We start from the raw sequence: 144179 nt of genomic DNA, 5'->3' as shown, positions 1-144179 counted from the left end.
GATCTCCACTTACTAGTTAGCTCAAAATGTTTCTTCTCAAAACCAAAATTAGATCGACTTTTTCTCCAACAAACCTTCGATCTTCTCTCCAGCAAACATGATCAACAATTTGAAGAACTAATTTGTTTATCAAACTTTTTAAGGATTAATGGAAACAAGAGAAGTAACTCTTAATTACCACAAAACAATGGAAACAAGATAAGTAACTCTTAATATTATTAACTCAAACCAAAATTGAAAACCCTAATACAGACTACCAGCCTTTATATAGGCGAAATACCCTAATTACCACAAAACTCGAAATTTTCCAAAAATGAAAAGTTTTGGGATAACTACATATTAAGAAACTACTAATCAAAATAGAACTAACCCAACTGACTAAATAAAAAACGGACTCTCCTATCAAAAGATATAGCAAAAACAAAACTATCCTAAAACGGCAAAAGCGTGATTTTGAAGGCCTAAACGATGGATTTAGGGCCCGAGAGGGTGGTGCCCATAACAAAGCTGTGGGTTATGCTTATTTTGATATTTCCAATCAAATATGGCCGCGTCCATGTCTTTCCAACTTTGTTGCCCGCTTTTCCAGTTCATTGACATATGCATTGGCAAACTGTACTGCATCAACTATGAACACTGAATCCGTATTCATAGTCCAACAAGAGTATGGACATTCAATGTTCATAGTCCACTAGGAGTATGAACACTGAATGTTCATGGGTTAATTTGAGATACCCCCCCTTTGAGAGTATGAACATTCAGTGTTCATAGTCCACTAGGAGTATGAACACTTAATGTTCATAGTCCACTATGTAGTATGGAGGACAATAGAGTAGCATTAAAGATAAGATAAGAGAGTGAAGATAAGATAATGGACTATTTTGAGAGTGAATAGATAAGAGAGAGAGAGAGAGAGAGAGAGAGAGAGAGAGTCTTTCTTGAACGGTATTCCATCTCCTTGTCTCTACCATTAACCCAACATAATATTGTTCAATACAACATCAAGCAAGACAAACATGACCCTGTCTAAAATTCAAAAGGCAAAACAATATTTAAACTTGCTCCAAATAACAAGGGTACCTAAAAAGTCTGCATTAACACAACCACAAATATAAAGTGTTCAAACCCTTAAGCCACCCCTGCCCATAGGTATTGGTGCTTGGAATTGGCTTCTTGGTCCTGCCTCTGGTGTACTTTATCCTGCGGCAGGTCTATTTTGTCCTCCACTTGCTAGTGATGGTCCCCCAATGCTTTGTCCTATTCCATTTCCTCCACTTGCTTGTGATGGTTCAGTAATGCCTTGTCCTCTTCCTCTATCCTTTGCTGTCTTTATATCAATTCCATCCCTTTGAGCAATTCCATAATTCCAATGCTTATTCTCTTGCATCTTATGCAATTTCCCAAGCTAATGGTGAGCAAAGGGGATGAGCCAAGGTGCTTGCAGTCTGAAGAAAATATCTCAAAATGTCTAGTTCGCTCTCTGACCCTCTAAAATCATCAATGTTAACTGCTCTAAGCTAGCTAGTACCTGCCCCTTAACTAACAGTTGATTATACAAAAGTTTAGTATTAAGGATCGTCCTATTAATAAACAAGATGAAATACATTCAATTCTTGACAAACCATAACCAATAATTGATATGCTTACCTGCACTTTACTTTTCAAAACAAACAGTGAACTCTATGGAGAAAGCATGGGATCAAAGTCATTTCGAATCTTCAGCTGCAATATTGCAGTTGGCGCACGACCACCCATGGCTGCAAGCCAGGCCTTAAACAGCCATATGAATGTATCTTTTGTCTCATCAAGCAACAATGTGCAACCAAACTGAATCGACTGATAATGGTGGTTGACTCCAATAAAAGGGGCAAAAGGCATGGAATATGCATTGGTACAATATGTGGTATCAAAAGACACAACATCCCCGAAATAGTCATACTGGCATCGAGACCTCCTATCAACCCAGAAAAAGTTCACCGCAGTACCATTTTCATCTAAATTAATAGCGTAGTAGAACCGGGGATCCTCTGCACTCTTCTGCATAAAATATTTCAGCACGGCAGTTGCATCACCTTCTTTAGGTATCTTTATGGTCAAACCATAATGATGGTTCTAACAATCCTTATGTGTAAACCCAACTTCCTCTCCATGAAAAACAGATGCCACTTTCCCAACAGGTAAACTGTTATCACTAAACATCTCGGTCAAGTACTTCGCTGCTTCAGGCATATATATGTTTGTTAGTTTTCATGCAAATTCTCTTCGATGGGGTCACTAGACCGTGACTATGGTCATTCTGAGCAACGCTGACCTCGTATATCTCTTCATGTATTCTTTTCTTAATACAAATTCTAGCTTGGCAACTACACCGGATAGTTGATGTATTTCTTAATCGGACTTGATCTCTCTTGTTAGAAACCCTTTCACGTGAGCAAACCAGTAAACAACCACTAACCAAATCCACATGATTTTGTTTCTTATTCGTCATCTAAACACGAGTCTCAAATCCCTCTTGTTGACCATACTCTTTGTAGTAAGTTTTTGCTTCGTCAACACTTGTAAAAGTCATTCCTATATAAGGAGCAGCTAATGTTTGCATGCCTTGAACAGGGGATTTAGTAGATGAAGACCCAACTACGTCTTCTTCGATATTGATTAATGTCTCTGTCTCCATTTCTATAAATCGAAAAAATTAAAAATATAAATAACTTAAACAGGCAAAAATCCCAATGTACATAAACAGTGTAAATAACTTAAATAGAAGAAAATCCCAATTAATATCATAAAATGTATTTTGAACTTTCTTTCTAATCATCCTAAAGAGGTGTACTTTCAACACTTTCTTTCTTTCTTATATTGGAGGTGTATGGTAATAAGAATACACTCTTCAAATTATAGAGAAAACTTACACTAATTCAAAAACTCACCTCTTCAAATTATAGAGAAAACAAATCATAACGAAAACATGAGAGAAAACAAAACAGATTTAGCTATGAAAATATATGAACTGCTTAATTAACAAATCACAACGTAATACCTCACAAAAAATCACAACGCAACTGCTTGATTTGGGTTTGTTTAAGTTTTTGATCAGGTTTGCTGGAGACAAGAAGGTTTGCTGGAGAAAAAGTCGATCTAATTTTGGCTTTGAGAAGAAACGTTTTCAGCTAACTAGTAAGTGGAGGTCAGGTTTGTTGGAGAGAAGAAGGGTTGCTGGAGAAGCAGTCGACAAAAATTTTGGATTTTCGATTTTGGTACGAAATGACCGATATACCCCCACTTGATTTTGTATTGGGCCAAAGGTTTTTAGCTTTTAGATTGTTTAAGATCAGGATGTAATCCGACGGTTCAGGAGAGGTGTAAGATAGGGATGTCACCCTAAGAGTGTCACTATAGCATATATATATAGTCATTCTCTAAAAAGTAGATACTTAAGTTAACTTAAAATAAGTACGTCAGTAAAACTTCACCTATAAAATGAATTCAAACCTTTTTTTTTTTGTGGTTATGAAGCACTTACCATAAAGATCATCTCCACAAAATTTTAGCTTATTTGGAAACCTTTAACATAGATAAAAATTGTTGTCATCTTTAAAAATAAATCTAACGGTCTAGAAATGTCAAGTTTATGCAATAATGGTTTGCCAATGTTGGAGGTTTCCAAATGAGCTGAAATTTTATGGAGATGATCTTTATAATGGGTATATCATATCCACAAAACATTGAGGTTGAATTCATTTTCTAGGTGAAGTTTTACCTACGTACTTATTTTAAGTTAACTTAAATAGCTACTTTTTAGAGAATGACTATATATATATATATATATATACCCCAAATTGACACCCCTACCAAAAAGTGCACTTCTACAATGAATTAATGACTGATTTTTTGTGGAGATGACCTTCTTACCATGTTGATTATAATGTCTTAAGTAGGTTATTATCTTAAGTAACAATAATGTCTTGGTACAAGTGTGCTTCTTATTTAAGTGAATTAATTTTTTATGTGTACGTAAACTGCATTAATGCTTTGATTTTGTTTCAAATATGATATCAATTGCTTCCTATATAATTTATCATATTCGGGAATGAAGTACAGTGTGAAATAACCATATGATTTACGTAAGGAATCAGTTAGTAGATGTTACAATTTTACCGAAATGATGAGGTCGGTCATCTGTATAAAGCGTATATGCGAGATACCACTGCCCCTGTTGAGATATTTTTGTGTTGCTTATTTCTTGATTAGCTTCGTAGCTTGGATCAAAAGCAAATAAGCCCTTTCTTGTTTTTCTTGGCTTTCTTGATTTTATGGACAACTTCCATGAACTAATCCAACATTCTCTCGTATAGATCTCTTAGAAGCAAGATCCGTTTGAGAAGCAGATATGAACTTGGGTAACCAGACTTAGGATGAGTTTTGGAGAGATAACCTTATATGGTACATTGCAGCACAGACAGAAGTAGAGGTGAATGAGTGATGAGTAATGGAGATTTGGTTAAGGTGAAGGTGAAACTTAACAATATTTGTAAAACATATATTAACATGCTATTCGAGTTATGAACATACCTCAGTCGTCCAGCGGAAGAAACCCGAATATAAAGAATGATAACCTTGAGTTGTTACTAGCCTTGTCTCTTGAGTAGGATTATTACCAGAATGAATCCTTTGTATCCACACCTTAAACCCCACCCCTTGGTGAATGGAGAAAGAAGAGAGTTTTAATGCGAGATTGATTTTCTTTTGCTTCTACTTGTTGTGTTTATAATACCTACGTAAGGTATATAAAACCAACCAAGCAAATAGCTAACTCCCATGACTCTTGCGTAACAAGAGATTCATGATAGATTATATTCTATCCAGTAGGACTACGATCCTACGATCTAGAGAGTAGCTTATATTGGGGATGGATCCTTGGTCCATGTGGGCGTACCTAAGTGGTCCAACCCACTTACATCTCCCACTCGCCCACATAGGGCAAATCTCAATATCTCAATTACTCATCTTTGCATACAGGGAATAAAGTGTGCGACCTCACGAGAAGAACAAAGAGCAATAGGAGCGATATTATTAAGTTTTCACCCAACTAATAAAAACGCATCACCCAGAAGTATCTCGTATATGCCTTAGACATTGTTGATTACACTGGAATCAGCACTCTTAATCCCTCGTATAAAGCAGTGTTACATCCCCTCCTTGTTTTGTACTCATGACATATTAAAATATAGTCGCGGGCCCGCTATGAGTCACAAAATAGATGTAATATATCAAAAAGTCTTCCCTAAGCATTCATGCCATTTCAATTATATTCAGTCGCTTTTCTAAAAATGCCCCGTAATACGGTAAATATTGTCGTACTTAGGAAGCACAATAAAGTAGCGTCACCAAATATTCTCTTCATGACATAACCTTAGGTTAAGAAAGGCATACAATGGGAAAATGTTTTAATTATCCCAGTGACTCACATAACAATGAAGAAAAGATTCATTCATTGTTCTCACTATCGGTCGGCAAAGCACATACAATATGTTATGTATGCTATGGTGTTATCCCATTAAAATGGGTATGTCACTTGCAAAACTGTAACACCATACGAATCTTAATCTAGTCGCTAAACAAGCGCCTAACTTGAGTTTTATCCCAGTTACTCTCTAGCGCCTATTAAGAAAAACACTCATATTCGGCTTAACTACAGGCTACATAAAATTGTGGATAAATTTTATGTTCGACCTTTATTTTATAAGGTCTCATCTTAGTTCAACTAAGGTGACATTCAAGAATTTAATATATATATATATATATATATATATATATATATATATATATATATATATATATATATATATATATATATATATTATATATATATATATATATATATATCACTCTTCTAGCGCTAAGAATATATATAGATGTCTCATCTTGCTCGCTCTCCAAGCGCCAAGGTGAATCACCCATGTGAGTAGGTCAACTCAAGCCCGGTGACAAAAACAAATCAAGAATGTGTAATTAAAAGAATATTCCAAAAAAATCTGAATTAATGAAATATATCAAAAACAATGTCAATTACATAAAAGATGTCTAAACATATCAAATCCTACCAAGTCCCATACTCCTAACATGAGATTTAAACGCATCTCGTGCAATAGGTTTAGTCATGGGATCAGCCAACATGTTAAGTGTGGAGATATGTTTCAAGACCATTTCTCCAGTTGCAACCTTATCTCGAATGTAGTGAAAACGAGTCTCTATGTGTTTGGTCTTCCCATGATACTTAGGATTCTTTGCAAATGCCAGAGCTACAGTACTATCACTATAAAGTAATACTGCATCCTCTGCATGAGCTGTGATATCTAAGTGTATCAAGAATTTCCTTAGCCAAACAGCTTCTTGGACTGCAGGTGAGCAAACAACATACTCTGACTCCATTATAGACAAAGCAACACATTTTTGCTTCTGGCTACACCAAGTAATAATTCCACCTCCGAGCACAAAAGCATAACTTGAAGTGGACTTGCGCTCATCTTTATCACTAGCCTAGTCTGCATCGGTGTAACCTTTCAGTTTCAAGTCTCCACAATGGTAACTTAGGACAAACTCAACAGTCCCTTGTAGATATTTGAGTATCCTAGCTTTTCACAGCTTTCCAATGAGCTAGACCAGGATTACTCTGATAACGACTGACTAACCCGACTGCAAAGCTGATATCTGGTCGAGTACACATCATGGCATACATCAGACTACCAATTGCAGCCGCATATGGCACATTGGACATTTGATTCTTTTCTTCATTAGTTTTGGGACACTGATCAAGATTTAAGTCACATCCCTTTTCCAATGGGGTGTCTATTGGTTTGGAGTTTTGCATACGGAAACGCTCAAGAATTTTTCTAATGTAAGTCTCCTGAGACAAACCAAGAAATTTCTTTTTGTGATCTTTCGTGATCTTAACTCCTAACACATAGTCTGCTTCACCCATATCCTTCATATCAAAATTGGAGGACAACCACTTCTTAGTAACAACAATGGAATCCATATCATTCCCAACTAAAAGAATGTCATCAACATACAACGAAAGGATAAGAAAACTTTTTCTAGATCGTTTAGTGTACACGCAGTGATCTTCTTCAATCATCTCAAAACCAATTGAGGTAATTGAATTGTGAAATCTGAGATATCATTGCCTAGACGACTGTTTAAGGCCATATATAGAACGTTTTAGGCGGCAAACTTTGCGCTCTTGTCCCTGGACCTCAAAACCAATTGGTTGAGCCATATAGATCTCTTCTTTAATTCTCCATTGAGAAATGCGATCTTAACATCCATTTGAAAAAGTTCTAAATCCTGTTGTGCGATAATAGCTAGAATGAGGCGAATTGAAGCGAATCTCACCACAGGGGAGAATGTCTCTTCATAGTCTATACCCTGTTGTTGGGTATAGCCTTTCGCCACAAGGCATGCTTTATGCTTGTCAATTGAACCATCTGCCTTGCGTTTAACTTTAAAAATCCATTTATTTTCAATAGTTTTACACCCAGGCGGAAGATCAACTAACTCCCAGACCTCGTTTTTCCCCATTGAGCTCATCTCATCTTGCATAGCAACCATCCACTTGTCCCTAGCAGAAGAAGAAATTGCTTCTTTGAAAGAAGTAGGTTCTTCCTCATCTAATGGAGTACACATAAAAATACCCCCTTCAATCTCGAAATGACGATGGGGAATATATCCACATTTACTCCTACGCACTTGAGGATCTTGTGGAGGATCTAGTGGTACACTCCCACTAGGTTGAAAACCACTCCCACTATCTTCAGCGATTACAGGATGAGAAATTAATTCCCCACCCTCGCTTGAAGATGGTAGGATGTCTTCATACTTCTCTATCTCATAGAGGTCAAGATCTTTCTTTGCGTTACTTATGCTAGGAAAATCATTCTCAATGAAATCTATATCGCGAGACTCTATTTCTGTCATTCCTCCATCAGGATGTTCACCATACATAACATAAGCTTTTGAGCTATCAGAATACTCCTCTATCTCATAGAGGTCAAGATCTTTCTTTGCGTTACTTATGCTAGGAAAATCATTCTCAATGAAATCTATATCGTGAGACTCTATTTCTGTCATTCCTCCATCAGGATGTTCACCATACATAACATAAGCTTTTAAGCTATCAGAATACCTTACAAAGATAGACTTTCTAGCTCTAGGGCCTAGTTTCCCATACTTATGAGAGATGTTGTGAACAAAACCTGTTGAACCCCATGGGCACAAATGCTCCAAACGGGGCTTTTCGCCATTCCAAAGTTCATAAGGTGTTGAAGGAATTGACTGAGAAGGCACTCGGTTAAGTATGTAGGCAGCAGTTAAAAGTGCATCCCCCCAAAATGATATATGGAGATTACTTTGCGCCATCATTAATCTAACCATATCTAAAAGAGTTCTATTTCTTCTCTCCGCTACACCATTTTGGTGCGGAGTATAAGGAATAGTTAATTGTCTGCGTATCCCCTTTTTCTCACATAGTTCCTTGAACTGATCAGATAAGTATTCACGTCCTCGGTCAGTTCAAAGAGTTTTTAAGCTCCTCTCTTTCTGTGTCTCAACCTCTGCTATAAAGCCTTTAAAACAATTCAAAGCTTCATAGCGGTGAGCTATCAGATATACATAACCATATCGTGAGTAATCATCTATAAGAGTGAGAAAATATGAGGTGTCATGACGTGCCTTAACATTCATAGGCCCACAAATATCTGAGTGGATTAGCTCAAGCAGCTGAGTAGCTCTTATTGCCTTTCCAAAAGGCTTTCTACATGCTTTACCAGCTAAACATGGTTCACATATAGGTAGGTCAACCTTAGCAAGTGGGCCCAATAGGCCTTCTCTAGCTAATCTGGTCATCCTATCTTGTCCTATATGACCTAGTCTAGCATGCCAAGTAACATAATCAATATTTCTACTTGCAATAGCCATGTAAGATAATGAAGAAACAAAATCATTCAATTCAACTTTAAAGAAATTATTCATAAGAAATCCATGTCCATAAACAATACCATCCATCTTAATATCCAACCTATCAGCCTTAAAATCAAAAGAATATCCAAAAGAAAGAAGTGCTAAAACAAAAAGCAAATTATGCTGAATTCCAGGAACATAAAGCACATCATGTAGAAGAAGTATGCGCCCAGTGCGTAATGAGAGTTGGTATGTACCAATTCCTAATGCATCTTCACTAGTGCCATTTCCCATATAAAGCCTCTCGGTGTTTGTTGGAATTCGATGATAATCTACAAACCCTACTCGCTCTCGAGCTACATGCCTAGTTGCTCTTGTATCTACAATCCATTTAGGGAGAGAATGAGCAACTAAAACATGTGTACATACACTTATGTAATGAGAGTCAAGGGAAATGGATACCTGCTTCGGCTCAGTGCAATCACAAGCGAAGTGTCCCATATATTTACATTTGTTTCTTAGACATTTGTTTTCTCATGAAAGATGACGTAGCACTCCAGCCTTTGCAATGCTTGGTTACTGAGGGCTTGGTTTTAATATATACCTTCAGAAACTCAAATCCAAAACTCACATATCGAGCATCCTTACAATGACCTCATCAACGCATACATACAAAACCCAAATAGGGCCACGACCTGTCACTTGGTACTCTACTATATGCTACATTTGAGGACTGAGGTATAGATTATGGCCAAACCCTCACCAAATCAAACCATAATGAACACAAGAGTGTCATAGTCAGTCAAGGCAAAACACCTCTATTTTCTAATCTCCATTTTTACTCATACAACATTAACTCTTTACTAACTACCATACATGTTTTTATGGCATAGCCTGATATATTGCAAATCAATACAGCAGTTTGCAATCGCTAGGGGTGGGTTTGATTTTAATCTATGTACTCAACTGTTCACAGCTTTAAACAAAAGAAGCCAACGGCCCAACTCTTGGTATCATACGCTTAATGCCTCCACAACGGCTCTAACAAGTATCACAGTATAAACAATATTATATTACACACTTGAGGGATAAATTAAAATCACACCCGCAAAGCGATCGCATTCCACGCTGAGGGCTACCACACGCATTTACGATCTATAATGACCAAGGGTTACATCTTATCAAGGTACTGCGGACTCAATCGGCGTTCCTCAACACACTGAGGGCTACCACCCCTTCTTTTACATTCGTTCAGTCGAACCAGCCGACCACACGCGACAACAAGTACTCAACAAACAACAGACAAAGTGGACAGCTACATCATTCGAAAGTTACTCATGTTATTCATAACATCATACATTATTCAGATTATATTTCTCATATTACATCTCTCAGCTCACATCTATCAGATTACAAGTCACTCTCTCACTCTCTACATACACTAAGGGCTTGTATCATCCTAATCAAAAGTTGCAGATTCTACTGGATTGTCGGCATCATCCTCAGTACCATCGACGCATCAGCACCGCCACAGTCTCTTGCCACACAGCTAGGCGATGAAAACACTTCAACAAAAGCGAAAGACCAAAGCATGCGACTACCTCCTCTCTACTTCTCTCGACTCACATATGCCACGACCAGCACCCAGCAGTAATCAAGCGGTTCTGAATCAGCATAAGGTGAGCATCACCACCACCCTGGGATTGACACTCTTCAAGAAGACCGCTTGATCCGCCACAAACCAACAACCCAAGGAAAGCAAGGATGACAACCCAGCCGAGAAACGCATCGCGAGCCCGCACACCGTTATGTCGACCCCATCATCTCTCTCGTTGTTTGTTCAAGTAACTCCACACTACTTGAGCCATGATGGACTTTCCCAGCCAGCGATGTTCCCACGACTCTCTGGGTACCACTTGCATGACTACCCGACTCAGTTCTATCCTCACTACTCCCACTACCCTCCTTTCGGATTGACAACGACTGCTCTATATCCAACAATTCTTTCGTACACACACTACCCCCAAACTTCACCAACAACAACACTTCCTCCAGACAAACACTTCCTTCCTCACTCAACACCTCATTTTCTCCTACATAAGTAACATCAGAATTGTCACTATTACTAGTCAAATCACATAACTACCTACCATCCTACCAATCCCTACAACAAAAAGGACCTATCTTTTTCATCACCAGTTCAATAACATATTTCTACCCTCCCCAACATAAACAAAATAAGCAAACCAGAACAAAGTTGAGAACATACTTGACACCGTATAGATCAAAATGCTCGCCAAAGGTACTCCTGCCAAGTCTTTAATACAATCCTCTACACTGATAGTCAGAAGTTTTTTCTTTTCTTTCTTTTTTACCAAGTAGTAAACAAACCCTTTATCCACCAACTCTTTCCTCTTATATACCACAACCAGGCAATCCCCATCCGTTCAATCCCCAAACCGCTATAACCTATCAACACTCCAGATAACGCGATCTTTCGCCTACCCTCTTTTGAGCGCCAGTTTTCATACCACCAACATAATCAACGGTTCACACAATTTTCATCCAACGATTCTCCGTCATTACGGCATATACAACACTTATCCCACGTTTCGTCCGCCACGTACCCACCTTGAGCTCCACAACCGTCTCTTCATGTGCAAAACAATCATAACTGCAATAGTTATTACTTCAAACCAGCCCACTTCATTTTTTCGTAACCGATGCATCATGTGCCTTCAAGTATTTATACCTTTTTCTTTTCTCGTCAACACGTCCTTTTCAAGAACGTGCTAACGAGAGAGGGCTCTGTAATGGACATCCCTCAGTCACTTGATGCGCACGCACAATGACTCCCTTAACATAACGCGACCTCTAGATATACGAACATCCACCGCACTCGCACACTCAGCAATACTCGCACGCTTAGTAACACTCGCGCACTCAGCGGCATTCACCTACTCAACAGAACGATGACTCGTCACTCGATTTCATCTCATGACATCATCACCTGTTACTATCATCATTACCAGCTTATCTCTAAGCCCATTTTCCATTGTAATACATGCACCATTACAACCCCACACCATCATTACACCCTATGTCAGCACAGATAGACATACAATTGCTATCCATACGCCTCCCATAGGCACATGTCACTCATATTGATCGCACATTTGTACTCATCAATACACGTGTCACACTCCATACTCATTCTCAATGACTATGAAAACCACTCTTAAGAGCTACGTGTCGCTTGATTCCACTCACTGACACAATGTTGGATACGTAGACATTTTCTTAATGAGGAAAAACAGCCATTAATACTACTCAAAACTATTCCAATATAATTATCTACATCTAAGAGCTAAAAATTAATTCCTAATTTTTTATGTAAATTTAGACATTTACAAAAGAAAACAATCAAAACATATCGAGAAGAGGAGAGTTTTTAATTAACGAGGAATCCCAAGTCAATTAAGCGTACTTTGGAATTTTGTCCACTGAACCCACTACACACCAATCTGCCCACTCCTTATTTTCTCCATTGGCACATGAAACAAAGAAAGAATCCAACACCAACCACACAGAATCTGAAAACAAATAATTGAGGTAACTGAAGGTGGTGCGGGATCCAAAGTTTGAGGTTATCATTTACGACATAATAATCTCGAGCTGCGTGCCGTTCTAGTAGGATCCACCTTAAATTGTCGTATTATCTTGCAAGAAATAACTCGTGCATTTGACAACATGAGTACCGACCGTCCCACACTGTCTCCGTGTAATTCAGAAATTTTTACCTTCTTGTATTCTGCCAAGAATCATATAACGATATACCGAGTCAATAAAAATTTGGTTTAATTTCCGTGTCAAAAATCGTGTCTGAAGTGGTCACAAGAAATACCTAGAATTGGAAAAGTGGGGGTTAATAGGATTCAGATCTGAGTAAAAGTGTGGGCTGGGCCCTTTTAATATAAAAAAATGAGTATATATAAATAGGAGGAGAGAGAAGATGGCGAGAGCAAGATCCAAATGGCGATTCAGACAACAACTCATAACTCTTGTCAACAGTTAAAAAAGGAAATTTTCTCCTCCTCCTCCTTTCCGTTTAAGTCCTGCATTGTTTAAGAAGAAGATGATGAAGACGACGGAGACACCGAAAGTGTTGTATATAATAGTGATTGATGTTGACAATGACTCCTTTCGGTATACGAGGTCTGTCTTGCAGAGCAGTCTGCAACTCATGGGTTGCAAAGCCCGTCACGCTTTCAAGGTATTACATTACTCCTTCCTCCCCCTGTTTCTATATATGCTAAATCTCCTCTCTCCTGCACAGATTAGTCAGAGAGTCTTTGACGTCTTGAGAAGAGATCATTCTGGGCCTGACACCCTTTTCTATAAAGATAAACTTGACAATTCTTCTCCACAAGATAACAGTAGAACTTTTGACTTGTACAAAAGACGCACAACTGTTGTTGTTAGAAGAGACCTCTTTTTGGATGTTGTTTGCGAAGCTCTCTCTGGATATAAGTATGTCAGTCCCAGTCAGAGGGCTGATTTGGTTTTGGCATGCAGGTAATTATGCTAATGTTTCATACATTCTTATTGTTTTTACCTTCCCACTCATGCTAAGTTTTAGATTCAGCCACTTTTAAACATTTTCACAAAAAAAATTACTTAATCCCAAACTTCTACACCTATCGACTGTAATTGATACTATATTTCGCAAGGTTATAAATTTCTTACATTGTTCAAAATATATGTCCCTAAACCCTTCCCTTTTATTTATTACACCACAGAACATTTGTGGAAACTGGAATGTAATTTACTTCTGAGGCAACAAAAAACTATCCCAATTAAATTTATTAAAAAAATAAAATAAACATAAACATATGTTCTAGTGCATGAAATGTCGTAAAAATTGTGGTCTTAGAAACCTTGTACTTTTTAGTTTACACCTGCTTGCTTGTAATTGAGGGTCATCTGTTTCACACTTCATACCCTCTTGGTTTATAACTTTACATTAGTATGTTGGTATTGAGATGTTTAGTCCCACATGTGATATTTAAGCCTTGTATAAAAATATATATGTTCTTGGGACTCTCCACTTATGACCAATTGGCTTATGTTGAATACTCATCTTCAATATGGTATCAGAGCTGGCTCTTGTTGTTTACTCTACATCACCCAAATATGTTTGTCCACATGTTAGGCTCAAGTAATGCCACACATGAGGGGGCGTGTTGAAATGTTTAGTTCCACGTGAGATATTTTTCTTTTTCTAAGTCTTGCTTTTCTCCGATGAAAATATATATGTTCAAGCTCCAATTCAGGCCTTTTTCCACTTTTTTTCCAATTGGTTTTAAGTTGAATCCCACTCTCTTCTCCTCTCCACTCTCTTTACAAATCAAAACAATAATCTTTTTGGTCAATTATTTTGAAAGCATGATTGTTGAAGAATTAGCATGTGTGAGGATGTGAACTGTTTCTCTTATAAAAAAGTTGTGAATAGGAAACAATACTATTTTACCCCCCTCCATGGTCCCATTATAATTAGGGGGTGTTTGGCAAAGAGCAAGAAGGAGAAACCAATTTAACATGGAAGAAGAGGAAAAATTTTTTAGATCTTCTATCAAATCTACCCATTATAGTATTTGAGAGGTCAAACTCTTCCTTTTGGATAAGATACTGGTTTGTTTGGCTGAACTCCATATAGCTTTTTTACTATTTTCTGAGTGGCCTCTTATAGTTGCAGTCAAATATTCTGCCACTGTGAAGGTCTAGAAACTCCATGTACATGTACCATATTCTGCCACATGTACTTAAAGCAACTAGATTACCTAAAGCATGTCTGTTGTGGAATAAGCATGTGTGAAGATGTGAATCAGATTGGAAATCTCCAATCAGAAAGTCACGAATAGGGCACAATAATATTTTACTCCATTCGTGATCCCATGTAATTTATAGCTGCATTTAAATATTTGTCCACCGTGAAGGTCTTGAAATTCTTTGAGTTTATAAGAAGTAGTGGTATCTTTGTTTCCATTACGAACGACACGCTTCGCCTGCTCCCTCCCCATGTTCATGTCAAGGTAATAGAACCTTAAACTTGGTCTATCTTCCCTTCAGTTTGATCTGACTTCTCAATATTTTTTTGTTTATCTAAACAACATTACAAATCTTTTTATTGATTTAGATTTTTTCTTGGTTTCCATTGCATAAGACGTTCTTGTTGTTTATGGGTGCTTGGGAAGTAACGAGCTCAACAATTATGTGTTCGTGTACTGATCTGTGTTGGATATGGTACATGGAGACAACATATTTTATGATCTGTGTTGGATATGTTTCCACGTGTTCGTGTCAGACACGTCACAAACACATATTGTATGTGTTATGATATACCTCAATTTTTTATATTTTGACGTGTCAGACACTTCGTATCTGTGTCGGATACGGACACACGTATCCGTGTCAATGTAACTTAGGAATAAAGTGAAGGAGATGCACTAGACTACTAGAGTTTATTGGAAATCAAGGAAGAATTGTTTGATTGGTCAAAAGGGTTGACAGTTTTTAAAAACTCGGCATTTCAAGTATTGTATGCAATTGTGATTCTATTGTATTATAATCTCTATTTTGTGAGTGCAGATGTAAAATGGATATATGGCAGTGAATCTTTGTGTCTTGTTAAACATTATACTACCTTGTATATTTGCAACTTTTACTACAGGAATGGTATCTAACATATATTGATAAAGAAAATATTAATAAAAATAAATGCCACTAAATGCCACCATTTCAAGCGCTCTTCAAAATCTTAAACAAAAAGTTAATCTTATCCATTTGGGATGTTTGATGGTCCTTTGAAAGAAGATAATTTTACTCCTTCACGCTACCCTTGGAAATACATTTCATCAGATATTGAGGGCGTTTAACTCCAAAATTTTCTTTCGTATGAATGTAGGATGCATCAATGCACTCAGTAAATTGTTAGAAATTTCTATATCTAGTATTTTTTAACCTGCTTTCAAGTTTCATGGTAAACCACTGGGTATGCTACCACTAGAAGCGGTAGAAGATTCGAGGAGCATATGACCAACCGGACTACTGTTATTCAAGGCAACACAATATAATGGCTGAGTTACAATAATGTTGATTGATTTTAATAAAATTCATTATCAATCAAAAACATCCTACAACTAGAACACATGCTTGCTCTCCCCAATGAAAAACCAAAACATGTTGGATTTGTGTTAGATTTTGGCAGTCGTGTACTGAAATTGTTTTAAGGTTAAAGGTTTACTTATGAAATTTTCTCTTATTGCAAGAATATTGTTTTAAGACTTGGAATGCAGTTCAGTATATGGCTTACGAGTTTGATCTTTCTTTTTTTCTTTTTCCTCTAAAATGCTATTTTTTCTTGTTCTAGAATTCGAGAAAAGAAAGAATCTGTCACTGTGCTGTTATGCGGTACAAGTGGGTGTGGCAAGTCTACTTTGTCTGCGTTGCTGGTATCCTTTCTTCACCTAGTAAAGATAATACTTTTGGTTGACCATTGATTGCTCTTTCTATTTGGTTCCCCCTTATCTTCTTCCACTTATTCTTGCTTATCTAGTTTTCTCAGTAAGCAATCTAAGTCTTAACTATTATCAATGAATCTTAAACTCCTGCATTTAGCCTTAATTTGGTTCACTTATATATAATCTTTGTGATTTATTATGCTCGAAATTAATCAGATTAGGATTTGATGTGATCATTCTAAGTCTATATGAAAGTCCAACTTGAAAAATGGCCTAACCCCAGGCTTGTAAGGTCTAATTTGGAACCAACAGGACTTAGTATGTTCAATTGGAATTAGTATAATTCAACCCAAGCCGCCTTCCATGATATACGACCTGTTACAGTAAAAGTGCAATGGGTCTGGTTTGGCGTGAGTTAACTATATCCCTGCTCTAGTATTAAGTAGACCGATTTAAAAATGAGTATGTGGTTTTATTAGTTCTGTTTAGATCTTCAAAAACTCTAGACTTGGAATTTGTGAGACATCTGTTACTTACTTACTTTAGGAATTGATTGCTATTGCTTTTGGATGAATTGGTGTTAGTGACAGTCTTTCTTGATGATGAACTGGCAGTCTCAAAACGGATTGTTCTTACAGGAGAACTCAAATATGGACAAGTTGGATTTTGTCTAATTAATAGTAACATGTAAAAATTGGTAATCCTAATTGGCCATACTGATGTTTCCAATAGAATGTTTTTGTATTTTGTAGTAAATTTTCATGATTCCAAAACATCTCTTTCCTAAATGTCTGTGATTCATTTAAGACTGATATTCCTCTCCAATTTATCCAAGGGTTGTGTAGGATAAGGTTTTGTTTTGATAAAGAGGAAGGAGGGTTAGGATGCAAATATGTCAAATCCATAAAGAAGAGGGGGCATTTATGGAGAAAGTGATTGTTGGAAAGTGTGGTGATCGTGATAGTCTTTGGAAACCTAAAATTCCAAGAGGGCTATATTAGATCACTTTGTGGAAAGGTATAGCTAGTGGATGGGATCAACTCAACAAATGCATAATATTCCATCCCGGGGTAGGAAAGACTATCTTGTTTTGGAAAGATGTTTGGGTGGGAGAAATGACCAATACCCAAATATCTATAATTTAGAACCTAACAAGGGCGCTAAAAAGGCGGACTACTTGTCTAGGGTGTGGATGGGGGTGGTTTGGGATGTGGTTTTTAGAAGACATTTTAATGATTGGGAATTGGATATGTTTGCCGATTTGTTGTTGGTTATTTATCAAGAAGGAGAGGGATTTGGGGAGTTAGATGAGAGTAATTTGGAAATGGCACAAGCGTAGAGTGTTTTCGGTGAAATATTTATATGGAGTAATTTGCAAAAGGCGCAGAGATCATCGCCAACTTTCCACATAAGAAAGAAAATATGCATGAATTCTATCTCGTTTCAAGTGGCCTTCTCTACTTGGATGGGATATCTCTGGCACGTTCAAACTATTGACGAACTAAATATAGGTGGTATGGATTTGATAATGTTCACTCACATAATCAGGAGGCGGAGGAGGATGTGGACCACCTACTAGTTCTTTGTATAGTTGTTAAGCTGAGTTTGGGGGGAAAAAAATTCTCATATCTTCATTAAACTTTGGAGGTGCCAGGGTAATATTAGAGAGGCTCTTGGGGGCAACATCTTCATTGAGTCTCTTTCTCCAAGAGCCAAGTGGCTAGTAAGGCAATTGTGTGGGGATTTGGTTGGAACACAATCAAAGAGTGTTTGAGAACAAGGAACGTAGCTGTTGTATGATTGGTTAAGGAACATAGCCATCTGTGCTCTGTAGGGAGTTGAGATTTCTTGATTTTATTTGTAAATGGGAATATGGGATACTCTAGGTTTGTAAGTTTTGTATTTGGGATTCATGTGGGATTGCTGTTAGCTATTCTTAGTTCCTTGCTAAGTGCTAGCTATCTTGTTTCTATTATTTTTATTGGCAATGAAATATAACTTTTACGGATACACACATTATCCATCGGTAGAAGAGGGGCTTTTCTTCCTTATTATATATCCTCCTACCGCATTCCATGTTCTATTTTCTATTCCTCTTAGTTCTTTTCGTAATTCAAACCTGCATTGAATATATTAACTACGCGTGTTCTCCATCTATTTAACATAATTCATTTCCTTGAATATATAGTTTGTTTCCCCCTTTGCTAAATTTGTTATGGTGTTTCTTGTCCAGTTATGTCCATAAAGCATATGAAGTATTGTAAAAGTGTTCTCTAAAATTAGCAGTAGTTCTTTAATCACAGGGCATGCCAGAACCATACCTGTCTTTTCCATTTTGATTTGTACATGTTTCTTAACTTTTTAACATAATGACAGGCAAACCAGAATCTTTTGAGTGATGACTTTGTATGCTCTTGCAAAGTATGGTGTTTGTATGGTTTCAGTATATTGTTCTTTAGCTATTCATTTATCAACTACTTTCTGATGAGTGATCTAAAGCTACAAAGTCACTGTGTTTAAGATAAGCCATCATGTATGTTTTGCAGTTCTGAACATTTTCTATTACAGGGTAGTAGATTGGGCATCACTACTGTGATTTCTACAGACTCAATCCGACACATGATGAGAAGCTTTGTGGATGAGAAGCAAAATCCTTTACTTTGGGCTTCTACCTATCATGCTGGAGAGTACTTGGATCCTGTGGCAGTTGCGGAAGCTAAGGCTAAAAAAAAAGCTAAGAAATTGGCACGTGTTTCTCTTTCACTCCCAAAGGATGAAGCATCTGATGTAATCAATGGAAGATCTGATTTTAGGACAGAAGCTGGAACAAATACTACTGACTTGATGATTGGTCCGAAACAGATGGCCGTAGAGGGATTTAAGGCTCAAAGCGAGATGGTCATTGACAGTCTTGATCGGCTGATTACCGCATGGGAAGAGCGAAAAGAATCAGTAGTTGTTGAAGGTGTTCACTTGAGCCTTAACTTTGTGGTGAGTAAGTTTTACACGGAAGAAACATGGAAAGGCATGTTGTGTCACCATCTCAACTTGGTGACATTTTGTGGTAAGCTTAGTGAGAAAATTTGGCGACGACGAAAAAATATGATGACTTGGAATTGTTTGATTGATATATTCAGTACTATATTGGCAGTAGAAACTGTCTAGGTCGACCCTCTATGCTGGACCCCTTTGTTTAACCAATTTCGATATGTGCTTGTGTCATTTTCTAAAACACGACACATTAATTTCACTGTTATGTGTAATTGAAAGCTGTTATTGACTTGCTAAGAAACTGCTGACTTGGACATTTTGCGAGTAGTAAACTCATGGATTAAGTACATGTAAAAATCATTGTTTTATTATGACAATCAGGGTTTCTCAAAATCTTTTTTGTTGTTCTCCAGGTGGGTCTTATGAAGAAGCATCCCTCAATCATACCGTTCATGATTTACATCACAAATGAGGACAAACACTTGGAACGCTTTGCTGTTCGTGCAAAGTACATGACACTGGATCCTGCGAAAAACAAATATGTAAAGTATATACGCAACATCAGAACAATTCAAGATTACTTGTGCAACCGAGCTGATAAGCATCTAGTCCCCAAAATAAATAATACCAACGTCGACAGGAGCGTGGCTGCTATCCATGCTACTGTTTTCAGTTGCTTACGCAGGCGTGAATCAGGGGAACTGCTCTATGACCCGACAACTAACACAGTTTCCTTAATAGATGAAGAATACAGGCACCAGTGTGCTGCTAACTCTCTGAGCTCAAAGGGTATGTTCCAACTGATCCAGAGAAAAGGGTCTTCAAGGCATTTGATGGCTCTTCTCAACAATGATGGGTCTGTGGCAAAGGCTTGGCCCGTTGAGTCAGATATTAGGAAGCCCATCTCAGGCCATGGAAGTGAGAAGAGCATAGGTCACCCAATGTATGGACCATTGCAAATAGGAAAAGCAGAGCCGGTTAATCTTCAATTTGGTAACTTTGGAATCAGTGCTTTTCCCAATGACACTGGTGGCACTAGTAATGCTGGAAGTGTTGATGAGTCGAGAGGTGATGGGACTGAGGCTGGGAGCAGATACTATTCTTCCTGCTGCAGCTCACCAAGGATGTCTGATGGACCTGCGAAGGAGGTAACTCAGTCACCCTTACTGGTTCTGGTTGTTGCATGTAGAAATAACTTCTTTTTTCCCATAACCTTGTAGAGAAGGAGAAGATACTCAATAAATTATGATGAGCCAACCCGTATTTTTTCATGATTTAGGAAGTCCTGATCATAGTGCAAGTCAACTCTGTGTGCCAACATCAACCTTCTTTTACAATTGTTTAAGTGGTCTTTGGAAATGGATGTTTAACTAATAAATTCTTTCACAACCACTTTTGCGGTAGCAGTTCTCACCCATTTTATATTCTTGTAGCTAAAAGAGGAACTATCAGTATCTGGAAGCGATGAAGAAGCTGATGATCCACCTGAAGAAGATAGTGACGAAGATCTCACTGATGAAGATAACAAAGAAATGCATGAAGAGGTAAGAAGATTTACTCAGCTTTAGCCTGATGCATCTGCTATAACCAGAAGAGGAAGTGGTACCGTAGAAGCTCTGAAATTTAACTACCCAACTTGAATTCAGTTTTTGCTGTTCAATACCAATAGACTAGTATCAGTTAACGGTATGATTGGTTTATTGCTTGCACGAACCTTCATATGGGTGACATTTATGAAGAAGGATTGTCTATCATAGTTCGTAAAAGTACTTCTTGTCACCTTCACCAGGGCGAAGGAAATTTAAGTGATTAGGGAATAAGAGTACTAACTATTTGAAAACTGTTCAGATGAAACAACATCTCAACTCTTGGTATTAATTAATCGTTCTTGTTTACAGATGGAAGGATCAGTTGACGAAGGGTCTACAAAATCTGATGAAGAGTACGAAGATCTTGCAATGCGGGATGGACAAGAAACTGGATACTGGTCAGACAATGAAGATGAGTACAACAATCTGGCAACTGTCCGCGAGTATGCTGCCAGTGATAGTAGTGAAAATGTGAGTGCTGACAAGTACGTGGAGAATCTAAATCTCTTCCTGAAAACTAGTAGAGAGCCCTTGTTTTCTTACTCATCGATGTTGTCGGAGAAGAACCACAGACGAATGCCTGTTTCAGGCAATGCCAGGATGAGAAAACGTTCTCTCAGCATTCCAGCAATGGGGAAGCATGGTTCTTTAGTTAATGGGCCCATCCTTTCTGGAGCACCTCAAGGGTAGCAAACAGCTGTTCTGAGGTTTTTTAAGAGCTTTCAGTTGAGAGTGCTGTGGCTGTTTATTAGCTTCTAATGTTTCCCTTTAATGTTTGCTCTTTGTACATCACTGTTTGGTTTTTTAATTTTTGAACTCCAAAACTTATTTCCTAAATAGTCGTGAAGTGGGTTCCGTAGGCCACACTTGTTAGACACTTTTATTTTAGACAACAACCTGCAGGCCCCATCGCACACTTCATTCTTTGTGGACGTGATCTTTCCACCATGGAGAGCATCCATTTCAAAATGAGGAATGCTAGCAAGCCAATTATCTGTGTGAGCCAATTAGGTGACTACTTACTGTTTCATCTAGTTTCACTATTTCACCTCAGTTTCTTCTGATTTTTTGGTGTCTAGTATTATCCTCCTGGATGAGCCAATTAGGATTTCCCCCCACTAGATGGGGAAATTAGGGTCTCTCCAAGTACACAAAAAAAAAAAATCAAGACCAACAGCAATTCGTCAAAATTGGAGAGTTTTGTCAAATTTCAGAAGTTCAAATCAAATTTTCGCATTAAAAATTAAAAAAATATGACGATTCATGACAGTTTACTCACATAAGCTTCTGCTTTATTGGTACCTCCGCTGAACCAGTCCCCAGAGTTTGCAATACCTAGACAAAATATGCCAGGAACACAGAACGTACAACAAAATGAAACAATAGACACTTTCTTTCATGATAAATATAAACTTTTACAAGTACCACAAACAATTTCAAATGACCGCGTATGCTAATGACAAATCTATTGACGGAAGGAGTGAATTTTATTAATGTAAACAAAAATTCTTCGCTCCCTTTGTTATATACAATTCAACGACCATAGCATTCATTACTATTACAGACTCTAGACGTTGTACATCTGGTCTAACAAAGAACACATCAGTTTATTAATGTCCTGTCTCAATCCTCATTTACCTAATAAACATCCTATATGATCCTCATGCACAATCTCTTCGTCATCATCGCCCAAATATACAAGCAGAACCAAAATCTTATTCCAGAAAAAACTACCACTTTTGTATTTACAACAATTGTGCAAATTGCATTTGTGCTACCTCACCAATTTCCAACAGAAAACAAAGACTCGGGCTGATTTCCACTTAAGAATGCAAGCCTAGTTGGCTGTACAAAGGGTGTCTATACCCTCCTGGGGGATTTCAGGTCATAAACGAGGATGAGATGCCCATGCGTCGTTCTGTCAAAATAGCATGAAAAAAGATAGTACAATCTAAATACAAAAGATCCATGCAAAAGAAGCAATATACACTGTGGTCCAGACACTATTTCTCACCTCCAGTGGTTATAAGCTTCTCAACACGAGCCACTATATGCTTTCCATATGTATACTTTTTCAAAGCAGTTAAGTGGACTTTAATTCGAGAGAGGATCAGCTCTCGGCTCTGATTGTCACAAGTCTCAAGAACCTTCTGAACAACGTAGTTTCCATATGGATCCTTCATCATAACCTGTCAATTTCATTTGAAGTTCCCAGCTATCGAGCGGTTAGAGTAGCTTAATCAAGTAGAGGGACTTGGTTTATGTATGTGCATTCCAAGCCTAAAATCCTAAACAGTTATAGATAAATGCTCAATCAGTAACATCAGATCTGTTGTGTCTGATAATCAAGATAAACAGTTCACTAATAGTTCTGTAATACTTCACAAAAAAAAAAAAAAAAAAAAAAACTAATAGCTCTCAATATTGGTTGTTTATCCATGCGATTATTCCAGTGGGCTTCTACTTATCATTTCGTTTGTCCACCAAATCCTCTTAGTAAAGGTACACTATACGAATTTAAATCCATATCTGAGAATGTTAACAGTAATAAAGCAATGTAGCTTGGATAGGTTCTTCAGTTTGTCAACCTCTATGCACATGGTCAAAATATACAAGAGAAAAGAAAATACTTCTTCAAAAGGTTCACTTCCTTCTATTCCATAGTCTTGAGCTTGTAAATAGAAACATTAGAAAGCTAGGTAACTATAAAAACAACTTGTGTTGCTGAGAATACTCTCTTTTTAACAGAGACCAGTAGCATTTTACCGATTCATACTATATTAAAGTAGTCTATCATGGGAACTACAATGCTTACTCAAAAGTATCAGCTGGAAGGGACTACAAATCTACAAAGCCAACTTGAGGATGCAGACAGCAATGATAATAAAGGGCACAGTAACAAGGGCAGTCATGATCCTACTTTCATAAGAGTATTGTGCATCCAAAGTCCAAACACAAACACAAACTGATGTAATAGGCGTATTAGGGTACTTTGGTAATTTCATTATTATTATGTTTTAGACCATGTTGGTCCAAATCCAGGTCCAAGCCCATTCGGCTTAGTTTAGGTTTGAGGAGGTTTAGGTTTTAGTATAAATAGAATAATGTGGCTCCATTAGTTCTTGGTTGTTTTTGGTTAAGTTATTTGATTTATGAATGAATGTTAATTCATGAGTGAGTTTATTAAAGATTATTCTTATTGAGTGAATTGTTACAAGACTGAAGCTTCTGCCAATCATAGTTCACATCACAACCTGTTTCCATGATCCAGGCGATACAAGAAATCTACACAGTTCATTTTTAATTCCACAAACTGTTTTACTATATAATGATAAAACGACTAATAAGATGACTGATCGAATGCAGAGCTCCACATACAAATAAAGAGAACAATAAAGTTGCACGCACCTGGAGAGGTTCATTCTCATCCGTGGAACCAAGCATCTCGTTTACCAAAAGTTGACGTTCCTCAGAACCACCAAAAGTTAAGCACTTCTCTACAACATTTGAAGCAAACTTCTGCTGACTCATCTTTACAATCTGTCCAGCGAGCTTGCCAATTATTACAGAGCGCTCATGTGGTTTCCCATGTTGAAGAACATGCTAAAATCAACACAGCAACAACAACAAGATAACAGAAGAATAAGGCACCAGATAAGAACGGGAATTCAGGATGCTTGGTTAAATTCAGGAAAATGAAAAGAGACGAAATTTCAATATAGTGCCAAAAGGATAAGGGCATAGAGCAGAACAGCCCATTAATGAAGATCGAAGTTTGTGCATTGAGGTGGTAACCTTCAGGGGCCTTCAGCATAAAACCTCAATACAACACAACCTCGGCCAAGTTAAACCCCTCTTTTTACTGGTAAATAAGTAAATTAGTAATTTATTTTGTGTTGGGTGTCAATTCCAATTTAAGATTTGGATTGCCAAAGAAATCTCTAGGCTCTAGCAGTACTACACATCTATTCTTTGAATCAAGTACGGGTTGCAGAATGAACCCTGATTCTGAATAATGAAAACCGTTCACAGTCAATGAAATTATATGAGAAGACTAGGAATGCAAGTTATTTTCAGTCTTCGGGCACGCATTTGAATAAACTCTTACAAACTACGCCACTTCATACAAACATAAAAATTATTTCCTAGTTGTTAAATGCCAAAAGCTCATGCAATTTGAACAAAGGTACCAAGCGTCCACAGACACACACAGCAAAAAGAGGAGGAGAAAGGGTCACAGCGAAAGGGAGGTAAGAGGGTTTAAAGAAAGGACATAATGAAGGTCATCAGCCCCAAAATCAGGTTATAGAAAAATTAAAAAATCAACATCTGTACGCATCAGGTGAAAAAATGCTTCGATACTAAAAATAACTAAAGTTCCCTAGGGAACAAAGAAAGAACCATAGGATCTAACAAACACAAAAGGTGCTCAGACCTCCATTCCCAAAAGGTAAAGGTCAGTGGGAAATTTTCAAAAGAAAAATCACCTACATGACACTCGTATACAGACTATTTGCTGGTATCAACATTCTCTAAAGGCCTTCTCATGTATGTCCTAGTTCTTTTTCTATGTACTGTCAGTTTACATGGCTACCACATCTTACTTTTACTGTGATATACCTAGAGGCCTGCAGTCTGCACGTTGGAGGCCCTGAAAGCAAGAGCATACCCTGAAAAGTAGCTTTGATGTTTTTTACAGCCTCTAAACCATGTGCATAAACTATCTTCAATAGATATGTATACAAACCAACTCCCCAATTGTCCAAAAGTTGTCACCATACCAGTTAAAGCATGGAAAAGTCCAATTTTTTAGAATCCACAAGCAATTACAAGTTACATGAAATCCTGGTAACAAGGCAGACTGTACCTGAATAACATAGTTTCCGTATTGGTCTTGAGCTAGAGTACAAACAGATTTCAAGATTTCTTCCATGATAATACGTTGCGTATCTTCATCATCACAGTGCTCCAGTACCCTCTGCTAGCATCAAAGGAGATATTAAAGAAATGACATTTGAAACGGTCCCGCTACTAAGAAGTGTAAGCAAAAGTAGATCTAAAAAAGAAACAAAAGTGGAGCTTGCACCTGAATGACACGGCAACCATATGGGTGGGTAGAGAGTGCCACAACTTGCCCATAAAATGATGAGACAATGAACTGAATTCGATCTTGGGGAACACATTCAATACACTTCTGGATAACATGGTTCCCATTCTGATCACGAACACATTTCATGATTGAACCATCAAGCTCTGCTACCATCTGAGTCTGTTGACCGACATCAACTACCTCTAAAGCCTGTAGATACCATAAGCCTCATTAATCGTGCATTTAAAGACAACAAGAAGCAAAAAACAAAAACCTAACTAACAAACTGACATGTTAAGGGATAAATTGCCGTTTTGAAAATACATTGATCAATCAGTTTCCAACCTTGGCCAGTCAAAGAACCATCACATCTCCGGGTAAAGGGGAACTCGAACGGACAAGGGTTAGATCTGCGTTGGCTGATTGAGGCAAACTAAGCTTATTAATTGGGATCACAATGGATAATAGCTGGGATCTATCATCTAAAACGCCCAGATACTCAATATGAGTGCCGAATCGTGTCGGAACTGTTACTGTAAAATGGACACCCATGTTGTACTGAGATTAGCAGCATCCGCAACATAGGTTGGGATTGATAGTGGACAACCTACTCCAATAATTGATCATTTGGTCCAATAAACTATGACAACAAACGCCTATAATCATCTCAAAATGGTACAAGTTGAGGGTGTGTAGATTGCAAGTATTAAGTATGTAGGCAACTTGCCACCTAGAGGTAGCATAATCAACGAACTTGACAGGCATCATCAACACTTTAGAACTAAAAAGTAACGAATCACAACTCATATAGCTGATAAATATATCGTTATTGTAATACAATTGATTTGAACGGTTCATCTATACTGAATATCGCAGACACGGTGTTGATCAACTGGGGGGATTTCCCCCTCCCCCACCCCAAAGTTTGTGATTGGTTAACGTTTAACCATCTAAACCAGATCAAAATTGTAAACTTACCCAGATTAGTCTCTTTTATCATCCATATAGTGACACAAGAACAACCAAAACCAAGTATTTTGTGATGATTCTAATTGTACGGCGAAAATCAGTTAAGCAGAAATGATCAGAAATCATTCTTGGGAATGCAATTCAGCTCAGACTGGAGGACAAAGATGAACATGAGATGTTGAAAGAGAATAAGTAGCAGCCGTTAGATTTAAATCCGACTCCAAGATGGCAAGATCATGACACCACTCATCTTCCTTTACGTCATAAGGGTAGTTTGGTTTATGACTTTATGTCCACTTGGTTTATGCTTATTTGGAATCCTTCATAAGGGCAGTTTTAGTATTACAAAAATACCAACGTTAATTAGCGTGCATACAAGGTTTAAAGGTCAAGTATGATGATTCGTATTTTGAGAAATTTATATATGGTAAGTGTAATTTCCCTATCATATATACCTCAACTGAAAAAACTGAAATGGCAAGTGCAAAATTCAGGATGACCATAACTAGTGAAAGGGGAAAAAGCACCTCAATCATAGAAAATAAAGCTATTACTAATTAGATGCCCCTTACTGGCTCCTGAATATGCAATACCACATGTAGAGTTAACAACACAAAGCCCTTTGAATTATTTATTTAAAAGACACTAAAATGGTCTATTACTAATTTTAGATGTCCCTCTTACTGGCTCCTGAATGTGCAGTACTACATGTAAAGTTATCAACAAAAATCCCTTTGAATGTAAAGTACTACATGTGATATGCCTCAGTTTTAGATATTTTGCCATGTTGTACACTTCGGATGATACACATACCCGTGTCAATGTAACTTAGATTATAACATGATCTACTGTCCACAAGTACAAATTACTGTAGCGTAAATATTTATCAATTGAGAAATGAGGTAAGTGGAAATTGTTCTCAGATCAAAATCACTTGAAAGAAGTGACAGCAATAGTTTAGATCAAAATCATAAGAATGCACCTTTTGAATTACTCTGCAACCATACATCTGAAGGCTAAGAGGCAAAACGTGACCCGTAAGCTGACTGGCTAACTCCTTTCTCTGGCTGTCCGTGCCATGCTCAAAAAACTGCCAATTCAAATAAGATCATGTCAGACTAACAGACTAACTTTCTTTCTGATTCATGAGAAGAAAAAACATATTTACTTTCTGTATGACATAGTTCCCAAAGACATCAGTCATCAAGGTTTGGGCATGAGGTATTATCTCTGGAAAAATCTTGTTTTTTTCTTCAACAGTTGCAGTTTCTAGTTTCTGCTGAATGAAACGACTCCCATATTGATCAGCACTAACATGGAGGAGAAAACGAACAGTCAGTCCTCTGTATGTAAGCAACACTAAACAGAACACAAAGGCATCAAATGCATACCTGAACTCAACTACATGATCAGCAATTTCTGAAAGTTCAAAACACCTGGTCTTGTTGTTCTTGAATTCTTCTAGTAAGGACGATGTGCAACTTTCATCCATATTTCCTCCATCATATGAGTGCCAAGATCCTCCAGCTGAGCTTCTTATCATAGAGGGGAAATGTGTGATACGCTCATTCTGTCGCATTGGACTTCCAGATCCAGAAGGGTGTACAGAACTTGCCATTACATTTCCTGGATATGGCATACCACCACCAAACGTTGGACTACCATAGTACCCAGGGTTTAAACCATCAGATTTATCTAAGAATGGTATGTTGTACTGCTGTTTTTGTTGCAAAAGTAGTGCAGCAAGATATGCCTTCTGAAATACAATCAAATCTGCCTGTGAAGTGCCCATGTAATTCCTTCCCAGTGAAAAGTCATTCAGTTGCGATGCAAAGTCAGAAGTTCTATGCAGATACTGTACATACAGGGGATCCATTGGCACCTGAAAACCAGGCCCCACATGATTTCCACTTCTATTGAAACTTTGTTCTTCTATAATGCCTGACATCGTAGAACCTGAAAAGTTGAACACACGCAACAAACATTAAGAGATCAACTTGGAAAACGGAATGGTTAAAAAATAATCATTATCAAGAACAGAAAGGACCTGCATCAAGGTGATTGGCCATAGATGGGTTAAACCTCTGATTAACAGAATATCCACTAGGGTTATAACCAGATAAATTTATATTTTCAGTTTCTGCAATCTGATAACTTAAACTAGATCCTTCCAAACTTGGGGAACCAGCTGATGGAATTTGTGTGTACATATTAGCAGAAGAAGGTCTCCTTGGAAAATTTACTTGCTCGTCAATATTCACCTTAGAAATATTATGGTCGGTGGCAATCCCACTCGTCTTAGCCACCTGCTCGTAGATGGTGGAAACATTTGGTATTTTGGATCCAGACTTGTCAACTAGAAGCTGTTGCAGGTCCTTGGTATGACCATTTGGCATATCAAATCGCAGACGCTGATTACTAAATTCCGATTCCATTTGGGACTGCGCTTGATTGTTTTCATCTATAAGTCTACTTTTGGACAGAGTTAACTCAGATAAAGTATCAGAAATATCACTAGAACGATCCAAGCCAGAAGTAAGACCATTATAAACCTTTAACCCTCCAGAAGCATTCTTCTTCTCAGTAACAGCAGCTCTTCCTGCCAGAGGAGGGAGATTATATGCAGATGACCTCCCAACTAAAGGTGCTTCAGGAGTAGTACTTCTCGATAGAGATGAACCCACAACAGAAGCAAAGGACTGAGAAATGGATGAACCTAGGCTCTGAACTCTAACCATACCGGGGGCAGCTGTTCCGGAATGAAATTTATCAAGAGGCTCTTTGTTGTGTAATTGTGTCAGATCTAGTTCGGAGACACCCATTGGATCCACAACATCATCAAGGGCATTACGGCTTGATGGGCGTGACAGATGACTTGCTTTTGACATAGATCTACCAAGTCCTTCCTGCAGCTCAAGAGGTATTGAGATTTCAACAACTAAATGCTATTCTATAAATGCACAAACTACTGAAAAACAAATCCAGAACATAGACTGTTTAATCCAAAAGGGCCTCGTTAAGACAGACAAGAAAATTAAGGTGGCTTGCTCAGAAACCAAATTCAGTTAAATACAAAGAAAATGATAAATCGCACCCAACTATTGCCTAGATTAAACGTTTGACAGATTACAAAATAACGCTAAAGCTTTTATGAAATAATAGTATTAAATGAATAATAAACTAGATATAAATAAACAAAATAATAAATAAATATAAACAAATAAAATTCTGGAGTTTACTGATGAAATATACAGATGAAGGATTCTTATGACTCGGGAAATATTAGATCTTAGGTAGATAACTAAAGCCATTTTTAAGATGAATCATCAACTACTTTAGACAAAAGTACATAGCGTCTGTACCTAAATCCATTAAGTGTTGTTTTGTATGTCGGTAAAAAAACTTCAAAAGAGCAATATATGAAGAATTTTACAGACTCCGGGTAACTTAGGTAGCAGAAAAAATAAGCCAGTATTCAGAACAATCAGCCCAACAATTACTGTAAACGGACATATGCCTTATAACTATATCAGTGCATCTAACTATTTATACAGCTGCCCAACAATTCAAGAATTTCTTTGTTCATGAATTGATTCATAAATACATAAAGTATTGCCTTAAATGTTAGTGTAAGAACGTCACAGGTTCTGAATTATACTATAATTTAACCAACAGTGCATCTAACTATTCATACAGCTGCCCAACAATTCAAGAATTTCTTTGTTCATGAATTGATTCATAAATCCATAAAGTATTGCCTTAAATGTTAGTGTAAGAACGTCACAGGTTCTGAATTATACTATAATTTAACCAACAAATACAAAACATAAGGCAGAGCGCAGAGCAGAGCTTGATAAGCAATCGTAATAGTCACCTAACGGCCAACATTCGTGAATAAAGTAATTCATATTGCTCTAAACTCGCAATTTATATAAGAGCTCTAAATATATTAGGAAAGATCCTTTCTTTCCGCATCAAACCTATCAAACCTAGAAACTGAACAGAAAGAAGTGACGCAACGAGAAAGGGATAACGTCATTTAACATTTATCTTAATTAAAACATATAAAAGGAGTCAATATGAATAATCTAGGCCAGATGATCGTCTACGCATAAGAACTTTGTAAATAATGCTGAGTATAATTTAAACAAATTACAGCACAAACATCTCACATTCAAATAGTAAACAATAAAACAGTGAGCAGCACCTGGAGCATGTCCGCCAGGCTCTTCCTCCTTGCACCCAATCCAACGCCGGCCAATCCAATCAAACCATCAGTGTCCTTCTCGAGCCATTCAGCAGAAGGTTGTCTAGTCAGGTTCCTCGGAGTAACCTTTCTCGGTTCCACAAAATCCCCATCTCCATTCTGCCCCAAATGACCTGGCTGCAATGAGAACAACGATCTACTACTCCCATCATCCAAAAACTCCTTCCTCCTATCCCCAATCCCTCCATACGAAGATGTCCCAGTCTGAAACCTTTGTGCCACACGCCAATCCTCTTTAGACAACAACGGAGGAGGAAGTCTAGGATTAAGATTCTCATTCGAATAATAATACGACAAATAAGCCGGATGTGACCTAATCTCTTCCTCCGACAAAACACCATTTCCACCTACATTATCCCCACCATCAATACCTAAAAAATTAGTATTATTCGAATTCCTAAACAAACTCCCTACAGCATTAAGCGATCCTTCCACAGTCGGCGGAGCACTACCACTTCTATATATATTCAAATCCCTCTCTCGATTAATAACCTCTCTACTCCGCTCCTCTCGCAACATCATCAACTCATAATCTTTTCCTAATATCTCATCCAAATTCCCATTTGATCCTCTTCTTATTACTTCCCCTAAACTTGCCCTTACCTCTAAATCCGTTAACATCTCTATATTAACCAAAACCCTAACTCTAATTTATCTAATACCTCCCCAAATATACAAAAATATATAAAAGTAAAAACCTTTATTATACTTCCCACGTCAAATCAACCTGCAATAACATTAAAACACTCAAAATCAAGCTAACATTAAACAAAATAATAGAATCAATAAAAGGGTTTCTTGTTATTCAAGTTACAAACATATTATAACAAAAACAAACATTATTACATACCTTAAATTCGTTTGAATTTGAATGTGCAATATTTTGATTATGGAAAGCAGGTTGTGATTATTGAGATTTTTACAAGGTCAGGAAATTGAATTTAGGGTTTGAAAAAAAGGATTCGTGAGAGAGGAAGTGCAAATTTTTTAATCTATTTTTTTTTTTTTTTTTTTAAATATTTTGGAGTTAAAAAATGGAAAAGTGTGACGTAAGTAAATTTTTTGAGATGGGGGGCGAAGAAAATGAAGAGGAGGATTTATAGGCGTTGATTTAATTGGAGTCGAGGGTTGTGATTGAGTTATGAGTTAACGTCGAATTTATGTGTTTCGGTAAGTTTTGGATTTATTTTTAGTTTGTTTTGTGTTGTGTCTTTTAATTAACAATTTGGACTCGTGTTTTGCTACTATGGTTTTGACAGAACTTGTCCTTGTAATATGTTTGATTTTAATTTCTAGTGATGGGTAAAAATGACTTTATAATATTAAAATTCTGCAGTGTGGTTGTGGTTGCTTGAGAGTGGAGAGAGACATCAGACAAGCTCCCCAAATGAAATGTTTTTTCCAAGTTTAGTTAAGGTAGGCAGCAAACCAGCAAAACCTCAATATATGCTAAACAACAAATGAATTTTATCAAGAACAAGCGCCATTATAGTGCGGAATTGAAAGCTCAGTCATATCAAACTCCCTTTGGTATACAAGGAATTGAAGCACAACATTGTTAGAGAAAGGGAAGAGATTTATTTATTTTTATTTTTCACCGAGCCACAACGATATTAGACCTAAATAGCCTAACATGTCAATAGTGCTTTTTGTGGGTTCAAAGCAGGCCTAGTTGCAATAGTAAAAATTTAATTAGGTTAGCCACAAACAAAATTCAAAATATTTGGTAGAGAAAAATTAAGACTATATGAAATTGCATTAAAACGACAAATAATTCACTTAACGAGTTTGGACTCTAAAGGAACAAGTGTGTAAAACCAAAACCAATGCAAAAATGTTCATGGAATGATGATAGTATCTTCATCCTCTCTCTTATATCTATAGTTCGGATGTTTAACCCAAGGCCGAAAATATCCGAATATATATCGAAAAATCAAAGGTTCGATATGGATTTTTCAAATATATCGATACCTAATATTGAGTCTTTATAAGGTGATATATATCCCTTTTTTGGATATATATCTTAGTATCTCATATATTTTCGATATTAATTCGCAAAGACAGGTTGTTGTGATTATTGATATTTTTTTTTACAAGGTTTGGAAATTGAATTTGGGGTTTGAAAAGGTGAAGAACAAGATCGTGAGAGAGGGCGTGTAATTTTTTTAATATATATATTTGTTTGACTGTGTGGCCACATGCACCAACAACTTCGTTCTCATCATCATACATGAACAAGTTGGTGTGCTTCCTAGTAATTGAGGAGTAAAATATCGGATTAGCTAAAAATATAAAGACGACATACCTACAATTATTTGTGTTTACCCGTGAATATAAACATTACATCAACTTGATTCTAATAATTAACTGAAGGAGAGGATCCACCCATAAACATTGCATCAACTTGATTCTAATAATTAACTGAAGAAGAGGATCCACCCACCACCCTAGTAATGCTAAAGACATTCCTATACGGTGTGTATATACTAGGCGGAAGGGTGTCATGTTCATCAAAATCTTTGATTGTCTACAAATAGAATCGAACAATGATACAGGCAACATCTTCATCTAACCCGTTTCAAATTAAAGTATCTCCATACACATACTTAAACCACTTTGTATATATTTTTTGCGTTGCTTCCCTTGTTGATGTAGGAAGGAAGTCGCGAATATCAAATCCAATTTGTGCAATTGACTATTTTGCTTGCTACATAAAAATCATGAAGAGAAATGTCAATTATTTAAAACCATATTTAAATCTTACAAAATGAATAAAGCATTTTGAAGCAAATAACTAGTCTTAGAATTACGATACAATTTTGAAAAAATTGAAAGCTCACATTGGTATGTTAAAACGATTATAATACTAAAAAAGCAGGCTACATTTATTTATTTCTAAATATTTAGGACTCTCTATGAAAATAAGTATTTTTTAGTAAGATTTTCTATTAGATATCTACACAAATCTCGAGAAAATCAAAACTGTTATTTTTTTTTCCAAATATTTAGGCCTTTCCATGAAAATAAGTATTTTTTTTAGTAAGACTTTCTATTTCTATTAGATATCTACACAAATCTCGAGAAAATCAAGATTGTTATTTTTTTCCCAAATATTTATGACTCTTTGAAAAACTAATTAAGTTTTGTTTTGAGTATGATTTTATATTAGATATATTTGCTAGCTAATTTCGAGATAATCAAGACCTCTAATTTTTTTTCCAAACATTTTAAAGAAATATGTTTTATTTTGAGTGAGATTTCTATTAGATTAGTTTGTAGGACTGTGCATATGCACCGGCTCTTTTGAAAACATTTATATTTTTTTTAGAAAATTGGGACTATCGTTTTAGTCGCTAACCCGTTTTAATTTTCTAACAAATTATTTTTAATGAAGTTTTATTGAAGTTTTAAAAACCCGTTTTTTCAATTGGGAGAGAGATTCTGTTTTAATAGGAGAAGAATTTCCGCTTTAATTAGAAGTGCTAGAATTTGTTTTAATAGGAGAATAATTTTCGTTATAATAGGAGAAGAATTCCCGTTATAAAAAAAGATTCCGTTTTTTAAATAAGAGAGAAATTTCTATTTTAATAGGAGATGAGGAAAAATTTTAATAGAGCTCGAAAAATACTCATTGTGGGAGCTTTAATATTAAGACTAGCTTGTAGGCCCTTGTATACGCACCGGCTATTTTGAAAACATTTATATTTTTTTTAGAAAATTGGGACTACCGTTTTAGTCGCTAACCCGTTTTAATTTTCTAACAAATTATTTTTAATTAAGTTTTAAAAACCCGTTTTTTCAATTGGGAGAGACATTTTGTTTTAATAGGAGAAGGATTCCCGCTTTAATTAAAATTATTAGAATTTGTTTTAATAGGAGAATAATTCCCGTTATAATAGGAGAGTAATTCCCATTGTAGAAAAAGAGTTCCGTTTTCAAATAGGAGAGACATTTATGTTTTAATAGGAGATGACATGGAATTTTAATAGAGCTTGAAAAATACCCCTTGTGGAGCTTTAATATTAAGATATAGACTAATTTGTAAGCCCGTGCATACGCACCGGCTCTTTTGAAACATTTAGAATTTTTTTAGAAAATTGGGACGACTGTTTTAGTTGCTAACCCGTTTTAATTTTATTACAAATTGTTTTTAATTAAGTTTTTAAAATCCGTTTTTTCAATTGGGAGAGAGATTCTGTTTTAATAAGAGAAGGATTCCTGCTTAATTAAAAGTGTTAGAATTTGTTTTAATAGAATATTAATTCCCGTTATAATAGGAGAGGGATTCTCGTTGTAAAAAAAGATTTCCGTTTTTCAAATAGAAGATAAATTTAGGTTTTAATAGAAGATGATGTGGAATTTTAATAGAGCTCGAAAAATACCCCTTGTGGGAGCTTTAATATTAAGATATATATATAGACTAGCTTGTAGGTCCGTGCATACGTATCGGCTCTTTTGAAAACATTTAGATTTTTTTTAGAAAATTGGTACTACCGTTTTAATTTTATAACAAATTGTTTTAAATGAAGTTTTAATTAAATTTTAAAAACCCGTTTTTTTCAATTGGGAGAGAGATCCTGTTTTAATAGGAGAATAATTCATGTTTTAATTAGATATGCTAGATTTTCCCTTTTCAATAAGGGAAGAATTTCCATTTTAATAGGAGAATAATTCCCGTTTTAATTAGAAGTGTTATAATTTGTTTTAATATGAGATGAATTCCTGTTGTAAAAAAAAATATTATCGTTTTTCAAATATGAGAGAAATTCTCGATTTAATAGGAGATGACGTGGAATTTTAATAGTGCTAAAAAAATACCCCTTGTGGGAGCTTTAATATTAAGATATATATTCGAAATAAGTCGGTGTTTTATCATAAACACTCAAATTGTATGATTTGTAATAGGGAATTAGTTTATACAAATCACCTATCTTGTAGCAATTATTTTTTTATTTGATCAAATATATAAGAATTGAAACACTAAAAGTGTTTGATTCGTAATAGGAAATTACCTTATACAAATCACCTATTTTTTAGCATTTTTTTTTATTTGATCAAATATATAAGTATTTGAAATACACTCAAACTCTCCAAATATAAAAATTAGAAATACACTCAAACTCTAAACATGAGATTAGGTTATTAGAAAATAATATCTTTCATACTAAAGTGTCACATAGGATAGAGAAAATGTTAACTCTCATATAAGAGTGTCACATAGGAGAGAGAGAAAATTCTCCTTTAAAGGTCTCTGTTTTAGGGGCCATTTGTTTTTGCCTCTTATAAGACCTTGAGGTCTTATAACCTCTTATAAGATGTGGCCCTAGTGATTTTGAACATTTTGTTTGTTTGTTTTTTGCCTCTTATAAGAGGCATTGTACTAGAAATGTCTTATAAGAAGCTCCAATTATATAAGTACCAAAATTTGATCTACTTTAATTTTATAAGTCTTATAACTTGAAAAATGACTTAAACACCCCCGTCCATATACCCCTAACATCATTTCTCTCTTCTTCCATTTTCATTATCTTCTTTTCCAAATAACTTCATTGCCCTAACCACCACCGGCTACCATCACCACCAAACTATTAAAACCACCACCACCATCATCACCTCTACTACCACTACCACCATACTATTAATACTATCACCACCACCACCACTGTGCTATTAAAACCACTATCGCTTCCACTACTACCGTGCTATTAAGACCAATATCATCACCTACACTACCACCACCACCATTATCACCGTATTATTAAGATTATCACCACCACCACCGTGCTATTAAGACATCCACCACTTCTACTACCACCACCACCACCGTGCAATTAAGACCAATATCTTCACCTCCACTACCACTACCACCACCGCTGCCAATTAAAGTAGTTTTCTAAAATCGATATTCTAATTATCAAAATTGATTTGAAACCGAAAATCAAACTATACGCTTGTTTCAAATTAATTTATTCAAGTTAAATGTGATGTAAAGTAGGGTTATATTTGTCAAATAATCATCTATATAATGTCATGTATTTGTTTTTTCTATTTTTACAAGTGCTCATAAGAGGAACTTAAAATGAAAAACAAACCACTTTATAAGACCATCTTATAACTTAATCCAAAAAAAAACAAATAACTCCTTAGTATATAGATAGTAGATATGTACACAAAACTCGAGAAAATCAAAACCACTACTTAAAGAATTACAAAAAAAAAGTGAGCTACAGTAGAATGTAATATCGATTCCTGGTGTGTTAGTTGTTTGGGTTCGTGTTTTGCGAAATTGGTGATTTTGTTGCGATTTATTGTTTTTTTATTATGATTTTGACAAGTAGCCAGTGGTAAAAATTTAAGATAGTTCAGGATATCGAATGAAATCTCGGATCGAAATTTGATAACAGCAAAAACAGAAATAACAGACTGGAACCTGATCCTTTTAGAAATGAGAGTTAACTAAGTGGAGGAGCTCTGCTCTCAAAACTCTTGTATCTACGAAACCCAAGTTGTTGTTCAATGGAGGCTGCTGGAAGACAACTTCTTCCTTCACATCATCCTCTCTTCCTTCCAAAAGCCCACCTCAGAAACTCTCCTTCTTCTTCTTCTTCAGGTACTTCTGCTTACTTTTCGTTTTAACTAGCTGTATTATACTTGTTTACTTGAAATATGGAAATGGTATATAACTTCATTGCTATTCATGCTTGTGGTCATTTGTTTTATGATTGAATGTTTCTCACTACTAGAGTCTAGATGTCGTGGATAATTTTAAGGAAATAGCGATTCTCTGTCATGATATATGCAATTTTAAGGAAATACATGATTTATAAAATAGGACATAATCAACTATAACAAGCACTATGCTGCTTTCAGTAAGTGTCAGCATTGTAATCGTGGCGTACACTGGAGGGTTTCTGACTTTCTGCTAGTTGGGATTTTAGGAATCAGCATGTTGATGGGCACATTTCGTTCGTGTGATAGTTAGTGGGTGAAACCGGTTTATAGCGGACTTAGCTTCTTCGAAGTGCTACTTTACAAAGAATTATTACATGGGGAGACTTGAACCTTGAGATGAGTAACTTTGTAGGACATTCTTTTTTTCCACATAGAATTGTCACATTTGTACTTTCTAGTCCGTAAGATTGTCACTTCTACCCTGCCTTCTGCTTATCCATTTGGATGCAGCAGTTTAATATGGATTTCGTTTATATGTCGTTTCCAGAGAGGAAAGTCACATCTAGAATATAAGTTAGCGATGTAATTTACCACTTAAGTTTTATTTAAAGATAAATCACCAAGGATCTCTTATTTCAAGTTTATGGTCCAAAAAGAACATAAAAGGGCAAAAACGATACGAGGTTCTTGAAGAAAGTATCAATTCCTTTTGTTGTGATTGGTGTTGTATTCTTTTGTACTTCTATATTCTGAACTCACTTCATTTGTTTTGTTTTGTTTTGGGTTCGGTTGTTTTTAATTTTTTTTTTCACTTGATAAATTATTTTTGAAATCAATGTTGCCTTCCTCATTTGCAGTTACAATGCTTCATGAGCAAGCAACTCCTGCGGTAACTTCTGTACCAACTGCATCAATCACTCGGAATTTTCCTTCGTCTGTTCTTTTGCAAGAGCAGCGGGACGAGTTTAGGCCCTTGCTACATTTTAAAGATGACAAAATGTCTCAGGTACTACTCTTTATTTTGTCTGTTCATTTAAGGCTGCGCAGAACTTAGTTTTCTCGAACCCTGCTTTATTTTTTTTGCTTGGTAAGTGAAAATTGTATTAAGAAAAACGGAAAAAGAAAAGTAAAACTGTACAGGTTTGGGAGAGCCTACATGCTACCATATAGGCTCAAGCCATTCTAACATATAACAACCATGTGGCACCTCCCATTCATATAGCCACGAGGGTTTGATACAAAAGATTCATTCTCAGCTAAGAAAGATCCAAATTTGGCAGCTTGGTCAGCAGCCAGACTAGCTTCTGTCCAATTGTGAGACATTGTCAAGCTCTGCACTTTAGTAATGCATACTTTCCACCTACTAAGCAGTTGTGAAGGAATGCCATCTGAGTTAACAGCTGTGACAGCTGCTGCCGAATCCGATTCCACCCACAGGTTTTTCCATCCTTTTGAGAGTGCAAGCTCTACACTTTCCAAAATTGCAAGGCACTCGGCTATATAATTGTCTTTAATGCCAATATCCTTACTCAAGAGTAAAACAAAATTGCCATGAACATTTCTAATGGATCCACCAGAAGCCCCACCTGTGTTGATCTTAATTTGGTCACCAATGGGAGGAAAGCCATATGCATTGTCTGAATATAGGTGTTCTGCGAGGTCTACGCTGTAACCTCCATCTCCTGAGAATGACCATATCTTGTGTGGAGCCATAGGTATTACCTTCAATAATCTAGCATAGCCATAGGTTTTCTCGAACAGTGCTCTATTAGCTGGAGCTAGTGGAGGAGGCTTGTATCACAAGCATGTAGATCTACATTGCTCTGGTCCAAATTGTAAATTCTTTATGAAAGTCATTGTAGTTTTTAGGTTTATGTTACCCTTTTTTTCATATATTTGTCATTGTTAGTATCCTATATCTATACAACAAGGACGGTGCCTCATAAAGTCATAAGTGAAAACTCTAAAATGATCATGAGCTGTCTAATACGGTGTTTTTTAAAATCCTGAAAATGTAACATGTGCACACACACAAACTACAATACGATACATATATTCAGATTGAAATTTTAGTTTACCTCCAAAGAAGTATTTCACTGGTTCAATCCTGTATTTCTTCAGATTTTTCCTTAAATTTGCAAGGATATGTGGTCATCATTAGTGGCTTAATTTTATGTTATAGTTTGTTTTATTTAATTTTTCCTTCGTTTGTGTACCATCACCAAATTTCTGGACCAATCACCTCTTTTGGACTCAAGCTGACTTCAGCCAATGTCTTTTCCCGCACTCGTACCATCCTGAATCACAGATGGATGCTGATGCATTTATTACACTCTATGGATTGATGCCTGCCTAAATAGTGAAAAACAGTTAAATACTAAGAAATAGATTCTACAAATGAAGTGGGATAAACACAAATATCTTTACGTATAGAGGTTGTTCTTACAACCCAAGCCACTAGGTGTTAAAGAATGAAAAATGGCGCATGTGTTTCCGGCCAGTTTAGTAGTCTAATTGCCTCCGCAGTATGAGCTGACATATTGCTCTCCCTTGGAGTAAAACGAAATAAGACACTCACAAGTGAGTTCTTATATATGTAGATTCAGTACTGGCTATCCAGTTCCCAGTCTTGCACTAGTACTCCTTTTCACTTCTTTCATTTGGCAACGGTGTTGTGTTTCCTCATTTGTTGGAAGCTGGAAGTCTTAACTTACACTTCAACTATATGGATGTGTAGGTAACTCCAGAAAAACGATACACAGAGAGTGGTCCATCATTTTGCGAAGAGAAACAATGCTCTGAATCGGATCAATACATCAAAGACTTTGAAAATCAGTTGCTTTACTGGCCCGTTTCCTTGTAAGATATCTTGAGCTCACGTTAGTAGATATCAAATTTTGGTGTTCTTGTTTCAATCTTTTTATAATGTCCATCCTCCCCAGTTGGTGTTGACTATTTCTTGTCCACAGATATCCATCATTGCACCTAGAGGAGAAGCCATTATTGTTAAGCACCATGCAGGTTACTGCACCTAAGAATGATAAGGTTTTGAATGTTGAACTTAGTGATGCACTTGCTCTTGCTAAGAAAGCAGTGCTGGCTTCTAAAGAAGCGGCATCATTAGCTGAGGAGGCAAACCTACCGGGGGATGATTTTTCTGAATCTTTCTCTTGGTCTGTTTTACTCACCTTCTTTCCTGTTCTCAGTAATGTTCTCCTGCTATACGTTCACTGATATGTGGTATTCTTATCAGTTTGGAGTCCTCAAGCTCAGCTATTCAGTTTCCACTTGAAGAAAAAATAAAAGTAAAATCAGGACGGCTTCTGGAGAGGCGATCTAAGAAACGTGGTGTGTCAAAATCAAAGGTTGTTATACATGAGCCTCCCAGGTTGAAAATGGTAGACGTACACCATAAAATGAATGAGGTCTTTGATCCAAATGATCCCCTCCGGCTCTTCTTGTCGGGTTCTGAGTCGAGAAAACTTTTGACTGCAAAAGAAGAATCAGAGTTGTTTGTTCAGATTCAGGCATGTTTATAACTACGCATCTTGGAGATTGTATGAATATTTGTTAGGTTCTGCTTGGCGTATGTTCTTGCTTACGATTTTTATTTGTTTGGTCATGTGATAGGAGTTGGCAAGACTGGAGGAAGTGAAGCAGAGGCTTCAGTCTCAGTTTGGTACTGAACCAACATTAATTGAATGGGCTGAAGCTGTAGGGGTGAATTGCTTGGTTTTGCAATCACACATACATAAAGGTAACAGAAGCCGAGAAAAGATGACTTATGCAAATTTCCGTCTGGTGGTGCATGTGGCCAAACGTTACCAAGGGTGGGGCATGAACCTTCAGGATTTACTGCAGGTTAGCACTGATTCACTGAAACTTTATTGGCATATAGACAAGCAAAGGTTTTCAAACAAAATACTTTGAAACACAGATATTCATCTATTCTGGTCCAATTCAAACATGTGTCACATAAGAAATTATAAAGTACATTTTACCGTCGTCAATTACGTCTTATTGGCTTTCAAAAAAGGTTCTAACCCAATTTTTCGTCACACACTGATCTGGTGAGACAACCCTAATGTTCAAGGTATTATGTTCTCATATTACTTACAAGAATTTCCGAATAATGGAGGAGACTTTAGGTTTAAGACCGGATATGTGGTATTTGGTTTTGTTACTTGTAAGTTTATGCTACTGGGGACAAGCCAGGCCTAATTAGTTTAAGACTTTGAGCCTAGTGCGTGATCCGGCCACAACATTGGTGGGTGACAAACGCAAGTGTGCCACAAGTATGGGTTTGCCTTTGAAGTCTTGTACCTTGGTGGAGTTTTGTTTTGCTTTTGTCTGCATTTGTCAATTTTAAACTCATATGCTATGATTGTATTGCAAAACATGATCTGTATGTCCGCAGTTTACATTCGGTAATTTTCACAGTTTGAATGCTGAAGGAAGTTTAAGTTTGTTTTCAGTTAAGAATTCAGATTTTCTACTAAAGTTTCCTTTGACTGAATAGTTTTCTATGCTTTAGGAGGGAAGTAAGGGCCTAATGAGGAGCATTGAGAAGTTCAAGCCCCAAGCAGGTTGCAGATTTTCTACTTATTCATATTGGTGGATAAGGCAGTCAATCAGAAAGGCCATATTTCAGAATTCAAGGACAATCCGGTTGCCGGTACTTATCCACCACTGTTTTAGTTGCTTATGACCTCCCTTAGGCCGTAACTACTTTGTGGTCTAGCATGTCAATTTCTGTGATTTCCTTTAGAAGTTAGTTTATCTGTCCATGAAAGAAATTATGGCAATTCTAGTAGTGAAGGAATGATCATGCAGATAATTTGCAGGAAAATGTATATAATACTCTAAGACAAGTGAGGAATGCAAAGAAACAATGCATTCAGGAAGGTTATCAGCCATCGAACGAGGAACTGGCAAGACGGATGGGCATGACGGTTGAGAAGTTGATGACACTATTCGCTTCCACCAAAACACCCCTCTCAATGCAACAGCCAGTATGGGCAGAGCAAGATACAACATTTCAGGTACCGTGCTTTATTTCCTTGTCTCCTTCTTGTGTTTTTATGTGTGGATAACCTAAACAAATGATTTTGGTTGCCCATGAGCGATTTTTTGGTTGGTTTCTATGATCCACATACCTACCCCCATCCCCACCCCCATCGACTTGGACTCTGTTCTATTTGGAATCAGCGACCCTGATGATGAATGGCTTTTAGTATTTCTGAACATGAATAAGGATCATCTTGTGCATTTCATGAAGTTAGATGGATAATATGATTGTCACCTAATAATAATAGACCAAGTTGCCTTTCGGTTCAATTAGAGTAGCTCCGTTCCATGTAGCAGCTGTCACGGGTAAATCCGCTCCCTGTAGTGAATGATTGAATATATATGTAGCATCTCTTCTGTTTCCATGCATTTGTTAGCATTTGTTAATGCTTCTCATCACCTTTTATAATCTCAGGAGATCACTGCAGACACTGAGATCGAGAGACCGGATCAAGTGGTGGCAAAACAGCTAATGAGGCAGCATTTACGCAATTTCCTCAACATTCTATCTCCTAAAGAGAGGCGGATAATTCGACTTCGTTTCGGAATTGAAGATGGCAAACAAAACTCACTTTCACAGATTGGTACTATATTTGGTATATCAAAGGAAAGGGTCCGACAACTGGAGAGTCGGGCTCTGGACAAGCTCAGAAAGTGCTTGTCAAGCCAAGGTCTAGAGGCATATGCAGAGTTGCTTATCTAGTGGAAAAGTTTTACGTCTCTTCTGATTCCGTGCCTCTTTTGTACAAGGAAAATTGCATCTGTAATTTTATCTGATTGTACATATTGATGTTCCTGCCATGTGCGCAACCAAACACTTCTTTTTTGGCTTTTGGTGATTGATTAGAATCTTATTTTGTAAAATTGATAAAAAGGAAGTTGAGGGTTTCAAAGATGTGGTATCATTTTCACCATTAATATGTAGACACTAGACAGTCCCCTTTTGGAATAAAATTCATGTCCAATTTAGGGTTATAATTGTTTTCAGTAATGTTAGTTATCTATTTGATATATCAGAGGTCAATGTAAATGTTATGTTTCGTCTAACCTTACAGGTGTAGGTAATTTGGAGGAGATAGAATAGTTGATTAGGTTTGACCGAGTTTGTATGGACGAACTACCTACGTATCAAGTTCTCTCTCCGGAGGAGAAACCTGAATAAGGTCAGACGTAATTCTTCATCCTCTTTATATAGGCAAGGAGCCCGTATCTCTTGTTCTTCTGCTTCAGGTTAGATCTAGATCTTCAAGTCATTTATGAGCCATGAAGGCGAGTTATGAAGAATCAATGAGCGGCGTGCCTGAAGCCTCAGTCTTGATGGCTGTAATAAAGGCTTACGTTATGAGCCGTTGTGGAGCGAGAGAAGTGGGTGCTAGGGAGGTCGCTTCATGGTGAGATCGCCTACTCGACTCGAGTCACTTGGAAGCGAGCTCGTAGGACGAGTACGAGAGATTGGTTGGTGGTAACATCCCTCTAGGAGCGAGTTGAATAGGTTGCTTGCATGAGTGGAGTCGCTATGAGGCAAGCTCTGAGGACGAGGATATGAGGTAGGTTGTTAGGTCTGTATATACTGGACACGTGTGTGGTATTCATTGGATGTGAATATTACTCCCTCACATAGCCCTATCTCAGTAGGTCGTTTAGTACATTTTAACGATCTAGTGAGAGAGAACGTTTGCGCGTGTGTAGCGTATGTGTGGAATAATAACCGTCTCATTTTGTGGAAGTCGAAAAGACAAGACATAAAGAGACGTGTCGGTGTAGGGTTCAGTGCAATGATGGCCTGTATTGGGAACTGGAACGGGCGGCGTGTGTAAGACGTTTTGGGGAACTGGAGAGTTACTGTTTTGCCTCATTTCCTTCAGATTTTTGAGAACATTGAGTGCTCAGGTTAGTTCAATCTCCTCCATTTTTTCTCTTCTCATTTGATAGTTAAAATTTGCTTGTTAGGATCTTTTCTTTTTTATCTTCACACTATGTCTGACTCTGATGATACACGATCGGAGGAGGTTATTGTAGGGTTGGTAGGGTTTGATAGTGAAGAAGACTATGTAAAATCTGAATCTGTAGTTGCTTTGGAGAGTAGCTCTGGACGTTGTGAAGGTTCTTCTTCTAGTGGGTTGCCCCCTAGAAATGTAGATAAGCATGCTTTGGAAAGTTTTGGTGAATTGAGGGACACTTGTGGTATAGATGTTAGCGACCTGGAGATTCATGAAGTAGGGGATGACGTTGATGCTTTAAGTAATGTGTACATCACACGGGGATATGGGGTGGTGGTTTGTGAGGGGCAATTGTGAGCTGGCATGAGGATACCATTTTCGCCACTTATCTGTAATTTTTTGAACTTTTGTAAGAAAGCGCCCTGTCAGTTCGTTGGCAACACCTGACGTTTGTTGAGGGTATTTAACCTGTTGAATGAGAGATTGGGGCACTGTGTTGAGGTCGCTAATATTATTGAGCACTTCGTTGTGAAGTGATCTCGTTCTAATAATTTTAGCTTGCAAATAATTTTAGCTTGCAAACGTTGATGGGGAAGTCGAGCGTTCTGGACGGTGTGAGCAACGAGCCTTGGGAGAGAAGGCCGTTGTTGTTAATTGGAAATTACTGTGCTAGTGGGTTTGCAATTCATACTAGGGTTTGCGATTTTTCTGGTATGTTTTTGTGTCCTATGTTATATACTGAGAAATATTTGTTTGTTTTAAACTGACGTTGGAACTGGTTGTTTTGCAGAGGTCGCTGTTGCCAGTCGTACTAAACGGGGAGTGATCGAGAGGTTCACTAAGCTTAGCCGAGCTAAGAAGCAAGAGAAATTGCTTGAGGTAGCTGCTTTCTTTGTGGAAAGGGAAGGCTCAAGCGGAGGAGTCAAAAGAAAAGGGCTCGTGGTAAGGTCGAAAGTGAGTCTTCTAGCGAGTTCTTCATGGATAGGGAAGATAGTGGCGTTCTGACCAAGGAGCAAAGGAATAAGAGCCGAAGTGGACCACTGAGTCCTGTGGGAGGTGTTGGGACGTCTGGGGGCGATGGTGGGATGCCCAGGCTTAGTGGTGGGAAGGGTCACCATTCTGGTTCTGATCCTACCCCTCGGGAGTAGACCAGGAGGCGGGCGTCTGCTCTGGTGGATGTAGATGAACTTAGAGTTGTAGCTCGTGAACCTGGAAGTTTGTTAAAAAGAAAGGCTATTGCTGATGACGATAGGGCGTCTAAGGCAGCTCGTCTGGAGGGCATAATGAGAGAGTCTGGTCACCGTTCTGCCGGAAAGAAAGCTGGGCGTTCTGAGGGAGGTTCGAGCTCTCGGGTGAGGTCGTTCCAGAGGATCGATCTGGGAGATGACGATCCGAACCAAATTGAAAGAAAGAGAAGCGGTACTTCTTTGTGATCGTTATTCCTCCTGCTAGAAGAGAGAAGTCTTCTGGTAAGGGTAGTGCCAAGGCTGGTCTTGGTAAGGGGAAGGGTGGTGCTCTTGAGACTGGTGTCACCTATGTTCACCTCCATACTGGAGAAACCTAGTATGTGATGAGGTTGACTGTAGCTTTCAGTCGGCTCCAATCGCGAGTTGCTTGCTGGATATCATCGTTCTCGATGGAGATTGACAGAACTTGGATGCTATAGGCGACCTTGCTGCGAACGTGAGGGCCATGGATCTGGGATATTGCTTGGTACGTACTTATATAACTTGGCCTTTTGCTGTGTGTTACGTTTGATGATTTATTGATTTGTGGACGTAGTGCTGTTTCGTAGGTACTATCCGGTAATCAAAAGTTGAAAGAGCTGACCGTGATTGCTGATGCTGAAAAGGGTGAGCAAGAGAAGATGAACGAGGAACTAGAGAACGTGTGCTTTGTTCAAGTCTCTCTCCAAGCAAGTTATGAAGAACTGAAGAAGCAACACGATCAGGTCGCTCTGGAAAAAATGATCATGGCTGGGGCTCTGGAGGAAGCAAATAACGAGCTGGCACAGTACACTGAGTATGTGGAGAAGGCAACAGCTACGACCAAAGCGGTGAAGGACGCCTATGAGACTCTGTTCAGAGAGGCGATCGAGCTGGCCAAAGACTACAACGAGCTGGAGCAGAAACACCTTGCCTTACAGGAGGAGCCAAAACGTGGGGCTCGAGGTACAACAGTGTTAGACGTACCTGGAGATGCTAGTACCGTTCTTCAATTCCTATACCTGAAGGTTCTTCTCTTGAGACTGATGTTGCCTTGGATCCCGTTCTGGATGGAGCTGTTGTGAAGGATGTGCTGGAGCCTCTAGCCACTGAGAATTTGCCCACTGTTTCTTAAATCTTTTCAGCTGTGAGAGAATGTTTCTTTGTTTTTGTTTATCTCATCTGTGATTGGTTGTTATGATACAATAGAGTTGGTTTTCTGGGCTTGCCTGGGCAGTTCGCCTTTATTTATTGTTGCATAGCCTATTGTCCGATACATTAAAAGCTGATAACCTGGGCTTGCCTAAGCAGTTCACCTTTATTATATGCTTTATTTCGAAACGAACTGGCTTCCACCTGAGTAGCAGTTCAGTAATTATAGAGAACTGATTTCTTGAGTTTGTTCAGGCAGTTCGCTCTTCTACATTTATGAAATGCATGTTTATTTTCCTTGCTCTTTTTCTTGATGCCTTGAATGCCTTTTTGCCTGATGTTGTTGTACTTGTATAACGTTGTGTGTTCCAACTGGTAAGAAGTGTCTAGGCTATGTAGCCTTTGAGCTTGATTGAGCGTCATGCTCTTGGAGAGCGTTCTTCGCTCACTCACTTCTAGCACTGTAGGCTTCAACTAGTGGGGGGTGCTGAGGCTATGCAGCTTGTGAGCTCAAGTGAGCGTCTTGCTCATAGAGAGCAGCCTCCATTGGGTCGGTCCTAAGCTAGCAGTGTAGGTTTCCATTAGTAAAGATCGTTAAGGCTATGTAGCTAGCCCTGGGGCTCGAGTAAGCGTCCTAACCGTATAGAGCGTTTGTCTGAGAGAGGACATTAGCGCGTGTTTGCCCGCGTGATGAGCAGACACAATAACCACCTTGTGTTGTGGAATTTGAAAAGGTGGCGGGTTATGCGGGACGATGGTTAGGGCTTTGATGTATTAATGGTATGTCTTGGGAAGTGAAACAACTTACCCTAAAAGGCTTTTTGTGAGGGGTTTAGGGGTAAAGGTTCGTCACTTCTCTCAATCTATTTTCCCAAGTTAGCTTCCGACTTCTTTTCCTTTCTTCTAGGGTGCTTCAGGTTAGCTTCCGACTTCTCTTCCTTTCTTTTATTTTATGATATGTAAGTTATGCATACTTGTTGTTTTTGTTCTTTACTGATTGGTGGGTTGTCTCTGGAGTGTAGAATGGCTAGGGCAGATGGTGATGACTTTGTGAGGGAGACCTCTCCGCTTGTCTTGGAAGAGGTTGAATTCTTGCCACGCCGTTTGCGCGATCTGGGTAAATGGAAGGCGGTTGCTTCTGACACGAGGGCCACGAAGCGTGTTAAAATTGTGAGTCGCTCTACTTCTAGTTCGCACAAGCGAACTAGAGGTGTGGTGTTCAGGTGCCCGGTCTCTAGGGGTGGGGTCAACCTGGGCGCTCGCGACTGTGCTGTGGTGGGGAAGGAAAAAGCTATTGTTGGAGAAAGCTCTGAGGCTGGGGCTTTGGGGAGGCGAGGTGGCGACCTAGGAAGCGACTTTATCTACACTGGGAAGACGGAGAAGAAGCATGCAGTGAAACGAACTGACTGCAGCTTCGGGTCGGCCCCCATAGCTAATTGTCTCTTGGAGGGGATTGTCCTAGAAGGTGACAAGGAAGAGATGGACGACCAAGATTTGGATAAGCCTTTGGAGACCATGGACATGGCTTGCTGTTTGGTAAGCTTCTAATATTCTCTGGTCCAAGTTATTGGCGAAAGTAACATTGATGTTTCCATTTGTAGTTTCTTGCTAGGTATCATAAACTGAAGCACACGGCCCGAGTTATGGAAGGTGTGGAAAATGACGTGAGCAAGATAAATAAGGACCTATTGAGTTTGCAAAATTTCGAGAGATTTCGAAGAAGAACCGAGGATTTGAAGGAAACTGGAGATCAAGAAACCGCATCAAAGCGTGGTGAGGTCGTTTCTGGTCAGTTCAATGGTCAACGTGCAAGAAAGATTGGGAGTAGTTACTGAGTACGCCAAGCAATGCAAGTCGGTTGCTCATCAGGCTTAGCGGGCATATAACCGAGTGTGCCAAGATTATGCGTTGCTGGAAGAGATGTACTTTGAGTTGAAAGAAAAGCATGAACGTGGGGCTCTAGGTACAAGCGTGCTTGTTGTACCTGGGGATGCTAGTAATGCTCCGTTGACTAGTACTGTTCCTGCTGATTGAGCTATCATGCGCGCCTGCTGATGATAAGCATGTGACTCCTAATGTTTGACCATTGCTTCTGCATTTCTTCTTCCTTGGTGAGGTTTCTTTAAATAGTTCTCTAATTTTAGAGTTGTAAGTGGTTGTAAAACACTAGAACTGGTTTCCTTGGCTTGCTTGGGCAGTTCGCTTTTTGAAATGGTTGGGACTCGGCCCAGATACATTAAGAGCTGATACCCTAGGGAAACCTTGGCAGTTCGCTTTATCTATCGCTTTAGTTTTGAGATCTGGACGAACTGGTTTCCACATAAGTGGCAATTCAGTAACTTTAAAGAACTGGTTTCCTGAGTGTGTTCAGACAGTTCATATTTGCATTTATTACATGCATGTGTATTTTGAAGTATGATCTTACGTTTGTCGGAATTCTTGTTGCATATACTTTCATAGGAATTTGACCTAGAAATGTATGTCCCATTGTCTGGAAAGATATTGGATGCTATAAAGCGTTTGAGTTCGTTTGAGTGTACTGCTCAGGAGGGCATTTTGACTGTTCTCAAGAACGTTTTGCACGAAGTTGACCCCAGAGTCCGAAGTTATCCACTAGTGAGAAGTGTTGGAGCTATGAAGCCCTTGAGCTCGAGTGAACGTTTAGTCATTCAGAACGTTTGAGCTTTGGAGAGCGTTTGAGTTCGTTTGATTGTTTTGCTCTTAGAGAGCGTTCTGCACTTAGTTGACCCTAGAAATATAGGTCTCTTACTAGCAAGAAGTGTTAAGGCTAAGTAGCTTGTGAGCTATGTAGCCCTGAGCTCGAGTGAGCGTTTAGTCATTCAGAACGTTTGAGCTTTGGAGAGCGTTTGAGTTCGTTTGAATGTTTTGCTCTTAGAGAGCATTCTGTACTTAGTTGACCCTAGAAATATAGGTCTCCAACTAGCGAGAAGTGTTAAGGCTAAGTAGCCTGTGAGCTATCTCGTCATGAGCTCGAGTGAGCATTTAGTCATTCAGAACGTTTGAGCTTTGGAGATCGTTTGAGTTCGTTCGAATGTTTTGCTCTTAGAGAGCGTTCTACACTTAGTTGACCCTAGAAATATAGGTCTCCAACTAGCAAGAAGTGTTAAGGCTAAGTAGCCTGTGAGCTATGTAGCCCTGAGCTCGAGTGAACGTTTTAACGAGGAGAACGTTTAAGCTCTATAGAGCGTTTTAGTTCGTAAACTTGACATCATTGGGATATTGCAGTTCATTGATGTTGAATAAAACTATATGGATAATGCTAAGAGAAAGAATTCATGGAAATGGAATTTTTTATTGATAAAATTTCTTTAACAAGAAAGTATTCCAAGGACGTGGAAGTGTCTGTCCATCCTGGGTTTTGATCCAATATGCTCCATTGCCAACGACTTATTCTATTATATAAGGGTCTTCCCAAGTTGGTGCCAGTTTCGAGTCATCCTTATTCTTTTTCAAGACTAGGTCTCCTGGTTGGAAACTGCGAGGGTTAACTCGCTTGTTGTATGCCTTCCTCAGAGTTTGTTGGTAGGATGCCACTTGAATGGCTGTTAGATCGCGTCGCTCTCCAAGTAAGTCGACCTTACGAGCAAGAATGGAGTCGTTCTGTCCAGATTCGACGATCTCTGATCAAGTTGTTGTAATTGTCAGCTCAGTAGGGATGACGACCTCAGTACCGTAGCATAGTGAGAATGGTGACTCGCCTATACTAGAACGAGATGTTGTTCTATGAGCCCATAGGATGCTTTCTAGCTGCATTGGCCACTGACTTTTGTTTTTTTCGATCTTCTTTTTCAAGTTTTCCAAAATTGCTTTGTTACTAGCTTCCGCTTGACCGTTGCTCTGAGCGTACTAGGGAGTGGAGAATGCGTGAACGATAGATCTTCCATTTGGCCAAAAATTCTTTGACTATTTTTCCTTTGAACTGAGAGCCATTGTCCATTATCAATGTGTGGGGGAGGCCAAATCTGGTAATGATGTTGGTCCAAATGAAGCTTCTGACATTAGACTCTTTGACATGAGCCAAGGGAATCGCTTCCACCCATTTGGTGAAGTAGTTTGTTGCAGCTAGGACGAACCGAAAGCCTGTGCTTTTCTGTGGAATGAATGGACCCATGATGTCCAAGCCCCACATGTGAAATGGCTAAGGGTTGGTAATGTTGAGCAGTTCACGAGCTGGCTGAATGATGTTGTGGCCAAATGTTTGGCACTTAATGCATTTGAGTACATATTTCTTGGCATCGATCTGCATTCGTGGCCAGAAGTATCCTTGTGAGATCGCTTTGTGAGCCAGGGAGCGACTTCTTGCGTGGTTTCCACATTCTCCTTCTTGGATTTCTGCGAAAATCGCCTGACCCTATTCTGGGCTTATACACCTTAGATGTGGTCCTCCAGTGGATTTTCTGAAAAGTTTGCCATTTACGAGGCAGTAGCGACCTGACTGATATTGAACTTGTCTGGCATTTATGCGATCTACTGGTACCTTGCAGAGCTGGATATAATCTATGATAGGTTGCATCTATGTTTGACTCATCTGAGTGTCAGAGAGTGGGCATAGGTCGGTAACTTCTAGGACGTGCTCCTTTTGGTAAGCAGGTCGGTCGACTACTTCGATGAGTAGTTTCCTAGGGTCATTATTCGGTGTTTGGGTCGCGAGGTAGGCCAAGCTGTCAACATGATGATTCTCTTCCCATAGAAAATGTTGTATGGTGACTCTTTTAAAATACGGTAATAATTAATCTACAACTTGAAGGTACTTAGAAAGGTTACCTTCATTGGTGGTATACTTATGGGCGACCTGGAGAACTACCAGTTGTGAATCGCTAAAGACCTTGAGCTCCTGCATATCAAGTTTTAACGCCATACGGAGTCCCATGATCAGAGCTTTGTACTCCGCTTCATTGTTGGAGGTCATAAAATCGATGTGAATTGACTTTTCCACCATATAGCCATCTAATGACACTAGGACTACTCCGACTCCACTGCCCCTGGATTGCTAGCTCCATCTACGAATAATGACCAAACCGACGGGTCTAGTTGTTTAGAAGTCGGGGCGTTGTCTTCTGGTTCCCAGTTCAGGTCGTCAACTGGGAAATCTGCTAAGAAATCAGCAATGACCTGGCCCTTCTGAGAGGTTCTTGGGTGAATTCAATGTGGTCTTCATCGAGTTCTTCTGCCCATACTGCCATGTGAGTCGTCTTGTTGGCTTTAAGAAGTATTTTCTTTAGTGGCAGGTCGGTGAGCACTTTGATTAGGTGTGCTTGGAAGTAAGGCCTAAACTTTCTTGCTAAATAAAGTAGTGCTAGTACTGCCTTTTCAACATGGGAGTAGTTCTTTTCGGTTGACAACAATGTCTTGCTGGTGAAGTAGATCGGTTTCTTTGCGTTTTGTTCCTCTTTGAAGAGAACTGAACTGATAGAGAAGTCAGAAACAGCTAGGTATAGGCCCAGTGTTTCACCATTAATCGGGCTTGCCATCACCGGTGGTGTTGTCAAATAGTCCTTGAGAGTAGAGAACGCTTGGTGGCATTGGTCATTCCATGATAATTGTTCATCTTTCTTGAGGATTTGTAGGAAAGGTCGGCATTTGTCTGATGCTCTCGATATGAATATCGAATCGGTTTAGGGCGGCCACCATTCCTGACAATTTATGTATTTGCTGCTTTGTTTTTGGGTCGGTGATATCCAAGAACGCTCGAATCTGATCTGGGTTCGCTTCTATTTCTCGTTGAGATACTTGATACCCCAGAAATTTCCCGGAGGACACGCCAAAGAGGCATTTCTCTGGGTTGAGCTTCATTTGAGTTCGCCTGAGTCTGGAGAACGCTTGTTCGAGATGATCTAAGTGATCTCCAGATTTCTTGCTTTTTATAACCATGTCGTCTATGTAGACTTCCATGGTGTCTCCTAACATGTCTTGGAATATTTTGGTGACCAATCGTTAGTAGGTCGCTCCAGCGTTCTTTAGGCCGAACGGGAGGACCTATTCTGTTACGAACGATGTCTTCTCCTGGTCTTCTTCTGCCAGTAGGATCTGGTTGTAGCCACTGTAGGCGTTTATGAATGACATGAGTTCGTGGCCAGCGGTTTGGTCCACGAGTTGGTCGATTCTTGGTAAGGGGAAGCCATCTTTAAGGGTTTCTTGGCTGACATTGGTGAAGTCGACGCATAGGCGAACTGTGCCGTTCTTTTTTGGGACTACTACTATGTTAGCAATCCATTCGGGGTATTCCACCTCTCTAATGAAGCCTACTTTTTTGAGATTGTCGATCTTGTTGTTTATTACTTTTTTGAACCTAAGAGATAGTTTCCTAGGTCGTTGGCGAACTGGCTTAGTAATAGGGTTAACATTTAACTTATGACATGCAATATTGGGATCAATTCCAGGCACATCGATATACAATCAAGCAAAAACATCTTTATTCAATGATAAAAATCTTACAAATTGTGCCTTGAGAGTAGGATCAAGATTAGCTCCTACATAAACGAACTTGGGGTCGTCCTCAGTTCCTAGGTTGACTTTTTCCTTCATCTCGGTCTGAATAGCAGTTTCAGTGGGCTGAGGGACCTCTGAGGTCTTGGTCTCTTGCGGTGTCTCTTTCACTTGAAGGGGTGGGGCGACCTCTGGGGTTTGGACTTCGGGAGGGACGTTTTTAACCGAGCCCCCAGTGTTCTTTTTAGTGAGGTCACTGCGGGGGGTATTGGTCAAGGTCTTGACCTCAGAGATGAAGTCTTCTGCTAGCTTGGTTTTGGCGATCTCGCCTTTGTTTTTGAGTGAAGCTCCAGCGGGCTTGCTAATTGAGTGGATCTAATTACAGTTGTGAGCATTGAGCTAGTTGCTGCGGAGCTCCATCATGCCTCTGGGGCCGGAAAACGCAACACTTGATGAAGTGTTGATGGGACTGCTTGCATCTTGTGGATCCAACGGTGTCCTAGTATAGTAGTATAGGACGAGTTGACATCCAGAACGCTGAAACATGTGTTGGTGCTGACTTTGTCTTCATGTGATCCCACCGAGATAGGTAGAATGATGTCACCTATTGGATCAGCTCGTGATTCGTTAAAGCCATAAAGGGGGGCTATTGGATCGACCATAACTAATTTGGGAAAGTTCATCTCTTTCAGAGTTCGATAGAATAGGATATCACACGAACTGCCTGGATCGATCAGGACACGTTTGACAGTCCAGTCGTTGATTTTGACATGGACTACCAATGCATCATTATGTGGGAGGCACACCTTGTTGAGGTCGGCTTCAGTGAAGGTGATGTCTTATGTGCTGCGGCCATTTGTGCGTGGGATTTGGGCCGCTTGTGAGGAGAATTGGTAGACTTCCTGGAAGGCACCTACTCGTCTCCTTTTCTCTCTATCAGAGGAGTGCTGGCGACGCTCGTGACGCGATCGCTCATTTGAACGTCCTCATGTATGAGAATGAGCTCTGCTGCTTGGGCGTGGTGGAGTTCGGCTTCGCTTTTTGCGAGCCATGAGTTTGTGATGCAAGTCGCCATCGGGTATATCAGTATAATGTTTGATATGCCCTGCCTCGATGAGGTCTTGAAGGTAGTACTTTAGCCCCCGACATTCGTTGGTTTCGTGGCACTTTGCTTTATAGAAAGCGCAGTACGGTTTCCCTGATTTGTCCTCTGGTCGCTTTACCTCAGGTCTGTAATAGGTCGTGTTTTTTATTTTCTCCAGTATGTAACTTGGAGATCTTGTAAGCACAATGAACTCTCTTTTGGTTTGGTTTCGGGTGCTGGTCTGCTGATCCTGTTGCCTGGTTTGCTTGTTGGAAGATGGGGTGTTATCTGAGATTGCAGCGACCTCACCTGCTGCCTTCAACTGTTCTTTCTCGAGGCCTTCAGTAAGCTTGATGTACTTCTCCATGCGTGCATACAGTTCGACCAACATTTCAAGGTGCTCTTTTATCAGCGATTTGGACTGATCAGTGTTTTTTCTAATCGCGTTGGTGAAGGCCACTGTGGCGAACGACTCCTTGAGGCCGCTCTCCATGGACAGTAGCTCTGTCTTAAAACGTCCCAAGAAGGTGCGTATTGGTTAGTCACTCTTTTGAGACAATTGGAAGAGTGAATTGAGGTCGGCTATCTTACGTCTGTTGTGGATGTACTAGCTTGCGAACTGATCAGTAAGCTTTTCGAAGCTGCCTATTGAGTTTGATCCTAGCGAGTAGAACCAATCGAGAGCTCCGTCTTTTAAGCTTGCTGGGAATAAGTGACACTGCAAGTGGTCGAACTCCTGCGCACTGTAGAGTGCAAGACTCTGAATGTAGTGAGCTACGTGCTAACCAGGGTACGTGCTGCCGTCGTACATTGAGAACCGAGGCTGAATGAAATCCTGGGGGGAGGGTTTATTGAGTACCTCAAGCGTGAACCGGCATGCCCGGTACATATTCACCGTCTTTTGGATGACCTGAGTGGCGTCCTTCTTCCCAGTGCTCTGTTCGATCCGCTGGGAGAGGCTGTTGATCTGCTGGTTGACCTCATTGATCTCGTCCTCAGCGATAACCCCGTTTGGGCTCTGGGACTCGATTTGGGTTTTGAGAGTAGCGCTTTCCTATCGGAGCTGGATGATGCTACCGTTCATGGCTTCCATCTAGGTAGCCATAATCTTCAGTTGATCTTGGAGGCTTTCCATGCTTCGTGGGCTTCAAAATTGGCGATTCTAAGAAGATGGTTGGAAGTAACGTAAATTTTGAGTAGATGAATTTTCAAGAAATTCGATCCACAAACGGCACCAATGTAGTTTCATCTAACCTTACAGGTGTAGGTAATTTGGAGGAGATAGAATGGTTGATTAGGTTTGAGCGAGTTCGTATGGACGAACTGCCTACGTATCAAGTTCTCTCTCCGGAGGGGGAACCTGAATCAAGTTAGACGTAGTTCCTCATCCTCTTTATATAGGCAAGGAGCTCGTACCTCTTGTTCTTCTTCTTCAAGTTAGATCCAGATCTTCAGGTCACTTATGATCCATGAAGGCAAGTTATGAAGAATCAATGAGTGGCATGCCTGAAGCCTCGGTCTTGATGGCTGTAATAAAGGCTTACGTTATGAGCCGTTGTGGAGCGGAGCGAGAGGAGTGGGTGCTAGGGAGGTCCCTTCATGGTGAGATCGCCTACTCGACTCAAGTCACTTGGAAGCGAGCTGGCAAGACGAGTACGGGAGATTGGTTGGTGGTGACATCCCTTTGGGAGCGAGTTGAATAGGTTGCTTACCTGAGTGGAGTTGATATGAGTCGAGCTCTGAGGGTGAGGATATGAGGTAGGTTGTTAGGTCTGTATATGCTGGACACGTGTGTGGTATTCATTGGATGTGAATATTACTCCCTCACAGTCAATACTTGAGATTTTCGTATATTGTTAGCGGGAAATAAAATGGTTAATTGGAAAACTGAATCCCACTGCAATACAAAGCTGATTGGCAAAAAAATTCAATGAACAAGTGGAACAATAATTAAAGAGCAGGAACACAGCGTGGACAGGATGTCGTCATAGGCAACTAGAGGGGAAGCATAATTAAATTGAGTAGAAGGTCTGAAACAAAGGGCGTATACAGCTTGCCAACAGTGAGAAGGACAGGTTGAACTGAGATAAAAGTCGGCCTTATTTTTGTGGATGGTTTACATGCCTTGAGAATTGAAGGAGCCTTTCATGGCTTGAAATGCCTTAGCCAAACTATGGGAGTTTCCTCATGCTCTCTAAATAAGAAAGAGATCTATTGATCAAATTAGGGTGCATGGAATTTTTTGTTGTTCTTTTTTTGAAGCAGTTTAATAGGGTTATGGAAATTTCTGTTGTTACACCTAACATAGCATAGATGAATACTTTGTTTGATGATTCAGTGGGGTTTTAAGGTGAAGTGTTCTAGAAGGGGCATTTTCTAGTGACTAATGTGAGTAGGGGCATTTTCATAATCTTACGTATTTTACTACTAATATTGGCAAAATCTTATCCTTCAAACCAATTCTTGGAGGGAAAGAGTCTTAAAACTTTCCCCTTTGGGGGGGTTTCGACCCAAGCTGATCAGAGAAAACATTTCTGACCGGTCATGGATCTCTCTGAATTTGAGATCCCTCCTGCACCTAGTAAGGAGAACCACATAGTTGATGATGTAGGAGAGAAATCTCAGGTTGAGGTTTCTCAGGTAGCTGGTGGTGAGCAAGTTCTTGATAAAGGTGAAGCCACCGTTGTGGAAGTCCATGCACCCAAGTCATATGCTGCAGCTCTTAAGCCAAAGTATGGTAGAAACATCGATACTTTTTCGTTGCCGATTCCAGGTAAACAAGGTGAGTTTCCAACTATTTCCCTCATAAAGGAGGAAGTGGATAACGGGATTAAACATTGCTCACAATCCCTTGTGGGAAGGCTAGACATGTCTAAAATCGACTTGGAAAGGATTAAAATTTTAGTCCAGCAACTGTGGAGACCAGTTGGAAAAATCCAGTCCACCCCCCTTGGGAGAGGTCATGTGATGTTTCACTTTGACAAAGCCGAAGACTTTCCGAAGATTTGGGATCAGGGACCGTGGATTTTTGATAAGCAAGTGCTTCGACTGGTTAAGTGGACACCAAACTTCTCCACTGAGAAGGAAATACAATCTCATGCCGCAGTTTGGGTTAGATTTTCTGGACTTAGCTTAGAATATTGGGAGATTAGAAATCTTCTTGCTTTGGGCAGAGCTCTTGGTAGGCCAATACATGTTGACGAAACAACAGCTAAACGCGAACTTGGGTATTATGCGAGTGTTTATGTGGATTTGGATCTGTCCAAACCTGTTCCAGACAAGATTTGGGTTGAATAAAAAAAACATGGCGTAGGCTTTTGGCAAATGGTCAAGTTGGGGAAAACTCTAGAATTTTGCAACCATTGCAAAGGAGTTGGTCATTCAGTTGTTCGATGCAAGTTCTTAAAGAGTGACATGGAAAAAGGGAAGGAGAAAGAAAAAGAAAAAGCTGCTTCTAAAGAGAAAACGGTAGTGATACTCTCTACACCAGTAGAGGAATCAGTAAATGAGGACCTAATTGGTGAGAAGTATGGCAAGAACCGTAGTCAGAAGAAAAGGTGGAGGAAAAAGAAGAGAGATGAAGCTACTGCTTCTGGTGCAAAAATTGACGAACAAGTAGTCTTCGAACATGCAGAACATCAAACAGACTTGGATGTAGAAGTCACTACAAGAAACAGGGTTTTTAGCGACGAAAAAAAACGTTGCTAAAAGTTGGAAAAACGTCTCTAAAATTTTTTAGCGACGTTTTTTTGAGCGTCCCATAACCGTAGCTAAAGATATAGTCGGCGAATGTTTTTGGCGACGATTTTTGGCTGTCGCTTAATATCACCGAATCAGCCATGATTTTGGTCGTCGCTAATGTTTTATATTTGTCGCCAAATTATTTTTGTGTTTTTAATTACAAAGCGTCGCAAATTCCATATATCTTGAGACGATAGCACAATTATCGCCATTTATATCTCATTAGCAATGTTTCTCGCGTCGCTAAAGGTCCAAAATATTTGAAATCTCAGTTGTTATTGCGACATTTAAATCGTCGCCAAAACCTTTTTTGCCACAGAATGTGTAGTATTTGTAACGTTTGATTTCGTAGCCAAAGCCCCAAACTAAAGGGAAAATAGCACATTTTACTATGATTTAAAACGTCGGCATTGCAATAGGGACAAAAAGTCACCTAATCTTTTCAAATTATATTTGCTTGTACATTAAATATGGCGACGATAAAAATGTGAAGTTGTGCCATTATTTGGTTCTTTTTCCATTTTTTTTTTCCAATATACACCTGGTCCCTGTTTTTCTAGTTCACATATAACAATTTAACCTAAAAGAAACTTAACGATATCAATAATTATCGGAAAATATATAAGAAAGAGTAAGACAATTCACTTTATGATAATAAAAAGAGTAACATCATTCTCTACAAAATTTCTGAAGAACTCGTGTTACATATTGAAACTATCCAAAAATAAAAATACATAATAATAATTTCTCATGACTAAAACCGTCTCAACGAAAATCTAACACGGGACACAAAATTGCACTTAGATTTACATACGACCTCTCGCAACTTCTCTTCTGACGTAAGTTTATCTGCAGAAAAAATATACTATTCGTTAGACAACCAAAAGGGTTTTCTCTTTTTTTTTTAAAGGAAAAACTAACAAAAGAAAAAGGTAACAACATTATCCCATAAAAATAAAAGTGTAACAGCTGACATTTTCATTAAGTTTAAGAAGAATAAAAAAAGATGCAATAGAGTACATCCATTTAAAGAACTAAGTCTAACCAACTGAAAAATCTAAAGAAAGTAACCCAAACCAAAACATCTATTTATTATACCATGAGCACCCCCGTCATCACTAGGAGTATCAAATAGATTGTGTATGACAAGGTCAAGTGGTCAACCCTCAAAGCATGTAGGTATCATGGCAGAGTATTGCGTTTGAGGCAATGCAGATACCCGGCGAGGAAGTGTAGCTCAAGGCAAATTACCATAAGAACTGATGGACATGCAGCAAGAATAATACAAGACAAGAAAATCAAAATCCAGACTTACAAGCACACTCAAGTTTAATCACATTACTTACCATTTAGCACTTCTTCTCCTTCATTGAATCAAAGTTTTGAAAACAATATAAGTTATGTGCTTTGTGTGCATGAACACACCTAAAGGTTAGTACCTCCATGTTTTGCTCCATTATTAGATCCTCCTTAGCCCGAGACTGGCACAAACCCACAATATTAAGTAAGATAAACTTCAAAATATAGTGCAGAATACGAGAAAAATTATGAAAGTATGTAGAAAACCCAAAACAAGAATACCTCCTAGACCACTTCACTCTCAATTTTGATTGTTCAATGCTCTCTTTCCTTTCCAGCTGACTCGCATATGGCCTATTTGCTTTCTTATATAGCCACATAACAAAAATATACTACCATACACTCTCAGATTCACTATTACCATAGTCTCATGGTAGCAACATTTCTAGCAACCCAAACACCCATAACCTCTACAAGCATCAAGCAAACTAAAATAAAGTTCTTAAAGACGTCATGTCCTCTCACATTCAATTGGGTGGTTCCTGACTCCTAATTGGACAAATTAAGAAACAATGTTATAGTCCAAACAAAATAAGTAGTCAGGTAGGTAACAAAATGAAGGGTAGGAGAGGTCTAGATTGAGTGAAAGTTTACAAGGCATATTTAACATCATTTTCATAACAATACCACCTTAAACTCTATAAAAACATAGTGTTTCTACTAGAAATCTAGATTAACTTCTAAAAAAAAAAAAAATACAAGTGGCAAGAGTCACCTAGAGTAAGCTTAGCATCCAGGAAGAAGAAATGCTAAGAGACGAAGTTATGAAACGAAATCTATAAAGAACTATAGCAAGTCATGTCAATGCAACCAAATCTTATAAAGGGTTGAGAGTACTTGTACAATATATATATGCTTAATTTACAAAATGTTCCAAACTCAACGACATCTAATTAACTAAATCAGGTCACAACAAAGAATTTGTATGGAAACATCAACCCAGAAAAGGCAATCAACAGCATAACACTCATTTTATTTTCTCCTAGAAACTATCATCTTCTATAAGAAGATATTTACCAGCTGAAAGGACACCAATAAATAAACCAATTGACGGAGTGACAATCTTCATACACTACGCCTTGGTTCCTTATACAACACCCAACTAATTTATAAATCTACAAGCCTCAAAAAATTAAATGGAAAATGGGGTTCTTACAAGGACCTAAAATGATAACCTTCAATTGCCCCACATTCCTGCCACAATTGATGAAATCACTAAGTTAATTAGCAAAAGTTGTCATTCTTTGTGAAATATTGCAGAAAATAAACCCTTAAAATTCAAAGAAAGAGTGAACATATACAAGTTAAGAAAACCTCATGTGTCGAAACGAACATCTGAATTGAATGAAAATATACAAGCTACTACCTATAGGAACTTCAAGTCTCGTCCCTGTTCTGAATTGTATAATTGGTTCCCTTCTTGTTTGATGTTATAGCAATGCCATACAATTGCTCCCAAAGTAAGATTCATTAACAACTAACATTCAGTAAGTATATATGAATCTAATAAGTGAGTGTATAGAAAATGATAAACTGAACGAATTGTTGATATGACTTACCTAGATTGGGTGGAAATATGCCGTCATATACCTCGCCCACCCCCCTCCCAACCCAAATTCCTGGCTCCGTCCCTGGGTGGAATACTGATATCAGCGGCTAAAACATGAGCAGGATAAGTGGAACTTCCCTGGAGGTCCCAAAAAGTGAAGGATGAAGGAAAAAAATTAAAAGAAAATTCGGACCTTGCAGTAACACTATAAGAAATTTGCAAAGATACCCATGATGGAAAAGTTAGGAGAAAAAGAAAAATGTGTAGCCAGAAAGCAAGTAAAAAACCTCCAATTTCACTTGCTAATCAAGTTTTGGAACCCCGCCCCCGCCCAAAATCAAAGTTGAAACCCCAAAAGATAATAAAGAATGATAGAGAGAATGTATCGTACCTTTAATTGAAACAGTTCTCCGGTCGAGGAAGGTGATTCAGTGGTGGAGGTGATTGGGTGGGAGATTTTGAGAAAATCAAAACAACAACGACGTTTCTTAAAAGTGTGGTAGAAACACAACATTTTGTGAAACTAGTATCGTCGCCATTTGTGCTTTTTTGCCAACGTTGGGGATACACTATCATCACCAACGTAAAATAAAACGTAGTCATTGGTAAAAAAAGCTTTTCCGACAGTTCTTTCATCCTTTCATCGCCAAATAATTTTTTGTTATTTCTAAATTTTTTTTTAAAAATTTAATAAGGTTTTACGCAACATAAAAAACATAGCCAAAAAGTTATTATGAAAAGTAAGACACTAAAGAAGTTGCGGCGTTATAAACGTCGCCAAAGATGATCATTAGCCACGTTTTTATATCGTCATTAAAAGTTTTGTCGCTAAAAGACCTATTTATTGTAGTGAGTAGAGGAGTTAGTTGAAAATGATGTCACCGTAGTCAATGTCTTATCACCTGACGAAGCAAATCTGATTATCAAAGTTTTTGGTGAGACAGGGACTGAAGATGGTGAAGAGCAAGTGTTTGTTGATGCTGAAGAGCCAAGTAACCCCCCAGTGATGGAAGTGGTTCAGCCTATACCATTAGAAACACAAGGGTGAGAACTGGCTATATGTGAGGCAATAGAAGAGAATGGTACCTTGGTGGGTGACTTAAGTTCAGTCCATCTGCAGAATCCGAATGTAGAGGAAGTGGAAACAACTACTTTGGCTCCCCAGAAGGAAAGACATGAAAAACTGATTGGCGGCCTTGTCTTGAATAATAGCCGCCTACGTGCAAGTCTTGAACAAGAAGTTGCAGTAGGTTTTTCTTTGGTTAAAAAAAAAAGGTAGACCAAAAAAGGGAACTGAGAAAGAACAAGATATAGTAGTAGCCCTAGGAGTTGGATCACAGCCAGTCACTAGAAGCCAGCTAAAGGTAACCACTCTACCATCTGTTTCTCAATGAGAGTTCTCTTTTGGAACATGCGTGGAGTAGGGAAAGAAAAAGCAAAAAACAGACTAAGAGAATATGCTAGTTCTTTTGATCCGGAGTTGATATGTATTGTAGAGCCTCTTATTAGACCTAGCGCTACTATGGTAGCTGTGTTGGGATTTGATAAGTTTGATTGTACTTTTGTACACAATGACTTGCCATCAAAGATAGGCAATCTGTGGGTTCTTTGGAAGCGAGGTATCAGTGTGTCTATTGCTTCAATTACTCAACATCAGATCTCAGTATGGGTGGACGGGTGCTTAGCTACTTTTGTGCATGCAAACTGTTCAAGGATGAGGAGAAGGGAACTGTGGTCAGATGTGTGCAACCTGTACACTGACTTACCTTGGGTCATTATTGGAGATTTTAATGTGATTCTTAAGTTGGACGAGAAGAAGGGGGGCAAACCTCCTCTCCAAGCTGCCATCGATGAGTTTTATTCTATTATAAACACTTGTTTTTTGAAAGATTACAATTACAAAGGTCTGAAGTATACATGGTGTAATAACCGAAGAGGAAGCTTTAGAAGTCTTTGCAAGCTGGATCGGGCTCTTATAAACCAAGCTTGGGATGATAAATTCAGAGGTTGGTCTTATAAAGTGGGAAGCAGATATGGATCTGATCATTCCCCCCTCTTTGGCAGACACTCTTTTATTCCCCCCAAATATCCCTTTTAGGTTTAATAAAATGTGGTTGTCTCATGAAACATTCAACGAGATGGTCAGTAATAATTGGGCTGGGTTTATTTTTGGAACTCCTATTCTCAGATTCACTCAAAAGCTCAAATGATTGAAAGGTGAAATAAAGAGATGGAACAAGATGGTTTTTGGTCATGTTGATGCTCATATTAAAGTATTGCAGAGTGAATACGAAGCTTGTCAGATTGCATGTGATGCAAATCCGGAAGATTGTCTCTTATTGTTAGAATTAGAAGATAAAGAAACAGACTTGCTTAATGCTGAATCTAATAAAGTATCTTTGCTGAAGCAGAAGAGTAGAGTTAAAGACATTAAAGAGGATAGCCAAAACACAGAGTACTTCCATCAGATGTGCAAACTCAGACAAAACAAACAACATATCGTAGAAATGAAGACTGAAGAAGGTGAATTGCTAACCAATCAAGCTGCTATTAAAGAACATATTGTCAAGTTCTTTGATGATAGATTCACAGCCAGAGATATGATATCAAATGACTTGTTGTTAAGCCTTATTCCTAAGGTGGTTACAGAACAAGAAAATGATATGATGTGCAAGATTCCCGATTATGAAGAAATCAAACAGACTGTTTATTCTCTGAAGATAGATAGCTCCCCTGGGCCTGACGGGTTTCAGGGATGTTTTTATCATGCTTGCTGGGACATCATCAAGCTTGACTTGTGCAATGCTGTCATATCCTTTTTCAAAGAAGCTTTTCTGCCAATGGGAGTCAATAATAGCTTCATTGCTTTAATTCCTAAAGACAGAAATGCAATCAAAGCCTCGCAATTTCGGCCTATTTGCATGAGTAATTTTTTGATTAAGATTATGTCTAAACTAATGCAAATGAGATTGAAACATATCATATGCAGGTTAGTGTCCAAGGAACAAGTTGGTTTCATCCAAGGCAGATCAGTTCAAGGCAATATTGGCATGGCATCAGAAATGATAAATACAATGCATAAGAGTGGTCAAGAAGGAGCTGTGGGTATTAAGATAGATATTTCACAAGCTTATGATACTCTCAGCTGGGAGTTTCTTATTGAAGTGTTAAAGAGGTTTGGGTTTGCAAATACTTGGATTTTTTGGATTCATGTTCTGCTCAAAACTACCAAAATCTCAATTCTTATTAATTGAGGGCCTTGCGGATTCATATATGTCGAGAGAGGTCTTAGGCAGGGGGATCCCTTATCCCCCCTTCTTTTTGCTATTGTAGAGGATTCTTTGAGTAGGGGCATCAATCATCTGAGGGAGTTAAGATTTATCAAGCCAGTCTGTACTGCCAAAAACTTTACTAGTCCCTTGCATCTCCTTTTCGCAGATGATATCTTTGTTTTCATTAGTGGAGAGCTTGAAGGAATAGAGTGTATGGTGGATCTATTAGAAGCATACCAGTTAGCAGCCAGACAGACTATAAACAAGTAGAAAAGTAAACTCTTATTCAATGAAATGGGGAATTGAAAAAAAAGCATGATCACCGAAGCTTTGAATATACAAGAGGGGGAATTACCAGAGAAATACTTGGGCATACCTTTGGTTCAGGGGAAAGTCAAGTTTGTGGTAATAGCTAGTCTTGTGGACAAGATTAAAAAGAGGATTAGCAATTGGAAGGGTAAATTACTATCTTTCCAAGGGAGGGCCATGCTGATCAAGTCAGTCCTTACAAGCATCCCCGTATACAATATGAGCATCTATAAATGGCCATCTAGTACCATTAAACAAGCTGAATCGATTATGAGAAACTTTCTTTGGACAGGGAACCCCTCTATCAATAGAGCATGCACTGTCGCTTGGGATAAGGTGTGTAAACCAGAGGAAGAAGGGGGACTAGGCATCAGGAGACTTAAAGAATTCAATCTCGCACTATTAATGAAAATGGCATGACACATTCTCACTGTTAAAGATGATTTTGCTATGTATATGAGGAAAAAGTACTTTACTAGGGATGGTGAGCTGATCAAGTACTATGTAAAGTTATCTATATGGTATGGAATTAAATGGGCTATGAAGGAACTGAACAATAGAATTGGTGGGTTGGTGATGGCAACAAAGTAGATGTGTGGAGAGATGCTTGGCTCGGGCATATGTCAATCAAACAAGCACTCAATCTCACTGAAGGGGATTTGAAGGGGTGTAGAACTAAGGTTTGAGAAATTATCCTGAATGGCACATGGGATATCCCAGAACAGCTCAAACATGTCATGGAACTAGCGGGGTTAAGTGTTGAAAACATAGGGGAACCTGATGGTACAGTGACTGACAAATTGATGTGGAATGTAGACTTAAAGGGGGCTTTTTCAATAAAGTCAGCCTTTGATGAAATTAGAGCCAAGAAGAATAAGATAAGTTGGCATTCTATGGTGTGGAACTCACATATTCCAGTCAAGTCAGCAACTACGACATGGAAACTCTTCTGTAATGCAGCGGCAGTCGACTTGAATGTTCAAAAAAAGGGTGTCAAGTTGCCATATAGATGCTATGTCTATTGTCAATACGAAGAGAGCCTCAAACATCTTCTTTGGGAGTGTGAATTTGCAAAGAAGGTATGGAAGTGGGTCTGTTTAAAATCCAAGTTTAGAAATCGGTGTTCCTCCTTACCTGATGCTAGAAAAGCTGCTAATGGTAGAAGCCCTATGATAAAACAATTATGGGATGCAACCATTGTGGGAACGATTTTAACATTGTGGAAGCATAGGAACACGATCTATCATGACGATAGACACAATGACCTCAGTCATTGTACCTCCATGATCAGAAGGGAGACTAGAGCAGCTGCAGTACTCATTACTGGGCATTCCTTCAATAGTATTACCAACCTCCAAATTCTAAAAACTTGGAATTTGAATGCAATATTACCAAGAGCACCAAGAATTCAGCCATGCTGGTGGACGCCACCTCGTAATGGTATTGTTAAGATTAATTGTGATGGGTCTTCCCTCGACAATCTTGGAACTGTCGGCCTTGGAGCTACATACAGAATTGCTTCAGGTGATTTTCTCCTCGTTATATGGAGAAAGATAGGAGTAAACACTAACTATATGGCTGAGTGTTTAGCCATCCTCGAAAGTGTGGAAGTTGCCATTCAAATAAATTAGAGGGACATTTGGGTAGAATCTGATTCAGCCGGCAATCGTGGCTTTTTGGGTAAGGGAAACTGCCTTGGAGACTTAAGAGAAGATGGGATAAATGCAGAGCTGAACTACAGAGTTGTATGCTGACATCTACTTGGAGGGAGGCTAATTTCTCTGCGGACCAAGCTGCAAAAAAAGCTACCAGTATGGCTAATGAGGACCTTGCTATGTACTGTGGCAAGCCACCATTGATTTCTAAGTGGGAAGGGTAAGCACAAGTATCTATTTTAGATTTGACTAGGACTTGTACAAATTGGTGTAAGGTAAGAGACCTACCTAGTAAGGTTGTTACATCGCCAATTTTTTTTACAAATCCTCTGTTTGTACTTTTTTCTTCCTTTTCGTACTTCTTTCCCCTTTTCCCAATCTATGTAACCTTCTTATTCTTTTAATATAAATCTTAATGCTCACTTAGCAAAAAAAAAAAAAAAAAAGGGGGTTTTTGTTCCTGCTAAAGTGAATAAGTGATAATGTATTGGTCGTTTATATGTGTGTCCAGAGAATTGCACGTAACATTTTTGTATCTAAAATCAAAACTATATCCAATCAACCATAATCATTTTTTGATAATTGATCTTTATCAAAAATGTTTTTTGTTGTTGTTGTTGTTATTGTTGTTGTTGTTGTTGTTTTTTTGTTTTAATTGATCAAGGGATATTAATATCAGTCAAACTCAATAGAATCTGATAAAGAGAATACGACGAATTTAATATTTTCTTTTTCTTTAGTATGTATATCTACTAGGGTATGCCTATGCCTACGGCTCGTGAGACCTTGATGCGGTGCTACCCCGACAACTCGTCAGGCCAGCCCAATTGCCCATTGTCCATAACCCAATTGCCTATTATCCATAAGCCCAATAGCACCAATTGGGCCAGCCAATTGTGCAGTACTATGTCAAATTTGGAGGCCTAACAGTTTATGGGCTAGCCCAACAGTTTATAAGCCCAGTTGCAATTGTTGACTTTTGGCTAATTTTTAGATAGATCCCATGGTATTGATTGCACTTAACAAAATTGCACAAACCCTCCAAACACTTGGATCTGCCAAGTCATATTTTGGTGAGAATTATTACCTACCATTGGATGGGGCCTTTTGGGCCCCACACTTCCCTATTTTGTTAGATAGAAGATATCTTGAGACTGGATCCCACAACTCTTCCTAGGTAAGTAGACAACCATTATGAAAACTAGTATTTTACACATGGACGTATGGCACTGTTTAAAGGAGGAAGGTCATATTTTTTTTTACTTTTGTTTTATCTCAACTTCTCAAGTGGCGTTGGGTTGTTTTTTGCGTGTGCCCGAGGCAAAAGAGAGAGAGAGAGAGAGAGAGAGAGAGAGAGGTGCGAACGGTATTTTCCACAGTGGGCGAGCTTGCCCACATTGCATATATAATATAGTATATATATATATGCAGGCCTTCTCTTAAACGGATTATCCGTTAATGGACATGGTGTCATGGACAGTTGATTTAGTGTCTTGAACAGCTTATATATAATGTCTTGAACAACTTTTTCATTTACGCTTATTACATGGTCGTGGGCAAGACACCAAATAAACTGTTCAAGACACTAAATAAAATGCGTCAAGACACTATATAACATGTCCATAAACAGATAATCCGTTTAAGAGAATTCCTGTATATATATGTAGTTAGAATTTGATTCACTTAGAGTTGTTCAGATTATCAATGGGAGTGAGTGTTGCCCATGGTGCCTTGACATCCTCAGCTTGATTAAAAGACTTATGGAACAGTTTGAATCCATCATGGTTTCTCATATCATGTATCAAACTCTATCTCCTATAACACTCCACCACTCACGAAAGAAAGATCTATATGTAATCGTGGAAGAGAATGCCAATGATCGACACCATGTACCAAAGAGTTTAAACAATACAGGTTGGGGTCTGCCTAACTCTTAAATGTTTCAAAAAAAAAATGTAAACAACCATTGTTTGGTGCAGTGTCCCCAGTTTCTCTCTAAAAGGTTATCACCCTATTGACATCCGTAGAACACCATGGAAGGTGCTGAAGGTGGATTATGATTAATTCCCTTGACGTTATTAATGTTAAAGGATCCATAATCGAAAAAATAAACTCTTTATTAATCTTGATATCTAGACATGGAGACAACACTAAAGATCTTTATATATATTTTTCCTTGGAGGCAAGGGTGAAAAAATATCAACTAATTAACTACTAACAATAATATATCAACACTACGATCTAAATTAGTGACGACAAAATGCCGTCACAAAACAAGTGATGCCACAATGCCGTCACAAAAATTATTTGTGACGCCAAATAAGCGTCACAAAAAAGTTGTTATGGTGTAGTGATTATAATATAAGGTTCTTAAGAACAGAAGCTAGCACAACAACTCATTACTGAAGGAAAATAGAATAAAATGAGAAAGTAGAAATAGAAAGACAAGAAACAATCGAAATAGGGGAGGGGGGTGGTCATAATAAAGTAATAATCTAAGAGAAATGATTTTTTATTAAAATTCACATAACATTAAAAAGTGTACAACCACACTTTTTTAGTATTCATTTCACTAACGCTGGACACCCTGTTACTAAATTACAATTACTATAACCACTATAAGTAAGTAATTAAATAACTATTCATGTCTTAACATATAATTTGGATCTTGCCAAAATTTGAGGGCAGACGTGAGCTTCTCACTCTTAATTTAAGGGCCCATTTGGCAACAAAGCAAAGTGGAAAAGAGTTTAGTTGAATTTTATTGTGCTAGGAGAGAAGATTGGAGATATTTATAGTTGGGCTTGGATAAGTTTTGTTTATATCTGCTTTTGAAACTTTTGAAAGCAATTCTTTTGAAACTTTAGCTTTAATGGATAGATTTTAAACTGGACATAGTGAGGATTTCATCTCCCCTGCTTTCTTCTTATTTGTGATGTTCACTACTCATTTTTATTTATTTATTATTTGTTTAAAGAATCTATTTATAATAAAAGTTGTTGTTTATAACCCATATAAACCACCAGGGCCTTGACGAACTGAGTTGCTACACACTTACATTCATTCAACTTTCTATTTGTATGACTGCCCCCCTAAGTAACCCTAAAGTAATGTACTACTCCTGAAAAACAAAACTCAAGAGGGTAACACAATTATGTTGCTACATAATGCTCTTTTGTAAAACTCCAACACCTTAGGTCAGGTTTTGAATAATCTTAGAAAGAGCAGAAATAGTTCCAAAAACGGACGAGATGACCCCAACCAATATAATCAAAATACACAATGAGCCCTGCAAAGAAACAAATATTTTATTAACTTGCTGAAAAGTAAGGGAATTCATAATAAATTTAAGCCAGACAACAAATGCCTGAATATAAAAACAAATTATCTATCAATGGTAGGTAATGAGGTCAATGTGTTTTCTCTTATATATATATATATATATATATATATATATATATATATATATATATATATATATATATATATATATATATATATATATATATATATATATATATATTATGGATGTTTTTCAAGCCCTGCTCAATTTTTTCCACAATATCCGTAGAGGTACCTACGTGTCTATCAGTTCAGTGCAATTATAAATATTAATGCTCAATTATTTGGTGACCTTTTTAGGCGTTTGGAGTAGCAACATTAAATAACATGTACAAAAATAGGGAATGCTATTTGAAACATTAGGCATATACCTGGAACCATGTCACTTTACCCCTCAAGATACTTAAGAAACAAGCACAAGGAAGAATCAAAGTCTGCAATAGAAATCGCGCATCATAGAACTATATATAGATCTAAGCTAGTTAAATAATTTAACTTCGTTCCCATATATAAGTTGATTGTAAGTCCACAAGATAAATGAGTAAATGACAAAAAGAGTGCATACACGAAAACTTACAACAAGCATGGTAAGTAATGATCCAATCAACGCCATTAACAGACCTATTAAAGAATAAAGAAGAATTTTCGTCATAAGTATTTTTATGTTTTTAACAAACTTTCTTTCAGAACTTACAAGAACCATAAGAGATTTACCGAAAAAAGGGATAGAGAGGCCAACAATTAAAGTAGAGATCACCAATGCAGTTCTTATCAAGATTGCATATGTGTGTGATTTCATACCATTTGATGGTAGCAACTCTTCAAGACTCAATGCTACCGGGGACATTGTCAAAGCATATGTATAATTTGATTAAGGATCAAGAAAAAAGAGAACATAATCAAACAAATATCTTTATGGATTTCCATTATTTAAGAAACAAAACCACTATTCTCGCTAAGCAGTCGTGGTATGCCTCTTTTGGATAAGCCCTTTCGTTTGCCTTTACTCTAAGACAGTCTTTTATCCCCTTTTTTCAATCCTTTCTGGCCCAACCAAGTACTAAATGAATGAAATGAAAATATTTGGTTTATATTTAAAAGTGATTTTTTATAAAATAAAATTTATACTATATTGTTGTGTTGAAGTCATTAACCAATGACACTAGAGAACTTCATATATTGTAAGAATCCTCATAAGATTTCATCCATTTTTTTTTTATTGGAGTATTTAATTACTCCGTTTCCTTTAAGGGCCCATGTGTCAATATTTTTATGAAAAGGATATTTGGTGAAAGGATTAACCACCTGCAACAAAATTAAAGCCAAGAGAACTAGTTAGGTATAAATAAAAACATAATGGAATGAAGACAAAAACAATATGTATGGTATGTATTATTAGTATTTGTTTAGTTTATATTTTTTATTCTCCACCGCATAAGATCCCCGATCCTACCATAGCCACCATCTACAACCTATTTATATTCTCTACCCTATCCGGGAAAGTAAACTAAAGAATGTTAGCTTGCTTCTATCATGAATCGATGTGGCTTATGTATGGAGCTAGCCTTACCAGAATGCCTCCTTCGGTAGAAGTGTAGGTTGGTCAATGAAATTAACACAGTGAGTAAGGAAAGATGCGGATAATGATCTAATTAAGTTTGTCTTATAACAACAATTTAAGATGTTGCAGCTAAAAGATACCGAATCCACAAAAAAAACACTAATAAAATCATTATAAAAGGGATGATAGCATTTGACATAAAATTTTATGTATGGATGATAACATTTGACATAAAATTCTATGTATTGAAAAACATAAACCATTTGCAGTTAATATCACTAAAAGTATATTACCATGAACAACGAGGTTACTATCACGAAAGAAAAATAAATCGATAGAAATGAGAACCCACAACCAGTGTGGAACCCCTATATTTTGAATCAAGCTTAATTTTAAGACATATGCTGATGTGTGGCTATGAGTTGGGGGTACATGACATCAGGAATATTTTACTTTGAGTTATGCAACTTCAAAACGCACAACCATTACTTGTCCATGTTAATCTCTCTGTGGCTCTCTACTCTGCAGTACAACTTTACGATATTGATGAGTCTATTCTGCATTACTATTTTTGCAGTACTAAGATGTCTACTTTGTAGTAATTTTTTAAGACTATTGGATTGTCTACTTTGCAATACTGCTCCAGACTGGGGATCGGACACTGTCACAAGTTAAAAGTTGCATAAAATGACTAGAAAAACCATAATTAAAGTTCATTAACAATTTTCTATTTTAGTTGACCCATATGGACATGTGTCCTTCAGCCGAAATTAAATTTAATTTTCAATAACACAAACACATATTTTTAGATTTTTTCTAATGTCTTTCTATATTTGGGTTGTGGTGGCTAAATAAGTAATGACTGTCATGACCGCATTTAGTTATAAGTGGATGCTTCTCCTTTTGGTACCGTAGGTGATGACTCCACCACCACCACCAACAACAACAACAACATATATAACTTAATGACTATTTATAGGCTGAATTTGTTGAGATGTGTATAAGGCTGAGGGTGCTTGAACGTATACAATATGTTAAAACATGGAGCCAAAATATAAACCTAGCCAAAATAACCCCATTCTTAATCGTAATTTTGTATGCACAAAGATCTCTCTACATTATGATATAATTCCATCACATTTCGCTAGAATATCTGTGCTAAATAAATTGTGGAAAATAGGAACAATAACATAAATCTAGTAACATACCGTTGTCCAAAGAGCAATTTTGGAAGCAACCAAATTTTGTGGCATGTTAAGTGTGAATTGTGACGTTGTCGCCTCCCCAAACATAGTGTATCCCATCACAGCAACTCCAGCATACAATAAAGTTACAATAGCAAAACTGTGCAAAGAGTTTTAAGTTCAATATTGAATGAAAATCGAAATAAAAACACAAATAATCTTAAAAAAATACATTGTTATGACATTATCTTTGGATAATGATTTACTTAATTATTTATGAATTTTATGATGGTTGCTTGATGCATTTACACAAATTTAAGTCATGTTTTGTGTTGCAACATTGATATGATAGAAAGTTATGCACTAGAACTATTATTAAGCAAACTTTGTTGCTAACACATTCACAAGTTTTAATTTTGTTTAGCTCGGGTTCTGCACTAGAATTATCAATTTCAATAAGTATTTAAAAATAAAAAAGGATTGCTTACCTTGTTAAAAGAACCGAAGGGTATTGGTTTGGTTTGGCCATTGAAATATATATATTTGGGAATACTGCATGTCCCGAATAGCAGTACCCATAGAGGCCAACGGCTACTGGGAGGGTTGTAAGGTGAAGCGTGGTCCCTTTACTTTGGAAGCCAACTTCATCAACTAGTCCAACCCAAAATAAGCAACCAACTATCACTATTGATGCAACAACTCCACCAGCTGAATTGGAAACAATTACAGACTTTATATGAGACATAAAATTTCATTTTGTTTATGTTGTAAGCAAAATAAATCTTAGATATCAAGTATTACAGAAAAAATATATTAGTGGACTATATATTTGAGATAGATTTGCAAATAAAACTTAAAAACCTAAATGACTACAAACTAATTCCTATGCTCCCTCCGCCTTTAGACCCCTCGATCTTTGTGGCTCCTTCATCTTTTGGTTGATCGATATATCTTGATTGATTGAGTTTCATGTTAGATCTCTCTTTGGAAGTGGTAGTTATTCAGGTCGAGAGGTTGATTGGTTCCCCCTTTCCACCACTCCGCTTCATGGAAATATATGCTTGGATTGGCCTCTCCGTGTCTATCCATTGGTCTATGCTTCCTGTTTATTGGGTTTGGTTGTGAAAAGTTGTTTTTCTTGAGGTGTTTTGGGTTAACAGTAAAGTTATGTTGCTAAGATTATCATTGTGATGGTAGTTATTGTGTATTGGTATGTTGTCTTTCTTGAGCAGTTTGGTTTGTTATTGGGAATCTTAGCGGTACATAATTTAACTATTGTTTAGGTTTGGCGGTTTGGAGTTTAGTATGATAGCTCTTGAGGAGTAGAGGTTTGGTAGTCCCTATCTTGGCGATGAGGTAATATGTCTTTGTATGTGAGCCTCCCTCTAATGACCACACTTTTATGTGAGCCTCCCTCTAATTGATTTGTTGTGATGTACTCCCTTTAAAGATCATATACTCTTTGGAGAGCTTATAAACTTTTATGCTTTGGTCTAATATACAGGTGGGGGTTTGCCTAACCCCATAATAATTTCAAAAAAATAAAAATAAAATCCCTCATATTATAATATAATATAATGTGGTCGTATTTCAATTTAAAAACTTGCACATTTAGGTGGGACAATACTTTATTGCTTCTTAGCGTTCGTCAATCGAAATAATATGATTCTTGAATCTGTTTGAAAATCGAATATCAAAGCATTCCATAAATATTTCTGGAATTGCGTTATTTAATTGAACGATTCTTATAGTTTTTCGAAGGTAATAATAGTAATTTGAGTATGATGCAAAAAGAAACAAGATAAGAAATTTATCCAATTCAAATGTTCTGATACTCACGAGTGGTTAATCCCACATCCAATAGGAAGTCATCTTGGAATCATAAATTGCAATTATCTACTACTTGGATCGATAAATTGTACTTAATTCAGAATGTGGTGGGTCGTTACCAATCTGGCAATTTAATTAAAAGATTTATAATTATATATAGGTTTGCTCCTAAGTTGGTGGGATGGTAATGTCCAGATGGGTTTCCCATCGGATAAGAAGTCATCTTGAATCACAGAGAAATTGTATTTCTTTTTCATTTACCTTATTGTGCCAAGTCTTTCAAGAGTGTAATATTGAATATGCATCCAATTTTTTTTTTCAATCATCTATTGCAAAATGATATTAATATTGTGTATTAGTATTGTGATAATTAACAAAATCCAACTTGATAATAATGAGAACCTTTGAATTTAAATGAAATAAATCCCACTCACCAGAAATGTAACTTAGAACACTTAAGTCTCGAAGCCACACAGTTGGAAGAACAGCAAGTGTAGTTATCAAGGCAAAAAGATGGTGAGAACCCAAACCAAACCCTCCAAAGCTCAAATGTGCATTTGGAAATAGCGAAGATAAATTGTCGCCCTCCAAAATAATATATTCCACACAACAAGCCTATATGGTATTAACATTTAAGATTAGTTTATATAGCTATTGCACATTTTGATTAAATAAACACTAAATTTAAATCTAGTGTGTGACTACAACTTGGTGTTCAAATGATTATCATTTTGAATTTGTACAGTTTTATTTTAGATTAAAGTTTGTTTTAATAATGAATTTTTTTGGAAATATTGGTTAGATATAAGGGATAAGTATATAAGTCATGTATATTAAGGTTTTAAGATACTAGCTTGTATCATACCACTTTTTTTAAACCAACAAAGATGCAAGACGTCCAAAGAAGTCATTTATTTCATTTCAAGAGATTCATGAATACTTTATAAATCATGAAAAGAAACTTGTATCCAATGCATAAAGCAACAATTCATATAAACTTATTACCAATTCAGATCTAGAGAAATCTCCACGCAACCTCACATTTTACTAAGAGACAATACTACCCAAACCATATTGGAAGGATATATAACATACTGGAAGGATGTATCAGACCCTAAACTCGGAGGTATAAGAGGTGTCTACTAAGCCCTCCTCCAGCATGGTTTAGGCACTCTTCATTGTGGGAGTATTGTGACTATAAGAAAATTGTAATCTATTTGTAATAATAAGATAATAAGTGAACTTCAATTAAAAAGAGGTTTACACTTACGTACAATTCCACGTATAAGATTATCTGCATCCACCACATAACAAAGAAAATCATATTAGCTAGTGGTTTTGTAATTTAAACTTGAGCACTTTCAAGATAGTTCATGTCTTTCTCTTTTTAAGAATAATCTAGTTAATGTAAATTAGTAAGACTCTTTCCAAGGGAAAACACCATTTTCTCAGTAATATTTCAATTTGATATTTTCCCCATATGAATCTAAGCTTTTTTAAAAAACTTATAAAAGGTAAAAACAAAAAAAACTAAGAGCTCAAAACTAAGGCATTTTGAGCAGGTCTAAAACAACCAAACTTAGACATTAGCTTATGACTAAGAAATTGTTACCACAATGTTAATTATTGTTTATTTGATATTTTCAGTTATTGGACTAGAAGAACTAAGGTTATCTAACTTTCGACCTAACTTATTTAGGTGTATTCAGCGTTTGGACTAACTTTTTTTGTTTATTCATTTTTGGCTCTACTTTTGTAAGTGGACTCAGTCAAGATTGTGTTGACCTTCACATATTTTGTTTTGATTGTGAGTCAACTGATGGAAGTGGAGCGAAAAATGAATAAATTAAAAAGTTGGGGCCTAACGCTAATAGCCCAGAGGGACTACACATCAATTATTTGAACCAGTAACGAAGTCTAGTGGGTGCGTGTGCTTAGCCCAAATAGCAAGATTACGAACCCTGTGTTTAGCCCAATTAACAAAGAGAGATGGGCTGTGTTTAGCCCAATTAGCAATATTACGGACCGATCTGTTACAGTTTCTTGCGTGTGTATGAAGAGAAAACAGATAAAACATGGTAACGATTGTTCAATACAAATCCACAGTTGATCTCCATTCCCATTCAAAAATTGGTACTTCCATCTTTGGAGACGTTTATGAGATTCTTTCATCATTTCCTCCAGTGGCTGCCTATTGTTTTGGAAGGGAGTGGACATCAACTGCTAAGCCCAATCACCTGTTTTTGCAGAGGACGTTTTATGAAACTTTGGCTATGGGACATCCCCTAATACCATCGTCAAATGCAGCTTAGAACAACCTTTGTTGACTTTAAGTAGTGTTTTCGACTGAATTCACTGGAACCAAACACAATGAAAAATAAACACCATACACCCCTTATTTTGTTAGATAGTTTAGGTCATTCGACTCAATAACCACATAGGACCTGTGAGATCAAAGGGTGGTAGGCCTAAATATTCATCGACGAGCCAAAATAGAAAAAGGTTTCCCCCCTCTATTTTATGTATGTCGTCGAGCATGTATGCCACATGCCCACATATCAATATAGCAGGCTCATTTGGTTGCAAGTTTAAACTTATCGAGTAGTTTAAGCTCATTTGTTTGGAGCTTGCATTAATTTTTACTTGTTTGTCAGTTGCTACAAGGGAAGAGGAATTGGTTATGGACTTACAGAGATGGCAAAGCGGCCCACAGTACCAAAAGCTGCCTGACCAATGTCTGGGTATGTTTCGAGCCCAGGTTCACTGTCCAAGCAATAGCGCAAGAGAATACCGGTGTACCATGATAGTATCGCAAATATGAAGAGTATAGAGAGTCCCACCCACCCACCTTCTTTCACCGCGTATGGAGTTGAGAGTATTCCTACTCCACACAACACATTTATTCCTGCATTTGCATTGTGAACACTAACTCATAAGAATTTCAAATCCTCAAAATGCAATAGAAAACATACTTTCCTAGCTTAGTGAACTTAAAATTACGTGTCCAGGAAAGAATGTACACGGTACACCTACTACAGATCAGTGCATGTCGTTGATCCATTGGCGGACCCAAATAGGCCTTCCCCCAATCATTTTTGTTATAAGAGCAAGTCGCCAAGTCCAATAGAGAGTTGCTAAATTGGGCTGCTAAAAGTGCCACATAAGTGCCACATAGGCCTTTTAGCTTGCCCAGCCAAATTTGGCTCCCCAAAATAAAAAAACCAATCTAATCGCTTTGTCTGTTTTGAAGTGCTAAATGATACGGACGGCATAGTTTCTACTGTTCGTCCATTATTTTTTGAATTTTTTTTGGACGGACTGCATAGTTTCTGCCGTCCGTCGAATTTTAACACACGGACGGTAGAAACTATACCGTCTGTCTCCCGAACTTATTATAACAACTGCTAGCGAAAGTCTTAATTTTAGCTGGATTTTTGACTCATTTCAAATTTAAGACCATTTTAGCAGTCCATTGGAATGACATTTTTGTGGTTGGGGTGCTATATTTGCCTTTAGCAGCCCATATAGTCTCCTATTGGACTTACTCTAAAAAAAAATTACTACATATACTAGGAGTTATTTTGCTAACATGGCACATGTACTAATGTAATGTGAGACATTGATTGGCCCCTTTGTTACTGACGGACCCATATTGTGTTGGGCAGACCCCAAAAACAAAAACAATTATTACAAGTGTGCTACTGGTCTCAAAAAGTTGTTTTGTGTTGGACACCTTCCAAACCAACGGGAATTTCCCCTTTTCAGCCTTTCTCTTCTCTTCCACCATCCTAAACCTTAAATCATGAAAACTATATCCTAACACTAACATTAAACACTAGGACTAAATATGCACGTGACTAGGGCTGGATATGCATGTGTATAGTGGCTGAATGAGAAAATTCGAACACCCTAGGGGCTTAAACGACCTGGCTAGGTCGTTCGTTGTGCACACCAAACGGTCTGGTCACACCGTCTGGACTGAGTCCAAAACGATGTGTCCATATCGTTTGGGATTTGGACTTAGAAAAATTCCCAACGATATGGCCACACCGTTTGGACTAAATCCCCAATGATATGATTACACCGTTTGGACTAAGTCCCCAACGATATGGCCACACCGTTTGGACTGAGTCCCAAACGGTGTGGTCATATCATTGGGGATTTAGTCCAAACGGTGCGGCCATATCGTTGGGGATTTTTCTAAGTCCAAATCCCAAACGATATGGACACATCGTTTTGGACTCGATCTGAACGGTGTGACCCGCACCGTTTGGTGTACAACGAATCCACCTAGCCGGTCGTTTAAGCCTAGAGTGTTCGAATTTTCTCGATCAACCACCGCATACACGCGCCACGCATATATTCACCCTAGTGTTTAATGTTAAGTTAAGTTCGTTTTCATGGTTTAAGATTTAGGATGGTGGAAGAAGAATAGAATAGAATTTGAAAAGGAAAAAAATTCACGTTGGTTTGGGAGGTGCCCAACACAAAAGAACTTTTTGGGACCAATGACACATTTGTAATAATTGTTTTTGTTTTTGAGGTCTGCCCAACACAATATGGGGTCTGTCAGTAACATGACCCAAAATTTATTACTGAAGTATTAGCAGCCCTCATATGAAATCTTAGTTCCGTCCGGCGTCGATCAAGGTCGCCTATCCTAAATTTTAGCAACATATCCTAAATTTCATGTATGTGGCCCAAATGTCGAATTGTATCATTAAGCTTGCATAATCGTTTTGGAGAAAACTGATCCAAGCTTGTTAAGGTCATTGTCAATGTAATCGTTCATCATAGGGGATCTCTATGTATTAAAAAAATCGTCCGGGTAGATTAGGTTGAAGCGAACTACCATCAACAATCACCAATTTGAGAGAGATATTGTTTTATAAAAATAAGGCAAATTAACCTATTAGTTGTACTGTGATGTTCATGTCTTCGAATCCAAATCTTGTAGGCACATGCAAGAAACCAAGTTGTCTATTAAAAAAATTTGATCGATCAGTCACCACCTAGACGACTACACTGGGCATACCTTAACTTCTAGTTACTACTCAGTATAAGGAGATCTCGATATAAAAAGGGAAATTCAATTCAGTTTGTTGTTTATTTAAGGCTATTGATTGGGGCCTGTAGTTTTGTTTAAGTTCTATTCGTCCAATACAAAATGAAGAATACGATAAACAAAGGTAAGTTGATATTTGACACCATTAGAATATCTTTATGGGAAATATATGTGTCGTACAGACTAGACTTTCAGGGAAATATAAGTTTTTTTTTTTCAGTTGGATAAGTTTTTGTTTTCCATGGCCTTCCAATATAATTTATTATTTTTGTGCCTTGAGGCCGGTGAAGTACTGATGTACTAAATTGACAATGCATTTTGTCTTAGAAAGGTGAATATTAGCACATTTCAAATCATGCCCTTTTTAACATTTGGATTTGCAATTATTGGGTTCTTGTGTGATGTCCACCGATGGTAATAAGTATTGGAACTCAGACTCTCATGTATTTTACTGAAATAATACACGCCACAATAACATTTTTGTCGATTTTAGCGCATTAGTAGATGATATGTATTCGTCAACAACTTTCATTTCACTATTCTCCTGCTCCATTATATTAGTACGTATGTCATTGCGGACTTGTGGAATACTGGTCCCCAGTTCTGCTCAGCGCTCATGGTGTTAATTAGTAAGTGGTTTGATATATATATGCAGGTTTAAATTAATTCTCAATAAAACTAGGCCACTGCCCACTACCATGTTGTAGGTTTTTGAGATCCTACACATTGTATCCAATCCCTCACAGCCCAACGCAAGCGCTTGCAGTTAAACGTTTTTTTTTCTTGCAGTAAAATGTTGGTGAGCAGAAATCTATTCAGTTAGTAATTAGCTAGGTTAGGAAGTTTAGTTACCATTTAAAACCGCTTGTCCATAAGAGCACTGGCGAGGACCTGCTACCTCGTGCGTGACCTTGGAATGAGTCTGCTGCTCAGGGCCTGCCTTCTTAATGAAAGACCTTTTTGTTGGAAGTGGTGGAAGCAAAGAATGAGAACTGCGACGTTGATGTTGTTGCTCTTCTTGTTGCTCATTGCTTACTGGTAACAATGGCTTAATCAAGGATGACAGTATTTCAGGGGTATGCCGCCTTGTCAGGGAAGAAGAGAGGAAAGAACTGCTGATTTTGGACAGGGACGGACTGCCCAAAAACCCAATACTCGGAGATTGTACACTACTATACATATCTATAGACTGCCTGAAAAATTAACAGGATACACGGTTTTTAAACTTTCTGTTTAGATGTAATATAGAAAGTTAAGAAACACATTTTTGGCTTAGATTTACACTGGATCAAGAGTTCATTAAACATTAAGTCAGACTAATGTCATGCAAATATGCAATCATATGGAGATCCAACAGCTAGCCCAACATAAGACTAAAAGAGAGTATTGCTTCACGAAGACGGATTCTCATAAAAAAGGGGATATACTTGTACAATATAAGCACCTACATCAGAAACTTACTTCCTAGCATTTTTCTGATAAGCAGTCATATAAATATATATAATCGATGGATCTACAGATAGCACCCAATACTTTGAATTTTTGAAATATCAGAATGCAGCCTATTTGGGCATACATAATGAATGGTGACAAGATGGACATGTCAATTACATTAATTGGATTAGATGTCTGATGTTTTGGATCTGTCCTTTGAATAAACACCATACCCCACATGCTTGATCAATTTTGTATTATAGCTAATTTTACGTGGTCAGTGTTGCAAAGAATGGTCTAAAATTTAGACACACTCGCCACACAAAAAACAAGCGACCCAACATTGTATCTCCCCATTTCGCTGGGTTAGCTAGGCGATTGTTTTGTTGAAGGAGTAGATCTGATTTTCGTCCAACTGGGCGGAGGACGTCTGTTGTCTCGACTCTCGAATTCATGTCATCTCTAGACACTACTAGGGCCACCAGATAGGAACAAATGATGAAAGAAAACAATGCTTTCATACTTCATAGTGTGGGGATTGTTTTAGGATAATCAATGCATTCATTGCAAAAGAACACATAAGAAGAATATGACGAAAATGAAAGCTTGTCAAAATCTTTTCCATTTTCCCCATCCGTCTCTTTAAAAATTTATAATGTACGTGGCTCTCAAAAAACAATTTATAATCTTAGTAATACTTTTTTTTTCCTCCAAATAAAAAGCTCTCATTTAATTTATTTTCAGGTAACATCATCTAAAGAAGTAATAATATCATCCTTGGAGAGGTTGGAACAAGTGATCAGAACATGGGCAGTGAGTTATCCAGCCACATGCAACGACAATAAGCCTAGAGAATAAACAGTAAATCATGGACCATACAAACAGTTAAGAAGAACCAAAAACATAACAAAGAAGAGAGATAAAAGACCTGTAACTCTGTGGCCATGAAGTGTTGTAAGAACCAGGTCTATTATGTTGTTCGCTTTCAATCGAAGAAACCGTAGAAGATGAATCAGAATTGTATCCATTCACATCGTCTCCTTTATCCGACGACACTTTCTCTTCATCTTCTTCACTTTCTATGTAAAACCTCTGATCCGAAACTGAATTCTTCATTGCTATTCAAGTGTTTACACAACGAACTAAGAATTTGAAATATACATATTAGAGTCCTGGTAAATAAAGTAGTTGAAGATAGTAGTAATATAATAGTCTTCTGAACAAAGTAAGGAAATACCTGGTTTCACGGGATGGGAACAATCTTAAGGACTGTTGAAGAAAGTAATTAGCGTACAAAGAGAAGAGGAAATATAGAAGATCTTGTTATAGAATCTGGAATCTGCAAGACTGGAACGAGAAAAACAATATACGTGAGAAAGTTTGTGCGCTTTTGGTGCAGAGGTTTGTGAGTTGTGACTGCAGTCAGTCTTCACTGATTTATATACAAGAAATTAATGCTAAATCTGGGACAGGCATGAAAGTCAGGAACATTCAAGATAGGGTAAAAAGTAAACACAGTACAGTTTTTGTTGTCCTTCAAAGTCTCAGGTCATCTCCTGTATTTACTGAATGGTCCATGCTTGATTTCATATTAGTGGATAAGTCACACATCAAGCACGTCTTAGAAATTCTCTAGCGCAGACTGCCACCATCCCATTACATGTTAAAATTTGGTAAATCAATGCCAATCCCTCGTTCTGTAGACGCCGTGCCAATCCATTTTTCTTGGAACACTTCATGAAACGCCACCCGTTCAACGAAATGCAAATGAACTTTGGATGGTTCAAAAGGACGCCAAAACGATTGTTTGCTTTGTTAAATAGAAACGCCACCCGTTAAACAATAATACATACTTGACAAAACAATACTAGATACACAACTTTGATGTGTTCGTCTAGTTTAAAATAGAAAGGATAAAAGGAGCTTTCTATCTCATCACACCCTAAAGGTGAAAGACCTCTTAGCAACATGGCCTCATCGTCGTAGATTCGGCATGACATGTTCTTACTCGTATTTGCTTTTGCATGAAACCAACCCAAGTTGCATCCAATTGTCTGGATGCTGTACATATTTCCCTCTCCAACCCATTGATTTTGGAAAGATTTTCTATGTAAAATGTAATTAAAATACTAAATACATTGATCAGTTGCCCTGTTTACAAGCCGATTGAAACAAATTTTGACATTATAGATAGATAGAGGATAGGTGTGCGGATAGACTCTAGCTCAGACTGCACCATCCAACTTTGTCGATTTGGACCTTGATGAGTATTTAATACAGTAGTCATTCTTAAGTTACTACATCACAATCCTAAATCCACCAAGAGTGTAACTTAATTAGTGGCCATAGAGGCACCACACTTGCTCAAGCCCCTTCTCTTGGCTAATTGCTTCCACAGCTTTTAAGTCACTTCTACGATCAAAGAGCCCTTCAAAGGAATGCTATGAATATCATATCCGACCATGGAAACTGCAGCAATCCATTTGAATAATAGGAAATGCCCACTACTCAGTTGGTCTATGATCTACAGATTTGCTGACAGATCCGAATTGAATATCAAATATAATGGAGTCTAGGTTCCTACCAGCTCTGAATACGAGAGTGGAATATGCCCATGTTCATTTCAAAGATCCCGATCTATTAGTTGTATACTTGTGTTATCTAAGTTTGTGTTTGGGATTTTGAGGATTTGGATTTGGGCCATGGAGGGGTGGGGTTGTTGAACAGGAATATATGTTTATGTCAATAATAGAACCATTCCTTGTCGATTGGATCCACAACATTTAATATGGTTAAGCTGTACATGCTGCTTATAAATGTCACTCCTAACTTGTTGCTCTGTGATAAGTATTTCTCAGTTTGGTCACAATATTGGTGGTAGACACAAAATTTCGATTGAGGTGGCCTATGCAAGTATATACAGGAATGTAAGGGAGTGATATCCTCCTTCAAGAATATCAGGCGCGTACTTAACATGATGGATTCCACACCGACCTGTAGAATCAGATCGCGTCTCGAAACTAAGAGAACGTTCCAGAACAGTTCGCGCCAGCACACGAACCTGGCTATAACGTGACTCAGCTTGTCTTCTAGAAGCAATCATGAACAGAGATGCACATGCACAAATCAACGCCACCGGCTACTAACCAATCACCGCCCGCCAAGCTACTTGCCCGCACTAATAATCCATCATCATCACAGCCCGGACCTATAAAGACGATACTTCGACGCGACGCCTCCTTAATCTAGACCCCACGTTTGTGATACACTTTACATGTGGTGGGCGAGGATTCATTCTCAACATCTATAAATATCCCTCCTATGAACTACGCCAGAACTGATTCTTCTTTCCCCTCAGAATCGAGAGCAAGATACGTAGGCAGTTCGCTCCTAAGCCGAACTCGGTCCCAATAATAATCCTTTCCAGTTCCCATTCAACTGTGTATGTAAAGGAAAACTGAATCACGCCTTTACAAGGAAGATGAAGATGTCAAAACACTCAAGAAAACCCAACAATTATAAAGAAAAGGAAACATCATTTAGTTGGCAAACTGTACGTTAATGAGTCTGATTAGTGCAAAATTACCACACTTAACCAAAATGTGAAGTTGTCATTAGATTCACTGACCCTATCCTTTTGAATGGTTTGCCTCATAATAAAGATAATATATTCATGTCTATTGACACCAATAGGTCAGCACAAGGTACAAACCATGAAACCAACCACAAGGAAATGAAGTTAAAAGCTTCTGTCGTCATCACTGTGACAAAAAAAGAAAACGAATGGATGTTGCTGCTCATTGGCATGCCTAATATAAGATAAAACTTGTGTTTATACGTGAGAAAGATTCAGCGCTTTTGGTGCAGAGGTTTGTGACTGGCAGTAGTACTGCAGTCTTCAGTGATATATATGCATCGAGTTAATTCTAAATCTGGGACCGGCAGGAAGTCGGGAACATTCTTGATATGGTAGACACTAAACATACGTACATTTTTGTTGGCCTTCAAATTCTAACGTCTCAAGTATTTACCGACTAGGGGGTTAACATCTGAGTATAATTAGTCTCTACGCGCCAGTTAGTTGTAATGTATATTTGTATTTCCATTGCCGTGCCAACTTATAGACACTTGAATTACTGCAGTTCCAGGAAGATTTCGTGCGCCTGTTCAAAGAGGATCGGAGAATAATCAGTCACACTTTGTGTGTGTAAGTCTTAGAGTTTTGAGCTTCTCCAGATTTCACCATCCGATTACATGTTAAAATTTGGTAAGTAATTAAAGGAAAATATATTGGGGTTTATACCAATACTAATCGATTCCCCCACTACACAAATAATTTGTATTTAAACACAATTCAACTCCAGACAAATTCTAAATATCAACTACAACCTATACTAACACGCCCAACTCGCTAAACAACTATTAACAACAGATAATAATGTAAAGCAAAATTAAACGCATACCACAACACAAAGATATACCATGGTTTGGCCAATGGTGACTTCCACAAGAGCTAGTCTTTTAATAAAATGGGAATGAAGATTATAATCTCTCATTTAAGCCTCTCACCTTACTAGATCACTCTTATCTCTTTACAGGGTTGTCTCTCTGTAAAGGTTATCTCTCAATCTTGATAACTTTCAAGATTGGGTTTTCTCTGACTTTTGTGCTGTCTCTCGTGTGTTTGGTTTTGCCAAAAACCCAAACATATAAGCAAAAACTCGCGGTTCCGAAAAAATAGAATCCTGCCAAAATAGGCATGGGCGCGGGTCGCGCTCACGGTAAGGCCAAGTTGAGTGTAGGGTGCACTCACTCTTCTGGAGGTTCATCAAGGCACGAGCGCGGGTCGTGCTCCAAGCAAGACAAAACTGAGCGCAGGGTGCGCTCAAGCTTTCCCACGCAGGCTGAAATCCTTTCCTCCTCATGTGAGGGATAACGCCAACAATCTCCCCCTCCCGAACAGTGAGGGGGGCTTCCTCCATGAAATTTCCAAATCAATAGGAGGAGTGTGCTGCCATTCTGGCAATAACACAACAAACATCAAACTTACCTTTCGGTAAGACTTTGGTCATCATATCCGACCCGTTCTTGTCGGTATAGATCTTCTCGATACACAAATGCTTGTCTTCGAGTACTTCTCTAATCTAATAATAACGCACGTGTATGTGCTTGGATCTAGAATGAAAACTCGAATTCTTGCTAAAATGGATGGCGCTCTGACTGTCACATAGAACTACAAACTGTTTCTGCTTTAGCCCTAGTTTATCGAAGAATCTCTTCATCCATAACAACTCTTTGCAACACTCAGTGGCTGCAATATACTCAGCTTCTGTAGTGGAGAGGGCAACACACTTTTGCAACTTTAATTTCCAAGAAACTGCTCCCCCTGCAAAAGTAACCAGATAACCGGAGGTAGACTTCATTGAGTCAACATCACCTGCCATGTCTGCATCAGTGTAGCCTTCAAGTAAGGGATTACTTCCACCAAAACACAAACACGATTTGGAAGTGCCTTTGAGATATCTCAATATCCACTTAACACCTTCCCAATGCTCTTCCCCGATTTGACAGAAAACGGCTTACAACACCAACGGCGAAAGTAATATCCGGTCTTGTACACACCATTGCGTACATCAAACTGCCCAATGCGGATGCATAAGGAATCTTTTCCATCTGACTCTGCTCATGCTCACCCTTTGGACACATCTCTTTAGTTATGCGGAACTGGCCACCAAGTGGACAACTGAATGGCTTCGCTTGATCTATGTTGAATCTTTTCAACACCTTCTCAATGTAGCTTTCTTAAGAAAGCTACAACTTTCCACTCTTTCTGTCTTGAGTGATTCGCATCCCAAGTATCTGCCTTGCTTTACCCAAATCCTTCATCTCAAAGGACTTACTCAAGTCTTTCTTTAGCTTGGATATCTTGTTGATGTTTGGGCCAACTATTAACATATCATCCACATACAACAAGAGCACAATGAAATCCCCATATGAAAATCTCTGAACAAAGATACAATGATCGGAAGTAGACTTCTTGTATCCTTGCTTTGCCATAAAGGAATCAAACTTTATGTACCACTGTCTCAGTGCTTGCTTCAACCCGTACAAGCTCTTTATCAACTTGCATACTAGGTGCTCCTTGCCTTTGACCTCAAACCCCTCTGGCTGGTCCATGTAGACATCTTCTTCAAGGTCTCCATGAAGAAATGCTGTCTTAATATCTAGCTGCTCAACCTTTAGTTTCATACTTGCGGTCATACCCAATACCACCCGGATAAAAGTTATCTTCACTACAGGAGAGAAAATCTCATCAAAGTCAATACCTTTCCTTTGAACAAATCCCTTCACAACAAGGCGAGCTTTGTGCCTTGGGTGAGGATTATTTTCCTCATGCTTGATTTTGTATATCCACTTATTCTTAAGAATTTTTCGTCCTTGCGGTTTCTCAACTAACTTATAAGTGTGATTCTTATACAAAGAATCCATCTCGTCATCCATGACCTTCAACCACTTTTCTTTGTCTGTACTTTCAAGTGCATCTTGATAGTACATATGTTCTCCATCATCTGATAGTAGCACGTACGTATGTGGTGGATACCTGGTTGAAGCTAGTCTCTCTCTGTTTGACCTCCTTGCCCCATCTGCTGGTGCCTCAGGAGGATGCACTTCTGCTTGCTCTGGTGGTGGTTCATGCATCTCATCTGCATCTTTTATACCAATAAGTTCTATCCTATCATGAGCAATAGGATTCTTATCATGAGCTTCAAGCCCATGGTTCTTTGCATTCTCAATGCCTTCTGCACGTTCCACAGTAGGAACTTCTGGTTATGAATTAACAAGATCATTGGTGAAAGCATGTAGCTTCTCACCCTCGTCAAAGTCTGCTATGGTTTGGTCTTCTAGGAACACAGCATCTCGACTTCAGATTACCTTATTGTTAATTGGATCATAGAGTTTGTAACCAAACTTTTCATCTCCATAACCTAGAAAAATGCACTGCTTGGCTTTGTCATCAAGCTTGGATCTCTCATCCTTCAGAATATGCACAAATGCCCTGCACCCAAATACCCTCAAGTATCCATAATTAATATTTCTGCCTGACCATACTCTCTCTGGATAGTCACTATTTAGAGGCTTCGACGGCGATAGGTAGATCACATGCACGGCTGTACGCATTGCTTCTACCCAGTAGGTTCTAGGTCGCTTAGAGTGAGACAACATGCATCTCATCCTCTCTACAATGATACGGTTCATTCTCTCTGCTATTCCATTCTGTTGTGGTGTCTTGGGAACAGTCTGCTCATGACGAATCCCATGACTCTAGCAATACTTTTCAAACGGCCTAATATACTCACCCCCATTATCTGAGTGAATACACTTCAACAACTTCTCAGTCTCTTTTTCCACCATGTTGTGGAATTTCTCAAACACGCAAAATACTTCATCTTTGGTCTTCAGACTATAGGCACATATCTTTCTTAACGCATCATCAATAAAGGTCACAAAGTATGAAGCTCCCCTGTGGGACTTCACTTTTATAGGACCACATAAGTCTGTGTGCACTAGTTCAAGGACATTGTCCTTTCTGTGAGACAGGAATCCTTGGAAAGATACCCTGTGTTGCTTTCCTACAAAATAGTGAGTACATGTATTTAAATGTGTACCTTTGATGTCTGGCAAGGCCTTTTGCTTAGCAGGAACTTCCATCCCTTTTATGCCCATATGACACAGTCTCTTGTGCCATAGTTTGGAGGAAGCTTCTTCTTCTGCCGCATTTACTTCTGCTTTACACAAACTAGCATGTGTTTTGTAAAGAGAGCAAACTTTCTTCCCTCTGGCTACTACAATGGAACCTCTGCTCAGTTTCCATACCCCGTTACCAAACGAGTTTACAAAGCCATCGTCATTTAACTTCCTAGCCAAAATTAGACTTAGCCGAATGTCAGGGGGCATGTCTTACATCCTTGAGTGTCAAGGTATAGCCGACATTGGTTTCTACATGAACATCTCCAATGCTTATAATCTTCAAGACACCACTATTACCCATCTTCACTTCACCATATTCACCACAGCTGTAAGTAGTGAAGAATTTCCTGTGCGGTGTGACGTGATAGGATGTTCTTGTATCTATCACCCACTCTGTATCCTGACATGAAGTACTAAGACAACACTCACCACAATCTGACACAATTCCCACTAGGTCGTCGACTAGTGCGGTAGTATCTCTGCCTGTGTTTCTGTTCCTCTGCACCATGTCTTCATGTACACAGTTATTCTTCTCATTCCTCTTCAGTGTTCTGCACTCATATTTGAAGTGGCCCTTGGTGGAACAATAGTAACATTGCCTCTCTGCCTTAGGAGTTCTAGCTTCACCCCTAGATTTACTTCTGTCATCACCTCTAGAACGAGATGGTTTTCTGTATCTACCTCTCCCTCGTTTCTCTGTGACAAGGATCTCTGAGCGAGAGGAGCTGCCTTTTGAACTCCTTCTAGTCTCCTCATTCAACAAAGACGCGGTAGCTATCTCCATGGTAACAATTCCATCCTTGGCTGCTCCATGTAAAGAGATTGCTAATGTCTCCCAACTTTCGGGTAGAGAGCCTAATAGAAACAAAGCCTCAACTTCGTCTCCCAAATTAATCTTCATTAAATGCATGTGATTGATTGTATTTTGTAATTCGTTAAGATGCTCAGACATTGAAGAACCTTCTTGGTACTTCGTGTCGGCAAACTTCTTTTACGACCAGCACTTTGTTTCTGCCCGATTTCCTCTCATAAAGGTCTTCGAGTTTCTTCCACAAGCCAAAAGCTGTAGTCTTTTGGGATACATGGTGAAAGACACTGTCGTCAATCCACTGTCGAATGTACCCAATTGCGTTTATGTCAAGCTTGCTCCACTCAGCCGCAGCAACCGTTTCCGGTCTTTCTCCTCCATTCTCAATGGCTTGTGCCAAGTTCTTGCAATAAAGCAAGTCTTTCATCTTGGCTTTCCAAATGGTGTAGTTCTTCCTATTCAGACTCGTCATGTGAGTGTTCATGGAATGGTCCATTTCTACAAGTTATTTAAACTCAAATATTCTCTCAGGAATTTTGTCAAACACCTTCCGACCAAGATTTGGATAACCCCTAGGCTAATCTAACCTGGCTCTGATACCATTTGTTGGGGTTTATACCAATACCAATCGATTCCCCCACTACACAGATAACTTGTATTTGAACATAATTCAACTCCAGACAAATTTTAAATATCAACTACAACCTATACTAACATGCCCAACTCGCTAAACAACTATTAACAACCGATAATAATGTAAAGCAGAATTAAACGCATACCACAATACAAAGATATACTGTGGTTCGGCCAATGGTGCCTACTTCCACAAGAGCTAGTCCTTTTATAAAGTGGGAAGGAAGATTACAATCTTTCCTTTCAGTCTCTCACCTTATTAGATCACTCTTATCTCTTTACAGGGTTGTCTATCTGTAAAGGTTATCTCTCAATCTTGATAGCTTTCAAGATTAGGTTTTCTCTGACTTTTGTGCTGCCTCTCGTGTGTTTGGTTTTGCCAAAAACCCAAACATATAAGCCAAAACTCGCGGTTCCGGAAAAATAGAATCTTGCCAAAATAGGCATGGGCGCGGGTTGCGCTCGCGGTAAGGCCAAGTTGAGCGCAGGGTGCACTCACTATTTTGGAGGTTCATCAAGGCACAAGCGTGGGTCGCGCTCTGAGCAAGACAAAACTGAGCGCAGGGTGCGCTCAAGCTTTCCCACGCAGGCTGAAATCCTTTCCTCCTCATGTGATGGATAACGCCAACAAAATATATCCCTGTCGAGGAAGTGGCTGCTACATTTTTCATGGAACATTTCATATACGCCACCACTTCGATAACATTGCAAGTTTGCACAACTATGCAACAAACAAAAATAGATTAAACGACTTGTAAAGACATTAGATTCGATATTGATAATGCAAATGAACTTTGGCACTAAGATCACTAATGATTGTTTGCTTGATTTTGAATAGTGGATAGTGGATACACAATTTTGAATGTTCTTCATCTTCCAATTCTAGTTTAAAAGAGGATTTTTTTTCTATTTTCTCATGACACCCTAAAGTTGAAAGACCTCTTAGCAACATTGTCTCAACGTGATCGTAGATATGGCATGACACATTCTTTCTCGAATTAATAATTTTGCATAAAACCAACCCACCCAAATTGCATCAACTTGTGTGGATTCAATATATTTACCTCGCCTTAAAGAGATTTCCTTTGTGAAAACTAATATACATTGGTAAGTTGCCCTGTTTATTAGCGGTATCAGATGATCATGCATTTATAAATAGATAAATAAGATAATCTACGAGTAAAGCTAGGTATGCCAACTTTGATGAGTATTTACAGTAAACTTGCTGCAAATGTACCTAGTAGTAGATTTGTTGAGATTATCCTGTAATGATATGGTTATTTTATTATTAATGAAAAGGGATAGGGAACTCTTAAAAACCCCGCTTGCCGATTAAAAGAAAAAGGATTAGTATACATTTTAAGCTAATTAGGTGCATTCCTCCTACTAATTTGGCTTTATAATTTCCACTCAATCTCTCGAGTGCACTTAAGGAGAAAAACAGAGTTCCACGACTAAAAAAATGTGAGGACAAGCCCAAAATGTGATTTGAGTATTATATTGTTTTGGCATCTTATAATATTACGTTTTATAGTAAGTAACATCATACTTTTATAATAATAAAAAAAAAAAAAAAAAAAAAAAAAAAAAAAAAACCTTATATGACTTTTCCTCCAATCTATCCTTATTTGCAGCAACCCACTCTTGATATTGCTTTAAAAAAACCTTATACCTCTCAACAAAGCCCTTCAACAAAAAAAATTGACAGAGAATATATATAGAGATAAATTGGTGTGGAGTTGGACATTGAGGAATTGGTGTTTGATTTCGATTGCAAGAGAAATTGGTGTTTGATTTCTAGTCTAGGAGTATTTGGTAAATATTTCAAACTCATAAAGGAGGAATGACTAAATAATAACAAAAGAAAAGGAGGAATGACTAAATAATAACAAAAGAGAGATTTAAATTTGCATACTCGAGAGTTAAGGAGGTTTCCGAAATACCTGGCTACCATATAGTGTAGAGATGTACACACAATCCTGTTTTCTTACACCTATCTCATGTCCAAGAAAAAATATGCATATTTTCACATTTTTTTTTTGGTAAAGAGTGAAAGTAGAGCGTCTGTGATTCGTTTTAGGGGGCTCTGCTATTAGTCAATGATTGACCAATTCACAAACATTCATAAATTAGATTGTCCCACGTAATAGTGCATATTTTGTTGATGATGTTGCCCCAATTTGCCATCACGGAATTTCACTTCTTCCCACCAAACAAATTTTTTTCCCCTTTCATAGTATGGTGGTTGTTACTTGCGAACAGTTCAAAGATTAGATCCTCTAGAAACGGGTTCAGAGATTTAATCCCTCTATCCGGTTTTAAAGGAGCCCAATTCAGCAGCAGTTAAAACTTAATATAACCTTAAGTATCTACTATCTACTATCTCTATATACTAAAGACCTCTAATGCAGGATTTTCTCTCTCCTATGTGGCACTTTAATATGAGAGTTAGTTTTATTTCTCTCCTATGTGGCACTCTAATATGAAAGATAGTCCTTCTAATAGCTTACAATCTCACGTATATGGAATCTCTTTGGAGAGTTTGAGTGTATTTCTAATAGCTTACAATCTCACGTATATGGAATCTCTTTGGAGAGTTTGAGTGTATTTCTAATTCTTATATTTGGAGAGTTTGAGTGTATTTCCAATTCTTATATATTTGATCAAATAAAAAAAAAATTGCTAAAAAATAGGTGATTTGTAAAATATAATTTCCTATTACGAATCCAATTCTTATATATTTGATCAAATAAAAAAAATTGCTAAAAATAAGTGATTTATAGAAACTAATTCCCTATTACAAATCATACAATTTTAGTGTCTATGGTAAAGAACCGACTTATTTCGAACATATCATTAACACGACCTCAAAACATAGTTAAAAACAATTATACAAAAACATAGATGCAAATGCATTGAAGTAGCCTCAAGAAATAATTAACGGGATATCGGAAATTGGATGCAAATTCATTGAACTAACCTCAAACAATAATTAACGGGAACTCAGAAACTAGATGCAAATGCAACTTTATCAAATAATAAATAAGAAATCAGGAACTGGATGCAAATGCATTAAACTAATCTCACCGAATAATTAACGGGAAATCAGAAACTGGATGCAAATGCATTGAACTGACCTCAAAGAACAATTAACAGGAAATTGGAAATTGGATGCAAATGTATTGAACTAATCGAAAAGAATAATTAACGAGAAATCAGAAGCTGGATGCAACTGCATTGAACTTATCTCAAAAAATAAATAACGGGAAATGGAAATTGGATGCAACTGTATTAAACTAACCTCAAAATATAAATAACGGAAAATCAGAAACTGGATACAAATGCATCGAACTAACCTCAAAACATAGTTGTGTTATATGTTGTGGGAATGTCACAATAAGTATAGTTTTGCATTTAAAATGGTGTTTATCTTATCTTTTTCCATATGGTTGGGAACTCCTTGCTATTTAAGTAGCTTCAATATATATGAACTTCACCTTATTAGGCAATCTCACAAAACTTCAATCAAACTTTTATTATTAAACAACAAAATGAAGTTGAAGGGTTTTATCAAAGATGAGTTTTTTTTTTTAATGGAGAGTGAAATTTTCACGTTATAAGAAATTTGGTTGAGTGATCAATATAATATTAATATATAATAGTCTGCATATTTGCAAATATTTTTCAGAATAATTAATATAACAACACACATTCGTAAATAATCTTTGAGGATTCCACATAGTGAGTAATACATAATTTAAAGAATAATTAATGGGAAATTGGGAACTGGATAATCTTCGATGATCCTACATAGTAAATCAAGCATAATTTACTTTTTATGCCATATTTGCAGATGGATCAGTAGAAGTTGGTATTACACACCACATTGGATAATTAAAAGAAAATCGGAAATTGGATTTAAATACATAATTGAGCTCAAAGAGTAATTAATGGGAAATCAGAAACTTTATGCCAATGTAATAAACTAAACTCAAAAAGTAATTAATTAGAAATTGGAAACTGGATGCAATTGCATTAAACTAACGTCAGATAATAACTAACGAGAAATTAGAAATTAGATGCAAATCCTTAAAAAATATATAACGTGGGCTTGAAATTGGAAACGGTATGCAAATACATCAAACAAACCTCAGATAATAGTTAATGGGAAATTGGAAACTGGATGCAAATGCATTGAACTAAACTCAAAAAATAATTAACAGAAAATCAAAAATCGAACGCAACTGTGCAACTGCATTGAACTAACCTCATAGAATAATTGGTGGGAAATCAAAAACTAAATGCAAATGCATTGAAATAATCTCAAAGAATAATTAATGGGAAATCAGAAACCGGATATAATTGCATCAAACTAACCTTAAAACATAAATAATCAGAAACTAAATGCAAATGTATTGAACTAACCTTAAAGAGTTATTAACGGGAAATCAAAAACTGGATCCAAATGCAATGAACTAATCTCAAAGACTAATTAACGAAACATTGAAAAATGGATGAAACTTCACTGAACTAACCTAAATGAATATATAATTGGAAATTATAAATTTGATTTAACTTCATTGAACTAACCTCAAAAAATAATTAACGGGAAATCGGAAACTTGATTCAAATGTATTGAACTAACCTCAAAGAACAATTAACATAAAATCAAAAATTGGATGCAACTGCATTGAACTAACCTCAAAGAATAATTAACAGAAAACCAAAAATTGGATGCAACTGCATTAAACTAAAATTAGAGAATAACTAACGGAAAATCAGAAATTGGATGCAAATACATTGAAATAACCTCAAAAAATAGTTAACTGGAAATCGAAAATCGGATGTAACTACATCGCACTAACCTCAAAGCATAAATGTCTGTTTTTTTAGCCTTCTTATATGAGTAATTACGAGTAATTAGGAACCCAAAACAAAATGGAGTTTATAAAAACTGACTCTTACATGTATGCAAACTGTATAGAAATTGTAAACTATTGAACTAACTTAAAAAAAATAATTAATGGGAAATCAGAAACTGGATGCAAATGTATTGAACTAACCTCAAAGAGTAATTAATGGGAGATTGGAATCTGGATGCAAATACAATGAACTAATCTCAAATACTAATTAACGAAACATCGAACACTGGATGCAACTGTACTGAATTAACTTTAATGAATAACTAACGGAAAATCATAAAGTGGATGCAATTGCACTGAACTAATCTCAAATAATAATTAACGGAAAATTGGAAACTTGATGCAACTACATTGAACTAACCTCAAAAAATAATTAATGAGAATTTGGAAACTGGATGCAACGTACTAGATTAAACTAACCTCAAAGAATAATTAATGGAAAATCAGAAACTTGATGCAAATGTATTGGACTAATAACCCTAAAACATATTTGTATTATATGTAGAGGGAATAAATGTCTCGACAAATATAATTTTGCATTTTAAGTAGTGTTTATCATAATTCTTTTATTGTGATTGGGAATGCCTTGCTATTCAAGTAGCTTCAATATTATCTTCGCCACATTGGGCATTCTTACAAAACTTCAATCAAACTTCTATTGTTAAACCTAACAATAAAAAGAAGTCGATGAATTTTATCAAGGTTTGATGCTTCCTTTTTATAGAGAGTGGTATAAGAAATTTAAATGAGTAATTAATATAATTTTTATATCTCATAGCTATGCATAGTAACTAATTTTTTTTGAATAATTTAATATAATGACACCCGTTCGTAGGACACGTTCATGTGATAAATCTTTTTAAGTGGGAGTAGTCTATTCTTTGAGGATATGGAAACAATCAATTTGTTTTAGTGATTTGTACACATTAGTACGTAAGCTGAGCGGTAATGATTTACTGCTAAATCACCATAAATATAATAAAACTATTATTCAAGTTAAATCAAGTTTAAGATAATTTCATTTGAAAATTATAGATTAATATCCTAAACTTCAAAGTGAAGAGGATATCTCAATTTGATCCATTAGTTTCCAAGTACGTATGCACTATAATCGCTGCTCATTAACGTATTTCGGTTTATTTTAAATAAAAATATATTCTTATTCAAAAATTTACCACTAAATCCCCATAAATCTAAGAAAACTCTTATACAAGTTAGATTGATTTTAAGATAATTCTATTTGAAAATTACAGATTAATATCCTAAACTACAAAGTGAAGAGGCTATCTCAATTTGAGCACTTAGTTTCCAAGTACTTATGCACCATAATCGCTGCTCATTAATGTATTTCGGTTTATTTTCAATAAAATATATTCTGATTCGAAAATTTGTCGCTAAATCACCATAAATCTAAGAAAACTATTATACAAGCTTGATCGAGTTTAAGATAATTATATTTGAGAATTATGGATTAATATCCTAAACCACAAAGTGAAGATGCTATCTCAATTTGATCCCTTAGTTTTCAAGTACTTATGCACCATAATCGCTGCCCATTAACGTATTTCGGTTTATTTTCAATAAAAATATATTTTGATTCGAAAATTTGTGTGAGACATATTATAAGAGCCTTTTCAGCACACAAAATATTTAATAGATCTCGGGTGTATGCCCGGGTCCAAAATCTAGTCTATATATTAAGGTAGAGACCTCTAATGGAGAATTTTCTCTCTCCTATGTGGCACTCTAATATGAGAGTTAGTTTTTTTTTCTCTACTATGTGGCACTCTAATATGAAAGATAGTCTTTTCTAATAGCCTACAATCTCACGTACATGGAACATCTTTGGAGAGTTTGAGTGTATTTCTAATTCTTATATTTGGAGAGTTTGAGTGTATTTCCAATTCTTATATATTTGATAAAATAAAAAAAATTGCTAAAAAATAGGTGATTTGTAAAAGGTAATTTTCTATTACGAATCTTTTAGTGTTCTAATTCTTATATATTTGATCAAATTAAAAAAAAATTGCTAAAAAATATGTGATTTGTAGAAACTAATTCTCTATTACAAATCATACAATTTTAGTATTTATGATAAAGCACCGACTTATTTCGAATATATCCTTAACACGACCTCAAAACATAGTTAAAAATAATTATACAAAAACTAACATCACAAAATATATAATAGAAATTGAAAAAAAAAAATAACGGCAAAGCATTAATGACAAATATTTAAAAAAATATATAATACTGAATGAAACTAACGTCAAAAAATAATTAACGGGGAACCAAAAACTAGATGCAAATGCATCGAACTAACCTCAAATAATATTTAACGGGGAATTGGAAAATGGATGCAAATGCAAGCATTAAACTAATCTTAAAAAGTAATGAATAGAAAATTGGAATATGGGTACAAGTGCATTAAACTAACCTCAAAGAATAATTAATGGAAAATCAAAACTTGGATGCAAATACATCAAACTAACATAAAAAAATAATTGTTGGAAAATCAGAAACTGGATGCAAATGCATTGAGCTAACCCTTAAATATTAAATTAACGAGAAATCAGAAACTGGATGCAACTGCATTGAACTAACCTGAAAGAAAAAATAATTATAAATTGGAAACATGATACAAATGCGTAGAACTAATCTTAAAAAATAATTAACGGGAAATCAGAAACCGGATGCAACTGCACTGAACTAATCTCAAAAAATAAACTGGATGCAAATTCATTGAACTAACCCCAAGAAATAATTAACGGAAACTCGGAAACTGGATGCAAATTCATTGAACTAATCTCAAACAATAATTAACGGAAAATCGAAAACTAGATGTAAATGCAACTTTATCAAATAATAAACGAGAAATCAGAAACTGGATGCAAATGCATTAAACTAATCTCATAGAATAATTAACGATAAATCAGAAACTGGATGCAAATGCATTGAACTGACCTCAAAGAACAATTAACAGAAAATTAGAAATTGTATGCAAATGTATTGAATTAACCGAAAAGAATAATTAACGATAAATAAGAAACTGGAGACAACTGCATTGAACTGATCTCAAAAAATAAATAACGGGAAATGGAAATTGGATGCAACTGTATTGAACTAACCTCAAAATATAAATAACGGAAAATCAGAAACTGGATACAAATGCATCGAACTAACCTCAAAACATAGTTGTGTTATATGTTGTGGGAATGTCACGATAAGTATAGTTTTGCATTTAAAATGATGTTTATCTTATCTCTTTCCGTATGATTGGGAACTCCTTGCTATTCAAGTAGCTTCAATATATATGAACTTCACCTTATTAGGCAATCTTACAAAATTTCAATCAAACTTCTTTTAATAAACAACAAAATGAAGTTGAAGGGTTTTATCAAAGGCGAGTTCTTTTTTTTTTAATAGAGAGTGAGGTTTTCACGTTATAAGAAATTTGGTTAAGTGATCAATATAATATTAATATATAATAGTTCTACATATTTGCAAATATTTTTCAGAATAATTAATATAACAACACCTGTTTTTAGATAATCTTTGAAGAGTCCACATAGTGAGTTATGCATAATTTAAAGAATAATTAATGGGAAATCGGGAACTGGATAATTTTCGATGATCCCACATAGTAAATCAAGCATAATTTACTTTTTATGTCATGTTTGCAAGGACACTACAAATGGATCAATACAAGTTGGTATTACATACCACATTGGATAATTAAAAGGAAATCGTAAACTGGATTCAAATACATAACTGAGCTCAAAGAGTAATTAATGGGAAATCAGAAACTTTATACAAATGCAATAAACTAAACTTAAAAAGTAATTAACTATAAATCAGAAACTGGATGCAATTGTATTAAACTAACGTTAGATAATAACTAACAGGAAATTAAAAATTGGATGCAAATTCTTGAAAAATATTTAACAGGAAATCGAAAACGGTATGCAAATACATCAAACAAACCTCAGATAATAATTAATGAAAAACCGGAAATTGGATGCAAATGCATTGAAACTCAAAAAATAATTAACATAAAATAAAAAACCGAATGCAACTACATTGAACTAACCTCATGGAATAATTGGTGGGAAATCGGAAACTAAATGCAAATGCATTGAAATAATCTCAAAGAATAATTAACGGGAAATCAGAATTCGGATATAATTGTATCAAACTAACCTCAAAACATAAATAATCAGAAACTAGATGCAGATGTATTTAACTAACCTTAAAGAGTTATTAACGGGAAATTGAAAATTGGATCCAAATGCAATGAACTAATCTCAAAGACTAATTAACGAAACATTGAAAAATGGATGAAATTGCACTGAACTAACCTAAATGAATAATTAATGAGAAATTATAAATTTGATATAACTGTATTGAATTAACTTAAAAAAATATTAACGGGAAATCGGAAACTTGATGCAAATACATTGAACTAACCTCAAAAAACAATTAACATAAAATCAGAAATTGGATGCAACTGTATTGAACTAACCTCAAAGAATAATTAACGGAAAACCAAAAACTGGATGCAACTACATTAAACTAAAATAAGAGATTAACTAACAGAAAATCAGAAATTGGATGCAAATGCATTGAAATAACCTAAAAAAAATAGTTAACTGGAAATCAGAAGTCGGATGTAACTACATCGCACTGACCTCAAAGCATAAATGTCCATTTTTTTTTAGCCTTCTCACATGAGTAATTACGAGTAATTAGAAACCCAAAATGAAAGTGAGTTTATAAAAATAGACTCTTACATGTATGCAAATTGTATAGAAATGGTAAACTATCGAGCTAACCTAGAAAAACAATTAACGGAAAAATCGAAACTAGATGCATATATATTAAACTAACCTTAAAGAGTAATTAACGGGAGATAGGAACCTGGATGAAAATGTAATGAACTAATCTCAAATACTAATTAATGAAATATCGAAAACTAGATACAAATGTATAGAATTAACCTTAATGAATAACTAACAAGAAATCATAAAGTGGATGCAATTGCACTGAACTAACCTCAAATAATAATTAACGGAAATCGGAAACTTGATGCAACTACATTGAACTAACCTTAAAGAATAATTAATGAAAAATTGGAAACTGGATGCAACGTACTACATTAAACTAACCTAAAAAAATAATTAATGGAAAATCAGAACCTTGATGCAAATGCATTGAACTAATAACCCTAAAATATATTTGTATTATATGTATGGAGAATAAATGTCTCGACAAATATAGTTTTGTATTTTAAGTAGTGTTTATCATAATTCTTTTATTGTGATTGGGAATGTCTTGCTATTCAAATAGCTTCAATATTATCTTCGCCACATTGGGCATTCTCACAAAACTTCAATCAAATTTCTATTGTTAAACCTAACAATAAAAAGAAGTCGATGAGTTTTATCAAGGTTTGATGCTTCATTTTTATAGAGAGTGGTGCAAGAAATTTAAATGAGTAATTAATATAATTTTCATATCTCATAGCTATGCATAGTTGCTAATATTTTTTAGAATAATTTAAAATAATGACACCCGTTCGTAGGACACGTTCATGTGATAAATCTTTTCAAGTGGGAGTAGTGTATTCTTTGAGGATATAGAAACAATCAATTTGTTTTAGTGATTTGTACACATTAGTACGAAAACCGAGCGGTGATGATTTACCGCTAAATCACTATAAATCTAATAAAACTATTATACAAGCTAGATCAAGTTTAAGATAATTCCATTTGAAAATTACAGATTAATATCCTAAACCACAAAGTGAAGAGACTATCTCAATTTGATCCCTTAATTTCCAAGTATTTATGCACCATAATCGCTGCTCATTAACGTATTTCAGTTTATTTTCAATAAAAATATATTCTGATTCGAAAATTTGCCGCTAAATCACCATAAATCTAAAAAAAACTATTATACAAGCTAGATCGAGTTTAAGATAATTCTATTTGAAAATTATGGATTAATATCCTAAACCACAAAGTGAAGAGGCTATCTCAATTTGATCCCTTAGTTTCTAAGTACTTATGCACTATAATCGCTGCTCATTAACGTATTTTGGTTTATTTTCAATACAAATATATTCTTATTCGAAAATTTGCCACTAAATCACCATAAATCTAAGAAAACTATTATACAAGCTAGATGGAGTTTAAGATAATTCTATTTGAAAATTATGGATTAATATCTTAAACCACAAAGTAAAGAGGACCACAAAGTGAAGAGGCTATCTCAATTTGATCCCTTAGTTCCCAAGTACTTATGCACTATAATTGCTGCTTATTAACGTATTTCGGTTTATTTTCAATAAAAATATATTCTGATTCGAAAATTTGTGTGAAACATTTTGTAAAGTCTTTTCAGCACACAAAATATTTAATAGATCCCAGGCGTATGCCCGGGTCCAAAATCTAGTGAACTACTACAATAAACCAAAATGTACTTAGGACTTGCTGCCACAAGGCATGCACAGTTACTATAGAACCACACCAATAATGTGATTATTGATCATAGAAGCACCATAGCTACTGAAATCCCTTCTGTTGGCTTAAAGTTTTCACAGGCTTTTAAGTCCCTTCTGTTTCAAAGAAATGCTATAAACATCACATGCAACCATGGAAAATAACAATCCATCAAAATAATCGAAAATGTCCACCCTTTTTTTTTTTCCTTTTTCTATTCAACTGGTTTATGATCCACAAAATACCAACATATCCGAATACAAAATAGAATTATGTCTAGGTTCCTACCAGCTCCGAATAGAATAGCAGAATATGCCCAGGTTCATTTCGAATGATCCCAATCTACTGTCTTTAATTGTAAGCTATTTGACTATTTGTGTTTGTGTTCGGGGGTTTGAGGCTTTAGGCCATGGGTGTGGGGATGTTTCCAGGAATATATGTTTATGTCAATAATAGAACCCATTCTGAAGTCAGATTGGATTCACAACCTTTAAACAGAAAATGGGCCCGTATGACAAAATTGCATTTTAATTTCGCTTCTAGTTTGGTTCCGCAAATAATTAAGGCTCTAGGACAAACTGGGTTGACCACTACTGAAAGACGATATTACCCTTATTTAAATTTTTATTAGTTAAATCAAAATCAAAATGTTGTGGCTATTGGAGAAAACTCCCACGTGACTTTTCAAGCACACTCACATTTTATGTTAGGACTAACATGAAAATTTTAATTTATTTCATATTGTACACATGCATAGTAGTATTTGCATGTTTGTTGAACACATGCATATTGGTGTGTGCATGTGTGGTAGTAGTGTTTGCATGTTTGTTACACACATGCATAATAGTGTGTGCATGTGTGGTATATATATGTATAGTTGTGTTTGCATGTTTGTTATACACATGTATACACATATATAGTGTTTAAATGTGTTATACACATGTATACACATATATAGTGTTTGAATGTGTTATACACATGCATAATGATGTTTGCATGTGTGCTATATACATGCATAATAGTGTGTGCATGTTGGCATATATGCAGATGTATAGTAGTGTTTGCATGTGTGTTGTACACATACATAATGATGTGTGCATGTGTGTTGTACACATGCATAGTTAGGGATGTCCATTCTGCCCGAAACCCGCCTGAAACCCGAAAAAAAACCCCGCACCGAACCCTGCCCGAACCCGACAAAACCCGAACCCGAACCCAGACTGAAATATATAGGGTCGGGTTTGGTCACACTAACTCAACCCGGACCGACCTGATAATTTGGTCCTAAACCCGTTAAAAGGGTTAAAAAGCCCAAAACCATATCCGGACCGAACTCGAACCTGAAACCCGATTAGAGAGGGTAAAAATGCCCAACCAAAACCCGAACCCGAAACCCAGTTAGAGAGGGTAAAAATGCCCGACCAAAACCCGAAACCGAAACCCGGTTAGAGAGGGTAAAAATGCCCAACCAAAACCCGAACCCGAACCAGGACCCATAATTCCCAACAACTCTATTTTCATTTATTATCTATTTGACTATTTTGAACTTTTGACTTTTGGGTAGATTACTATTTACAACTTTACAAGTGCTGATACCCACGTGGAGACTTGCAGATATAGGGGAATATTTACTTTTGTTTGAGATTTTACATATTTGTCCCTATTTTATGATTGATGGGCTCCTAACAACTCTATTTTGAGAGTGAAAATGATTTTTGTGAATAACAAAATCTATTAATACAAGGTTACATATTTGTTCCTAATTTATGATTGTTGGGCTCCTAACAACTCCATTTTGAGGGTGAAAATGACTTTTGTGAATAACAAAATCAATTAATACAAGGTTACATATTTGTCCCTAATTTATGATTGTTGGGATCTTAACAACTCTATTTTGAGGGTGAAAATGACTTTTGTGAATAACAAAATCTATAAATACAATTCTCTACACCTCAAACTCTCCAATTCTAATCATAAACTTAGTTATCATATTCTCTCTACAACTACAAGCAAGTTCTTACAAGCAAGTGCTAATTCAAGGATAAAGAATGAAGATTGAGATTAACAAGTGATTTAAATATACTTCAAGAACTTCTCCAAAGCTAATTCGGTTAGTACTTCTTTCACAATTTAATTTTTCATTATATAATTAGGTACTTATTACTCTCTCCACAAACCCCACTCTCTTGTTATTAAGTATTATATATTATTTGGTTGTAGTGTTTTTTATTTATTTATATTTTTTAGAAAAAAAAAATGGATGATGATAATGATCCCACAGAGTTGGGATATGAAAGTGATTCAAATAATATGGGTGCTCCCCCATCAACTGATAATAGTCATAATACTAAGGCTAAAAGGGCAAGGTCAGGTGTTTGGGAACATTTTACTAAGATGGAAGTTAAGAATAAACTTGGAGTTATGGAATTAAAAGCAGTTTGTTGCCATTGTCAAAAACCATTAGCTCATTTTGCATCAAATGGAACTACTGCTCTTAGAAGGCACGTGGAAAGATGTTTACAAAATATTGCACCCAATGCTAACCAAACTAATTTGTCTAGAAGTAGTACGGGTGAAGTTTCAACCTGGTCATATAATTCAACACAAGAACGCTATCACACAATCAAGTTTTTTGTAATGAGAGAACTTCCTTTCTTAATGGTTGAAGATAAATATTATTTGGAATTTATTAAGGGTGCTTACTTTCCAAATTTCGAAAATATTTCTAGACAAACGCTTGGTAGAGATATTCAAAAAATGTACAAGTCCAAAAAATTGGATATTATTTCATTGTTGAAAAATGCTCCTGGAAAGATTTCTCTTACTTCTGATCTTTGGACTTCAATAGCTCAATCTCAATTTATGTGTATCATATCACAACACATTGGATTGACAATGATTGGAAAATTAACAAAATAATTATTGCTTATTTTGAGCATCCAGAACCACATAATGGAATATATATTGCTAAGCTTTGATGGAAAAATTCATTGAGTATGAGATTGTTGGCAAAATTAGCACTATAACTTTGGATAATGCTAGCAATAATGGTGCTGCAGTTGATGAACTTATCCCTAAGTTATTTAGTGAAGAGATATATGGTAATTTGTTCCATGTGCGTTGTAGTGCCCACATTTTAAATCTCATTGTTAAAGATGGGCTTAAGCATTTTTCTGTTTTACTTGCTGGATTTAGAAGCTTTGTCAAAATGTTGAGATATTCACCTGGAAAATATCAAAGATATTGTCAATTTTGTGAGATGGATGGGTTTGAAAAAAATAAAATACCAATAGATGTGCCCCATCGTTGGGATGCAACATATGAAATGATGAAGCATATTATGAAGCATAAGAAACCAATAAATCACATGTTGCAAGAGGTGAATATTGGGTTTTTGCCTAATGAAGAAGTATGGGAAGCAGCTGAAAACTTGAAAGATTTTTTTGGCGTATTTGCTGATGCTACAAAGCTTTTTTCCGGCTCATCATATGTCACTGCTAGTGATTTCTGTTTGACAATTGGGCATCTTAAAAATCTTCTCAATGATAACCCTAAAAGTCCAGTTTGTGAAAAAATGCTTTTAAAGTATGACAAATATTGGAACAATATGGATTTTCTACCTTTCGCACTTGCATCACCCGCGATATAAGATGGAAGTGCTAAAGCATCTCTTGTATGCTAATGATTCTTCTACTTATGAAACAAAACTGAAAGAATATCGGAACAAGTTGGATACACTTTTTGCATCATACCAGAGGAAATTGGACAGAGAACATGCCAACATAGCCTCATCATCATCTACATCTACATCAAAATTAGCAAAGTTTATGTCAAAAGGACAATTACAATTGCTCACTACCAATCAAAGGGAAATGAATGAGTTGGAGAAATATTTAGACTCTGATCCTATTCCTGTTTACAATGACGAGAAATTTAATGTATTGGATTATTGGAGGACTTACGCCGGGACTTTTCCAGTTCTTTCGGTAAATGCGCGTGATCCATTATGTGTTCCTGTGTCTACAGTTCCTTCCGAGTCTGCTTTTAGTGCAGGTGGAAGAATTATGTTTGAGTACAGGTCACAATTACTTCCTAGTACCTTAGAAGCTTTGGTTTGTTTGAAGAATTGGTGGATAGCCTAAGAAGGAGTACCAAACGACAACGAGCAACCAGGAGGGGTGATATCAAATTTTATAAATGATTTCCATAATTTGGTACTTTGAGAGTTCGAGATGTATATTTTCTATAATAGGGGCGTGGATGCCTAGCCTCCAGTCTTAGAGAGCTGGTTACAAGCATCCAAAAAAAAAAAAAATGAAAAATGGAGTTTCTTATTATCATTTGTCAAGTTACAGCAAAAACTATTGATTACAAAAGCCATAAGACATAGCAAAAGCCATAACATGTTCTTTACAAATTAACCATTGGATTACACTAATGTCAAACACAATCCCATAACGAAAACTTAAGGAACACATTATCGACAACCAGGATATAACTCAATAATGAAAGTGTTTAGTCAAAGTCAAAATTAACCAAAAAAAATCCACTTTACCTTTCCGGCAACCATTCCCGTTAACAAACCCATCACCAACGCCCACAAGATCTATACAGTGTAACAGAAAAATATCAAAGGTAACAAACGCCCACAAGAAGGAATACAAAATCAAACACCCATCTAAGTTAATCTAGTTTTTTTTTTTCATAAACAATATACAACTATAAACAAGTTTTACAACCACCCCAATGTTTGGAAGATCGTGTAAAATGAGGATCATAACTCTCCAGAGACCAACTCGACAATTTTGATCCAGCTCTTCTGGTTGGCCGGGAAGCTCGTTCAGATGTTGATGTTTGCTTCTTCACAGGTAGCTTGGATTGACTAGTCTTCTTGAACTGCACCAAAATCATTGTCATGTTGTCACACCCTTGCCCGCCAACTGTTGATGGAGCCAAACACCTATCAAACACTCTTTCACATACTGCCGAGAGTGTGCTTTCCCTCATGTTTGATTAGCTTAATGTCATACTCACAACCGATAATTTTTTGCACCTGTGATCTATATCCATTGATCTAGACTGTTAGATACATGAATCGCTGCTTTTAGTCTTTTAAACTAGGACTTGTAATCTTTATTGTTGAGTCATTAACAACTCTTTCTTGAGATGACTTTTGATTAATTAGATGAAAAAGAGGGGTTTTTTTTTAGATCTTGAAGTGGGAAAACTGGAAAAGAAAGAGGTTGGATTGTTCTATATTTCGGGTTTTATGATACCCGAAACCCGAACCCGACCCCGACGGGTACCCAAAAAATAGGGTTAGGGTAGGGTTTGGTCACATGTATCCAACAAATACCTGAACCTGAACCCGACCCGCAAAGAACAGGGCCGGTTCGAGGTAACCTGATACCCGTTCAAAACCCGAAAAATCGGGTTCAGGCTGGGTCGGGTACCCGTTTGGACATCCCTATGCATAGTGATATTTGCATGTGTATCGGACTACTACTCCAAACTTAAAAATATCATCGAAGATAACAATATCGAAATCGAGATAAATCACACAATTGATTAACACAAGATTCAAGGATTTGAAAAAAAAATTTAATTGTTGTTCAATTGTTTGTCTAACTAGTGCCGAAATCGACCCAATTATTTTTCAATTATCAATAATCTAGAATTGAAAAATGAGAAGAGTGCATGTCATTAGAGAATAAGATGTTTTCTTATAGCTTAAATCACTAATCACCACACACAAATTAACAAACTCAAAGATGGAAACAACTAGATCTCAAAAAAATTTATAAGTTTCTAATTAGAGTTTTTTTTTCCTAGATGGAGAAGAAGATAAATGTTTTCTCATATCTTAAATCACTAATCACAAGTTCACAACATATACAAATCAACTAGCTCGAAGATGGAAATAATTAGATCTCAAAAGTATTTTACAAGTTTCTAGTTTGAGTTTTTTTTTTTTTTTAGATGGAGAAGAAGGTCATAATTGGTATTAATAAGAAATAATTTGCTGACGTCAGCCCGAAAATGTCCTTATGGCGAAATTATCAGTGATAGATGTTAGCCCGTTTTTGTCCTAAAACCGTAATTATTGGTCAACCATGCCTAAAACCAAAATTATTGGTCAATTTATGTGTTTGGGCCTAAATTTGTGACCTTTCAATGGTTAAGCTGTTCTTATGCCTCATAAGTTTCACTCCTAACTTTTGGTTGTGTAATAATTTTTCAGTTCGGTGGTGAACTCAAAATTTCTATGGAGGTTGTGACACCGATGCAAGTACATATAGAAACATAAATGCCTTCAAAACACTCCTATAAAGCAAGAGATGCCAACAATTATAAATAAAATGAGACATCATTTAGTTAGGCAAACTGTAAACGATTAACTGAATGTAAAAAGTTTATTTAGTGCAAAATTATCAAACTTAACCAAACTGTGAAGGTGTCAGATACACTGGTCCAATCCTTTTGAACGGTTGCCTACCATAATAACATATTCAAGTCTATTGACACCAATAAGTCAACACTCAGCAACACAAGGTACAAACCAACCACAAGAAAATGAAAATAAAAGCTTATGTTGTCCTCATTATGTGCGTTATAGAAAACCAAGAAGAACGAATCGATCTCGTAGCTCATGTGCTTGACATATTACATAATCATTGTGTTTATATGTGCTAGCTTTTCTAGTTTTATTTTGATCACCTTTACTATTTTCCTTCTTTTAGGAATATACAACTTAATTGTACTTACTCTTTACCAATTGCCAAACTATACAAACCTTTTGTCTTGTAAGTGTCTTGTACTTCTTAGTTAAATCCGAGCCTAGTGTAGATACACTATGTCCTTAAGACAGATTTCCCCCCCTCAAGGTACTTGAAGGTTGATGGGAAACTGTCTCCCAAGATAGAACGGATTTTCTTCTATAGAAAGCTAGCACTTCAATTCTATAGAATCAGCGAACACAACATAGTATTTGACTAAGAACAGAGGGAGAAGAGAATGATCATAACTCTGTGTGATATGATGTGTCTTTCTCTCCAAATTCATCCACTATTTATAAGTGAGTGGTGCCTCTTCGAAACAACACAGTGACTTTTGGGAAAAAGTAAACAACTCTTTGAAAAGTCACATATTTCGAAAGGACACACTATTTTGGCATAAAGTAGTGTTTCAAACCAATGCCTATTTCAAAAGGTCACACCTTTTCGGCATGATGCACTGTTTCGAACTAGTGCATATTTCGAAGGGTCACACTTTTTTGGCATAATGCACTGTTTCGAACCAGTGCACCCTTTCGAAAAGGTTTTTCTCACTTTATATACTGTTTCAAGAGAAACCCATTTCATCTCAAGTGGGGTAACTTGGGAGACAAATTACTCATTCATATCTCAAAGGATTTGTGCAAATCCATTTTTCTAACAATCCCCACATGAATGAAAATTTAGCTTCTTCTATCATAAACATCAGATTTCTGTTCTTTTACAAATGAAAAGATACCGCATCAGGTCAAGTAGCATGAGAGGCATTGAACTTGCCTTAGTGATAGACGATCGGATTTAATTAGACGATTAGTAGACTTCAATTAATGTCCTTGAACTGTCAGCCGTTTGTATAAACCTAGACAATCATCTTCACGTAGTACCTTCTCAAATACTGTTGGTTCTCACGTTTGTGTTCATTTTGGCCTTGAACACTTCTTGGTTTCAAAGAGTGCTTTTGAGACATTTGCCTTAAAATTCTCATAGAAGCAGCCCCACTTCACACTCACATAGGTGATTTCTATAAAGAGTATCATGCAATACTCCACTTAAATAACATAACTTTCCAAGATATAGTAAATCATTAAAAGCTTGACTTATCCTAGGTCTCGCAGTAGATATGCAATGTCTTATATAGAAATGGGTTAGAGTATATTATTACTCGCCAGTGCTAACTGAGTTACAGACATAATTCAGTTGGCCCTTTGAACCTAGATCTTGGGACATCCAATCAACTAGGTTGGTTTTTCCATTATGAGGACTCTTGGTTGATTATCTCAAAGGCTTTAAGCCTATTCCCCTTGATAATCTTTCCACTTGCTCTCTTGTTAAACATTTTGTATGCGGATCCGCAATGTTATCTTTTGACCTTACATAGTCGATTAAGATAACTCCATTTGAGAGCAATTGTCTAATGGTGTTATGTCTACGACGTATGTGTCGAGACTTCCCGTTATACATGCTACTATGTGCTCTACAAATAGCAGATTGGCTATCACAGTGTATACACACTGTTGTCATAGGTTTAGCCCAGTTTGGAATATCCTCTTAGAAATTTCAAAGCCACTCTGCTTCTTTTCCAGCCTTGTCCAATGATATGAATTTTGATTCTATAGTGGACTCTCTCTATGCACGTTTGTTTTGAAGATTTCCAAGAAACAACTGCACTTCCAAGTGTAAAGACATATCCACTTGTGGACTTTGAGTCTTTATTATTAGATATCCAATTAGCATCGCATTACCTTTCTGGAACGGCTGGATATCTTGTATAGTGTAGACCAAAATTCTGAGTATACTTTAAATATCCCAAAACTTTCAATATGGCAGTCCAATGATCTCTGCCAGGATTACTCGTATATCGACTTAGCTTGCTCACAGAGTATGCTATGTCAGGCCTGGTACAGTTCATGACATACATTAAATTGTCAAGTATATGAAAGTACTCTAGTTGAGATATGCTATCTCTAGTATTTTTGGCTAAATGAAGATTTACGTCAACTGGTGACCTTTTTAGTGTGATGTTATATTTCTTGAACTTTTCAAGAATCGCCTCAATGTAATGAGATTGTGATAGAACAAGTCCATCATCTGTCCTAGAAATCTTAATTCCTAGGATAACATTAGTAACACCTAAATCTTTCATGTTAAACTTACTAGACAATATTTGTTTGGTAGATTTTATGACATCCATATTACTATCCAAAATTAGCATATTGTCTACATAGAGACAAACAATGACACATCCTTTTTGAGTGCTTTTGACATAGACACACTTGTCACACTCGTTTATTTTGAAACCATTTGACAACATTGCATTGTCAAATTTCTCATGTCATTGCTTAGGTGCTTGCTTTAATCCATATAAGGATTTAACAAGCTTGCAAACTTTTCTTTCTTGTCCAGGAGCAATAAACCCTTCGGGTTGTTCCATGTATATTTCTTTATCTAACTCACCATTTAAGAATGCCGTCTTTATATCCATTTGATGTATCTCAAATCCATGTATTGATGCTATTGCTATTACCATCCTTATGGAAGTTATTCTTGCAACTGGAGAATAAGTGTCAAAATAATCCAATCCTTCATTTTGTCTAAAGCCTTTGACCACAAGTCTAGCTTTATACTTGTCGATTGATCCATCAGTCTTAAATTTCTTTGTGAATATCCACTTATATCCCAAAGTCTTGGAACTTGGTGGTAAATCCACCAATTCCCATGTATGATTTTGCATTATGGATTCAATCTCGCTATTTATTGCTTCTTTCCAATAAGTAGCTTATGGAGATGGCATTGCCTTCTTGAATGTTTGAGGATTATTTTCTAACAAGTATGTTAGAAATTATAGAGCCAAGTTCAACAAGGAGAAATTTAGATGCTACAACTAGTAACAATCCTACACAAAGCGAAATTGAGGAGGAACCTAAACGTAGCAAAATTACGCCTTATAGCCTTAATCTTTTTGCTTAGTTAATTTTCAACTTCATTTTTATAGTGTTTGAACACTTCAATTGCCTCATCTTTACTTCTCAACAAATAAACATAGCTATATCTAGTGCTATCGTCAATAAAAGTAATGAACTTTTTACCACCTCTAGTTTGCACGTACTTAAGATCACATATATCTGTGTGTATTAAGTCTAGAGGTTCAGTACTTCTTTTAATGGAATGAAAGGATGATCTGATCAACTTGGATTCTACACAAATTTCACATTTATGGTGTGGGTCTATTTTTATCTTTGGTATATAGTCCAAATTAATTAATTTACGCAAAGTATCATAATTAATATGTCCTAATCTACCATGCCATACATGTGAAGACTCAATCCAGTAAACATAAGATTCAACTTTATTGGCGCTCTTTGGCGCAATAGTAAAACAAGACATCCTAAAAAGCTTATCCTGAAGATAGCCCTTACCCACGAATACATCATTTTTAGTTAGTACAAATTTATCAGAAACAAAGACTAACTTAAAGCCATTCTTGCTCAGCAGCGACCCAGAAACCAAGTTTTTACGAATGCTAGGCACATAGAGCACCTCATTCAGAGTTAGTTCCTTCCCATAAGTCAACCTCATCACCACCTTTCCTTTGCCTTCAACCTTGGACATAGATGAGTTTCTCATAAAGAGTTGTTCTTCCTTTTCCGCAACATGATAAGTGGTGAACATCGACTTGTTGGAGCATATGTGGTGAGTAGCACCAGTATCCACCCACCATTCCCTTTCATTTCCAATCATGAGACATTCAGAAACCACAGCAGATAGGTTCATGTCATTAACATTGTCAGAAAGCATGTCCATTGTCACATTTGCTTCAGTCTTTTGCTTCTTGTACTTCTTTGGCTTGCGATATTCACTTGCCTTATGTCCAACCTTCCCACAGTTGTAGGACTTGCCCTTGAACTTAGTAGGCATACTTCTCTCTTCACCTTGAGCTTTGTCTTGGCGCTTCCTCTTTCCCTTAGCACTTGATCCTTCCACAACATTGGCCTTTGCCACCATGGGATCCTTGCTCTTCTTCTCAAATAGACGGTTATCTTCCTCTATCTTTAGACAGACAATCAGTTCTTCAAGATTCATATATTTATGTTTATACTTAGATAGTTCTTAAAATCCTTCCAAGATGGTGGTAATTTCTCAATCATAGCAGCCACTTGGAAAGATTCTCCTAGGGTCATTCCTTTAGCAATGACATCATGGAGGATTACTTGAAGTTCTTGGACTTGGCTTATGACGGTCTTACTATCCGTCATTTTAAAATCAAGAAATCTGCCAACTGTGAATTTCTTCATGACAACATCTTCACTCTTGTATTTCTTGTCCAAAGAGTCCCAAAGTTCCTTAGCAGTCTTGAACATACTATACACATTGTATAATGAGTCAGCCAACCCGCTAAGGACATAATTTCTACACAAGAAATCAGCATGAAACCAAACATCCCTGGTCAAAACCTTCTCCTTGTTGGTTTCATCAGGGCTTACATCAGGAGCCTTATCCCACATAAACCTTGCCAAGTTAAGGGTGGTTAGATAGAAGAGCATCTTCTGTTGCTAGCACTTGAAATCAATTCCATTAAACTTTTGAGGCTTCTCCCCATGAGGAATAGAATGGGGAACAACAGTAGGAATAGTAATAACAGGAGTAACTGGTGGTATTGCCATATTCTGAAATACAACTACACTTTGTTATTCCTTTAAACCAAAATAGAAAAGAAAACAGAAACAAATTATGTTCGGTAAAGAAGAGGAAGAAGAAAAAGAAATAGGTCTTAAGTTGTTAGGAATATACAACTTAATTGTACTTACTCTTTACTAATTACTAAACTATACAAACCTTTTGTCATGTAAGTGTCTTGTACTTCTTAGTTAAATCCGAGCTTAGTGTAGATACACTATGTCCTAAAGATAGATTTTCCCCCTCACGGTGCTTTAAGATTGATGGGAAACTGTGTCCCAAGATAGAACAGATTTCCTTCTATAGAAAGCTAGCACTTCAACTCTATATAATCAGCGAACACAACATAGTATTTGACTAAGAACAGAAGGAGAAGAGTAAGATCAGAACTCTATGTGATATGGTGTGTCTTTCTCTCCAAATTCATCCACTATTTATAGGTGAGTGGTGCCTCTTCGAAACAATACAGTGACTCTTGGAAAAGGTAAGCAACTCTTTGAAAAGTCACATGTTTCAGCATAAAGCACTGTTTCGAACCAGTGCCTATTTCAAAAGGTCACACCTTTTCGGCATGATATACTGTTTCGAACCAGTGCACATTTCGAAAGGTCGCACATTTTCGGCATAATACACTGTTTCGAACCAGTGCACCCTTTCGAAAAGGTTTTTCTCACTTTACGTACTGTTTCAAGAGAAATCCATTTCATCTCAAGTGGGGTAACTTAGGAGACAAATTACTCATTCATATCTCAATGGATTTGTGCAAATCCATTTTTCTAACACCTTTATCATTTGACAACTTGGGGGATGAAAAAAATCTGACTTGAAAATACACGAACCTTTTGTTTCCAAATAACTTTTTTCCAAGAATTCCATCAATCATATATCTATTAAGTTATTTATCAATTCATTGTTTCCTTCACAGCGATACATAATACAGGACACCTTAATTGTTACAGACATGAAACAACACATACCTGTGGATTACATTATTTCATACATTTACATTAATTTTCTCACAAGTTAAAAGCTCACACGCAAAATGTGCAAACTGGAACAGAAGCAACGTATGTCTTCTAGATCAACATAATGCGTATCTTCTTTGGCAGCACTTGTAACGGAGTTTATTCTGCGACGACCAGCTCTGCAATCCTACTTTAGATTATAAATGACTTGCCTGCCTTTTCATATACGACCTCGAAGCAAACTAGAAACTATATAACAGAAGTCCATTGCTCACTCTGCCTGCATCCCAGATTATGAATCATGGTCCTCGTTACAAGAATGTGAAATTTGTGATTAGCAGTAGGAGCAACCAACACAGAAATGACACGCATGATCATTTTCAATCCCACTGATCGTTTCATCTCAAAATTCTCTCTAAGAAACTGGAAATTCAAAAAAGATTCTCCTGATCTCTAGCCCTACGTCTCACAGTTTTCCTCAAAAGAATTGTTAAAGATGAATCACTTGATATCGTTCACAGAAGATTAGATCCTCTCGCATATACACATGACATTCACCAGCTTATGATACTGTGTAGTAAAATGTTCAAGTCAACTATTAAATCCAACAATTTTAACAACACAAAGTTAGAATATAGGAAAATACTCATTAGAATGTAAACCCTCTGCTCACAGCTTACTAGGATTCTGCACATGTTGGCTACTTATAAGAGAAGAATAAACAGTGTCATCAGGCGTCAAGCCTCATCTATCATGTCTTCATTCAATTGAAAGGCCTCATCTGATCTTCCTTCCTTGGACAATCCCAAAATCATCGTGGTGTATGTGATCACATTCCTTACCAGACCTTTCTCTTGCATTTCAGAAAATAACTTCAGGGCGACATCAACCTCACCAACAATACAATCCCCTGTATAAGTGATGTATATGTATAAACATCAGGCCTTAATCTCTTATCTTCTATCTCATCTATAACCTCAATTGCTTCCTTCATTTTCCCATTCTTTCTATAGTAATCTATAAAAATGTTGTAAGAAACAGTACTAATGACACACATGATGAAGATACAAGAAAGAACAAATCTTAGTTTGTTAGGATTAGAGTAGTTTGTTAATATTCTGTTTTACTTCTGTAACTAACAATATGCCTTGTCAGCAATGTTAGTTAGTTGTAACTATTATAGTATAAATACAGACATGTAACCAAGACTAATTTCATTCATTGAATTCATTTTTCTCATTTCCAGTTTTCATTAGTTTCAGTTTTTCTTTATGGTATCAGAGCTAAATGCTCTAAAGCGAAAAATAGTTCGATCCTCAAACCTTAATTTCTTAATAATCTTCCGCTGCTCTTCACGCATTAACATCAATTACTACCAATTTTCTTCATAATTCGATTCAATCCTATATCTTCAATCAATCAGATTCAATTTCATAATCAAATTCTCAAAAGTTAATCAATCCTGATTTCTGACATCAATTTTCTAAAGTTCTAAGCTTGATTTCTTTGATTATAACAATGGCAAGGAACGCTCATCCTTCAGCAAATCAGAATCAAAATCAGAATCCTCAAATCAATTCTCAAGTGAATCCTTAATTCAATCCTCAAGTAAATTCTCAAGTGAATCCTCAAATTAATCTTCAAATGAATTCTCAAGGAGAATCATCATCTTCTTCGTCTGTAAGTAATTTTCAGAATTTTTCATTTCAAAATATCGGTAATCTTGTTCCATTAAAACTGGACAAAGAGAATTATATGATGTGGAAATCTGTTTTTCTACCTATCTTGCGAAATTTTAGTCTTTTCGATCTTGTGACTGGAAAAGAAATTTGTCTTGATCAATTTTTAAGTGATGAAAGAGGAAATTCTACAAATCAATTAAATCTTGCTTATGTTGATTGGGTAAGAAGAGATCAAACTCTTCTCATATGGCTTAATGCTACCATGTCTATTGAAATGTTACCATATGTGGTTGGTATCTCTACCTCTCATGAGCTGTGGAAATCGTTAGAGAAAAGATTTGCTACCATCACAACTGCCTTTGTGATGCAATTGAAAGGAAAACTCCAAGATATGAAGAAAGGCAATGCGTCTGCTGCCTCTTATTTGCAAAATATAAAGCAAATTACAGATTCATTAGCAGCTTCTGGACACATAATCAAGGATGAAGACCTGGTGTTCTATATACTAAGAGGATTGACCAGTGATTATAAAACTTTTGTGACCTCAATTAGAACCAGACAACAACCAGTTTCATCAGATGAATTACATGGTCTTCTTCTTAGTGAAGAAATGTCTCTTGAAGAAATGTTGACTGAAAACAATAGTTCTCATGCCTTCTCAACTACAAGGGAGTATGCACCACATTATGCAAATTTCAGGGGTTCTTACAGAGGTTCATATCAGCCACAAAGAGGAAATTTCAGGGGTAACAACAATAATTTCTTTCCACATCAAGCCAACAATAATTTCAGAGGTAACTACAATAATTTCAGAGGTGGAAGGCCAAATAACTTTCAAGGAAATTCAAACAGAGGAGCTTATCAGCATGTCACCTCTACTATCAAGGAAACAACTTTACTGCTCAAGGACACTTCAATAATGCCCAGAACAACAAACCTGCTTGTCAAGTTTGTGGAAAGACAGGACATGTGGCCTTGGATTGCCATCACAGAATGAGCCATGCGTATGCAGGAAAGATTCCTCCAGCAAAATTAGCAATGTTAGCTAATATAAGTGATGCAGCTGAAGAAAGTAATCTGGGTTATGATCAGAATTTTAATGACTTTAATCCAAGTACATTTGATAATGAGCAGTATAACTAGAGTACAGGTGATTCTTACAACCAAAATGTGGATAACTTCAACAATGGGACTTCATCAAGCTCTCAGCCTATCTCTGGTTTTGATAACTATAATTATGGCCATCAGTTTTCATCTATTGGACCTTCTGATATACCTTATGGCCCTCAGTTCTCATCTGCTGGACATTCTGATGGCTCTTCTAGCTCACAGTGTCCTACTGCAAATTTTGCATTCACTGAACCATATGTTGAATCTTCAAATCAGGAGCCTTCTGCTCATTATGCTTCCCAAGTGTGTACTTATAATGGTACACCAAACTGGTTTGCAGACACTGGCGCATCTTACCATATCACTCCAGCACTCTCTAATATTGGATCTCACTCTCGATACAAAGGAAAAGACAAAGTGCTAGTGGGTAATGGTCAAGGTTTGCACATCCTTAACACTGGCTATTCTACTGTTTATCCTCCTAATTCAAGTTCCTCTTTTACTATGACTAATATTTTGCATGTCCCTCAAATGACCCATAACCTTCTTTCTGTACATAAATTTGTAACTGATAATAAATGTTCCCTTACATTTCACTCTAATGGCTTCTTTGTCAAGGACAATGCCACCCAGAGGATTCTTTTCCAAGGCAAGTCTGACAAAGGTCTCTATCCTTTCACATTCAATTGCAACTCTACTTCTTCCACAACACCATCAGCTTTCTTCACAAATAAAGCTCCCTTCTCCATCTGGCATCAAAGATTGGGGCACCCATCTTCTCAAACTCTTCATCAAGTTTTAAGTAGAAATAAGTTGGTTGTTCAGCATAGTACTTCTTCTTCTTCATTTTGTAATGATTGTCAAGTAGGAAAAAGTCATAAATTGTCTTTCCCTGTATCCACTTCTACAACTAGTAGTCCTCTACAACTGGTACATATTGATCTATGGGGACCCTCACCAGTTTGTTCTATCAGTGGATATAGATATTTTGTCACTATTGTAGATGACTTTACAAGATATTGTTGGATAAAACCTCTTGTTCTTAAGTCTGACTTTTACCACAATTTTGTCAATTTCAAACTTTATGCTGAAAAACAAATTAGTTGTGAGATTAAATGTGTTAGGACAGATTGTGGAGGAGAATTTACAAGTTCAAAATTTACTTCTTTGTTAGCTAACTCTGGGATACAACATCAATTCAGTTGTGCTCATACTCCAGAGCAAAATGGTGTTGTTGAGAGAAAGCATAGGCATCTTCTTGATATCACTAGAACTCTTCTTTCTTAGTCCAATCTCCCTATATCCTTTTGGCTTGAAATAATTCAAACAGCAGCTTTTCTCATTAACAGACTTCCCTCTTCTTCATTAAATAACATTTGTCCTTGGGAAAAATTGTTCAATGCAAATCCAAGCTATACGTTTCTCAGAACCTATGGCTGCAGTTGCTTTCCATGGTTAAGACCTTACTCCCAGAACAAATTTGACATGAGAAGTAAACCCTGTATTTTTATAAGTTATAGTCTCAATCATAAGGGATATAGATGTCTTGACCCTATTACTGGCAGAGTCTTTGTTTCAAGACATGTTGTCTTCAATGAAACAGAATTTCCTTACAAATCTTCTTCTTTTAACTCCTCATCAAATAATTTCTATCCATTTCATAAATCAACACTTCAACACTCTCATCCTATTCATTCTCAGTTCACTTCTACTGATTTTCACACTGACTCTTCAAATTTGAATGCCTTAAATCCATCTCATCCTTCTATTACTTCTTCTAGTACTCTTGACATAACAAACTCAGTATCTTTCACTGATCCTGTCATTACAAAGGAACATGTCAATTCTATCCTTACAAATAATCCTGTCATCACTAATGATCATGCCATGCAAACAAGATCCAAGAATGGCATTCATAAGCCCAAAGCCTACAATTCAACTAAGCATCCTTTCCCCTCAGCTCTCTCATCTATCTTGCAAAAATTGCCTCCCACACCTACTACTTATACACAAGCAGTTAAGGATTCTCAGTGGAGGTTAGCTATGGCAGATGAATACAATGCACTTTTAAAGAGTAAAACTTGGGTTCTAGTACCTCCATGTGGTGAGTATAATGTTCTTGGCAACAAGTGGGTGTTTAGGCTGAAGCAAAAAGCAAATGGCAGCATAGATAAACACAAAGCTAGGCTTGTAGCTAAGGGTTTCCATCAGCAATTAGGAATAGATTGTGGAGATACTTTTAGTCCAGTTGCTAAACCTTCTACAATACGAATGATTTTGTCTATTGATGTTCAAAAAGATTGGGACATTAAGCAACTAGATGTCTCCAATGCATTTCTGCATGGTACTCTAAAGGAAGATGTATACATGGTGCAACCTCAGGGCTTTATTGATACAGAGAAACCAAATTATGTCTGCAAACTGCTAAAATCTCTCTATGGGCTCAAGCAAGCACCTCGTGTTTGGTATGAAGCACTGGTTCAAGCTCTTCTCTCGCAAGGATTCCATCTTTCAAAAGCTGATCCATCTCTATTTGTCAGATTCAAGGATGATTGTATTGCATACATTCTGGTCTATGTAGATGACATTTTAATCACAGGAAATTCACCTACATATTGCTCATCTCTCATTCAGCAATTAAGCTATAGCTTTGCAATGAAGGATCTAGGACCTCTCCATTTCTTTCTTGGCATGGAAGTAAACAGAGACAAAACTGGTATCTTTATGTCCCAAACTAAATATACTTATGATTTATTAGTCAAAGCAAACATGTTAGATGCCAAAGCCTGCTCAACTCCATGTTCCACATCTATTAAATTGGATCCTTATAGTGGTGACATTCTTCAAGATCCAACAGAGTATAGGTCCATTGTTGGCGCTCTTCAATACATCATTTTCTGTCAATCAAATATGTCAGTTTATGCACTCTCCTACATCTAATCACTTGGCTGCAGTTAAAAGGGTTCTCAGGTATTTGAAAGGCACTGTTACTAAAGGTTTACACTTTACTAAAGGTTCTTTAAATATCACAGCTTTTTTAGATGCCGATTGGGCTGGTTGCCCAACTGATAGGAGGTCAACCACTGGATTTTGCGTCTATCATGGCTCTAACCTGATTTCTTGGTGTGCAAAGAAGCAGACAACTGTTGCTCGTTCCAGTACTGAATATGAATATAGAAGCTTAGCTTACACTGTAGCTGAAATTTATTGGCTCTGTATCTTATTCAAGGATCTTCATATACCTATTCTGCGACCTCCTCTTCTCTGGTGCGATAATATTTCAGCTATCTCTCTATCCAACAATCCTGTTTATCATGCAAGAACAAAACACTTGGAGGTGGATTATCATTATGTTAGAGAACTGGTCACAAGTAAACTTTTAGAAATCAAATATGTGTGTACTGCTGATCAAACTGCAGATGTATTCACAAAGGGCCTCTCTACTCAACGTTTTGTTACTCTAATTCACAAGCTTACACCGAGATTTCTCACTTCAGCTTGAGGGAGGGTAATGACACACATGATGAAGATACAAGAAAGAACAAATCTTACTTTGTTAGGATTAGAGTAGTTTGTTAATATTCTGTTTTACTTCTGTAACTAACAATATGCCTTGTCAGCAATGCTAGTTAGTTGTAACTATTATAGTATAAATACAGACATGTAACCAAGACTAATTTCATTCATTGAATTTATTTTTCTCATTTCCAGTTTTCATTAGTTTCAGTTTTTCTTTAAGTACTAGGCCTTAAACCCTTCTTTTCCATATCTTGGAACACCCTTTTTGCTTCCACAACATTCCCTTCCTTGCAGTATATGTCAATCAATGTACTGAAGCTAACCATATTCGGAACCACACCCTTGTCTACCATGGTAATCAACAATTCCTTCGCTTTATCAGTCCTCTTCAATTTTCATAATCCACTTGCCATTGTTGTACAAGTGTAAAAATCAGCTTTAATGCCTTTCTTTACCATCATATGTTGCAACTTCATTCATAGCTTTTGTTGCAATAACCGTCTATTCCGTTAATTTTGATCTCATTCAACAAAATATTCGCAGACTCCATCTGCAAAGACAATGAGTAAAGCTCCATATGTATCAACATTTGCACTCAATTCGTCAAACAAAGCAAACGCCCTTTTCTACTCAGAAAGCCTTTCAGCTTCTTCAATATATCCTCTATTCAAATGCCTATCAATTAAAAGTGTATAAGTAGCGGCATTCCGCGAAATGCCATGCTTCTTAATCAAACACAAGATTTCATCAACTCTATAATTGAATTATAATAAGTAACAACATTCACTCTAATTTCTTGAATCAATTCAATACCTCTTTTACAAACCAAATCCACTACAACCGTCAATCCGCTATTGATGAACCAACATTGGACTCAACCATTTTATTGAAAAACTCTAGTGGATTTCTTTATTAAGCAAGTAAATAAACAAAACTCAAACACCTCAAAACACTTATCAAACATTTTCAATTCCGAATAAACTCGAAACCCATTCATTTTCACAACATTTTCTAACTAAAGAACCAGAATGCAAAAAGAATGCTTGTCATCGTGGGACATTCCAATAAACAAGAAGGGAGCTTGACTGCAAGAGTGATCAAACACTTCCTATAGCTATAGGAATACACAAAGAAACGATACACTTGGTCATGATGAGCAACCCCAGTGGCAACATTATCCATATGTGTTAAGAAAACTAATGAAGTGGATGCTTTCAATTGTTTTTGTTTATATCAGTGCAATGCTGCAATTTTGAGCACCTCAAAAAAAGTTATGGACCAAGCATAACCCAACTGACACAACATCTAAATCATTGTTAATGTAGATTAATAAAACACTGAAAGTTTGACATTTGGACTCAATGAGAGCAGAATACTTACCAAATGAAAAGAAGGCATCACTTGCTTTCCTCAGAGCTATTATAAAACTTTATACATGGTTAGGTTGCCCACTTCCCATCCCTAACATGTAGTCATCCTACACAAACATAAGAGAAGACTTGAATCATGGAACTTTAGGGTAAATCTTAACATCTGTTTTTTTTTAAGAATATGGCTTGATCAAATCAACACAAGCAACATTCATGCTTCAATTTGGAAGAGCACTAACAGCTTGTACTATCGACATCGATAGCACGAACCTTTGCTATTACAATGGCATTGCTCTTTACATGCTTCACACAAAGCCACGCAAACTCTACATCATGAAGTTCATTTTCAGAATATGAACCAACCATCCCCCACCAACTTGTCTGAGCGAGAGTTTTCCTTCTTTTTCTTGTTAGCATCAAGGATCCTCAAACTCTTTGATTTCCCACAAAGGATCTTAAGACCCTTTTCAGAGTACTTAGGTGTAACCACTATCTCATAAAACATCCATGTTTCACCATCAGCAGGACTTCTGAACTCGCAAATATTCTCTCGCGATGCAACACCAAAAGGATTTGTAAGTTAGACTATCACAAATGTAGGTTTTTCGAATTCCAATACACAGTTCCATGCTGCATCAGCATCTAAGTAGTTATTATAGGACATCTCCTGAGAAAAGACATAAACAAGTTAGATTAAATAGATAATCACCAATCACCAATCATAAAAATAATAATAATAATAATAATAATAATAACATAGGAAAAATAATAATATTAATAATAACATAGGAATGTACTGACTGATAAGCCAGCCTAACTGTGGTCCAAAGTTATAAAAAATGTAAAAAGTAAAACGCTAAGAAAGCAATAGGCCAATAGCTATGTAAGTACATAATTATGTTTGTGCCTGATCTCCTATTGAAGCCAGTTTAAGATACCCATCCTAAGCTGAACAAAATTCAGATACACAACTATTGAGTCAGTTGAACAAAACTTGTGTACTAATCAAGATCTTCATCATTTTTTTGAAGGTTAAGCTAGGGTTAGGTAGACCCTCACGACATTATATTGAACATGTCTTGTGTATAACCTATTAAGTTTCTCCTCTGTTACAATATTGTTCAACTCAATCCCCAGAGGAGAAAGTACACTACAATTACATCAAAAGAGCTAGATAGGGAAGCTAAGGGATCTGCGACCCTATTGGTTTCCCTAAAGGCACGACAAAATGAGAGACTCAAAATATTCACTAATACCCTATATGGCTGTATCACTCTAACCAAATTCAGACAATACCAAAGCCTCCCTGTTTTTAATGCAATTGACTGCGTTGAGAGAGTCAGATGCCACATCTATTTTTTTTTTTTTTATTGGCAAGTCTGTTTTAAATGAGATCAGTAACTCTTTGATGCTGGCGGGTTCGAGCCCCAAATCTCTGTTATCATCACCCAAAGGTTTTACCGACTTTGCTAGTCGGCACCTGCTTAAATCTAACTTCTTCACAGTTCCCACCCATCATGTTGCAGGCATGTAATCTTACTTTTATAGCTCCCAGTTCTTGAACTAGGATTGATTTGCTTGGGTTACTACCTGTGTAGGCGAGAAGAACTTCACCTGTATGGTCTCTTAGTGTACCCCCATAGCCAGCTAAATCACTACCTACTGAACCATCACTACCTAAGTGGTTTAATCCATGCACAAGGTATATCCTCTTTAACTATGTATTGGACATGAATGCCTAGTCGCTGAGTCAGTTGCTTCACTTGGTCTATTCTATTAAGGGAGGTAAGTTGAGCCTGCAAGTAAATTAAGCTTCAAGTCTCTAATAATTCTTTCTCTTAGAATGTTAGCTGGGCACCTAGTGTTCTCGAATCTTCTGTTATTCCTTCCTGACCAGATGAAGTTCACAATTGCACACATATATACTTTTAAAATTTCTGCAGTATCCTTTTTACCTTTGCATTTCCTCAAGATACTTGACCACTCCCTGTTGGAGTTTCTATCATCAGTGACCAGCGCAATATGCGTGTTGACTCTCCTCCCCCCTCTTGTGAATATGGACATTGGAAAAACAAGTGTTTGGTGTTTTCTCTTGCTTGGTCACAAATGTAACATTTAGAGTGAGTCAGAACCTTCTTCTTGATTAGCCCGTCTTGAGTAGGCAAGCTACTAGAAAACAATTGCCAACATGAGAAAGTGTGCCTAGGGATAACAAACTTAGCCAGATTGCTCCATTTGACCTTGTTGCTTGTTCTTTTTATGGCCATATAGGTTGATCTAGAAGTAAATTTGCCAATGTATGACGGTGTCCAGATCAGCGTGTCTTGCTGTAGTTGCTGATTAATAGGAATGTCATAAATGGGTATTATTCAACTCTAGATCAGAAATAAGATCGACCTTTTGGTTCCAAACTCCATTAGAGATGAGGACATCACTGTGGCATCAAGAGGATAGTCCCATGTTTGAACTGCAGATTGATTAGTGAGAAGGGCTCCATTAATGAAGAGTGTTACTTCCATTAGCAATTCTGACTTTTGTAAACTGGACTGCTTCTTTTCTTGCCTTTAGTACATGCCTCCAAACCCATGAGCAATCATCTGGTATCTTCATAGTCCAAAAGAACTTGTTTTTTATATGCTGCTGCCAAACCCAATTTACCCATATACTTTCCTCCTTTGAAGCAACTTTGAGAACTAAGCCACAGTAGTTGGCCTTGTTCCATCTATACATGTCCATAACACCAAGACCACCCTCATCCTTAGAAAGGCAAATAGCCGCTAAGCTTGCATGATGCATCTTTGGACCCATGCCAGGACCACTTCAAATAAAATTTGCACATATTCTACTAAGATGCTTCAACACTGACTTGGGGAGGATAAAAGTTCTTGACCAATGATCAGGTCCCAAATGTGCGTTTTATTATCCGTATATTGCTGTATTACAGTTAGGGCAGAGAATCGGGTTGGGTTTGACCCGAATCCGATCCGACCCGAACCCAAATAGTTTGGGTTTGGGTTGATTTTTATATCCGTTTACTTATTCGGGTTGGGTTTGGGTTCAGGTCTGTCGGATTCGGATTCAGATTTGGGTTCAAATATATTTTTTGGGCTTTATTTGAATTTTTAGTGTTATCCGATTGGGTTAGTCGGGTTCGGGTCGGGTTTGGATATTAAATTTCGGATATAATCGGGTTCGGATATTATGAAACTATTCGGATTCGGATATAGCCATATCCGACCCGATCCCTGCCCTAATTACAGTCCCTCTTACGCTTAACGAAAAACAACTCATAGCTTTTATTGTCTTTTTCAGGTTAAGGAGTATTTCAGACCACTTATCATAAAAGCTGCGTCTTAGCACCAAAATGAGCCTTAATCACGTTTATTATAAAGACCAGTAGCTGCTATGAAAAAGTCAAAGTCAACGGTCAAAGCCCTCAAATCAAAAGACCAGAGATTGAGGCCCTTATCTCAAAATATGATGATTTTCTCCCTAAACCTACCTTGGTTAAGAAGAAACCAAAAAGCAAAAACAAAAGCAAAAGCAAAAGTAAAATATGAAGTATCTCGTTTGTAATGGAGAAGGACAAATCTGTAAAAGGCAAAAGTAGGGGTATATAAGCTAAAAGCAGGGGAGAGAAAAACCATCCATTGTCTTAGAATTCAAACCATTTGGTTTGTTTAATTTATTGTCTAGTTTTTCAATTCATATTTTTTATTTTCTTGTTGTTTTATTTCCTTTCAATCAACTTGCTATTTACTTGTTCTTATTTCAATCAAACTTGTTATTTACTTGTTCTTATTTCAATCAAACTTTCATCTTGTTGTTTTTATTTCAAGTTTGTTTCAATCTTCCTTTCAATGTTTTCAAGTCATTTCAATATAACAATCAAAACTTTCAAGTTTTCATTAGCTTAGAACCATTCTAATCCATACAAGAGTCTACTTTTCTTCTTCACATCTCTCTCACTTAAATTCTAAATAATTTAGGATGAACATCACTTCTAAAAACAAACTCTTTTGAATTTACTACCACTATCTAAAACTTCAACCAATATATGTGAAAAGAAGACAAGACTGACATGATCAGTTTATAACCTTCCAGCATGTGATAGAGATCGAGCCTTCCAGCTAGTAATTCTTGATGTAACTCTATCCACAAGAGGTTGGCATTCCTTGATACCTAATTTTGAGGCTATAAGAGGCACTCCAAGATAAGTAACAGGGACGGAAACAAACTTGATACCAAGAGTCTCTGCAAGAGCTGATGCATCATCTTCAAAAAGACCACCCACCAAAATAGTTGTTTTTTTTTGTTCATTTGCAGTCCAGTAGCTTTAGAAAAAGATGTGAGAAAATCCATAATGGCTAGAACCGAGTCCAAATCGGCTCTTGCAAACAAAAGAATATCATCTGCAAAACACAAGTGAGAAACTTGTGCTTTCGTGCACTTTGGCTGCATATTAACATCAGCATAATAGTCTTCCAACTAACCATATCGAATGCTTTTTTAAGGCCAACTTTGATAGAGCACCTAAGGTGAAATCCTGGCTCTAGAATAGTTTCTTAGAAGCTCATGTGACAAAAGTAAATTGTTATGGATGTTTCTGCCTGGTATAAAAGCATTATGACGAGGAGAAATCCTTTCCTCAATAATAGGTTTGAGTCTATTCGTAATCACATTGGTGATACATCTATAGATAATGTTACAGCATGCAATGGGCCTGTAGTTGTTTTTTTTTATCGGTAAAGTAAAGATTTTATTGGGATGCTAAACTTTAGGAATGAAACAAAGGATAGTAGAGTTTACCCCTCTAGGCATCTTGTTAGTCCTAAATAAGTTTTGCACGTGTGAAATCTGCACCCTAACAATGCTTGAAAAAGAAGGCGTTGAAGCCATCTGGACCTGGTGATTTATTGTCTTCCACGCTAAACAAGGCATTTTTTTATCTCAGTATATGTGATATCACTTTGTAACACATCTACAATCTCAAATTACTCAGTTTCTAGAATACCTTGGAAATAGGAAATAATCTCCCTTGGAAATAGGAAATAATCTCAACAGTAACTTCATCTCATGCGTCTATTTTGTGCCCATTTTGATTTGTGATGGACCATATAGCATTTCTTCTCCTTTCTTTGATTGTATTATGAAAGTATGCAGTTCCTCTATCTCCCATTGTATGCCAATCACTGTTTGTCTTTTGTTTCAGCTCCTTTTCTTCTGCTCTTGCTAACATGCCATAAAGTTTCATGTATCCTTTTCTTTTCTAGCCAGTTCTGAATCAAGAGGGCTGGTTTGCAATTGCTTTTGTAGTTCAAAAAGTGTCCTCCACTCTCACACTGATGTTAAGAAAGTCTTTAGACCAACCCTTTAATTCACCCTTAAATAGTTTTAGCTTCTGCATCACAACACACATGGGATTGGGATTTGAGTAAATCTTTTGATTCCAAACTCCTAGTAGTATACCATGAAAATCTGGATGATGAACCCAGACATTAAGGGTGTGTTTGGAAACGAGAAATGAAATTCTCGTGAGAGTTAGAATTCTAATGAAATCCGATTCTCATAATTATATGAGAATTATTGTTGTTTGGCAAACTGTGAGAACTGCCAATTTCCCATATGTTGTTTGGCAGCTAAGAATTCTCACATCAATTTCCTATACCATTTTTGTTAATTTTTTTTGCTCAAGTATTTCACAAAACCAAAATAATAATCATTCCAAAACACAATAAATGTTAAGATTACATTACAACGTGGGACTTGGGTTTAGCTTGGTACGTGGGTGTGGTGTGAAATTGTACAAGTGTATTGGAGGATTGACCCTTTCACTTGGTCAAAAACTCCAAAATATATAGCTAGTCAATTGAGACTTGAGAGTGCATTGTGAAGTGAAAATATTTGGATTTGATTACTAGTGTTGAAAATCAGTCATCATAAAAAAAAAGTGATTTTTTTTTGTTACGGAATTTGTTAAATTAACAATGGACGTACATTGAACTTGTGAAATACAAAATTGGGACTTAACTGTATGATGTAAACTTTCCATTTAGTATAGAAACCATTACAAAATTTTGACGTGTATATTGTATTTGAGGATCTATGTTGTACGGACACGGACGCAGATATTGACGCGGCGACTCGGTTATATCTCAAAAAAGTAGGATGCGGATGCGACAAAAGATGCAGAAATTAATTAATATTTATAATTTTATTTTATATAAATTGAACATTAAAAACTAAATTAAATATATCAACATTCATAATTCAAAACTATTAAAGATAAATAGTCACAAAATTAAGTTTAATATCTCCTAATCAAACTTTAAAAACATGTAATAAGTCTTAACAAAACAAAAAAAATGAAAAAATTGAGTTTTTTTCAATATTATTTTGATTTATTTTTTATTTTTTAGGTCAAAATCCGCGTCCTGACCATGTTGACCGCGTCCGGTTTAGTTGACTGCGTTTTGACCATGTTGACCGCGTCCGACACGCGTTCGTGCCTGTGTCCGCATCCGACGCGTGTCCGACGCGGACACAACCTATTAGTAGGTGCGTCCGTGATTTAGAGTTGAGGATCCACTAGACCACTCAACAGCACAATCATTCTTCAGTATCTGACCAATCACTTCAACATGCCTATATACAAGTTGAGGCCTTAGCCGTTAGAAGAACTATGCCGCTTTGACAATAGGAATTGCTCTCAAAGAGACTGAAGAGCATCCAGTACTGTTTTTCTTTCAGGCATGCTTGGAATTGCTCCGTTAACTTGAACACAAAGAGATGCTACAGCAGCTGCAATAACAACACAGTAATTATTTCAAAGGATGCTTGTAAGAAATGTAGACCTGTATTTCAAAGTCACATTCACTCTAGAACTCATCATTCAAAAATTATTTCAAAGTACTATTTCTCAAAATACTCTAAATATCGAACATGGTGACACTAACGAGCTCAAACAGAAGCTTCTATCAATTCTTAAGGTAATTGATTTATGCATTTGAAGGGCAGAACTTACTCTAAACTAAACCTGAAATTCTGCTCCCCATGTGAATGTGGGATTTGATTCCAAGAACTTGAGGTCCAATTAAATCAGTTTAAAGGATATATATTTGAAGAGAGAAAGTTAAGCTATGTTCTACTTAAAAAAGAAAATTATAGCTCTCATGATTCATTCAACTGACTGCACTATATGCAGGCCAATGACGTCGATTTTTACATCAATGGGCATGATCACTGTCTCGAACACATTAGTAGCAATGATAGGAAAAGTTCATCTCAATTGAACTTAAAAAGTTAGAGAAAATTTGATCAATGTCACTAAAGGAATTAGGTTCTACTGCAGTCCACTGCAATTTCTAACAAGTGGAGGAGGTTCTAAATAGGGGTGCAAACGGATAGGTTTGGATTCGGATATGTTCTATCTGAATCCGAAAATTTATACTGATATCCATCCGAATCCGATAGATATTAAAAATTTTATCCGAATCCAATTTCGGATATCGGATAAATATCCAAAAATTAATATTAAAGCCTGGAGGGGTGATGCTCAAGGAGGGAATGGAGATGGAGTGCACCTGTTCTGTGATAGAGTAATTCTTGCATCTTACGCCGTGAAAAGCAGATAGAGTAATTCTTGTATCATACGTTGTGGGAAAGTTTTCACATGTATAAAGAGCCACTTCAACATTTCTAGTTTCTACAGGCTTCTATTTTTGTTCAACTTATATTCAGTCAATGTTAGCTAAAGGGATATTTGAGTCCAGGACTACACCTTGTGTGGTCATTTCACAGTACACATTCAGAGACAAGTGTGGGATATCTTACAAGGGAACCTGATATTTGGTGATGCTGCGTGTTGTGAACACAAGTAGAACGTTTGGTTTGGGAATCTGATGACCCTGTCGGTGTGACGAAGAACTATGAGATTGTGGGTTTCGAATCAGAACAGGGAGATTCCAGAGGGGAAGTCACGTAGATGTATGGCCTAGCGGATCGACTTAAATACTCTAAATGCAATGCGACTTAAATACTTAAATCACATGCATATGATAGATGCTAGATGCTTATAAAGATTATCAGCAATGGAGTTTAAAAGCCTTCCAATCAAGCTAGCAAAATTGTTGAGGTCTGTATAAGTAAGCCTTTTAGGTTCCACAACCTTATATCATTTTACACTTTAGAGTGGCCAAAAATCAGTTATGACAGGATATCTTATTGTTTTCCAGGATACTAACAACCTTGTTAATCCATAACTTTATGAGCAATAACAACATGCAGAACATGACGAGGGAATGTTCTAAAGTGAAACAGTAAATCACACCTATGGCCATTTGTATACAAATATTGACGATTACAGTAATCGCAAATATGCTAAATGCTGTAACGTTTGCATATGACTCAAACGCCCCATTAATCCCTACTGAAGGTGTCATTAAACCTGTGTTGCATGGGTACGCCACTCTTTCCGCCGTGTCCCGTGTCATGTCAACACCGACACGACACAGATACGTGGTCGGAGTGTTTTGAGAAAAAAAAAACAGCTTTTTTCATAGTCAAATTAGGAGGGAAATTAGAAATTGTAAGTGGAGTTTTCAGTTACATACTTTTATTTTAATAATCTGTCTTTGGTCTTTTTCTCTTCAAGTTTCCATTAATGACTTCGCACTGAGTTCGCAGCACCAAATCTATCCCGATGAAGAAGAAAAAGTGGTTTTGACTTTAAACAAATAACTTTCTATTGTGCCAAAGCACATCAATTTTTGTTGTCTTAACTTATCTAACTTAAGGCTGGGCCAGACTACAGTGGCCCAACTTTGGGCTAACTTTTGTTGTAGCAGGGACATCAATTTGGTGTTGTACTTAAAAAAAAAAAAAAAAAAAAAAAAAAAAAAAAATCTGTTGTGCCTAAAGATATCAATTTTTGATGTCTTAAATCATCCCATTTAAGACTGGGTCAGACTAAAATTGCCCAACTTTGGGCTAGTTTTTGCTGTCGCCGGACCATCAATGTGGTGTTATATTTTGGAACTCAAACACTATACTTTTTAAATTTTATTGTTTTTGAGGATTGAAATAAATATATTTAATAAAAAATTCAAAATAAAATATTAGCCGTGTCCCTGTGTCTGATATTTTAGAGCTTGCCGTGTCCGAACTGTCGTACCCGTATCCAAACCGGACACTCGTACCCGTACCCATGCAACACAGCATTAAACCAATTACTAAGCATATAAAGACAGTGCCACAGAGCTTAGACAATTGGTCTACAACACTTGGCATATTAGTAGTTAGATCAACTGGAATTTTTGTAGCTCTGTCTCTTCTACTGCTTCGAACTTAGAAGGTCTTCCAAATACTATTTATTTGTTTCAGCATTTTATATATTAGTTGTTTCACCATCATCAATTTCTATTGTTTATTAACTTAATTTTCTGTTATCTCTGTAAGAGAGTTCCAATTGACCTTGATGTCTTACTTAGAAGGTCTTCCAAATTAGATATTTATTTAACTTGTTTCAGCATTTTATATATTGTCCACCACCATGCTTTATCTCCACCACCACTATCTTAGGAGTTATCACCACCACCACACATGCTATTAAAATCAATTTCATCATATTGTTTCTACTATTAATTCATCTTAATTTTCTAATTATCAAAATTGATTTGAAACTGAAAATCAAACTTTTCAAATTAATATATTCACTAAATGTGATGTAAAGTAGGGTTATATTTGTCAAATAACCATCTATAAGATGTCATGCATTTGTTTTTTCTATTTTAAAAGTGCTTAAAGAGGAACTTAAAATTAAAAACAAACCACTTTATAAGACCATCTTATAAGACCCTATAACACAAGGTCTTATAAGACCCTCTTATAACAACCCAAAAACAAATAGCATATTCACACATAAGAATCATCTATAAGCCAATTGGACCAATGGCGTTTGAAAGCGATTCCTCACCAGCAAGTTAATTGACCGTTTCTTCTTTAGTTGATATATTGACTTCTCTTTTGGTTAGAGCAAGAGTCATACTCTTTAACACATGAAAGAGAAAAAACCAACACTTTTAAACAAGTGAACTACACAACCACAAGTTGTAAGTTTTGGCAAGAAACATCGAGAAGATTACTAGACAAGATTTTGATTAAGTGGAACACAAACGTGCTAGAATTTTCCAACCCAAATTCAGAATCCGGCCACATGCAAGAACCAACACATAATGGCTTCCAGACAACCAACACAAACACAAAAGAACAGTTTCCACCAAGTCCAAATCACAACAATTATGAATCAAACAAAATATGAAAACTACCATTACAGTGATCGTTATTATAATGACTGCAATTATAATAAGCACCACACTTATTCTAATCACGCCAACATGAAAACAGAGGGAAAAAATATACCAAAAGATAAGTAGCAGTACCTGCTAGAGTATCACCGGTACTACAAAACAAATTTCGAACCTGTGCACCTAGCATTTTCAAAACGAAGACTTTGTGATGTAGAACATTACTCGAGTCTGTCAGTGTCATAGGTGTGTACCTATGTTTCCTCTACATGTTATGGGCGTGAGCCCCTTAGTTGAGTCCAAGCCTATGGTTCGAGTCCATTAGTTAGTTGGACACATGTCGTGTTCCTATTGGTTTATGCTTTCTAGGTTTACTTTAAATAACGGACTTGTAGTTAGGGTTTCAGTAGTTGTGTTTATGTTTGTGATTTGTGATTAAGAGATTCAATAAAAGAGTGATTTTTAGGTCGTCTTTTAATTGTGTTTCAATTAAAGTGTAAATTCAATTAAACTGAAGCTTCCGCCAGTAAGATCTATATTATTTGGTATCAAAGCAGATTAATTCCAGTGGTACTATTCACGGCACTATTCACCACATCACTATTCATCGAGCACTATTCACCACATCACTATTCACGATGATTTTTTTTTTCGAAAAGTCAATTTTTTTTGTGTTGTTAACTTGTTATGATGAATCACAAAGCAACTCGAGATCGTCCTCCATCCATATCTCGTTTAGAAGAAAGCATGAAGAGCATGACACAAATGTTCCAGAACCTGATGGAAGCAAAGTTTCCAGTCCAAAGAGAGGTGCAACAACCACCTCCACCACCACAGAATAATAGTTCAATGGCTAGTAATGATGATGCATCTCAGGTTGATGGTTCAATCCCTCTTCTGAACCCTTTTGCGCCTACAGATCCAAAAAACAACGGAGAGAACAGAGTTGGCATGAAAGATAACACCAATAGAGAACCTCCTCTCAATGAGGAACATGAGGATGTACCCCTCAATGATGGCGCCGCTCGACTGCCGGCAGGTGTTGAATCCCCCCTATTGGGCGCTCCACCAATCTTTGATAAGTATGAAGATGAGTCTCTTTTTGATAAGTACGAAGATCTGATTTGGAAAAATTTTGTGACTCATTTTGACAAACGAAGTGATTTATTTTTCAAAAAAACACGATTGCAGATTTGGATTTCCTTAAAGAAAGTCACATATGTTGGTGAAGTTACAAGCTTTCAAGACGAGTCATTGGTACCAAAAATTTTGGTGCATCTTCTGGTTATTGTTTACATAATCTGTGTGCAAGAGCATGTTGTGGGTTACTGATTTTAAGCCAGGAAAGTTGCTACAAAGGAAAAATTCATGGTCGGATTCCTTTCAGCTGGGGTATTGGCCGATTTCCTAAAGCTTGTGGACGTGGTTCTCTTTATCTGAAGTTTTTGTTGATTAGAAATTCGATGACGAATTTTTTTCGGTTAGGGAGAGTGATGTAGAACATTAGTCGAGTCTGTCAGTGTCATAGGTGTGCGCCTATGTTTCCTCTACATGTTATGGGCGTGAGCCCCTTAGTTGAGTCCAAACCTATGCTTTGAGTCCATTAGTTAGTTGGATACATATCGTGTTCCTATTGGTTTATGCTTTCTAAGTTTACTTTAAATAACGAGCTTGTAGTTATGGTTTCAGTAGTTGTGTTTATGTGTGTGATTTGTGATTAAGAGATTCAATAAAAGAGTAATTTTTAGGTCGCCTTTTAATTGTGTTTCAATTAAAGTGTAGATTCAATTAAACTGAAGCTTTCGCCAGTAAGATCTACATTACTTTGTGTATCAACAAAGATAAAACAATGAAAAATAAAGAAGACATAATGAAAAAAAAATTACAAAAAAAAGACTTTATTGTACATCTGTACCTTGTTGAACTTGTTGTAAAAGAGAATATGTTTGAGGTAGATGATAAAGCTTGGAGTGGAGTTGCAAAAGAGAATATGGTTGAGGTAGATGATAAAGCTTGGAGTGGAGTTGTTAAATAGATTTGAACGTAACAAACCCAACTATTCTTGGTAACTAACTCTGCGAGAATTCCCCCAAAATCTTATTCCCTTTCTCACCCAAATGGGTGCGACTTCGAGTACCGCCGAATGTGGTAGTCTTATTCTCACGGGAATTCACTCCCACTGTGTGATCCCAAATCCTCACTCGATGTGTGTTCATTCATGCTTTGATATATCTCTTTCTCTTTGTCGTCACACAAAACCACCTCTTGGTTATCCATGTCTTCTATATTTGCTACCGCTGCACCACATGAGCTGGCTCCAATGTGGCAATGTCTGTAACACCAACAGCCTGGATGGCTTTAACCATAATAGGTAGTGATGGTTCTCTAGTTACATAATCAACTACAGCAGTATCAGATTTGTGATCATATTGCAGTACCATGAAAGGGTTTACATCGGTTAACTCGGCAATAGCAAGAGAGTCAGCAGGTGAGACTATTTTCGTGTTCGGTATACTCAACAATGACACCTTCATTAGATCTAATGGCACTAGTTTGCCCTTTTTCAACAATCACAGGATTATCAGTGTCACGTTGTTCCTCTAGCCCATTAGCTGTTACTGTTGGATTCTTGGCTTTCCAAACTTGCTTATTGTTCATACATCTGAGTGGCCAAATGAGTGACACTTGCTACACAAAGATGGAATGGGTGATCCACACTCACATCAACAATCATGCCTTTCCCTAGATTGAAAGACAATGTTGTGGGGAAAGAGCATCGACTTCCACACACACTCGAGCATAGTCAAGTCTTGATATATTAGCTGTACCTTCATCAACACATAAAGAGTTACCAATCATGCTAATAACAAAGCCAATGCCTTTTTTAGTCCAGAGCTGTTTGGGTAAGTCCAACTTCGCCCAAATAGGAACAGATTTGTTACCTTGCTTAAGTAGATGAACATCTTCTGACCACGGCCTAACAACAAACACTTGACCTGCTACAAAAACAGGACAATGCTCAATGACACATCCAAATTTGAAGTAAAAGAGTTCTCTATCAGTGACCATCTCAAAGCTACCTTTTGGTTTCCATTGTTTTTCCAGTATGTTCTTAACCACCGGATAAGGAAACCTCTTCTCCACAAAATACCCAACAGGATAATTGTTCCAAATGAACAAACCTTCTTCTAAAATGGACGAAGGAACTGCAGTAATTCCATTAATAGGCTCAGGATAAAACTTCTCTAAACCTTGATCAAAGGAAGCAGATTTATTCTGATTGGAAAGGTCACTCCAAGACCTTGAGTTGTTTGCACCAACACGATCTGGAAATGAACCATCAGGAGTTACAACCAACGGTGGGTTCATGACCGCTAAAGAGGCCATAAGAGATCTACCCACCGGTCAACGGTGGATAACCACCGTAGGACGGAATTCAACCAGACTAAAAGAGGAAAAATTCTGAAGGTTCCCTCCAAAACGATAAGATATTAACAAAAAAAGAAATAAAGGAGGGGAAAAGACCAGCGTACCCTCTCTCACAATTGCTCCAGAGTAACTTCAAGATCTTCATCGTTGCTACAAATTTGAATTGTAAACACACACAGTGCAAAACAAAAACAGCTTTGTACCAGTTTTATGTGGGTCCTTTTTTCTTGATGTATTTGGTGTTATTTCTAATTTGACTTGTATATGGAGTGAGTTACCCCAAAATGGTTGAAAACCACTAAAAATAAAGGAGTTTCTCTTAAAAATGACCCTGTGTGGACTTTAGTTACCTTTAAGATCCCTCGTCAATCATCATGTGTGACATAACTCCAACAAGCAGTATTCTAAATACATGATTTCAAAAATAATAATACCAAGAGTCCCTCTCTTCGCAATCTGTTGTGAAGCGAGGAAAGAAATAGCAGAGGACCTAGGATGGAAGAAATTCAACGAGGAAATGTTGCTTATTAGAGATTATATTTTCATTGGGCCAAAATGTCTTTTGAGGGATAAACATATTTTCTTCTAATCATTTTCACTTTCTTTTTCCTTATCCTATACTCTTTAAAGTAGGTTGTTACAAACTACTTGGGAAGACACCCTTCAACTTTAGCTCTTTGCATGCAGCCAGTACACTTAACCAATGAGGGGAAACCACAATAAATCTTGGCAACAAGATTCTTCTATCAGTTCAACAGATTCCAATTCTGATTTTAAATCTACCCTTCTCAAGCTCTCAATCCTAGTGAAATTCAATCTTTATGGCAGTAGGCACCACCCCCAAAAAAAAAAAAAAACCACACACACCCTGAGCCATTTCGCTCCTTGAAAGGAGTTCCATTTTCCTGAGAATTATTTAACATCTCAAGTTTTTACCATTACATTTCCAAGAAATTTGGCTTTTCTGATTTGACTATTAACTTTATACCCATCGAAAACCATTTAAGGTCCAGAACACTAAATCTGACAGGAGACCTGTCTCCTAATCTTGTTATCTTAGTAACAAGATTCTTCTATCAAAAGTTCCAAATATACATTTTCCAGTACCTATTACTGCACTAAGGGTGTATTTGATTTGTGGGAAACGTTCCCACACTCATTTATAGGACAATATCCTATTGGTTAATTCATTTCAGTGGGAACGTTTCCCATTCAAGAGCTCTATTTTCACCCTAACTCTTCCACTCCCCCTGACTTATAAAGAGTTTCCAACATAACTACAACTATTGAGTTGTGAAAAGTTCCAAGTTCCCACAAAATCAGGAGTATGGCCCAAAATTACCTTCCAGAAAGGATGTTTCCCATGGGAAAACTTCCCACAAATCAAACACACCCCAAGTTACTAACAAATTTTCCCTATCCACCTTGACATCACAAACTTCTTTCCTTTACATAGTTGCCTCTTTTCCTAGTCCAGATCTATGGTACATGGAAACACCATATTTTAGGAATAATCCATGATGAAAATATATCCACATGTCCGTCTTGGCACAAGTCAGACACATTGTATGTGATATACCTCAGTTTTGGATACTTTGCCATGTAAGACACTTCGTATCGGTGCTGCATACGGACACACATATCCGTGTCAATGTAAATTAGATTCAGATGATCCTCAAGTGTTATGGATTAAATAAGTATGTTAAGGCTTGATATTGCAAGAGTGAAAACACTTAGATGTTTAAACTAAGCTCTTCTTAACCGTTTTCCTACAATGTAGGAGACTAAAAATCTAATGCAATATAAGACTGGATATAGGATATGAAGCAACAGCGAGGAAGGAATACAAGTCCATCTGTTCTCGGATACCAGGGTGTGAACCATGAAACTAACAAGATCAGCTCATATACTCTAGTTATTTGTTATTTCTTTTCACCAATTATTGAAACAATAAGACCATGCATTATACAAAGAAAAATCAGTTCTGACCTTTCCATGATGTTGTATAACAGGTTGCAATACCTCCAAATTGGACATCCGAAAAGACACTTGTCAACATAAAATGCAGCTTTTATGTGGATTTTCCCCATAGTGAAGATAGCTTTTTAGCGAGAGAGAGGCATCAGAAACTTGGAAGGAAACTCATCTACCATGACAACATAAACCATATCAACTTGCTCGTCCCTTAAAAATAGAACCTACGCCTGTCTGCTTCCACAGCCACTCTGAAACTTCAGAACAATAAGAAGCAACACACTCAAAAGCCTTCCAAGCAAGTTTCCTGCAAAACATCTCATCACCCTGGTTTCCTTTCAGATATTCTAGGAGTTCGGGATAGTCTTTTGGGTCCACCTAAACTAGTACATACCTGTGGTTCTGTTGAAAGATCATGTGCCATTAAAATAAGCATATAAACAAGAATAAAATAAAAATCTAAAGGAAACATTGAGAATGAGATGATAATGCCACATACGCTGTATATTTAGGAAATGATTGCCCTGCATGTGGCGTTGAGCATATGGAACCTAATTTGTCTTTTAGTCAAGAATATAAATAAGGATAGAACTTTCATTTCTACAAACCTTTGCTGCAGCTCTTATCATGGCAAGACCCCCAATATCAATGTTCTCAATTCCATCCTCAAATGAGATTCCGCTCGTTGAACTAACTTTGTCATAGAAAGGGTACAAGTTCACCACCACCACATCAATAGTACCTGTAGGTAAAACGAATCGGCAATAGCAACTCTATTTACAAAATTACATCTAAATCATCTACACTTAGCTACAAGAATACACATAAATAAGTGCATCTTTACTGATAAATTTGTTTTTTTTTTCAATTAAAGAAAAGATATACACTGATGCATGCATAGTTGAGAACTTACACGAGGACTAACCTATCTCATGCTCATTTAGAGCTTCCATGTGATGCTTCAGATTCCTTCTAGCAAGAATGCCTCCATGAACCTTAGGATGTAAATTTTTTACACAACCATCAAGCTGTAGAAACAAAAAGTCAAAAAGAATATTTAATTTCCACAAATCAATGCTATGACTCTACTGAATTAAAATAGAGCTACATTTATGGTGAAGTAATAAAAGATGTAAGAAACACAGGCATGTATGACTCAGCTTACCATTTCCGGAAAACAAGTAACTTATGCAAGTACATTCAAAGAGATATAGGCATCAATACTCCTGTAAAGCAAGAAAAGCCAACAATTATAAAGAAAAAGAAACATCATTTGGTTAGGCAAACCGTTAATGGTTGATTGAATGTAAAAGCCCGATTAGTATAAAAATTACCCCACTTAACCAAACCGTGAAGGTGTCATAGATTCACTGACACAATCCTTTTGAATGGTTGTCTATAAAGATAATATATTCAAGTCTATTGGCACCAATAGGTCAAAGACAAGGTACAAACCAACCACAAGGAAATGAAAATAAAAGCTTTTGTCATCCTCACTCTGACAACAAAAGAAAACAAATGTATCTTGGAGCTCATATGCCTGATAATAGATAATCTTTGTGTTTATATGTGCTTTCCTAGATTTACTTTTGATCACCTATTACTATTTTCTTTCATTATTTGACAACTTGCAGAGATGAAAAAAATCTGTGTTGCAAATACATGCAACTTTTCTTTCCAAAGAACTTTTTACCAGAATTTCATCCATCATAAATCAATAAAGTTATTCATCGATTCATCATTTCCTTCACAACAATACACAATGCAGGACAACTTGACTGGCACAGACAGAAAAAAGCACATTCCTATTGCATACACTTCACACACTTACATGGATTTCGATGCAAATATAGAAGCTCACATGCATAATGTGCAAACCGGAATGTATAACGATGTCTTCTAGATCAACATAACCCGCTTTTGTGAAGGATTTTATCTTTGAGATTCGACCTGTGAAGTCAAATTAGACTCTAGGTTTAGGGTTGCATCTGCATATTCTCGACTTATACTTCTTTAACAAAGACTTGTAACGGGCGGGGTTTGTTCTGCCACGGACAGACTCTACGATCCAACTTTAGATTATAAATGAGTAAATGACTTGCTTGCCTTTTCACATAATGCCTTGAAAAACCATAAGTATATGACTCAAGTCCACGGCTCAATCACCTTGTCGGCCAGTTCACTTAATCACAGTTCTCCTTCCACTAACATAAAAGTTGTGTTGAACGATGAAAGCAACCAACATAGCAATGACATCCATAAATCCCGCTGATCGCTTCATCTCAAATTGGTCTCAAGAAACAACAATAGTGAAGAAGATTATCATGATCTCTAGCCCCTGTGTCTCCCGGTTTTCCTCAAAACACTTGTTAAAGATGGACCACTTGATATTATTGATGGAAGATTAGACCCTCTCACATGTACACATGACATTCGCCAGACTTATGATATCGTCTATTCAGTGTTCAAGCCAACAATTTTAGCAATGCAAAGTCAAACATAGGAAAATACTAAATAGAATACTAATCCCGTGCTCATAGCTTTCTAGGATTCTCGCATGTTGGCTACTTATAAGAGTAGAACAAACTGTCTCATCAGGCATCAAGCCCGCATCTATCATGTCGTCATACAATTGAAAGGCCTCATCCGATCTTCCTTCCTTGGACAATCCACGAAATCATCGCGGTGTATGTGACCACATTTTTTACCGACCTTTCTCCCCGCATTTTCAGAAAATAACTTCGTGGCGAAAGATCGACCTCACAAACAATACAATTCCCATGTATAAGTGATGTATATGTATAAACATCAGGCCTCAATCTCTTAACTTCCATTTCATCTTTAAGCTCTTTTGCTTCCTTCATTTTCCCTTTCTTACTATAGTAATCTATAAGAATGTTGTAAGTAACCGTACTAGGCCTTACACCCATCTTTTCCATATCTTGAAACACCCTTTTTTTGCTTCCACAACATTCCCTTCCTTGCGGTATATGTGAATCAACGTCTTGAAGCTAACCATATTCGAGAACCACACCCTTGTCTACCATCGTGATCAACAACTCCTTCGCTTCATCACCCCTCTTCAATTTGCATAATCCACTTGCCATTGTTGTATAAGTGTAAACATCAGCTTTAATGCCTTTATTTACCATCACATCTTGCAACTTTATAGCTTCGTCGATCATACCCTTGTTGCAATATCCGCCTATCAATGTGTTAAAAATCACCGATTCAAGTCAATTCCGTTAATTTGCATCTCATTCAACAAAATAGTCGCACCTCCATCTGCCCAACCTTGCAAAGACCATTGAGTAAAGCTCCATATGTATGAACATTCACACTCAATCCTCTCTCTGGCAATTCATCAAACAAAGCAAACGCCCTCTTCAAATTCCCTGACCTACAATTCCCATTGATCATTGAAGTGTACACATATATATCCATCTGAATTCCTCTTTCCCCCATCTCCTCAAAAAGCCTCTCAGCTTCTTCAATCTTTCCTCTACTCAAATGCCCATCAATTAAAAGATTATAAGTAGCAGCATTCCGTGAAATCCCATCCTTATCAATCAAACACAAGATTTCATCAACTCGCGCAAAATCCCTTACCTTAATACAAGCATCTAGAACCGAATTATAAGTAACAACATTCGCTCTAATCCCTCTACCACTCACTTCTTGAATCAATTCAAGACCCCTCTTAATATCACCTCTTTTACAAACCAAATCCACTACAACCGACATCGAATAAACCGATAAACCAACATTAGCCTCAACCATTTTCTCAAAAAACTCTAGTAGTAATTCTACTTGACAAGATTTCTTTAAAGCAAGTAAACAAACAAAACAAGACCTCTCCTCAATCTCAATACCATTACTTTTCATACACTCAAACACCTCAAAACACTTGTCAAACATTTTCAAATCCGAATAAACTCGAAACAACATATCAAACAATTTGGACAAAACCCATTCATTTTCACTACATTTCTTAACTAAAGAAGCTAAATTTGAAAATGGGCAATCACTAACAGCTATATATTTAAGTAAATCTTTAGCTAATACAAACTTTCTAGCTTCAAAAACTCTACAAATTAAAACTACATGGGTGTATATATCATGTTTGTGTTGTGTTCTGTTGAGAAAATTGAAGAAATCTAAACAAGTTTGGATTTTGAGGCGGGGTTGGAAAAAGAACAGTCTTGGATTATTTCGAATTGAGATTTGAAAAAAAGAGGGAAGTGGGATTTTGGAGTGATTTTGATGGTGAGATTATTAGGGTTTTTGAAATTTTTCTTTCTCAAGATATTTTGATTGGAGTGAAGAGATGGGTTTGAAGGTTTCGATATTTTAAGGTTTTGAGTAATTTGATGATTGCCATTTTATTTTATTTTTTGAGAGAGGGATTGGAGATTTTTCAGGAATCAAAGTATTTGGCGGGTGAATTAAACTGAAAAGTGTGTTCGGTCATGAATAAGCCCATGGGAGTAAAATGGGCTGTGTATAAAACAACATCCAAAGGAAAAGACCCTTGCCGACATGCACATAATATATCGATGTGCATGAAGAAACTTGAACCATTTTGCGGCGACTTAACTAGGAATGGTAACTTAACCAGAGTGATAATTTCTCCTGTCTTTATGGGGAGGTTGATTAATGAAGTCTTCAAATTATTTAATATGTTTAATATAATATAATTTTATTGTTTAATATAGCATGGTTTATACCGTGGCCCATAATTTCACTCACAAGATGAACTAGAACCTAATTTTTGTGGATATATATATCCAACAAATCTTAGAGATCACTTCCACAAAATTTCAGCTCATTTGATTGATGTTTAACAATGTCAAAAGATGATTGCAAAATCGAATAATCGGGTGTTAAAAAAATTTAAAGTTGTCAACAATTTTTAATTAGGGTAGAGATTTCCAAATTAGCCGAATTTTTGTGGAAAATCTATCTATAGTTAGGAGATCATATTTACAAAATATTAGCTTTTAACTCATCCTGTAAAGGGGCGTAGTATAAACCATGTGTAACGCTCGTATTTTTTAAATACGTATTTTTCTATTTAATTAATTAATTAAATTATTTATTTTCAAAATTCGCTGGATTAGATCGGATTGGACTCGGGATACGTGGGCCTGGTTTTGGGCCCGAGTCGGTGTTGGGCTTGGGTTTCGGACCCAAGTATATAAACACATTTTTCTAGAAAATAGGGTTCAGAGAATAATTTAATATTAAAAATGGAGGCAGAGATGAAAGCTGGATTTCGGGAGGGTGGGCCTTGCGGCGGCTTCGGACTCGGAGAAATTCGTAGGAGTCGCTCATACAAAGGTGAGTAGCTATTTTGCTATCTCACCGAACTTATGGTTTTCTGTGTATTGATACTGTTCATTATCTTGTTGTGTTGGACTTAGTGCCATTTGTTTTATTACACCTTGTTAAATTTCGGTTTGTGATGAAACCGCTGAACTGTTGGAATAGAGGTCGGCTTGGGTTTAGTTTAAACTTCGGTTTGGTCGTGGTTTTCAAACTCAACTTAAAAGCTGCTCAAGCTTGAACTTCGATCAATGGCGGCATGAGCCTGCAGACGTCTGTCACATGCTTTAGATCTTGTTGTGGTTGTCGCTTTTGTAAACTTTTGATTGTTGGTTGGGTGCCGATTGGGTAGTGTGTTGTGGTTGGACGAAAATACGGTGGGAGGTTGTCAAGGTCTTTGCCAAAGCCTTGAGGGGAGGCGTTAATGGCGCATCTTGCCATTAAGGGACTTAGGGTTTTGTATTTTAAAATCGTTTGAACCATTTTTGTTTGGATTTCGTTGGTTGGTTAATAATGGATTGATGTGGGAATGTTGGTTGAGTGATGAGGGCTGTCGATTGAAGCTTGAAAACAAGCATTAATGGCGGTGCGATTTTAGATCTAGATTTGGAGAAGATGGTGGATTCAAGAGTTGGGATTTTTGGCTTTGTTAATGTTGTGGGGGTTTTTCCCCTGAGTATTTTCGATCTGGTTTGGAAGAGTGGAGATTAGAGGTAGTGGTGGCCGGATTTGGGCTGCTGTAGGTGGAGGGAGATGATGAACAGTGATTTCGGTTTGGGCTTGAGGCTTGGGCCCGGTTTTGTCTTAAGTTTTGGGCCATTTTTAGATTAAGTTGGTTGGGCCGGTTTTTAGTTAAGTTGTTATTGGGCCGGATTCTAGTTTAGTTTCTTGGGCCAATTTTTATGATTTTGTTTGGGCCCAATTTAATTAAGTTTTGGGACCAGTTCTAATATTAGTCTATGGGCCCGTTTCATTTGTATTTGTGGATCAGTTTAGTCTAAAGTTTTTGGGCCAGTTTCAAATATTGTTTGGGGCCAGTCCATAGGACTTAAAATAGATCCAATTGGGTCAGGTAAAATAAATAAGTGGACTTTTAGACTTTCGGGTTCTAAGGTTTGGGCTTGGCCAGTTGGGTCCGAACCATGACCTTGGTCATGAGCCCAGGAGCCATGCACCATGACCTTAGCCATGAAC

At 37.0% G+C, this 144179-nt stretch overlaps 7 protein-coding genes, 2 long non-coding RNA genes and 1 pseudogene across 15 annotated transcripts; 4 read left to right on the top strand and 6 right to left on the bottom strand.

The window, feature by feature from the left end:
• Positions 1-12728: 12728 nt before the first annotated feature.
• On the top strand, positions 12729-21930 carry LOC147487563 (P-loop NTPase domain-containing protein LPA1 homolog 1-like). Of its 2 annotated transcripts, none has more exons than XM_086574967.1 (7): positions 12729-13228; positions 13292-13530; positions 16385-16466; positions 19044-19466; positions 19880-20614; positions 20900-21010; positions 21365-21930. In XM_086574967.1, exons 1-7 carry the CDS (start codon positions 13091-13093, stop codon positions 21743-21745), a joined length of 2109 nt encoding a protein of 702 aa, XP_086431093.1. In that variant the 5' UTR covers positions 12729-13090; the 3' UTR covers positions 21746-21930. The 2 variants fall into 2 exon arrangements, with proteins under 2 accessions (XP_086431093.1, XP_086431094.1); XM_086574968.1 differs by having other exon boundaries at positions 13089-13228; positions 13297-13530.
• A 593-nt stretch (positions 21931-22523) lies between these two features.
• Positions 22524-32449, bottom strand: LOC147487562 (pumilio homolog 4-like). Its single transcript, XM_086574966.1, has 11 exons — positions 32231-32449; positions 31321-32107; positions 29161-30019; positions 28505-29069; positions 28282-28423; positions 28096-28203; positions 26142-26354; positions 25923-26033; positions 24464-24658; positions 23070-23244; positions 22524-22973 (listed from the first exon to the last, which is right to left on the bottom strand). The coding sequence occupies exons 2-11, from the start codon at positions 31999-32001 to the stop codon at positions 22936-22938; spliced, it is 3087 nt and encodes a 1028-aa protein (XP_086431092.1). The 5' UTR covers positions 32002-32107; positions 32231-32449; the 3' UTR covers positions 22524-22935.
• Positions 32450-37647: 5198 nt separating this feature from the next.
• On the top strand, positions 37648-44097 carry SIGF (RNApolymerase sigma-subunit F). Its single transcript, XM_086572342.1, has 9 exons — positions 37648-37990; positions 38910-39058; positions 40790-40911; positions 41022-41225; positions 41306-41579; positions 41683-41913; positions 42587-42727; positions 42897-43094; positions 43535-44097. The coding sequence occupies exons 1-9, from the start codon at positions 37897-37899 to the stop codon at positions 43820-43822; spliced, it is 1701 nt and encodes a 566-aa protein (XP_086428468.1). The 5' UTR covers positions 37648-37896; the 3' UTR covers positions 43823-44097.
• A 2500-nt stretch (positions 44098-46597) lies between these two features.
• Positions 46598-47480, top strand: LOC147487560 (uncharacterized). Its single transcript, XM_086570012.1, has 2 exons — positions 46598-46772; positions 46855-47480. The coding sequence occupies exons 1-2, from the start codon at positions 46752-46754 to the stop codon at positions 47347-47349; spliced, it is 516 nt and encodes a 171-aa protein (XP_086426138.1). The 5' UTR covers positions 46598-46751; the 3' UTR covers positions 47350-47480.
• Positions 47481-57491: 10011 nt separating this feature from the next.
• Positions 57492-58244, top strand: LOC147487559 (uncharacterized). The gene has a single exon (XM_086574067.1). The coding sequence runs from the start codon at positions 57492-57494 to the stop codon at positions 58242-58244; it is 753 nt and encodes a 250-aa protein (XP_086430193.1).
• A 1076-nt stretch (positions 58245-59320) lies between these two features.
• On the bottom strand, positions 59321-60847 carry LOC147487558 (uncharacterized). Its single transcript, XR_015200674.1, has 3 exons — positions 60270-60847; positions 60035-60169; positions 59321-59537 (listed from the first exon to the last, which is right to left on the bottom strand). It is a non-coding gene; the product is annotated as an uncharacterized LOC147487558 (long non-coding RNA).
• An 8968-nt stretch (positions 60848-69815) lies between these two features.
• Positions 69816-82909, bottom strand: LOC147487557 (amino acid transporter AVT1C-like). Of its 6 annotated transcripts, none has more exons than XM_086570292.1 (14): positions 82770-82909; positions 82486-82595; positions 82177-82390; positions 80667-81007; positions 77440-77654; positions 76020-76043; positions 75184-75364; positions 73408-73627; positions 72944-73079; positions 71460-71479; positions 70889-71034; positions 70752-70795; positions 70546-70608; positions 69816-70121 (listed from the first exon to the last, which is right to left on the bottom strand). In XM_086570292.1, the coding sequence occupies exons 3-14, from the start codon at positions 82362-82364 to the stop codon at positions 70026-70028; spliced, it is 1674 nt and encodes a 557-aa protein (XP_086426418.1). In that variant the 5' UTR covers positions 82365-82390; positions 82486-82595; positions 82770-82909; the 3' UTR covers positions 69816-70025. The 6 variants fall into 6 exon arrangements, with proteins under 6 accessions (XP_086426418.1, XP_086426419.1, XP_086426417.1 ...); XM_086570293.1 differs by having other exon boundaries at positions 82177-82366; XM_086570291.1 differs by lacking the exon at positions 82770-82909 and having other exon boundaries at positions 82486-82662.
• A 32032-nt stretch (positions 82910-114941) lies between these two features.
• LOC147487556 (pentatricopeptide repeat-containing protein At3g09650, chloroplastic-like) lies at positions 114942-121765 on the bottom strand (annotated as a pseudogene).
• A 6387-nt stretch (positions 121766-128152) lies between these two features.
• Positions 128153-130701, bottom strand: LOC147487555 (uncharacterized). The gene is made up of 2 exons (XR_015201798.1): positions 130566-130701; positions 128153-128754 (listed from the first exon to the last, which is right to left on the bottom strand). It is a non-coding gene; the product is annotated as an uncharacterized LOC147487555 (long non-coding RNA).
• Positions 130702-134080: 3379 nt separating this feature from the next.
• Positions 134081-136061, bottom strand: LOC147487554 (uncharacterized). The gene is made up of 3 exons (XM_086572059.1): positions 135338-136061; positions 135200-135253; positions 134081-135079 (listed from the first exon to the last, which is right to left on the bottom strand). Exons 1-3 carry the CDS (start codon positions 135642-135644, stop codon positions 135000-135002), a joined length of 441 nt encoding a protein of 146 aa, XP_086428185.1. The 5' UTR covers positions 135645-136061; the 3' UTR covers positions 134081-134999.
• Between the last annotated feature and the right edge of the window lie 8118 nt (positions 136062-144179).

The sequence above is a fragment of the Coptis chinensis genome, chromosome 7 (assembly GCF_015680905.1).
Source record: "Coptis chinensis isolate HL-2020 chromosome 7, ASM1568090v1, whole genome shotgun sequence".
NCBI lineage: Eukaryota > Viridiplantae > Streptophyta > Magnoliopsida > Ranunculales > Ranunculaceae > Coptis > Coptis chinensis.
The sequence above is the reverse complement of the archived record's forward strand: the minus strand, read 5'-3'. Positions and strand labels throughout refer to the sequence as shown.

What these genes read in the sequence shown, in the direction of transcription:
- LOC147487559 (XM_086574067.1), top strand. Translation starts at nt 57,492, where the DNA reads ATGGATCTCTCTGAATTTGAGATCCCTCCTGCACCTAGTAAGGAGAAC.
- LOC147487554 (XM_086572059.1), bottom strand. Translation starts at nt 135,644, where the DNA reads ATGGCCTCTTTAGCGGTCATGAACCCACCGTTGGTTGTAACTCCTGAT. An exon ending in AAAACAATGGAAACCAAAAG is followed by an intron (nt 135,254 to 135,337) that starts GTAGCTTTGAGA and finishes TTTTTGTAGCAG; the next exon opens with GTCAAGTGTTTGTTGTTAGG. An exon ending in TGTTCATCTACTTAAGCAAG is followed by an intron (nt 135,080 to 135,199) that starts GTAACAAATCTG and finishes ATGAAGGTACAG; the next exon opens with CTAATATATCAAGACTTGAC.
- LOC147487562 (XM_086574966.1), bottom strand. Translation starts at nt 32,001, where the DNA reads ATGTTAACGGATTTAGAGGTAAGGGCAAGTTTAGGGGAAGTAATAAGA. An exon ending in GATCATGTAGTTGAGTTCAG is followed by an intron (nt 28,424 to 28,504) that starts GTATGCATTTGA and finishes CCTCCATGTTAG; the next exon opens with TGCTGATCAATATGGGAGTC. An exon ending in GTTGCAGAGTAATTCAAAAG is followed by an intron (nt 26,355 to 28,095) that starts GTGCATTCTTAT and finishes TGGTATCTACAG; the next exon opens with GCTTTAGAGGTAGTTGATGT.
- LOC147487563 (XM_086574967.1), top strand. Translation starts at nt 13,091, where the DNA reads ATGATGAAGACGACGGAGACACCGAAAGTGTTGTATATAATAGTGATT. An exon ending in ACTTGAGCCTTAACTTTGTG is followed by an intron (nt 19,467 to 19,879) that starts GTGAGTAAGTTT and finishes GTTGTTCTCCAG; the next exon opens with GTGGGTCTTATGAAGAAGCA. An exon ending in ACAAAGAAATGCATGAAGAG is followed by an intron (nt 21,011 to 21,364) that starts GTAAGAAGATTT and finishes TCTTGTTTACAG; the next exon opens with ATGGAAGGATCAGTTGACGA.
- LOC147487560 (XM_086570012.1), top strand. Translation starts at nt 46,752, where the DNA reads ATGGATCTGGGATATTGCTTG. An exon ending in TGGATCTGGGATATTGCTTG is followed by an intron (nt 46,773 to 46,854) that starts GTACGTACTTAT and finishes GCTGTTTCGTAG; the next exon opens with GTACTATCCGGTAATCAAAA.
- SIGF (XM_086572342.1), top strand. Translation starts at nt 37,897, where the DNA reads ATGGAGGCTGCTGGAAGACAACTTCTTCCTTCACATCATCCTCTCTTC. An exon ending in AAGATGACAAAATGTCTCAG is followed by an intron (nt 39,059 to 40,789) that starts GTACTACTCTTT and finishes ATGGATGTGTAG; the next exon opens with GTAACTCCAGAAAAACGATA. An exon ending in TTTTCTGAATCTTTCTCTTG is followed by an intron (nt 41,226 to 41,305) that starts GTCTGTTTTACT and finishes TATTCTTATCAG; the next exon opens with TTTGGAGTCCTCAAGCTCAG.
- LOC147487557 (XM_086570292.1), bottom strand. Translation starts at nt 82,364, where the DNA reads ATGAAGAATTCAGTTTCGGATCAGAGGTTTTACATAGAAAGTGAAGAA. An exon ending in TGTTCTAAGTTACATTTCTG is followed by an intron (nt 73,628 to 75,183) that starts GTGAGTGGGATT and finishes TTTCCAATTCAG; the next exon opens with CTGGTGGAGTTGTTGCATCA. An exon ending in CATTACTTACCATGCTTGTT is followed by an intron (nt 70,609 to 70,751) that starts GTAAGTTTTCGT and finishes TTTCTATTGCAG; the next exon opens with ACTTTGATTCTTCCTTGTGC.